Source organism: Punica granatum, chromosome 1 (genome assembly GCF_007655135.1).
Source record: "Punica granatum isolate Tunisia-2019 chromosome 1, ASM765513v2, whole genome shotgun sequence".
Classification (NCBI taxonomy): domain Eukaryota; kingdom Viridiplantae; phylum Streptophyta; class Magnoliopsida; order Myrtales; family Lythraceae; genus Punica; species Punica granatum.
In genome coordinates, this window is record NC_045127.1 from 27936905 (window position 1) to 28081083 (window position 144179).

Here is a 144179-nt window from a genome sequence, read left to right on the forward strand (position 1 = left end):
ATTTTGCTAGTATTTCTTGAATTCTATGCTGGTTGATTGAGTTGTTATTGTTTCGGATTTATTAGTAAATAAGTATGGGTTTAAGTCTGCTTGTTGAAATTTACATTTGCGCTGCACAATATGAAAATTGATATTAAGCAGTTGACGATTGGGAATATCACTAAAAAAAAAAATAGGTTTTGCATATCAGGTTTTACAGAAGTTCTTGCAACTCTTTGAGCATGTATATTTGATTTAGTTTGTCAGAATATTGCTTGGATCTCCAATTGAATTAAATAATTGCTATCATGTTTGTAATCTTCTTCTTTCTCTGGTGAACAATGAAAATATAGACTTTTGGCCGTGTATACTAATATTCTTGTATAATTATAAGTTGACTTGACTTATGTTTGAGAGGGTTGTTATTCTTGAAAGAAGCAAAGTGATAGATAGCCTGATTAGGAGCTCAGAATAGGAAGAAAGTCGGATAAGGATAATTTGGGGGTTAAGAATAGCAGAAAAAGTATGATTGATTGAATTCTTGACGATAAGTATATATATATATATATATATATAAAGAAGACTCGATTTTGCCTTTGGCTAAATTATTGTTATATGATGTATGTGCTGAGTTCCTATTAATCAGGTTCTCCATTTTCTTAAATCACGTTTCTTCTCTATAAATTGGTTAACGATTCGATCTGAAGCGGAGTAAGGATAGATGAGACCCATAAATAGAAAGCGTAGGCTATGTGTTTTATTTTGATTGTTTAGAAGACTTATTGGAGTTGAAAATTTAAAGAATGACCCTAAGTAGTAATTTGGGCTTGACATCAGTTGCTATGGAAGTGTTGTGTATGTGATAACGATTTGATTTCTTCTTGTGTCTGAATGTGTATTCCTGCGAATTCGATGGAATGAGCAAATCGAAGAATAAAATCGGAAAGTAGATGATTAATTTATTGGAATTTTACTTTTTCTCTGAACTAAGTAAGAGAGGGACTTGTTCATAGATTGATTTAGTGGATTATTAAATTGAAGAAGTGAAAGGCAAGACCTAAATTGGGGCTTCAGAACAAAGGTGAATTGAATTGGAAGCAGATGTGCTTGAGTTTTGATTGTGACTTCCTCGTTTAGTTGTTATGTTAGTTATCCGATTAGTTTCAATCTTAATTGCCCTATTTACTTATGAGAAACTTTTAATACTTCACTAACATATTAGTAAGATTTTTTAGAGGTTGATGTTCATTAATTTCTTTGTGCTTGGTTAAAGAATAAGCTTGGGACTTAAGTATACTTTTCGAAATCTATACATAATTATTATAATACATTAAGATTTGAGTAGAGGGAAGCACCTCAAGTTCCCCATTGATCAAGTTCCACATTAAATTAGCGTCATGATCAATTATTCCTCAAGCTCCAAATGAGTATTGGATTCGGTTAAGTATCAGAGTCAAGATATATCTCAGCTATACAGACATGAGTTCACAAGGATTCTTTACAGATCAAGTTTAGAGGTATTCTTTCGAGAAGTTCCCTCGACTTTTGAGCATATTTGTTAGATTTATTTCATTGGGATATTTCCTGGAGTATCAATTATTCAATGTTCTCTGTCATCCTGCGTTCTTCGGTTCTACCAAATGGTGATCCTAGTTTATTTTCTCCTTTATATCTGCAATCAGTCAAGGTTGATGTTGTCGTGATAATGATCTGATGGGATTGAGAGAATTGTTGCTCTGCTTATTCAACGGGATCTTACTTGGTTTTCATCATGGATCTTGGGATTCTATTATTGTTGAGATTAATAATTTTACTTTGGCATCATCGTATAATTCAGCAGGGTTTCTGGTATTCTAAATTATATCTATCAGCTACCTACCCTAGCATGGATAATTATTCCACTGGAAAAGCTATCAGATTTAGAGAAGCCAATTCTACCATCAGCCGGGACATATACAAATCTTTGATCACTCAAGACAGATTTGGCGTTTATTTCAGTTTATTTATCCCAGTGACATGGAATGAATTCTATTGATTAGGTTTTGGATAGAGTTTTCGGTATTCGAACTCGACAATCTTAGAGTTGCTTTCGAGATGGAGATTTGGATATTCTACAAGATTTGGGCTCATATCATCAAATGTATTATAGTGGCTCAGCGGAAGCTTGGTGATCTATGAAGGTGTTTGGAAAAGTCAGTTCAAAGGTGATATGGGGACCTGAAGATGCTATAACCCTTAATCCTCTAAATTTTCTGGTATCGCATAAACAAATATCGGGGACGAAATTTTTATTAGTGGGGGAGATTGTGAGATCTGATATTTTTAATTGCAAATAGTTTATATATATATATATATGCATTCATTTACTTACATGTTATATAAGTGCGCGTGTATATATATATATATGTATGTTACGTACATATCTGAAGCATCAAAAAAGAAAAAAGAAAAAGAGGTGGTGGTGCCATGGACCCCACGTGGCTCAACCTTTCCCTCCTGTCTCCCCAACATGCCTCATTTCCACCGCCTCAGCATTCACATCATTCATGTATTTATTTATTTATTCCTTTCCCTTGTCTGTTTGGTTTGGTTTCACGGGGGAAAGGGGAAGAAGAAGAAAACGATGCAGAACAAGATGATGCAAATCGTAGCGCGACTTCAAGGGATCCAGTTCAAGTTCCAATTGGACCGATTACGCGAGCACGAGCAAAGAAGTTTAAAGATGAACTCAACGGCCTAATTCAAGAGGTTCGGGCTCAAGCAAATTCGTGGAGGCCCATTGGACATGAATCACGTGATCAACAAAAATCCATCAATTTGATTCAAGTTATAGAAGATTCCGGACAAGGCTAAATTCAGCAAGTGTTTGAGGAACATTCAGAAAATTGTGAGAGTATTCTGTTTGGTTCTTGAAGAACTAATTGAACTTATCGGAAGTTTCCGTGGCGTTCATCATCGACTTATCAAACGGCTTTCCACCACCGTTTGTGGCGTCTTCATCGACTTATCAAACGGCTTTCCATCACCGTTTGTGGCGTCTTCCTATATACCGAGGTTCTTGTTTCGCATTAAACAACGGGTTGAGGTCAGTTACCAAGGTTCTTGTTTTTGTAGTAAACAACGGGTCGAGGGTTCGTCAATCAAATCTGATCGTGGAACGATCTTGGGTTCCTTTAGTTGTCGGGTCTCTTCATTCTTGGTGGGAATCCCATCATTTGGTATCAAAGCATCAGGCTCCAAATCGGGTTTATCCTATCCATTTTTTTTTGTTTCAATTTGCTGAGTTTCGCTTCATCGAGTTCTAATCTTTGCGGATTGTTAGCAGAAAAAAAAAGAGCTGAAAAAAAAATTTCGGCCAAAAAAAAATACACAGCTGAAAAAAAAAATTGAGCTGAAAAGAAAGAAAAAAAAATCGTCCAAAAAAAATACAGAGCTGAAAAAAAAGGATCAAAAGAAAAGAATTAAGACATCATTGTCAATTTGATCCAAATTTTTTACATCAGACCATTCTAAAGTTGTTATTTCTCGTTCTTTGTAATCTGCATTGATTCTGATCCCATAATTTCATATAACATTCTGGTTTATTTAATCCTTCATAGTAGTTGCCTTTTCTCTTGCTTCTTTTCTTCCTGAAATTTCCTTTGATCATTAATTTTCCTTGATGAGTTCTTGGTGAATTATTGCTGGAAAATTTGGAGTTGTTTGTTTAGTTCCAAAGGAACTGAAAGAGAATTGTCGAGTGGAAAAAGGCAAGAGCGGTGAGAATATTAGAGGGTTAAAAGCCACATATTTTGTTGAGTGAAAACACGAGTGTAGAGTGATTCACATTCTTGAGTGTAAACACGTAAGGGAGAGAATTGTGAGCTCCATTCTTTCTAACTTTATTTTGCAGCAATCATGTCTCACAACAGTGCTAAGAGTATTCCCGAAGGTGCAACGGAATTGGCTGATTCGAAAATACTTATAGAGGCCATGATGAGTGAGATGAGGCGTGTGATGCGGTTGGAGTTTGAGCAGGTTCATGAACGGATAGATCTGATAGAGAATAAACGTGTGGAGCAGCCACGAAACGCTCCTAATGCACGTAGGAGGGAAAGAGTTCAACCAAGGGAAGTGAGGGTTGAAAATGAAGAGATTTATGGGGCTGGTTTTGATGAAGATGATCGAGATTCGGTTGTTAGTAATAGAAGACATGGAGGGCGGTTTAGAGAAGATAGGAATCGGGAAGATAATAACTTGGGTAGTATTAAGATGAAAATCCCATCGTTCCAAGGAAAGAGTGATCCCGAAGCATACCTTGTGATGCGATTCCCGCCAAGAATGACGAGACCCGACAACTAAAGGAACCCAAGATCGTTCCACGATCAGATTTGATGGACGAACCCTCGACCCGTTGTTTACTACAAAAACAAGAACCTTGGTATAACTGACCTCAACCCGTTGTTTAATGCGAAACAAGAACCTCGGTATATAAGAAGACGCCACAAACGGTGATGGAAAGCCGCTTGATAAGTCGATGAAGACGCCACAAACGGTGGTGGAAAGCCGTTTGATAAGTCGATGATGAACGCCACGGAAACTTCCGATAAGTTCGATTAGTTCTTCAAGAACCAAAGAGAATACTCTCACAATTTTCTGAATGTTCCTTTTTATTAAAAATTGACTAAGATGAATTTATATAGACATATACTCATCCTAATCTGGCCATATCTCCTCTAAAGATAAGGAAAATAAAATCTAAAATATCGATAGAGATATGGCATAATCTATAAAGATATGAAATCTAAATATCCATAGAATATCTCCATGAGATTTAAACTTTAAATAAATCTGATGATATCTTCTCTTGATCATCAAATATTCTAGAAGTTTCCTTAAACACTTGCTGAATTTAGCCTTGTCCGGAATCTTCTATAACTTGAATCAAATTGAAGGATTTTTGTTGATCACGTGATTCATGTCCAATGGGCCTCCACGAATTTGCTTGAGCCCGAACCTCTTGAATCAGGCCGTTGAGTTCATCTTTAAACTTCTTTGCTCGTGCTCGCGTAATCGGTCCAATTGGAACTTGAACTGGATCCCTTGAAGTCGTGCTACGATTTGCATCATTCCCCTCCTCTTGAAAAGGATTTGTCCTCAAATCATCACCTACATCAAAAGGAAGTAAATCAGAAACATTAAAAGTAGCACTTACATTGTACTCACCAGGTAAGTCTAGTTTATAAGCATTGTCATTGATGCGCTCCTGGACTTGAAAAGGTCCATCTCCTCTTGGAAGCAGTTTGGAACGTCTTTGCACCGGAAATCTCTCTTTCCTCATATGCAACCAAACCCAATCTCCGGGTTCAAAAATCAGCTTATGACGGCCCTTGTTGGCGTGTTTTGTATACTGCTCCGTTTTTCGCTCAATGTTGAGTCTTGTTTTCTCATGAATCTGCTTGACAAATTCAGCTTTCTTTTTGCCATCTAAATTAACATGCTAAGTCAAAGGTAAAGGAGATAAATCCAATGGAGTTAAAGGATTAAATCCATACACAATTTCAAATGGTGAAAATTTAGTAGCGGAATGAACAGATCTGTTATAAGCAAACTCAACATGTGATAAACACTCTTCCCATGTTTTAATGTTCTTTTTTATGATTGCCCTCAACAAAGTAGACAAAGCTCTATTTACTACTTCCGTTTGACCATCAGTTTGTGGGTGACAAGTAGTAGAAAACAACTGCTTAGTACCTAACTTACACCACAAAGTCTTCCAAAAATAGCTCAAGAACTTAGCATCTCTATCCGAAACAATTGTTCTAGGCATGCCATGTAACCTCACAATCTCCCTAAAGAACAAATCAGCAACATGCGAAGCATCATCCGTTTTGTGACATGGAATAAAGTGTGACATCTTAGAAAATCTATCCACAACCACAAAAATTGAATCTCTCCCACGTTTAGTCCTAGGTAATCCTAACAAAAAGTCCATTGAAATATCAATCCATGGCTCACTAGGAATTGGTAAAGGAGTATACAAACCGTTAGGCTGCACTCTAGATTTAGCTTGCCTACACGTAATGCATCTACCACAAATTCTCTCAACATCTCTTTTCATATGTGGCCAATAGAAGTGTTCTTGCAAAATAGCTAAAGTCTTTGCTACTCCAAAATGTCCCATTAATCCTCCACCAAGAGATTCATGCACCAATAACTTTTCCTTCCTAAACACATCTAAAACAGATTTCAAATGTACCTTATGATCATCTAAGTTTTTGCTGTAAACGAGTATATCATCAAAGTAGACAACCACAAATCTACCTATAAATGCACGCAAAACACGATTCATAAGTCTCGTAAAAGTGCTTGGAGCATTAGTCAAACCAAAAGGCATAACTAACCATTCATACAAACCGTATTTTGTTTTAAAGGCAATTTTCCATTCATCTCCTTCTTTCATTCTAATCTGATGATAACCACTCTTTAAATCAATTTTAGAAAATACACTAGAACCATGTAGCTCATCTAACATATCATCTAAACGAGGAATAGGATGACGATACTTTACCGTTATGTTGTTGATTGCTCGGCAATCAACGCACATTCTCCACGTCCCATCCTTCTTAGGTACAAGTATTACTGGAACAGCACATGGACTCATGCTTTCCCTCACGTACCCTTTCTCCAACAACTCACTTACCTGCCGTTGAAGCTCCTTTGTCTCCTCAGGATTGCTCCTATAAGCTGGTCGGTTTGGAATTGTGGCACCGGGAACAAAATCAATTTGATGTTCAATCCCTCGGATTGGAGGTAAGCCATGTGGTGTTTCCTCGGGAAAGACATCCTCATACTCCTGCAAAAGAGAAACAACAGAACTAGGAAGAGAGATATCAAGTTCGTTAGTATTGAAAAATGCCTCTTTGTACAAAAGTACAATCATCGGCTGATTTAAAAACATTGCTTGCCTAATTTCTCCCATTTTTGCATAAAAATTCTTTTGTTTTCTCTTTGATTTTCTCTCAATGGCCGAATTTTGATTTTCTTTTTCTCTCTCATTTTTCTCGGCCTCTCTCTGATTTTCACTCTTTTTCTTCTGTTCACTCTCTTTCTTTTGATCACTCTCTTTTTGCAATCTCACTTTATCCTCATATACTTGCTGCGGAGTCAATGGTACAAGAGTGATTGATCGTTGATTAAGTACAAAGGAGTATTTGTTCGTAAAGCCATCATGCTTCACTCGTCTATCAAATTGCCATGGACGCCCTAGCAACAAGTGTCCTGCTTGCATCGGTACTACATCACACAACACTTCATCTTCGTATTTACCGATTCGAAATGCAACTAACACCTGCTTGTTCACCCTTATCTCACCACTATCATTTAACCATTGCAATTTGTATGGCTTGGGGTGCTTCAGCATGGGTAGTCCCAGTTTTTCCACCATTGTTATGCTTGCGACATTAGTACAACTACCATTATCAATAATCACACTACATACCTTGTCTTTGATGTAGCACCTAGTGTGAAAGATGTTCTCCCGCTGTATTTCTTCAACTCCTTTTATTTGCAAGCTCAATGCTCTCCTTGCCACCAATGTTAATGCATCTGGAGCTAAATATTCCTCCTCGGGAACGTCCTCCAATGGGGGCATGTCATTGGGATCACTCTTTCTTTGGAACGATGGGAATTTCATCTTAATACTACCCAAGTTATTGTCTTCCCGATTCCTATCTTCTCTAAACCGCCCTCCATGTTTCCTATTACTAACAACTGAATCTTGATCATCTTCATCAAAACCAGCCCCATGATTCTCTTCATCCTCAACCCTCACTTCCCTCGGTTGAACTATTTCCTTCCTACATGCATTAAGAGCGTTTTGTGGCTGCTCCACACGTTTATTCTCCATCAGATCTATCCGTTCATGAGACTGCTCAAATTCCAACCTCATCACACGCCTCATCTCACTCATCATGGCCTCTATAAGTATTTTCGAATCAGCCAATTTCGTAGCACCTTCGGGAATACTCTTAGCACTGTTGTGAGACATGATTGCTGCAAAATAAAGTTAGAAAAAAAATGGACCTCACAATTCTCTCCCTTACGTGTTTACACTCAAGAATGCGAATCACTCTACACTCGTGTTTTCACTCAAATAAACGTGGCTTTTAACCCTCTAATGTTCTTACCACTCCTGCCTTTTTCCACTCAATAATTCTCTTTCAGATCTCTTCAAACTAAATGAACAATTCTCCAAAATTTCCAGCAGCAATTCCCCAAGAACTTACCAAGGAAAATTAATATTCAAAGGAAATTTCAAGAAGAAAAGAAGTAAGAGAAAAGGCAACCAGAATGAAGTATATCAGAATGTTATATGAAATTCTGGAATCAAAATCAATGTAGATCACAAAGAAAAGGAAATAACAACTTTAGAATGGTCTGATGTAAAGAATTTGGATCAAATTGACAACGATGTCTTATTTCTTTTCTTTCGATCCTTCTTTTTTATTTCAGCTCTGTATTTTTTTTTGGCCGATTTTTTTTTCTTTCTTTTTTTTTTCAGCTCTATTTTTTTTTCAGCTGTGTTTTTTTTTGGCCGAATTTTTTTTTTCAGCTCTTTTTTTTTGCTAACAATCCACAAAGAACAAACTCGACGAAGCGGAACTCAGCAAATTGAAACAAAAAAAGGGATAGGATAAACCCGATTTGGAGCCTGATGCTCTGATACCAAATGATGCGATTCCCGCCAAGAATGACGAGACCCGACAACTAAAGGAACCCAAGATCGTTCCACGATCAGATTTGATGGACGAACCCTCGACCCGTTGTTTACTACAAAAACAAGAACCTTGGTATAACTGACCTCAACCCGTTGTTTAATGCGAAACAAGAACCTCGGTATATAAGAAGACGCCACAAACGGTGATGGAAAGCCGCTTGATAAGTCGATGAAGACGCCACAAACGGTGGTGGAAAGCTGTTTGATAAGTCGATGATGAACGCCACGGAAACTTCCGATAAGTTCGATTAGTTCTTCAAGAACCAAAGAGAATACTCTCACAATTTTCTGAATGTTCCTTTTTATTAAAAATTGACTAAGATGAATTTATATAGACATATACTCATCCTAATCTGGCCATATCTCCTCTAAAGATAAGGAAAATAAAACCTAAAATATCAATAGAGATATGGCATAATCTATAAAGATATGAAATCTAAATATCCCTAGAATATCTCCATGAGATTTAAACTTTAAATAAATCTGATGATATCTTCTCTTGATCATCAAATATTCTAGAAGCTTCCTTAAACACTTGCTGAATTTAGCCTTGTCCGGAATCTTCTATAACTTGAATCAAATTGAAGGATTTTTGTTGATCACGTGATTCATGTCCAATGGGCCTCCACGAATTTGCTTGAGCTCGAACCTCTTGAATCAGGCCGTTGAGTTCATCTTTAAACTTCTTTGCTCGTGCTCGCGTAATCGGTCCAATTGGAACTTGAACTGGATCCCTTGAAGTCGTGCTACGATTTGCATCACCTTGAGTGGGAGAAAAAGGTGGAGTTTGTATTTGATTGTTATAGTTATTCCGAGCTGAAGAAAGTCAAATTGGCAGCAATTGAATTCTCGGATTATGCAATTGTTTGGTGGGATCAATTGATGATAAATAGGCGAAGAAATAGAGAGCCACCTATAGATACGTGGGAGGAAATGAAAAGGGTGATGAGGAAGCGATTTGTTCCTAGTTATTACTACCGGGAGCTGTATAATAAGTTACAAAGTCTTAGGCAAGGTAACCGGAGTGTAGAGGAATATTTTAAGGAGATGGAAGTGGCCATGATTATAGCTAACGTAGAGGAGGATCGGGAGGCTACTATGGCAAGATTTTTGGCTGGACTGAACCGAGAAATTCAAAATGCCGTGGAATTACAACATTATGTGGAGTTGGAGGATATGGTGCACATGGCCATCAAGATTGAGAACCAGTTCAAGAGGAGAGGCAATACACGTGCAAGCCAAAGTCCAAGCACATCCACTTGGAAACCGAATCAGTGGAAGAAAGATGAGAAGCAATCCACGTCGATGTTGAAAACCGAGCAAAAGCAAGAAGCAACCAGCCATGTTCCTCAAGGTAAAACCGACATTTCTACCTCCAGGAATCGTGACATTAAGTGTTTTAAATGCCAAGGCAGGGGACACATAGCAAGTCAATGCCCAAACAATCGGGTCATGGTGATGCGAGACAATGGTGACATTGTGACCGACACTGAAGATTCCGACACCGATGACATGCCCCCATTGGAGGACGTTCCCGAGGAGGAATATTTAGCTCCAGATGCATTGACATTGGTGGCAAGGAGAGCATTAAACTTGCAAACAAAAGGAGTTGAAGAAGTGCAGCGGGAGAACATCTTTCACACTAGGTGCTACATCAAAGACAAGGTATGTAGTGTGATTATTGATGGTGGTAGTTGTACTAATGTCGCAAGCGCAACAATGGTGGAAAAATTAAGACTGCCCATGGTGAAGCACCCTAGGCCGTACAAGCTGCAATGGTTGAATGATAGTGGTGAGATAAGGGTGAACAAGCAAGTGTTAGTTGCATTTCGAATCGGTAAATACGAAGATGAAGTGTTGTGTGATGTAGTACCGATGCAAGTAGGACACTTGTTGCTAGGGCGTCCATGGCAATTTGATAGACGAGTGAAGCATGATGGCTTTACGAACAAATACTCCTTTGTACTTAATCAACCATCAATCACTCTTGTACCATTGACTCCGCAGCAAGTATATGAGGATCAAGTGAGATTGCAAAAAGAGAGTAATGATGGGATTCCCACCAAGAATGACGAGACCCGACAACTAAAGGAACCCAAGATCGTTCCACGATCAGATTTGATTGACGAACCCTCGACCCGTTGTTTACTACAAAAACAAGAACCTTGGTATAACTGACCTCAACCCGTTGTTTAATGCGAAACAAGAACCTCGGTATATAGGAAGACGCCACAAACGGTAATGGAAAGCCGCTTGATAAGTCGATGAAGACGCCACAAACGGTAGTGGAAAGCCGTTTGATAAGTCGATGATGAACGCCACGGAAACTTCCGATAAGTTCGATTAGTTCTTCAAGAACCAAAGAGAATACTCTCACAATTTTCTGAATGTTCCTTTCATTAAAAATTGACTAAGATGAATATATATAAACATAAAGTAATTCTAATCTGGTCATATCTCCTCCTATAGATAAGGAAATTAAAACCAAGAATATCGATAGAGATATGACATAATCTATAAAGATATAAAATCTAAATACCCCTAGAATATCTCTATGAGATTTAAACTTCAAACAAATCTGATGTTATCTTCTGTTGATCATCAACTATTCTAGAAGCTTCCTCAAACACTTGCTGAATTTAGCATTGTCCGGAATCTTCTATAACTTCAATCAAATTGATGGATTTTTGTTGATCACGTGATTCATGTCCAATGGGCCTCCACGAATTTGCTTGAGCCCGAACCTCTTGAATTAGGCCGTTGAGTTCATCTTTAAACTTCTTTGCTCGTGCTCGCGTAATCGGTCCAATTGGAACTTGAACTGGATCCCTTGAAGTCGTGCTACGATTTGCATCATTCCCCTCCTTTTGAAAAGGATTTGTCCTCAAATCATCACCTACATCAAAAGGAAGCAAATCAGAAACATTAAAAGTAGCACTTACATTGTACTCACCAGGTAAGTCTAGTTTATAAGCATTGTCATTGATGCGCTCCTGGACTTGAAAAGGTCCATCTCCTCTTGGAAGCAGTTTGGAACGTCTTTGCGCCGGAAATCTCTCTTTCCTCATATGCAACCAAACCCAATCTCCGGGTTCAAAAATCAGCTTATGACGGCCCTTGTTGGCGTGTTTTGTATACTGCTCCGTTTTTCGCTCAATGTTGAGTCTTCTTTTCTCATGAATCTGCTTGACAAATTCAGCTTTCTTTTTGCCATCTAAATTAACATGCTCAGTCAAAGGTAAAGGAGATAAATCCAATGGAGTTAAAGGATTAAATCCATAAACAACTTCAAATGGTGAAAATTTAGTAGCGGAATGAACAGACTGTTATAAGCAAACTCAACATGTGGTAAACACTCTTCCCATGTTTTAATGTTTTTTTTTTGATTGCCCTCAACAAAGTAGACAAAGTTCTATTTACTACTTCCGTTTGACCATCAGTTTGTGGGTGACAAGTAGTAGAAAATAACAGCTTAGTACCTAACTTACACCACAAAGTCTTCCAAAAATAGCTCAAGAACTTAGCATCTCTATCCGAAACAATTGTTCTAGGCATGCCATGTAACCTCACAATCTCCCTAAAGAACAAATCAGCAACATGCGAGGCATCATCCGTTTTGTGACATGGAATAAGGTGTGCCATCTTAGAAAATCTATCCACAACCACAAAAATTGAATCTCTCCCACGTTTAGTCCTAGGTAATCCTAACACAAAGTCCATTGAAATATCAATCCAAGGCTCACTAGGAATTGGTAAAGGAGTATACAAACCGTTAGGCTATACTCTGGATTTAGCTTGCCTACACGTAATGCATCTACCACAAATTCTCTCAACATCTCTTTTCATATGTGGCCAATAGAAGTGTTCTTGCAAAATAGCTAAAGTCTTTGCTACTCCAAAATGTCCCATTAATCCCACACCATGAGATTCCTGCACTAATAACTCTCTCAAGGAACAATTTGGCACGCATAACTTATTCTCTCGAAACAGAAAGTCATCATGCCTAAAGAACTTACCACAAGGAATTTTCTCACAAGCTCGATATTCCTCACAAAATTCATGGTCATCAGCATATAAATTTTTAATGTGCTCAAAACCAAGCAATTTTGCATCAAGTGTAGAGAGTAATGCATACCTGCGAGAAAGTGCATCGACGACCACATTCTCCTTACCTTGCTTATACCGAATGACGTATGGAAACGTCTCAATGAACTCCACCCATCGGGCATGTCTTTTGTTTAGTTTGTGTTGGCCCTTCAAGTGTTTCAAGGACTCATGATCGGTGTGTATCACGAACTCCTTAGGCCATAGGTAGTGCTGCCACGTCTCTAAAGCTCGAACCAATGCATACAACTCTTTATCATAAGTTGGATAGTTTAAGGCCGCCCCGCTTAGTTTTTCGCTGAAGTAAGCAATTGGTCGTCCTTCCTGCATGAGAACTGCACCTATACCAACACCTGAAGCATCACATTCAATCTCAAAAGTTTTAGAAAAGTTAGGTAAAGATAATAAAGGAGATTTGGTCAGCTTCTCTTTGATTAGCTGAAACGCCTTCTCTTGTTCTTCTCCCCATCTAAATCCAACGTTTTTCTTGATCACTTCAGTAAGTGGTGCTGCTATGATACTAAAGTCCTTCACGAACCGCCGGTAGAAACTAGCAAGTCCATGAAAACTACGAACATTACTTACACTTGTGGGACTAGGCCACTCTTGGATTGCACGTACCTTCTCCTCATCAACCTGTATACCTTGTGCACTAACAACAAATCCCAAAAAAACAAGCTTATCAATGCAAAAAGTACACTTCTTCATATTAGCAAATAACTTTTCCTTCCTAAGCACATCTAAGACAGATTTCAAATGTACCTTATGATCATCTAAGTTTTTGCTGTAAACGAGTATATCATCAAAGTAGACAACCACAAATCTACCTATAAATGCACGCAAAACATGATTCATAAGTCTCATAAAAGTGCTTGGAGCATTAGTCAAACCAAAAGGCATAACTAACCATTCGTACAAACCGTATTTTGTTTTAAAGGCAGTTTTCCATTCATCTCCTTCTTTCATTCTAATATGATGATAACCACTCTTTAAATCAATTTTAGAAAATACACAAGAACCATGTAGCTCATCTAACATATCATCTAAATGAGGAATAGGATGACGATACTTTACCGTTATGTTGTTGATTGCTCGGCAATCAACGCACATTCTCCACGTCCCATCCTTCTTAGGTACAAGTATTACTGGAACAGCGCATGGGCTCAAGCTCTCCCTCACGTACCCTTTCTCTAACAACTCCTTTACCTGCCGTTGAAGCTCCTTTGTCTCCTCAGGATTGCTCCTATAGGCTGGTCGGTTTGGAATTGTCGCACCGGGAACAAAATCAATTAGATGTTCAATCCCTCGGATTGGAGGTAAGCCATGTGGTGTTTCCTCGGGAAAGACATCCTCATACTCCTGCAAAAGAGAAACAACAGAACTAGGAAGAGAGATATCAAGTTCGTTAGTATTGAAAAATGCCTCTTTGTACAAAAGTACAATCATCGGCTGATTTAAAAACATTGCTTGCCTAATTTCTCCCATGTTTGCATAAAAATTCTTTTGTTTTCTCTCTGATTTTCTCTCAATGGCCGAATTTTGATTTTCTTTTTCTCTCTCATTTTTCTCGGCCTCTCTCTGATTTTCACTTTTTTTCTTCTGTTCACTCTCTTTCTTTTGATCACTCTCTTTTTGCAATCTCACTTGATCCTCATATACTTGCTGCGAAATCAATGGTACAAGAGTGATTGATCGTTGATTAAGTACAAATGAGTATTTGTTCGTAAAGCCATCATGCTTCACACGCCTATCAAATTGCCATGGACGTCCAAGCAACAAATGTCCCGCTTGCATCGGTACTACATCACACAACACTTCATCTTCGTATTTACCGATTCGAAATGCAACTAACACCTGCTTGTTCACCCTTATCTCACCACTATCATTTAACCATTGCAATTTGTATGGCTTGGGGTGCTTCAGCATGGGTAGTCCCAATTTTTCCACCATTGTTATGCTTGCGACATTAGTACAACTACCATTATCAATAATCACACTACATACCTTGTCTTTGATGTAGCACCTAGTGTGAAAGATGTTCTCCCGCTGTATTTCTTCAACTCCTTTTATTTGCAAGCTCAATGCTCTCCTTGCCACCAATGTTAATGCATCTGGAGCTAAATATTCCTCCTCGGGAACGTCCTCCAATGGGGGCATGTCATTGGGATCACTCTTTCTTTGGAACGATGGGAATTTCATCTTAATACTACCCAAGTTATTGTCTTCCCGATTCCTATCTTCTCTAAACCGCCCTCCATGTTTCCTATTACTAACAACTGAATCTTGATCATCTTCATCAAAACCAGCCCCATGATTCTCTTCATCCTCAACCCTCACTTCCCTCGGTTGAACTATTTCCTTCCTACATGCATTAAGAGCGTTTTGTGGCTGCTCCACACGTTTATTCTCCATCAGATCTATCCGTTCATGAGACTGCTCAAATTCCAACCTCATCACACGCCTCATCTCACTCATCATGGCCTCTATAAGTATTTTCGAATCAGCCAATTCCGTAGCACCTTCGGGAATACTCTTAGCACTGTTGTGAGACATGATTGCTGCAAAATAAAGTTAGAAAAAAAAAATGGACCTCACAATTCTCTCCCTTACGTGTTTACACTCAAGAATGTGAATCACTCTACACTCGTGTTTTCACTCAAACAAACGTGGCTTTTAACCCTCTAATGTTCTTACCACTCCTGCCTTTTTCCACTCAATAATTCTCTTTCAGATCTCTTCAAACTAAACGAACAATTCTCCAAAATTTCCAGCAGCAATTCCCCAAGAACTTACCAAGGAAAATTAATATTCAAAGGAAATTTCAAGAAGAAAAGAAGCAAGAGAAAAGGCAACCAGAATGAAGTATATCAGAATGTTATATGAAATTCTGGAATCAGAATCAATGAAGATCACAAAGAAAGGGAAATAACAACTTTAGAATGGTCTGATGTAAATAATTTGGATCAAATTGACAACGATGTCTTATTTCTTTTCTTTCGATCCTTCTTTTTTTTTCAGCTCTGTATTTTTTTTTTGGCCGATTTTTTTTTTCTTTCTTTTTTTTCAGCTCTATTTTTTTTTTCAGTTGTGTGTTTTTTTTTGGCCGAATTTTTTTTTCAGCTCTTTTTTTTCTGCTAACAATCCACAAAGAACAAACTCGACGAAGCGGAACTCAGCAAATTGAAACAAAAAAAGGGATAGGATAAACCCGATTTGGAGCCTAATGCTCTGATACCAAATGATGGGATTCCCACCAAGAATGACGAGACCCGACAACTAAAGGAACCCAAGATCGTTCCACGATTAGATTTGATTGACGAACCCTCGACCCGTTGTTTACTACAAAAACAAGAACCTTGGTATAACTGACCTCAACCCGTTGTTTAATGCGAAACAAGAACCTCGGTATATAGGAAGACGCCACAAACGGTAATGGAAAGCCGCTTGATAAGTCGATGAAGACGTCACAAACGGTGGTGGAAAGCCGTTTGATAAGTCGATGATGAACGCCACGGAAACTTCCGATAAGTTCGATTAGTTCTTCAAGAACCAAAGAGAATACTCTCACAATTTTCTGAATGTTCCTTTCATTAAAAATTGACTAAGATGAATATATATAGACATAAAGTAATCCTAATCTGGTCATATCTCCTCCTATAGATAAGGAAATTAAAACCAAGAATATCGATAGAGATATGATATAATCTATAAAGATATAAAATCTAAATACCCCTAGAATATCTCTATGAGATTTAAACTTCAAACAAATCTGATGTTATCTTCTGTTGATCATCAACTATTCTAGAAGCTTCCTCAAACACTTGAATCAAATTGATGGATTTTTGTTGATCACGTGATTCACGTCCAATGGGCCTCCACGAATTTGCTTGAGCCCGAACCTCTTGAATTAGGCCGTTGAGTTCATCTTTAAACTTCTTTGCTCGTGCTCGCGTAATCGGTCCAATTGGAACTTGAACTGGATCCTTGAAGTCGTGCTACGATTTGCATCAGAGAGTGATCAAACGAAAGATAGTGAACAGAAGAAAAAGAGTGAAAATCAGAGAGAGGCCGAGAAAAATGAGAGAGAAAAAGAAAATCAAAATTCGGCCATTGAGAGAATCAGAGAGAAAACAAAAGAATTTTTATGCAAACATGGAAGAAATTAGGCAAGCAATGTTTTTAAATCAGCCGATGATTGTACATTTGTACAAAGAGGCATTTTTCAATACTAACGAACTTGATATCTCTCTTCCTAGTTCTGTTGTTTCTCTTTTGCAGGAGTATGATGATGTCTTTCCCGAGGAAACACCACATGGCTTACCTCCAATCCGAGGGATTGAACATCTAATTGATTTTGTTCCCGGTGCGACAATTCCAAACCGACCAGCCTATAGGAGCAATCCTGAGGAGACAAAGGAGCTTCAACGGCAGGTAAAGGAGTTGTTAGAGAAAGGGTACGTGAGGGAGAGCTTGAGCCCATGCGCTGTTCCAGTAATACTTGTAACTAAGAAGGATGGGACGTGGAGAATGTGCGTTGATTGCCGAGCAATCAACAACATAACGGTAAAGTATCGTCATCTTATTCCTCGCTTAGATGATATGTTAGATGAGTTACATGGTTCTTGTGTATTTTCTAAAATTGATTTAAAGAGTGGTTATCATCAGATTAGAATGCAAGAAGGAGATGAATGGAAAACTGTCTTTAAAACAAAATACGGTTTGTACGAATTGTTAGTTATGCCTTTTGGTTTGACTAATGCTCCAAGCACTTTTATGAGACTTATGAATCATGTTTTGCGTGCATTTATAGGTAGATTTGTGGTTGTCTACTTTGATGATATACTCGTTTACAGCAAAAACTTAGATGATCATAAGGTACATTTGAAATCTGTCTTAGATGTGCTTAGGAAGGAAAAGTTATTTGCTAATATGAAGAAGTGTACTTTTTGCACCGATAAGCTTGTTTTTTGGGATTTGTTGTTAGTGCACAAGGTATACAGGTTGATGAGGAGAAGGTACGTGCAATCCAAGAGTGGCCTAGTCCCACAAGTGTAAGTAATGTTCGTAGTTTTCATGGACTTGCTAGTTTCTACTGGCGGTTCGTGAAGGACTTTAGTAGCATAGCAGCACCACTTACTGAAGTGATCAAGAAAAACGTTGGATTTAGATGGGGAGAAGAACAAGAGAAGGCGTTTCAGCTAATCAAAGAGAAGCTGACCAACGCTCCTTTATTATCTTTACCTAACTTTTCTAAAACTTTTGAGATTGAATGTGATGCTTCAGGTGTTGGTATAGGTGTAGTTCTCATGCAGGAAGGACGACCAATTGCTTACTTCAGCGAAAAACTAAGCGGGGCGGCCTTAAACTATCCAACTTATGATAAAGAGTTGTATGCATTGGTTCGAGCTTTAGAGACGTGGCAGCACTACCTATGGCCTAAGGAGTTCGTGATACACACCGATCATGAGTCCTTGAAACACTTGAAGGGCCAACACAAACTAAACAAAAGACATGCCCGATGGGTGGAGTTCATTGAGACGTTTCCATACGTCATTCGGTATAAGCAAGGTAAGGAGAATGTGGTCGTCGATGCACTTTCTCGCAGGTATGCATTACTCTCTACACTTGATGCAAAATTGCTTGGTTTTGAGCACATTAAAAATTTATATGCTGATGACCATGAATTTTGTGAGGAATATCGAGCTTGTGAGAAAATTCCTTGTGGTAAGTTCTTTAAGCATGATGACTTTCTGTTTCGAGAGAATAAGTTATTCGTGCCACATTGTTCCTTGAGAGAGTTATTAGTGCAGGAATCACATGGTGGGGGATTAATGGGACATTTTGGAGTAGCAAAGACTTTAGCTATTTTGCAAGAACACTTCTATTGGCCACATATGAAAAGAGATGTTGAGAGAATTTGTGGTAGATGCATTACGTGTAGGCAAGCTAAATCCAGAGTGCAGCCTAACGGTTTGTATACTCCTTTACCAATTCCTAGTGAGCCTTGGATTGATATTTCAATGGACTTTGTGTTAGGATTACCTAGGACTAAACGTGGGAGAGATTCAATTTTTGTGGTTGTGGATAGATTTTCTCAGATGGCACACTTTATTCCATGTCACAAAACGGATGATGCCTCGCATGTTGCTGATTTGTTCTTTAGGGAGATTGTGAGGTTACATGGCATGCCTAGAACAATTGTTTCGGATAGAGAAACTAAGTTCTTGAGCTATTTTTGGAAGACTTTGCGGTGTAAGTTAGGTACTAAGCTGTTATTTTCTATTACTTGTCACCCACAAACTGATGGTCAAACGGAAGTAGTAAATAGAACTTTGTCTACTTTGTTGAGGGCAATCATAAAAAAAAAAATTAAAACATGGGAAGAGTGTTTACCACATGTTGATTTTGCTTATAACAGATCTGTTCATTCCGCTACTAAATTTTCACCATTTGAAGTTGTTTATGGATTTAATCCTTTAACTCCATTGGATTTATCTCCTTTACCTTTGACTGAGCATGTTAATTTAAATGGCAAAAAGAAAGCTGAATTTGTCAAGCAGATTCATGAGAAAACAAGACTCAACATTGAGCGAAAAACGGAGCAGTATACAAAACACGCCAACAAGGGCCGTCATAAGCTGATTTTTGAACCCGGAGATTGGGTTTGGTTGCATATGAGGAAAGAGAGATTTCCGGCGCAAAGACACTCGAAATTGCTTCCAAGAGGAGATGGTCCTTTTCAAGTCCTGGAGCGCTGATCCCTTTGCAAATATATATAAAAATAAGCTCAAATTCTACCAGCAAGTGTACTGGGTCAGATCAAGTAATATAGTGATGAATAGAGTGTCGATCCCACAAGGATTAATTAAGTACTAAACCTATATTAGATTCTATTATTATCTAAGCAATCAAATTAAGAGAATTAACTAATTAACTACTAATCAACCTAAATCGTCACAAAGAGCAGAAAGAGAATTGTACGAAAATATATCAATTGAAAGTGGGAAAAACAGAATCCACCCTAGTTTCACTAATCAGATTGCCATCATGTTATATAGACTGATAGCTATGTGATTATTCAAGTGAGTTTATCAAGCCTTTAAAATTAAAGTCTTAAACCTCTAATTAATCAATCAGCTCCCGCATCTCTAATTAATAGTGGACTCTAAATTATAATCATACACCTTCCAGTGCTATGATTGTCTAATGCCCTAAATTAATTATCCCTAATGTCTTAGCGAATAACTAACTAGAAACATTGCATTAATCCCTGGATAATCTCTAATTAAACTAATTAACGCAGCTATCGCATTTAACTAATTAGTCTAATCAAGAATTCCTAACAAACACTATATCAACTCCCGTATCAATAGTGTGTCTAACAATTATAACCAATTAAGAATTAAAATTGAAATTATAGGAATTGCAATCATGAATCATCATATTAGCTACCTAGGGTTTCATCATATTCCCACAAAAGAAGCTTAGAATATCATGGAATTGAAAACACAATTATAATTCCAATGAGTCATTGCAATAGAATTCATATTCAGCAGTAAACTCAAGATATTGAATCCTAAAACAAAAACCCAACAATTCCTTTAAGGAATTATCTCTTCCACAATTCTTCGCTTCAAATCAATTGATCCAGGTGACGGCTCCAGACAAGACCCTCTCCAAAAACTCTCTAGGTTAAAAGAATGGTGAAAGATGGCTCCCCCCCTAGGGTTTCCTAATCTTGTTATGAGGAGTATTTATATCCACAACAAAAAAAAGATTTCCGAAAGATATATGCTGGCTCCAAATTGCGCAAAACTCCTCAATATTGCTCGTAATTCCATCTAAGTCCTCAAAGACCTACAATATCAAATTACACATAATTAAGCACCGACTTCTTATAATTTCTATAAAATTAATAATAATTTAACATGAATTGCACAATAAAATATGAGTATAATATGCCCTTATCAACTTCCCCACACTTGAACTTTTGCTTGTCCTCAAGCAAAATAAATAAGACCAAGGAAAGAAATCTATCAGAGAGAGTACAAATTTTCATATTCACTGATTTAAGCATTTGATATCTCATAATTTATTACTCGTTATTTTGTGGTGCCCACTGCTCAAACCAAACTGGAAACATGTGATCAGAGTACTACAGTTGAAATTAACCAGCTAATCTAGAGAAAGCAAATTTTAATCCAAGCGTTTAGCCTAAGATTTCTATTTCAAAAGTAAATACTCAGTCCTATAAGGAAAAATACACATTTAAACTTCATAGCTGTTAGCAGGCATATAATCCCTCTAATTTTCCCTCTAAGCAAGTCAACAAGGTAGTGAAAGCATATGGTATCTGCTTCGTCCCTAGGTTTTCTTCCTTTTTATTACAAGTCTTAATTTATTTTTTTGTTTTTGCATTCAATTTTTCCTTTCTGTTTAAGAAGCAAATTTTTTTTTTTTTCAAGTCCAATTTTTGTTTGAACTTGTGCCTTTCCGCTCTTCTCGTTATAGTGAGTTCATTGAGTCGGCACATCCCGGGCTCATCACCCAAGTGACCGGGTTTTAAAGGGACCCCTACGAACTCTTCCTCACTCTAACATTCAAGTTAGGATACTCATAACTCAATTCTTGAGTCATTGGAGTAAAGGCTATGCTTGCTTTTTTTTTTTTTGAATGCTCACTAACACTTTTCAGACTTCTTTTATAGGAATCACTAAGTACAAAGCTTCTTCTACCTCTTTCACTAAATGTTAAAGTGCTATTAGAATAATTAAAAAGAGGATATACTAACTAACTTTGCTTAGAAGTAGACCTGTTTATTTTTCACTTAAGGACTTGACCGACTCTTAAACTTCAAACTCTAGGGCTAAAAACTAGGTAAATTTGATTTCTAAAGATTTGACTAATTAATTTTAACTAAGTACAAAAATCACAACAGTGGTGAGTAGGGCGCCTAAGTGAGTCAATTTTTTTCAAACAATTCCTGAACAAATGCTATCAACAGTATTCTTCGTACAATCTCTAGATTTCAATAATTAAAAAAAATTAAAAAAAAAAAAAGAATTTGGCCTAACAATTGCCAGATAACTTAAGGACAATTATAATTCAAGGTGACAGGGAAGTATAACTATTTATCAACAAAGACAGGCATCAGATGTCATGAGTAACAAATTAAATCACAGAATTCAGACATCAACACTATACTCAATTTTATACTCCATCTGTTTAGTATCTCCCTTCCCCACACTTAGATTAAACAGTGTCCTCACTGTTCCTAATGTAGCTCTAGTAAAACGAAAATAAAAATAAAGAACATAAGAGAAAAAGAGATACTAGTACTTCCCCGGTTTCGAAAAATTAAGTTGAAGCAATTGGAGTTCCAACTGGTATAGCAATAGAGAGAGTCAGCAGTTGTTATCCACCCTGGCTTCAAAAACAAAAAGAAAACAACAAAAAGAACAAAAATAGCAGATAATCCATCTTAACTAAAACAATCAAATAGCAAATATCCCAAGTCTACCCAATGAGTGGGTGCTTGATAAAGTACAAACCAACAGCAAATCAAAATAAAACAAATGAAGTAAAAGAATTGAGAGCCAACAGGGACTTTAGCTCTCAGACATGGGCTGCCTCCCATGAAGCACTTAGTTTATAGTCGCTAGTTCGACTTTTCCAATTCTTCAACCGAATTTGCTAGATCCACCGTAGTGGCATCACCATCAATATTTTCCCCTTCAAAGTAATGCTTGAGAAGATGACCGTTTACTTTAAAAGTGCGGTCATCTTCTGACTTCAGCTCAACTGCACCATAGGGAAAAACATTAGAAATAACAAATGGTCCAGACCATCGAGATTTTAACTTACCTGGGAACAACTTCAAGCGAGAGTTGTATAATAGGACTTTCTGACCAGGCAAAAACTCTCGCTTTAGGATGTTCCTATCATGCCATCACTTGGCTCGCTCCTTGTATATCCTAGCATTTTCATATGCTTCCTCTCTCATCTCAGCCATCTGATTCAATTGGAGCAATCTCTTTTCACCTGCAGCTTGTAAATCAAAGTTAAGGTATTTTATGGCCCAATATGCTTTGTGCTCAAGCTCTACTGGTAGGTGACATGATTTACCATAAACAATCTTGTATGGGGACATTCCTATGGGGGTTTTGAAAGCTGTCCTGTAAGCCCACAATGCATCATCAAGTTTTAAAGACCAATCTTTCCTAGATGCATTGACTGTTTTCTCTAAGATACGCTTTATTTCCCTATTGGACACCTCAACCTGTCCACAAGTCTGTGGATGATAAGGGGTGGCAATTTTATGAGTAACTCCATATTTTGATAATAATTTTTCAAATTGCCGATTGCAAAAATGTGATCCCCCATCACTTATAATGGCTCTAGGTACCCCAAATCTTGAAAAGATGTTCTTTTTCAAAAATCTGATTACAACTCTGGCATCATTACTTTGTAGAGCAACTGCTTCTACCCATTTTGAAACATAATCAACAGCCACAAGAATATATTTATTTGAAAAAGAAGAGGGAAAAGGACCCATAAAGTCTATTCCCCACACATCAAAAAGCTCAATTACAAGAATGCTATTTTGTGGTACTTCATGTCTCCTAGAAATATTGCCAGTTCTTTGGCATGGAGCACAAGACATAATGTAATTCCTGCAATCATGAAATACTCTAGGCCAATAAAATCCACAAGATAAGATCTTAGTTGCAGTTCTTTCCACACCAAAGTGGCCTCCTGCTTCCTTAGAATGACAGTGTTGTATTATGCTAAGTTGTTCAGTTTCAGGCACACAGCGTCTAATTACTTGGTCAGCACAATATTTAAACAGATATGGTTCATCCCAAAAATAGTATTTCACATCATGCAAAAATTTCTTTTTCTGTTGAGATGACAAACCATATGGTGTGATGTTGCTAACCATGTAATTGACTATATCAGCATACCAAGGTAATCCTTGGATTTCTGCTACATGCAATTGTTCATCAGGGAACTTTTCATTAATGGGTGAATCTAAACAATCAGATTCCAAACGGGATAAGTGATCAGCCACTACATTTTCAGTTCCCTTTGTGTCTCTAATTTCCAGGTCAAATTCTTGTAGCAGTAGAATCCAACGAATTAGCCTAGGTTTAGCATCAGCTTTGGCAAACAAATATTTCAGGGCAGCATGGTCTGTGTATACTATGATCTTAGAACCTATCAGATAAGGCCGAAACTTGTCACATGCAAATATGACTGCTAAAAGCTCCTTTTCAGTTGTGGCATAGTTCTTTTGGGCCTCATTTAAAGTTCTACTAGCATAGTATATTGCATGAAATACCTTACCTCTCCTTTGCCCAAGTACTGCTCCTACAGCATAGTCGCTGGCATCACACATCAGCTCAAACGGAAGCTCCCAATTAGGTGCAACGATCACTGGTGCAGAAGTGAGTTTCTCCTTCAATAAATTGAATGCCTGCAAACAATTGTCATTAAAAACAAAAGCAGAATCTTTTTCAAGTAAATTACAAAGAGGTCTAGAGATTTTAGAAAAGTCCTTGATAAATCTCCTGTAGAAGCCAGCATGTCCTAAGAAGCTCCTTACTCCTTTTGTTGAAGTGGGTGGTGGCAACTTCTCTATTATCTCCACTTTTGCTCGATCAACTTCAATCCCTTTCTTTGACACCTTGTGACCTAAGACTATACCCTCTCTTACCATAAAATGACATTTCTCCCAGTTCAGAAGCAGATTAGTCTCCTTACATCTTTTAAGCACACAGCCTAAATTTGTCAGACAAGATTCAAATGACTTCCCAAAAACAGAGAAATCATCCATAAATATTTCAATAAAATTCTCTAACATGTCAGAAAATATAGACATCATGCACCTCTGGAAAGTGGCAGGTGCATTACAGAGACCGAAAGGCATTCTCCTAAAGGCAAAAGTGCCATAAGGACAAGTAAATGTGGTTTTCTCCTGGTCCTCGGGTGCTATATGAATCTGATTGTAACCAGAATAACCATCTAGAAAACAATAATAATCATGCCCTGCAAGTTTTTCTAGCATCTGATCAATGAAGGGGAGGGGGAAATGGTCTTTACGGGTAGCATCATTTAGTTTCCTGTAATCTATACAAACTCTCCACCCAGTCACAGTACGAGTCGGGATTAATTTATTGACCTCATTTTTAACCACAGTCATACCACCCTTTTTGGGCACTACTTGAACAGGACTAACCCATTTACTATCTGAGATAGGATAGATAATACCTGCATCCAACAGTTTAAGCACTTCTTTCTTCACTACCTCTTTGAGAGTTGGGTTAAGTCGCCTCTGTGGTTGCACTATGGGTTTGCACTCAGCTTCCAACATTATCCTGTGAGTGCAAATCAAAGGGCTGATCCCTTTGATATCTGCAATAGTCCATCCTATTGCCTCCTTGTGCTCTCTCAGCACGCTTAGGAGCTGTTGCTCCTGATCACCTGTCAAGGAAGAAGAGATAATTATTGGCAAAGTATCATCTATTCCAAGATAGGCATATTTTAAATGGCTAGGCAATGGTTTAAGTTCTAGCACCGGGGACTGTGTCAAAGATGATACTGGTTTTGTCGCACTAGTGCCCAGCTCCTCATAGTAGCGAGCCTTGATTTCTGATACCTTCTCCACAGATTCTTCCTCATGCTCATCATCATCACTCCAATCGTCCAGATCCCTAAGGACTGATTCCATTGTATCCACACCTGCTTTCTCCTCCACAGACTCAGAGATAAGCTCATCAATAATATCAATGGTGTAACATGATTTGCCATCATCAAATTTCTTTATGGCGTCATAAACATTAAAAGTTATTTGTTCATTCATAACTCTTAAAGTGAGCTTACCTTGTTCCACATCTATTAATGCTTTACCTGTCGCAAGGAACGGTCTGCCAAGGATCATGGGCACCTCTCTGTCCTCCTCCATCTCCAAGACTATGAAGTCGACTGGAAATATGAATTTGTCTACCTTCACCAGGACATTCTCAACAATACCCTTTGGATATTTGATACTCCTGTCAGCAAGTTGCAAGGTAATATGAGTTTTCTTGCATTCTCCAAGTCCAAGTTTCCTGAAAATAGACAGAGGCATTAAATTTATACTTGCACCTGAATCAATAAGAACGTTCTCAAAATGAAAATTCCCTATAGTACAAGGAACAGTGAAACTCCCCTGATCTCTTTGTTTGCGTGGTAAGTTAGGCAAGTCCTTTTGGAGAATCATAGAACACTCTCCTGTAAGCATCACAGGCTCACTCCCATCAAACTTCCTCTTTTTAGTGAGCAGATCCTTCATGAATCTAGCATATGAAGGCATCTGCTGGAGTGCTTCTGCAAATGGAATGTTGATTTGCAGCTTTTTAAAAACATCTAGGAATTTAGCAAATTGGGCGTCCAACTGTTGTTGCTTCAATCTTCCTGGAAAAGGGACAGGAGGAACATACGGTTTCACCCCTAGTGACTTCTGCCTTGGTTCCTCCACCTTTTGCTTACCTTTGTCTTTCTCCGGACTCTCCTCCTGAGTTTGAGCTTTTCTATTGACTATTTCCAATTCCTTGCCACTCCTCAGCATTATAGCATTGACACCCTTGGGGTTCTCTTCAGTGTTGCTGGGTAAAGACCCTGATGGTCTATTACTCAATTGCTGAGAAATCTGACTAATCTGACCCTCTAGGTTTCGAATAGTGGCTTGTTGATTCTGTAGCATGGTGTCAGTCTTTTGCATATAGCTCAACATGAGCTCTTCCATTCTCGACTGACTTTGCTGAGGTGGAGCATTCTGAGCAGGGCCTTGCTTTTGGAATCCAGGTGGCGGTTTAAGTGCATTATTCTCATTCCTCCATGAGAAATTAGGATGATTACGCCACCCGGGATTGTAAGTGTTCGAATAAGGCCCTTGATTACTCCGTTGGAAGTTGTTGACAAAGTTCACTTGCTCTCCATTGGGTGAAGCCGAGGGATTTCCAGACATGCATTCAAGAGTCGAATGTGGTCCTGAACACAACTCACAAAAAGCAACCTGATTAGTATTAAAAGAATGTGCTGAGGTGAGTTTACTTACCTGGGTAGTGAGAGCTGAAATCTGGGTTGTCAAATTAGCAATAGTGTCCATGTCATTGACTGATGCCACTCTTGATTTACTTCTTTCATTCTGCCAATTATGTGCACTGGAGGCCATCTCTTCTATCAAAGCACTTGCTTCATCATAATTCTTACCCATCAGTGCGCCTCCTGCTGCAGCATCTACTAGAGACCTCAATGTATCATCCAGGCTAAGATAGAAGACCTCAATTAGGAGATTATCTGGCAATCCGTGATGTGGGCACTTTCTGATTGCCTCCTTGAATCTCTCCCATGCCTCATAAAGTGATTCACCATTGAACTTGGTGAAGTTAGTGATTTCGTTCCTCAATCTTGCAGTCCTAGCTGGTGGGAAAAATCTCCTGAGAAACTTAGATGAAAGGTCGGCCCGGTGGTGATGGACTCTTGTGGCAGTGAATTGAACCAGGCTCTCGCTTTATCCCTAAGCGAGAAAGGAAAAAGCTGTAATCTAATAACATCATCAGTGACATTATTCATCTTTACCGTGTTACAGTATTGGAGGAATCCTGCAATATGCTCATCAGGACTCTCGTTGGGATATCCTCCAAACTGATTTGATTGAACCATCTGGATGAGTGCTGGCTTCAGTTCAAAGTTATTAGCTGGAATAGTGGGCCTTCTGATCGCAGAACCCATAATAGTAGGTACTGCATAGTCTCGAAGTGCTCTGGCAACACCCTGTATTTGGCGGTTGATGTCATCATCTGCCATCTCAACTACCTGCAATTCTTCCCTTCTTCTGTTCTCTCTTCTCAACCGATGCAAGGTGCGCTCTATCTCAGGATCTAATGGTAGAAGTTCAGCACTTCTACTCCTGCGCATAGAATACCTGCAAAGAGAACAAAAAATAAACACACAGTAAAGTGCGCCTAAATTAACAATAGAACTAAAGGTGGTCTAATATTAAGTTAATCCCCGGCAACGGCGCCAAAAACTTGATCCCTTTGCAAATATATATAAAAATAAGCTCAAATTCTACCAGCAAGTGTACTGGGTCAGATCAAGTAATATAGTGATGAATAGAGTGTCGATCCCACAAGGATTAATTAAGTACTAAACCTATATTAGATTCTATTATTATCTAAGCAATCAAATTAAGAGAATTAACTAATTAACTACTAATCAACCTAAATCGTCACAAAGAGCAGAAAGAGAATTGTACGAAAATATATCAATTGAAAGTGGGAAAAACAGAATCCACCCTAGTTTCACTAATCAGATTGCCATCATGTTATATAGACTGATAGCTATGTGATTATTCAAGTGAGTTTATCAAGCCTTTAAAATTAAAGTCTTAAACCTCTAATTAATCAATCAGCTCCCGCATCTCTAATTAATAGTGGACTCTAAATTATAATCATACACCTTCCAGTGCTATGATTGTCTAATGCCCTAAATTAATTATCCCTAATGTCTTAGCGAATAACTAACTAGAAACATTGCATTAATCCCTGGATAATCTCTAATTAAACTAATTAACGCAGCTATCGCATTTAACTAATTAGTCTAATCAAGAATTCCTAACAAACACTATATCAACTCCCGTATCAATAGTGTGTCTAACAATTATAACCAATTAAGAATTAAAATTGAAATTATAGGAATTGCAATCATGAATCATCAACACATCTATTAATCCTATAACATGGCGACAATCATCATATTAGCTACCTAGGGTTTCATCATATTCCCACAAAAGAAGCTTAGAATATCATGGAATTGAAAACACAATTATAATTCCAAGGAGTCATTGCAATAGAATTCATATTCAGCAGTAAACTCAAGATATTGAATCCTAAAACAAAAACCCAACAATTCCTTTAAGAATTATCTCTTCCACAATTCTTCGCTTCAAATCAATTGATCCAGGTGACGGCTCCAGACAAGACCCTCTCCAAAAACTCTCTAGGTTAAAAGAATGGTGAAAGATGGCTCCCCCCCTAGGGTTTCCTAATCTTGTTATGAGGAGTATTTATATCCACAACAAAAAAAAGATTTCCGAAAGATATATGCTGGCTCCAAATTGCGCAAAACTCCTCAATATTGCTCGTAATTCCATCTAAGTCCTCAAAGACCTACAATATCAAATTACACATAATTAAGCACCGACTTCTTATAATTTCTATAAAATTAATAATAATTTAACATGAATTGCACAATAAAATATGAGTATAATATGCCCTTATCAAGCGCACCAATGATAACGCTTACAAACTAGACTTACCTGGTGAGTACAATGTAAGTGCTACTTTTAATGTTACTGATTTGCTTCCTTTTGAGGTAGGTGATAATTTGAGGACAAATCCTTTTCAAGAGGAAGGGAATGATGCAAATCGTAGCACGACTTCAAGGGATCCAGTTCAAGTTCCAATTGGACCGATTACGCGAGCACAAGCAAAGAAGTTTAAAGATGAACTCAACGGCCTAATTCAAGAGGTTCGGGCTCAAGCAAATTCGTGGAGGCCCATTGGACATGAATCACGTGATCAACAAAAATCCATCAATTTGATTCAAGTTATAGAAGATTCCGGACAAGGCTAAATTCAGCAAGTGTTTGAGGAACATTCAGAAAATTGTGAGAGTATTCTCTTTGGTTCTTAAAGAACTAATCGAACTTATCGGAAGTTTCCGAGGCGTTCATCATCGACTTATCAAACGGCTTTCCACCACCATTTGTGGTGTCTTCATCGACTTATCAAGCGGCTTTCCATTACCGTTTGTGGCGTCTTCCTATATACCGAGGTTCTTGTTTCGCATTAAACAACGGGTTGAGGTTAGTTATACCAAGGTTCTTGTTTTTGTAATAAACAACGGGTCGAGGGTTCGTCAATCAAATCTGATCGTGGAACGATCTTGGGTTCCTTTAGTTGTCGGGTCTCGTCATTCTTGGTGGGAATCCCATCACAAGATATCAAATAGAGGAAACAGAGAGAGAGGGCCAGAGAACGAGAGAGAGAGAGAGAGAGAGAGAGAGAGAGAGAGAGAGAGAGAGAGAGATGACCGCTCTGTGTAAATTCGAGGGAGAAGAGGCAGAATTAAAGGATAGGTTCGAGGAGTCTTCAAGCCAAGCTGGGGCTCTGTTCATGGGACAATGAACAGAACGGACCAGACTAGAGAAACAACACGGGGGAGATGATCGAGCTGAGCAAATTTTGAAAGGGAAAATGACTAAGCTTGGAGTTCTTGATTAGTAAGTTGATTCTCCTAACCCTAGACACTCTTATTCACTGAGTTAGGTGCGGATTGAGCTATTTCCCTCTTCGTTTCAGTTTGGTTTCCAGTTTGAGGTACCCACGACTTAAGAAGTTTCGACTGTAAGTTAGCTCTCCGGGGCCTTGGCGTTCTTAATCACTCATTTCATGTTCTTTTTGGCTGGTTTGAATTCGTTTCAGCTATGGCCAAGGCATTTATAGCTTTCATGTAAAGTCGGTTTCATAATATTCGATTATCTACATCCTTAAGAGTGTGCTTATAGGTTGTGAATTGGTGAGCTTATACTGGTATGATAGTGCTGATCGGGGAATCTCTACTCAATATATATATACACACATATATATGTGGATGGTTGTGGGTAATTGGCTTTAATTACCTTCCACTTACTGTGGTGATGGAACTGGGCATGAATGCAATGGATTCTAATGACTGTGAAGAAAGATTATATTTTGATTAGAGAAGTGAAGGGTGCACTTACTAGTACGTGTGAGGCTAGTGTCCACCAAACATGCATATATATGCTCATATACATATCCATATGCACATGCATGGTTGCATAACATACATGTATATAATATACCATTATTTTTTGGCTGGATTTTTAAATGTATTTAATATACCACAACTTGTGGCTGGATCATTATCTATATGAAAGAAAAAATAATAATAATAATAATAATAAAACGAAAAAGGTGAGAAATCAGATAGAGATGAGTGTGGAATGGGCCAAGTGGCCTCCTTTTCAGCAGCCAATTTATTTCCACCGCCTTTGACCATCTTTGACCACTTTCTTTTTCTGCTTTTCTTCCTTATTTAAACCACACTTCTCCTTGCTCTATCCCTAGCTCAAGAAAAACGAAAATGAACCAGAAGAGAGAGAGAGAGAGAGGAGTTAGCTGAGTTGAGAAAAATCCTTGGAGAAGAAGACTAAGTTTGGAGCATTGATTAGTAAGTTGATTATCTATGATTTAAACATCCATATTCACTATGTTGTATATAGTTGTGGCTCTTCTTGCATCCATTTCAGTTAGGTTAGATTGAGAATTTTAGTTGTTGAGATTGGTAGCTTCTCCTAAATGATATAAGTTGAGTTGGATCTATGTTTGGAGTTAGTCTTATGTTGTTTTGGGATGAGTTTGGTCACTTATATGGGTTGAAAAATTCGGTTGTGGGGCAGGGGGCAAAACCCTTGGTTAAATTGGTGGGTTTCTAAGGCACATAGCTATGCCCTTCTGAAAGTATATATACACATATATAGATGTAGACAAGTGTGTGTGCATAGGTATATAGATGCATACATTTTACTCTGTGAGCTGACCATGGACTAGAGAAGGGAACTGAATTGAAAATTTATCATACATTATAATGATATCATGTGATGGATTGATTGAATAAGCTCTTATTTATTTGTATTTCGGAACCAAAGAAGTACTTAGAATTCCTTGCACTCTTCCTGAATTTGGCTGATCAAATTGGTCATCCATTTGATATATATTGTGATGAATCCTAAGTTGATATAATTTGACAGATATATGTGTATAGCATTTTGCATTGTTCTCTATTTAAAGAGTTAGGTAGAAATCAAAAGAGATAGGGAAGAAGCATTTGTAAATTATAAACATCTTATATTATAGCTACATTCAGGAAATAGCACAAGAGGTGAATTGATGCATATTTTCACCCTTATCTAGTATATTATCTAACCTTTGTGCTTGAACTGGATAGGGGCTGGGGAGACTGAGACTATACCTCCGGAAGGCTCGATTCATTAAGTGGTCATTTCAGGGGTGTTTGTGAGTACTTTCTTCCATCGTAAAATGATAATAAATATATATATATATATATATGTATGGTTATAGAAGTGATGGTGGCTGAATGATTGCGGAACATAGTTGATGCAAATCGTAGCACGACTTCAAGGGATCCAGCTCAAGTTCCAATTGGACCGATTACGCGAGCACGAGCAAAGAAGTTTAAAGATGAACTCAACGGCCTAATTCAAAAGGTTCGGGCTCAAGCAAATTCGTGGAGGCCCATTGGACATGAATCACGTGATCAACAAAAATCCATCAATTTGATTCAAGTTATGGAAGATTCCGGACAATGCTAAATTCAGCAAGTGTTTGAGGAAGCTTCTAGAATAGTTGATGATCAACAGAAGATAACATCACCAGGTAGGTCTAGTTTATAAGCATTGTCATTGATGCGCTCCAGGACTTGAAAAGGTCCATCTCCTCTTGGAAGCAGTTTGGAACGTCTTTGCACCGGAAATCTCTCTTTCCTCATATGCAACCAAACCCAATCTCCGGGTTCAAAAATCAGCTTATGACGGCCCTTGTTGGCGTGTTTTGTATACTGCTCCGTTTTTCGCTCAATGTTGAGTCTTGTTTTCTCATGAATCTGCTTGACAAATTCAGCTTTCTTTTTGCCATCTAAATTAACATGCTCGGTCAAATGTAAAGGAGATAAATTCAATGGAGTTAAAGGATTAAATCCATAAACAACTTCAAATGGTGAAAATTTAGTAGCGGAATGAACAGATCTGTTATAAGCAAACTCAACATGTGGTAAACACTCTTCCCATGTTTTAATGTTTGTTTTTATGATTGCCCTCAACAAAGTAGACAAAGTTCTATTTACTACTTCCGTTTGACCATCAGTTTGTGGGTGACAAGTAGTAGAAAATAACAGCTTAGTACCTAACTTACACCACAAAGTCTTCCAAAAATAGCTCAAGAACTTAGCATCTCTATCCGAAACAATTGTTTTAGGCATGCCATGTAACCTCACAATCTCCCTAAAGAACAAATCAGCAACATGCGAGGCATCATCCGTTTTGTGACATGGAATAAAGGGTGCCATCTTAGAAAATCTATCCACAACCACAAAAATTGAATCTCTCCCACGTTTAGTCCTAGGTAATCCTAACACAAAGTCCATTGAAATATCAATCCAAGGCTCACTAGGAATTGGTAAAGGAGTATACAAACCGTTGGGCTGCACTCTAGATTTAGCTTGCCTACACGTAATGCATCTACCACAAATTCTCTCAACATCTCTTTTCATATGTGGCCAATAGAAGTGTTCTTGCAAAATAGCTAAAGTCTTTGCTACTCCAAAATGTCCCATTAATCCCCCACCATGTGATTCCTGCACTAATAACTCTCTCAAGGAACAATTTGGCACGCATAACTTATTCTCTCGAAACAGAAAGTCATCATGCCTAAAGAACTTACCACAATGAATTTTCTCACAAGCTCGATATTCCTCACAAAATTCATGGTCATCAGCATATAAATTTTTAATGTGCTCAAAACCAAACAATTTTGCATCAAGTGTAGAGAGTAATGCATACCTGCGAGAGAGTGCATCGGCGACCACATTCTCCTTACCTTGCTTATACCGAATGACGTATGGAAACGTCTCAATGAACTCCACCCATCGGGCATGTCTTTTGTTTAGTTTGTGTTGGCCCTTCAAGTGTTTCAAGGACTCTTGATCGGTGTGTATCACGAACTCCTTAGGCCATAGGTAGTGCTGCCACGTCTCTAAAGCTCGAACCAATGCATACAACTCTTTATCATAAGTTGGATAGTTTAAGGCTGCCCCGCTTAGTTTTTCGCTGAAGTAAGCAATTGGTCGTCCTTCCTGCATGAGAACTGCACCTATACCAACACCTGAAGCATCACATTCAATCTCAAAAGTTTTAGAAAAGTTAGGTAAAGATAATAAAGGAGCATTGGTCAGCTTCTCTTTGATTAGCTGAAACGCCTTCTCTTGTTCTTCTCCCCATCTAAATCCAACGTTTTTCTTGATCACTTCAGTAAGTGGTGCTGCTATGCTACTAAAGTCCTTCACGAACCGCTGGTAGAAACTAGCAAGTCCATGGAAACTACGAACATTAACCTGTATACCTTGTGGGACTAGGCCACTCTTGGATTGCACGTACCTTCTCCTCATCAACCTATATACCTTGTGCACTAACAACAAATCCCAAAAAAACAAGCTTATCGGTGCAAAAAGTACACTTCTTCATATTAGCAAATAACTTTTCCTTCCTAAGCACATCTAAGACAAATTTCAAATGTACCTTATGATCATCTAAGTTTTTGCTGTAAACGAGTATATCATCAAAGTAGACAACCACAAATCTACCTATAAATGCACGCAAAACATGATTCATAAGTCTCATAAAAGTGCTTGGAGCATTAGTCAAACCAAAAGGCATAACTAACCATTCGTACAAACCGTATTTTTTTAAAGGCAGTTTTCCATTCATCTCCTTCTTTCATTCTAATCTGACGATAACCACTCTTTAAATCAATTTTAGAAAATAATCAAGAACCATGTAACTCATCTGACATATCATCTAAGCGAGGAATAGGATGACGATACTTTACCGTTATGTTGTTGATTGCTCGGCAATCAACGCACATTCTCCACGTCCCATCCTTCTTAGGTACAAGTATTACTGGAACAGCGCATGGGCTCAAGCTCTCCCTCACGTACCCTTTCTCTAACAACTCCTTTACCTGCCGTTGAAGCTCCTTTGTCTCCTCAGGATTGCTCCTATAGGCTGGTCGGTTTGGAATTGTCGCACCGGGAACAAAATCAATTTGATGTTCAATCCCTCGGATTGGAGGTAAGCCATGTGGTGTTTCCTCGGGAAAGACATCCTCATACTCCTGCAAAAGAGAAACAACAGAACTAGGAAGAGAGATATCAAGTTCGTTAGTATTGAAAAATGCCTCTTTGTACAAAAGTACAATCATCGGCTGATTTAAAAACATTGCTTGCCTAATTTCTCCCATGTTTGCATAAAAATTCTTTTGTTTTCTCTCTGATTTTCTCTCAATGGCCGAATTTTGATTTTCTTTTTCTCTCTCATTTTTCTCGGCCTCTTTCTGATTTTCACTCTTTTTCTTCTGTTCACTCTCTTTCTTTTGATCACTCTCTTTTTGCAATCTCACTTGATCCTCATATACTTGCTGCGGAGCCAATGGTACAAGAGTGATTGATCGTTGATTAAGTACAAAGGAGTATTTGTTCGTAAAGTCATCATGCTTCACTCGTCTATCAAATTGCCATGGACGCCCTAGCAACAAGTGTCCTACTTGCATCGGTACTACATCACACAACACTTCATCTTCGTATTTACCGATTCGAAATGCAACTAACACTTGCTTGTTCACCCTTATCTCACCACTATCATTCAACCATTGCAGCTTGTACGGCCTAGGGTGCTTCACCATGGGCAGTCTTAATTTTTCCACCATTGTTGTGCTTGCGACATTAGTACAACTACCACCATCAATAATCACACTACATACCTTGTCTTTGATGTAGCACCTAGTGTGAAAGATGTTCTCCCGCTGCACTTCTTCAACTCCTTTTGTTTGCAAGCTTAATGCTCTCCTTGCCACCAATGTCAATGCATCTGGAGCTAAATATTCCTCCTCGGGAACGTCCTCCAATGGGGGCATGTCATCGGTGTCGGAATCTTCAGTGTCGGTCACAATGTCACCATTGTCTCGCATCACCATGACCCGCTTGTTTGGGCATTGACTTGCTATGTGTCCCCTGCCTTGGCATTTAAAACACTTAATGTCACGATTCCTGGAGGTAGAAATGTCGGTTTTACCTTGAGGAACATGGCTGGTTGCTTCTTGCTTTTGCTCGGTTTTCAACATCGACGTGGATTGCTTCTCATCTTTCTTCCACTGATTCGGTTTCCAAGTGGATGTGCTTGGACTTTGGCTTGCACGTGTATTGCCTCTCCTCTTGAACTGGTTCTCAATCTTGATGGCCATGTGCACCATATCCTCCAACTCCACATAATGTTGTAATTCCACGGCATTTTGAATTTATCGGTTCAATCCGGCCAAAAATCTTGCCATAGTAGCCTCCCGATCCTCCTCTACATTAGCTCTAATCATGGCCACTTCCATCTCCTTAAAATATTCCTCTACACTCCGGTTACCTTGCCTAAGTCTTTGTAACTTATTATACAGCTCCCGGTAGTAATAACTAGGAACAAATCGCTTCCTCATCACCCTTTTCATTTCCTCCCACGTATCTATAGGTGGCTCTCTATTTCTTCGCCTATTTATCATCAATTGATCCCACCAAACAATTGCATAATCCGAGAATTCAATTGCTGCCAATTTGACTTTCTTCAGCTCGGAATAACTATAACAATCAAATACAAACTCCACCTTTTTCTCCCACTCAAGGTATGCTTCGGGATCACTCTTTCCTTGGAACGATGGGATTTTCATCTTAATACTACCCAAGTTATTATCTTCCCGATTCCTATCTTCTCTAAACCGCCCTCCATGTCTCCTATTACTAACAACCGAATCTCGATCATCTTCATCAAAACCAGCCCCATAAATCTCTTCATCTTCAACCCTCACTTCCCTCGGTTGAACTCTTTCCCTCCTACGTGCATTAGGAGCGTTTCGTGGCTGCTCCACACATTTATTCTCTATCAGATCTATCCGTTCATGAACCTGCTCAAACTCCAACCGCATCACACGCCTTATCTCACTCATCATGGTCTCTATAAGTATTTTCGAATCAGCCAATTTCGTTGCACCTTCGGGAATACTCTTAGCACTGTTGTGAGACATGATTGCTGCAAAATAAAGTTAGAAAGAATGGACCTCACAATTCTCTCCCTTACGTGTTTACACTCAAGAATGTGAATCACTCTATACTCGTGTTTTCACTCAACAAAATATGTGGCTTTTAACCCTCTAATATTCTCACCGCTCTTGCCTTTTTCCACTCGACAATTCTCTTTCAGTTCCTTTGGAACTAAACAAACAACTCCAAATTTTCCAGCAACAATTCACCAAGAACTCATCAAGGAAAATTAATGGTCAAAGGAAATTTCAGGAAGAAAAGAAGCAAGAGAAAAGGCAACTACTATGAAGGATTAAATAAACCAGAATGTTATATGAAATTATGGGATCAGAATCAATGCAGATTACAAAGAACGAGAAATAACAACTTTAGAATGGTCTGATGTAAAAAATTTGGATCAAATTGACAATGATGTCTTAATTCTTTTCTTTTGATCCTTTTTTTTTCAGCTCTGTATTTTTTTTTGGCCGATTTTTTTTCTTCTTTTTTTTTAAGATCTATTTTTTTTTTCAGCTGTGTTTTTTTTTTTGGCCGAATTTTTTTTTCAGCTCTTTTTTTTTTTGCTAACAATCCGCAAAGAACAAAACTCGATGAAGCGAAACTCAGCAAATTGAAACAAAAAAAAAATGGATAGGATAAACCCGATTTGGAGCCTGATGCTCTGATACCAAATGATGCGATTCCTGCCAAGAATGACGAGACCCGACAGATTTGATTGACGAACCCTCGACCCGTTGTTTACGACAAAAACAAGAACCTTGGTATAACTGACCTCAACCCGTTGTTTAATGCGAAACAAGAACCTCGGTATATAGGAAGACGCCACAAACGGTGATGGAAAGCCGCTTGATAAGTCGATGAAGACGCTACAAACGGTGGTGGAAAGCCGTTTGATAAGTCGATGATGAACGCCACGGAAACTTCCGATAAGTTCGATTAGTTCTTCAAGAACCAAAGAGAATACTCTCACAAATTTCTGAATGTTCCTTTCATTAAAAATTGACTCAGATGAATATATATAGACATAAAGTAATCCTAATCTGGTCATATCTTCTCCTATAGATAAGCTTCCGATTGCGCGGAGGAACCACTTTTTGATATCGGGGATCAGCTTGGAGGACTAGGTAGGAACCATAGTTATTTAATAGATATCCTTTCTGTATAGAATGGACTTGAGAATGTCACGACCTGAAATTTTTGTCTAGTTGGTTTAGCAATGTAGTTTTGCTAGAATCGTACTTATATAAATATATATGCTAGAGCATTTGTAGTAGGTTGTATGTTTTTGAGAGTTATGGAAAGCAGATTTTATATGAATAGTTACGTGATAATGGATGTCGAAGAAATATAGGGAAAATTCAGCTGAAATTTCGGGTCGTGACAATTTTGGTATCAGAGCCTAGGTTAGGAGATTCTATAGACTTAAGTTGAAGCTTGATCCCCGAGTAATTTTTGGATAATTGTGGTGATTTTGCTAGTATTTCTTGAATTCTATGCTGGTTGATTAAGTTGTTCTTGCTTCGGATTTGTTAGTAAATAAGTATGGGTTTATGTCTGCTTGTTGAAATTTACATTTGCGCTGCATAATATGAAAATTGATATTAAGCAGTTGACGATTGGGAATATCATTAAAAAAAAATAGGTTTTGCATATCAGGTTTTACAGAAGTTCTTGCAACTCTTTGAGCATGTATATTTGATTTAGTTTGTCAGAATATTGTTTGGATCTCCAATTGAATTAAATAATTGCTATCATGTTTGTAATCTTCTTCTTTCTCTGGTGAACAATGAAAATATAGACTTTTGGCCGTGTATACTAATATTCTTGTATAATTATAAGTTGACTTGACTTATGTTTGAGAGGGTTGTTATTCTTGAAAGAAGCAAAGTGATAGATAGCCTGATTAGGAGCTCTGAATAGGAAGAAAGTCGGATAAGGATAATTTGGGGGTTAAGAATAGCAGAAAAAGTATGATTGATTGAATTCTTGACGATAAGGTATACATATATATATATAAAGAAGACTCGATTTTGCCTTTGGCTAAATTATTGTTATATGATGTATGTGCTGAGTTCCTATTAATCAGGTTCTCCTTTTTCTTAAATAACGTTCCTTCTCTATAAATTGGTTAACGATTCGATCTGAAGCGGAGTAAGGATAGATGAGACCCATAAATAGAAAGCGTAGGCTATGTGTTTTATTTTGATTGTTTCGAAGACTTATTGGAGTTGAAAATTTAAAGAATGACCCTAAGTAGTAATTTGGGCTTGAAATCAGTTGCTATGGAAGTGTTGTGTATGTGATAACGATTTGATTTCTTCTTGTGTCTGAATGTGTATTCCTGCGAATTCGATGGAATGAGCAAATCGAAGAATAAAATCGGAAAGTAGATGATTAATTTATTGGAATTTTACTTTTTCTCTGAACTAAGTAAGAGAGGGACTTGTTCATAGATTGATTTAGTGGATTATTAAATTGAAGAAGTGAAAGGCAAGACCTAAATTGGGGCTTCAGAACAAAGGTGAATTGAATTGGAAGCAGATGTGCTTGAGTTTTGATTGTGACTTCCTCGTTTAGTTGTTATGTTAGTTATTCGATTAGTTTCAATCTTAATTGCCCTATTTACTTATGAGAAACTTTTAATACTTCACTAACATATTAGTAAGATTTTTTAGAGGTTGATGTTCATTAATTTCTTTGTGCTTGGTTAAAGAATAAGCTTGGGACTTAAGTATACTTTTCGAAATCTATACATAATTATTATAATACATTAATATTTGAGTAGAGGGAAGCACCTCAAGTTCCCCATTGGTCAAGTTCCACATTAAATCAGCGTCATGATCAATTATTCCTCAAGCTCCAAATGAGTATTGGATTCGGTTAAGTATCAGAGTCAAGATATATCTCAGCTATACAGACATGAGTTCACAAGGATTCTTTACAGATGAAGTTCAGAGGTATTCTTTCGAGAAGTTCCCGCGACTTTTGAGCATATTTGTTAGATTTATTTCATTGGGATATTTCCTGGAGTATCAATTATTCAATGTTCTCTGTCATCCTGCGTTCTTCGGTTCTACCAAATGGTGATCCTAGTTTATTTTCTCCTTTATATCTGCAATCAGTCAAGGTTGATGTTGTCGTGATAATGATCTGATGGGATTGAGAGAATTGTTGCTCTGCTTATTCAACGGGATCTTACTTGGTTTTCATCATGGATCTTGGGATTCTATTATTGTTTAGATTAATAATTTTACTTTGGCATCATCGTATAATTCAGCAGGGTTTCTGGTATTCTAAATTATATCTATCAGCTACCTACCTTGGCATGGATAATTATTCCACTGGAAAAGCTATCAGATTTAGAGAAGCCAATTCTACCATCAGCCGGGACATATACAAATCTTTGATCACTCAAGACAGATTTGGCGTTTATTTCAGTTTATTTATCTCAGCGACATGGAATGAATTCTATGGATTAGGTTTTGGATAGAGTTTTCGGTATTCGAACTCGACAATCTTAGAGTTGCTTTCGAGATGGAGATTTGGATATTCTACAAGATTTGGGCTCATATCATCAAATGTATTATAGTGGCTCAGCGGAAGCTTGGTGATCTATGAAGGTGTTTGGAAAAGTCAGTTCAGAGGTGATATGGGGACCTGAAGATGCTATAACCCTTAATCCTCTAAATTTTGTGGTATCGCATAAACAAATTTCGGGGACGAAATTTTTATTAGTGGGGGAGATTGTGAGATCTGATATTTTTAATTGCAAATAGTTTATATATATATATATATGCATTCATTTACTTACATGTTATATAAGTGCGCGTGTATATATATAAATATGTATGTATGTTACGTACATATCTGAAGCATCAAAAAAAGAAAAAGAAAAAGAGGTGGTGGTGCCATGGACCCCACGTGGCTCAACCTTTCCCTCCTGTCTCCCCAGCATGCCTCATTTCCACCGCCTCAGCATTCACATCATTCATGTATTTATTTATTTATTCCTTTCCCTTGTCTGTTTGGTTTGGTTTCACGGGGGAAAGGGGAAGAAGAAGAAAACGATGCAGAACAAGAGAACAAATAGAGGAAACAGAGAGAGAGGGCCAGAGAACGATAGAGAGAGAGAGAGAGAGAGAGAGGACCGCTCTGTGTAAATTCGAGGGAGAAGAGACAGAATTAAAGGATAGGTTCGAGGAGTCTTCAAGCCAAGCTGGGGCTCTGTTCATGGGACAATGAACTGAATGGACCAGACTAGAGAAACAACACGGGGGAGATGATCGAGCTGAGCAAATTTTGAAAGGGAAAATGACTAAGCTTGGAGTTCTTGATTAGTAAGTTGATTCTCCTAACCCTAGACACTCTTATTCACTGAGTTAGGTGCGGATTGAGCTATTTCCCTCTTCGTTTCAGTTTGGTTTCCAGTTTGAGGTACCCACGAATTAAGAAGTTTCGACTGTAAGTTAGCTCTCCGGGGCCTTGGCGTTCTTAATCACTCATTTCATGTTCTTTTTGGCTGGTTTGAATTCGTTTCAGCTATGGCCAAGGCATTTATAGCTTTCATGTAAAGTCGGTTTCATAATATTCGATTGTCTGCATCCTTAAGAGTGTGCTTATAGGTTGTGAATTGGTGAGCTTATACTGGTATGATAGTGCTGATCGGGGAATCTCTGCTCAATATATATATACACACATATATATGTGGATGGTTGGGGGTAATTGGCTTTAATTACCTTCCACTTACTGTGGTGATGGAACTTGGCATGAATGCAATGGATTCTAATGACTGTGAAGAAAGATTATGTTTTGATTAGAGAAGTGAAGGGTGCGCTTACTAGTACGTGTGTGTTTGCCTAAGGTCTTAACATGTTAAGAGTTATGAGCAACATGGCTAAACTCCCATTATTGTTTTTATATAAGATTGTGAATGAATATTGGGCTGAGTTCTTCCTCATGTGCTTACATAAGATTGGGATATGTTAAATTGATTGATAAGTTTAAGATAAAGTCAAGGTAAGCAAGGTGGTTGATATGTGTAAGCCATTGTAAATGCTTAGGAAAATAGGAGATGTATTGATTGATAAGTGCACGTCCATATTCCGAAATGGATGAAATGAAATGTTCTGTACTGTTAATTATGAAAGGGATAGGTAAAAAAAGTACTTGTTAATTATGAAAGCTTTATATTATAGCTATCATAATGAAAGAACTAGGGAGTTGAACTGATGTATGTTTATGCGCTTAGCTAGTATATAATCTAACATTTATGCTTGTAATTTAATTCTAAAAGGAAATAGATAATCAGTAAACGGGTGTGCGAAGTGGTTTGATATTGTATTGTATCATGTATGCATAATTTAGTCTTGATTAGGGACCGAGGTGACTGAATCCCGGCATTTGAAAGGCTTGATTCGATGGACTATATTTTGGAGTTAGGTGAGTACTTTATTCCATTGTGAAATGATATATATATATATATATATATATATATATATATGATATGTGAATACTCTATTCCCTTGTGAAATCATGTGTTATGATTATAGAAATTATTTAAGACGAATGTAGTGGTAGTTAGATTAAGGAATCGGTATTGCTATGTTGTTTGAACGGATATGAACAATATGGCCTTTGTGATACACCTTGACTTGGGATATGCAGTGTGATTGAGTATGTGGATCGTGTAAGAAATATATGATGATAACGTGATTCAATTGGGAATATGATGGGAATTTTATTTGTGTATACGGAGGTTGTGATAATTTGAGAATAAGAATTTGGTGTCGGTTTATGATGTGTGATGGCCGGTTACAGTTGATTGTTTTTGTGATTGTTGTTTGACTATAGCCATGGGATCGCTGGACCCGGCGGATTACAAAATGGGCCAGATCGGCCGCTGGAACCAGCGAAATACAAATAGGGCCTGATCGGCCGCTGGACTCGGTGGAATAAAAATAGGGGCATGATCGGCCGCTGGACCCGGCGGAATATAAACAGGGGCCTAATCGGCCGCTGGACCCGGCGGAATAGAAAAAGGGGCTTGATCGGCCGCTAAGACCCGGCGTGATGCAAATCGTAGCACGACTTCAAGGGATCCAGTTCAAGTTCCAATTGGACCGATTACGCGAGCACGAGCAAAGAAGTTTAAAGATGAACTCAACGGCCTAATTCAAAAGGTTCGGGCTCAAGCGAATTCGTGGAGGTCCATTGGACATGAATCACGTGATCAACAAAAATCCATCAATTTGATTCAAGTTATAGAAGATTCCGGACAAGGCTAAATTCAGCAAGTGTTTGAGGAAGCTTCTAGAATAGTTGATAATCAACAGAAGATAACATCAGATTTGTTTGAAGTTTAAGTCTCATAGAGATATTCTAAGGGTATTTAGATTTTATATCTTTATAGATTATGTCATATCTCTATCGATATTCTTGGTTTTAATTTCCTCATCTATAGGAGGAGATATGACCAGATTAGGATTACTTTATGTCTATATATATTCATCTTAGTCAATTTTTAATAAGGGGACATTCAGAAAATTGTGAGAGTATTCTCTTTGGTTCTTGAAGAACTAATCGAACTTATCGGAAGTTTCTGTGGCGTTCATCATCGACTTATCAAACGGCTTTCCACCACCGTTTGTGGCGTCTTCATCGACTTATCAAGCGGCTTTCCATTACCGTTTGTGGCGTCTTCCTATATACCGAGGTTCTTGTTTCGCATTAAACAACGGGTTGTGGTCAGTTATACCAAGGTTCTTGTTTTTGTAGTAAACAACGGGTCGAGGGTTCGTCAATCAAATCTGATTGTGGAACGATCTTGGGTTCCTTTAGTTGTCGGGTCTCGTCATTCTTGGTGGGAATCGCATCATTTGGTATCAGAGCATCAGGCTCCAAATCGGGTTTTTCCTATCCTTTTTTGTTTCAATTTGCTGAGTTTCGCTTCATTGAGTTTGTTCTTTGTGGATTAGTAGTAGAAAAAAAAAGGGCTGAAAAAAAAATTCGGCTGAAAAAAAAAAGATCAAAAGAAAAGAAAGAAGACATCGTTGTCAATTTGATCCAAATTCTTTACATCAGACCATTCTAAAGTTTTTATTTCTCGTTCTTTGTAATCTGCATTGATTATGATCCCATAATTTCATATAACATTCTGGTTTATTTTAATCCTTCATAGTAGTTGCCTTCTCTCTAGTTTCCTTTCTTCCTTAAATTTCCTTCGACCATTAATTTTCCTTGGTAAGTTCTTGGTGAATTGCTGCCGAAAATTTTGGAGAATTGTTCGTTTAGTTGAAGGAGATCTGAAAGAGAATTATTGAGTGGAAAAAGGCAGGAGTGGTGAGAACATTAGAGGATTAAAAGCCACGTTTCTTTGAGTGAAAACACGAGTGTAGAGTGATTCACATTCTTGAGTGTAAACACGTAAGGGAGAGAATTGTGAGGTCTATTCTTTCTAACTTTATTTTGCAGCAATCATGTCCCACAACAGTGCTAAGAGTATTCCCGAAGGTGCAACGGAATTGGCTGATTCGAAAATACTTATAGAGGCCATGATGAGTGAGATGAGGCGTGTGATGCGGTTGGAGTTTGAGCAGGTTCATGAACGGATAGATCTGATAGAGAATAAACGTGTGGAGCAGCCACGAAACGCTCCTAATGCACGTAGGAGGGAAAGAGTTCAACCGAGGGAAGTGAGGGTTGAAGATGAAGAGATTTATGGGGCTGGTTTTGATGAAGATGATCGAGATTCGGTTGTTAGTAATAGGAGACATGGAGGGCGGTTTAGAGAAGATAGGAATCGGGAAGATAATAACTTGGGTAGTATTAAGATGAAAATCCCATCGTTCCAAGGAAAGAGTGATCCCGAAGTATACCTTGAGTGGGAGAAAAAGGTGGAGTTTGTATTTGATTGTTATATTTATTCCGAGCTGAAGAAAGTCAAATTGGCAGCAATTGAATTCTCGGATTATGCAATTGTTTGGTGGGATCAATTGATGATAAATAGGCGAAGAAATAGAGAGCCACCTATAGATACGTGGGAGGAAATGAAAAGGGTGATGAGGAAGCGATTTGTTCCTAGTTATTACTACCGAGAGCTGTATAATAAGTTACAAAGACTTAGGCAAGGTAACCGGAGTGTAGAGAAATATTTTAAGGAGATGGAAGTGGCCATGATTAGAGCTAACGTAGAGGAGGATCGGGAGGCTACTATGGCAAGATTTTTGGCTGGATTGAACCGAGAAATTCAAAATGCCGTGGAATTACAACATTATGTGGAGTTGGAGGATATGGTGCACATGGCCCTCAAGATTGAGAACCAGTTCAAGAGGAGAGGCAATACACGTGCAAGCCAAAGTCCAAGCACATCCACTTGGAAACCGAATCAATGGAAGAAAGATGAGAAGCAATCCACGTCGATGTTGAAAACCGAGCAAAAGCAAGAAGCAACCAGCCATGTTCCTCAAGGTAAAACCGACATTTCTACCTCCAGGAATCGTGACATTAAGTGTTTTAAATGCCAAGGCAGGGGACACATAGCAAGTCAATGCCCAAACAAGCGGGTCATGGTGATGCGAGACAATGGTGACATTGTGACCGACACTGAAGATTCCGACACCGATGACATGCCCCCATTGGAGGACGTTCCCGAGGAGGAATATTTAGCTCCAGATACATTGACATTGGTGGCAAGGAGAGCATTAAGCTTGCAAACAAAAGGAGTTGAAGAAGTGCAGCGGGAGAACATCTTTCACACTAGGTGCTACATCAAAGACAAGGTATGTAGTGTGATTATTGATGGTGGTAGTTGTACTAATGTCGCAAGCGCAACAATGGTGGAAAAATTAAGACTGCCCATGGTGAAGCACCCTAGGCCGTACAAGCTGCAATGGTTGAATGATAGTGGTGAGATAAGGGTGAACAAGCAGGTGTTAGTTGCATTTCGAATCGGTAAATACGAAGATGAAGTGTTGTGTGATGTAGTACCGATGCAAGCAGGACACTTGTTGCTAGGGCGTCCATGGCAATTTGATAGACGAGTGAAGCATGATGGCTTTACGAACAAATACTCCTTTGTACTTAATCAACGATCAATCACTCTTGTACCATTGACTCCGCAGCAAGTATATGAGGATCAAGTGAGATTGCAAAAAGAGAGTGATCAAAAGAAAGAGAGTGAACAGAAGAAAAAGAGTGAAAATCAGAGAGAGGCCGAGAAAAATGAGAGAGAAAAAGAAAATCAAAATTCGGCCATTGAGAGAAAATCAGAGAGAAAACAAAAGAATTTTTATGCAAACATGGGAGAAATTAGGCAAGCAATGTTTTTAAATCAGCCGATGATTGTACTTTTGTACAAAGAGGCATTTTTCAATACTAACGAACTTGATATCTCTCTTCCTAGATGATATGTTAGATGAGTTACATGGTTCTTGTGTATTTTCTAAAATTGATTTAAAGAGTGGTTATCATCAGATTAGAATGCAAGAAGGAGATGAATGGAAAACTGTCTTTAAATCAAAATACGGTTTGTACGAATGGTTAGTTATGCCTTTTGGTTTGACTAATGCTCCAAGCACTTTTATGAGACTTATGAATCATGTTTTGTGTGCATTTATAGGTAGATTTGTGGTTGTCTACTTTGATGATATATTCGTTTACAGCAAAAACTTAGATGATCATAAGGTACATTTGAAATCTGTCTTAGATGTGCTTAGGAAGGAAAAGTTATTTGCTAATATGAAGAAGTGTACTTTTTGCACCGATAAGCTTGTTTTTTTGGGATTTGTTGTTAGTGCACAAGGTATACAGGTTGATGAGGAGAAGGTACGTGCAATCCAAGAGTGGCCTAGTCCCACAAGTGTAAGTAATGTTCGTAGTTTTCATGGACTTGCTAGTTTCTACCGACGGTTCGTGAAGGACTTTAGTAGCATAGCAGCACCACTTACTGAAGTGATCAAGAAAAACGTTGGATTTAGATGGGGAGAAGAACAAGAGAAGGCGTTTCAGCTAATCAAAGAGAAGCTGACCAACGCTCCTTTATTATATTTACCTAACTTTTCTAAAACTTTTGAGATTGAATGTGATGCTTCAGGTGTTGGTATAGGTGCAGTTCTCATGCAGGAAGGACGACCAATTGCTTACTTCAGCGAAAAACTAAGCGGGGCAGCCTTAAACTATCCAACTTATGATAAAGAGTTGTATGCATTGGTTCAAGCTTTAGAGACGTGGCAGCACTACCTATGGCCTAAGGAGTTCGTGATACACACCGATCATGAGTCCTTGAAACACTTGAAGGGCCAACACAAACTAAACAAAAGACATGCCCCGATGGGTGGAGTTTATTGAGACATTTCCATAGGTCACTCGGTATAAGCAAGGTAAGGAGAATGTGGTCGCCGATGCACTTTCTCGCAGGTATGCATTACTCTCTACACTTGATGCAAAATTGCTTGGTTTTGAGCACATTAAAAATTTATATGCTGATGACCATGAATTTTGTGAGGAATATCGAGCTTGTGAGAAAATTCCTTGTGGTAAGTTCTTTAGGCATGATGACTTTCTGTTTCGAGAGAATAAGTTATGCGTGCCAAATTGTTCCTTGAGAGTGTTATTAGTGCAGGAATCACATGGTGGGGGATTAATGGGACATTTTGGAGTAGCAAAGACTTTAGCTATTTTGCAATAACACTTCTATTGGCCACATATGAAAAGAGATGTTGAGAGAATTTGTGGTAGATGCATTACGTGTAGGCAAGCTAAATCCAGAGTGCAGTCTAACGGTTTGTATACTCCTTTACCAATTCCTAGTGAGCCTTGGATTGATATTTCAATGGACTTTGTGTTAGGATTACCTAGGACTAAACGTGGGAGAGATTCAATTTTTGTGGTTGTGGATAGATTTTCTAAGATGGCACACTTTATTCCATGTCACAAAACGGATGATGCCTCGCATGTTGCTGATTTGTTCTTAAGGGAGATTGTGAGGTTACATGGCATGCCTAGAACAATTGTTTCGGATAGAGATGCTAAGTTCTTGAGCTATTTTTGGAAGACTTTGTGGTGTAAGTTAGGTACTAAGCTGTTATTTTCTACTACTTGTCACCCACAAACTGATGGTCAAACGGAAGTAGTAAATAGAACTTTGTCTACTTTGTTGAGGGCAATCATAAAAAAAAACATTAAAACATGGGAAGAGTGTTTACCACATGTTGAGTTTGCTTATAACAGATCTGTTCATTCCGCTACTAAATTTTCACCATTTGAAGTTGTTTATGGATTTAATCCTTTAACTCCATTGGATTTATCTCCTTTACCTTTGACTGAGCATGTTAATTTAGATGGCAAAAAGAAAGCTGAATTTGTCAAGCAGATTCATGAGAAAACAAGACTCAACATTGAGCGAAAAACGGAGCAGTATACAAAACACGCCAACAAGGGCCGTCGTAAGCTGATTTTTGAACCCGGAAATTGGGTTTGGTTGCATATGAGGAAAGAGAGATTTCCGGCGCAAAGACGTTCCAAACTGCTTCCAAGAGGAGATGGACCTTTTCAAGTCCTGGAGCGCATCAATGACAATGCTTATAAACTAGACTTACCTGGTGAGTACAATGTAAGTGCTACTTTTAATGTTTCTGATTTGCTTCCTTTTGATGTAGGTGATGATTTGAGGACAAATCCTTTTCAAGAGGAGGGGAATGATGCAAATCGTAGCACGACTTCAAGGGATCCAGTTCAAGTTCCAATTGGACTGATTACGCGAGCACGAGCAAAGAAGTTTAAAGATGAACTCAACGGCCTAATTCAAGAGGTTCGGGCTCAAGCAAATTCGTGGAGACCCATTGGACATGAATCACGTGATCAACAAAAATCCATCAATTTGATTCAAGTGATAGAAGATTCCAGACAAGGCTAAATTCAGCAAGTGTTTGAGGAAACTTCTAGAATAGTTGATAATCAACAGAAGATAACATCAGATTTGTTTGAAGTTTAAATCTCATAGAGATATTCTAGGGGTATTTAGATTTTATATCTTTATAGATTATGTCATATCTATATCGATATTCTTGGTTTTAATTTCCTTATCTATAGGAGGAGATATGACCATATTAGGATTACTTTATGTCTATATATATTCATCTTCGTCAATTTTTAATAAGGGGAACATTCAGAAAATTGTGAGAGTATTCTCTTTGGTTCTTGAAGAACTAATCGAACTTATCGGAAGTTTCCGTGGCGTTCATCATCGACTTATCAAACGGCTTTCCACCACCGTTTGTGGCGTCTTCATCGACTTATCAAGCGGCTTTCCATTACCGTTTGTGGCGTCTTCCTATATACCGAGGTTCTTGTTTCGCATTAAACAACGGGTTGAGGTCAGTTATACCAAGGTTCTTGTTTTTGTAGTAAACAACGGGTCGAGGGTTCGTCAATCAAATCTGATCGTGGAACGATCTTGGGTTCCTTTAGTTGTCGGGTCTCGTCATTCTTGGTGGGAATCGCATCACGGCGGAATACAATTGAGGTCAACTCTTACCGCCAGAGGTTAAAAAGGCGGCCTCCGCTTATGAGATTTGGATATTGGGAGTTGAGAATGATATGTGCGAGAAGTGCGGGGTCACGGTACCGTTGCAACTCTGTTGCGAGGGAATGCAACCCTATGGCTATATTGATTTGGTTGTGTTGTATATTGTTTGTTTTGGTTGGATTGCTGTAAATGTGATGATTAATATGATTGTCTGAATTATTGTATGGAAGTCGTGTTGTTTGCTAATTTGATTTAGTTAGGTTATGAGTGCAAAATGATGTTGGTTAATGGTTAATTCTAATAATAGTTGATATGGTTATAAGGGCAATTGATTGTTGATGAATGAACTTAGTAATCATTTGTACGTATTGTCTAATATGTCGTGTTGGTGAATTAATTGATAGACTTGCTTATGCTACTACTATCTGTAGGAATATTTGGTTGTCTAAAATATATTTATCTCTTATTATTATTTATTTTGCTTTGGAATTTAGTGCTCACTGAGATGCAGCTCACACCCTGCATACATTTTTCCAGATAAGCTTCCGATTGCGCGGAGGAACCACTTTTTGATATCGGGGATCAGCTTGGAGGACTAGGTAGGAACCTTAGTTATTTAATAGATATCCTTTCTGTATAGAATGGACTTGAGAATGTCACGACCTGAAATTTTTATCTAGTTGGTTTAGCAATGTAGTTTTGCTAGAATCGTACTTATATAAATATATATGCTAGAGCATTTGTAGTAGTTGTATGTTTTTGAGAGTTATGGAAAGCAGATTTTATATGAATAGTTACGTGATAATGGATGTCGAAGAAATATAGGGAAAATTCAGCTGAAATTTCGGGTCGTGACAATTTTGGTATCAGAGCCTAGGTTAGGAGATCCTGTAGACTTAAGTTGAAGCTTGATCCCCGAGTAATTTTTGGATAATTGTGGTGATTTTGCTAGTATTTCTTGAATTCTATGCTGGTTGATTGAGTTGTTATTGCTTCGGATTTGTTAGTAAATAAGTATGGGTTTATGTCTGCTTGTTGAAATTTACATTTGCGCTGCACAATATGAAAATTGATATTAAGCAGTTGACGATTGGGAATATCATTAAAAAAAAAATAGGTTTTGCATATCAGGTTTTACAGAAGTTCTTGCATCTCTTTGAGCATGTATATTTGATTTAGTTTGTCAGAATATTGTTTGGATCTCCAATTGAATTAAATAATTGCTATCATGTTTGTAATCTTCTTCTTTCTCTGGTGAACAATGAAAATATAGACTTTTGGCCGTGTATACTAATATTCTTGTATAATTATAAGTTGACTTGACTTATGTTTGAGAGGGTTGTTATTATTGAAAGAAGCAAAGTGATACATAGCCTGATTAGGAGCTCCGAATAGGAAGAAAGTCGGATAAGGATAATTTGGGGGTTAAGAATAGCAGAAAAAGTATGATTGATTGAATTCTTGACGATAAGGTATATATATATATATATAAAGAAGACTCGATTTTGCCTTTGGCTAAATTATTGTTATATGATGTATGTGCTGAGTTCCTATTAATCAGGTTCTCCTTTTTCTTAAATCACGTTCCTTCTCTATAAATTGGTTAACGATTCGATCTGAAGCGGAGTAAGGATAGATGAGACCCATAAATAGAAAGCGTAGGCTATGTGTTTTATTTTGACTGTTTAGAAGACTTATTGGAGTTGAAAATTTAAAGAATGACCCTAAATAGTAATTTGAGCTTGAAATGAGTTGCTATGGAAGTGTTGTGTATGTGATAACGATTTGATTTCTTCTTGTGTCTGAATGTGTATTCCTGCGAAATCGATGGAATGAGCAAATCGAAGAATAAAATCGGAAAGTAGATGATTAATTTATTGGAATTTTACTTTTTCTCTGAACTAAGTAAGAGAGGGACTTGTTCATAGATTGATTTAGTGGATTATTAAATTGAAGAAGTGAAAGGCAAGACCTAAATTGGGGCTTCAGAACAAAGGTGAATTGAATTGGAAGCAGATGTGCTTGAGTTTTGATTGTGACTTCCTCGTTTAGTTGTTATGTTAGTTATTCGATTAGTTTCAATCTTAATTGCCCTATTTACTTATGAGAAACTTTTAATACTTCACTAACATATTAGTAAGATTTTTTAGAGGTTGATGTTCATTAATTTCTTTGTGCTTGGTTAAAGAATATGCTTGGGACTTAAGTATACTTTTCGAAATCTATACATAATTATTATAATACATTAAGATTTGAGTAGAGGGAAGCACCTCAAGTTCCCCATTGGTCAAGTTCCACATTAAATCAGCGTCATGATCAATTATTCCTCAAGCTCCAAATGAGTATTGGATTCGGTTAAGTATCAGAGTCAAGATATATCTCAGCTATACAGACATGAGTTCACAAGGATTCTTTACAGATCAAGTTCAGAGGTATTATTTCGAGAAGTTCCCGCGACTTTTGAGCATATTTGTTAGATTTATTTCATTGGGATATTTCCTGGAGTATCAATTATTCAATGTTCTCTGTCATCCTGCGTTCTTCGGTTCTACCAAATGGTGATCCTAGTTTATTTTCTCCTTTATATCTGCAATCAGTCAAGGTTGATGTTGTCGTGATAATGATCTGATGGGATTGAGAGAATTGTTGCTCTGCTTATTCAACGGGATCTTACTTAGTTTTTATCATGGATCTTGGGATTCTATTATTGTTTAGATTAATAATTTTACTTTGGCATCATCGTATAATTCAGCAAGGTTTCTGGTATTCTAAATTATATCTATCAGCTACCTACCTTGGCATGCATAATTATTCCACTGGAAAAGCTATCAGATTTAGAGAAGCCAATTCTACCATCAGCCGGGACATATACAAATCTTTGATCACTCAAGACAGATTTGGCGTTTATTTCAGTTTATTTATCCCAACGACATGAAATGAATTCTATTGATTAGGTTTTGGATAGAGTTTTCGGTATTCGAACTCGACAATCTTAGAGTTGCTTTCGAGATGGAGATTTGGATATTCTACAAGATTTGGGCTCATATCATCAAATGTATTATAGTGGCTCAGCGGAAGCTTGGTGATCTATGAAGGTGTTTGGAAAAGTCAGTTCAGAGGTGATATGGGGACCTGAAGATGCTATAACCCTTAATCCTCTAAATTTTCTAGTATCTCATAAACAAATTTCGGGGACGAAATTTTTATTAGTGGGGGAGATTGTGATATCTGATATTTTTAATTGCAAATAGTTTATTTATATATATATATATATGCATTCATTTACTTACATGTTATATAAGTGCGCGTGTATATATATATATATGTATGTTACGTACATATCTGAAGCATCAAAAAAGAAAAAAGAAAAAGAGGTGGTGGTGCCATGGACCCCACGTGGCTCAACCTTACCCTCCTGTCTCCCCAGCATGCCTCATTTCCACCGCCTCAGCATTCACATCATTCATGTATTTATTTATTTATTCCTTTCCCTTGTCTGTTTGGTTTGGTTTCACGGGGGAAAGGGGAAGAAGAAGAAAACGATGCAGAACAAGAGAACAAATAGAGGAAACTGAGAGAGAGGGCCAGAGAACAATAGAGAGAGAGAGAGAGAGAGAGAGAGGACCGCTCTGTGTAAATTCGAGGGAGAAGAGGCAGAATTAAAGGATAGGTTCGAGGAGTCTTCAAGCCAAGCTGGGGCTCTGTTCATGGGACAATGAACAGAACGGACCAGACTAGAGAAACAACACGGGGGAGATGATCGAGCTGAGCAAATTTTGAAAGGGAAAATGACTAAGCTTGGAGTTCTTGATTAGTAAGTTGATTCTCCTAACCCTAGACACTCTTATTCACTGAGTTAGGTGCGGATTGAGCTATTTCCCTCTTCGTTTCAGTTTGGTTTCCAGTTTGAGGTACCCACGAATTAAGAAGTTTCGACTGTAAGTTAGCTCTCCGGGGCCTTGGCGTTCTTAATCACTCATTTCATATTCTTTTTGTCTGGTTTGAATTCGTTTCAGCTATGGCCAAGGCATTTATAGCTTTCGTGTAAAGTCGGTTTCATAATATTCGATTATCTGCATCCTTAAGAGTGTGCTTATAGGTTGTGAATTGGTGAGCTTATATTGGTATGATAGTGCTGATCGGGGAATCTCTGCTCAATATATATATACACACATATATATGTGGATGGTTGGGGGTAATTGGCTTTAATTACCTTCCACTTACTGTGGGGATGGAACTTGGTGTCACGACCCGAAACTTATAGCAGAGTTTTCCCTCTATTCCTTAATATTCATTATCATATACGCAACTCATATATGTATAATCCGTTTTCCTAACTCCCAACACATTGAACCAACCCAGCAAGCTCTATATAAACACATAACCACCTAACTAATTCAGATATATGCATAAAACTCTCAAAGATTACTCAGTTGCAACCATCTTGTAACACAGACTGAACGAAAAGCTTTCATATATATATAGCATACTTCTACAATACATCCAACCTTTAAACTAACTCGGCATGCTCTACATGAATATATAATGAGTCTAACGGATTCTAATGTACATATATGCTCTCCATAGTGTGTTCCGCTACAACCATACCACTAAACCAACTAACAAAAGTTTCAGGTCATAACAGGATTGTAACATTTACGAACACTTACTACCTATACTATGGGTGGGCCTACTTGCCAAAATCCTTTGCGCTGATCCCCGTTATCCAAAGCCCTAATGTGCGGCTAGTCTAGCTCCTAGCTCATCTGGAAAAATGTATGCAGGGGGTGAGCTGCAACTCAGTGAGTACTATATTCCAAGGTAAAATGAGCTAATATGTTACATCACAATTCACGACAATCAATCATACATATATATATATATACATATTTCACCGTGATATAGCATCCAATACCAAGATCATCCTTTCACACAACTCATAGGGCAACCAAATCCAAACAACAGTAATATAGCCATAGGGTTGCATTTCCTCGCAACAGAGTTATGACGGTACCGTGACCCCGCACACCTCATTCATATCATCCTCAACTCCCAATATCCATGTCTCATGAGCGGGGGCTGCCCATTAACCTCTGGCGGTAAGAGTTGACCTTCATTTATATTCCGCCGGTCCAGCGGCCGATCATGCCCCTACTTATATTCCGCCGGGTCCAGCGGCCGATCAGGCCCCTATTTGTATTCCGCCAGGTCCAGTGGCCGATCAAGTCCCTATTTATATTCCGCCGGGTCCAGCGGCCGATCAAGCCCCTATTTATATTCCGCCGGGTTCGGCGGTCGATCAGGCCCCTTTTATAATCCGCCGAGTCCAGCGATCCCATGGCTATAGTCCAACCATCACAAGCATACTAAGCATACACATCAACTATGTTCCGCAATCATTCAGCCACCATCACTTCTATAACCATACATATATATATATATTTATTATCATTTTACGATGGAAGAAAGTACTCACAAACACCCCTGAAATGACCACTTAATGAATCGAGCCTTCCGGAGGTATAGTCTTAGTCTCCCCAGCCCCTATCCAGTTCAAGCACAAAGGTTAGATAATATACTAGATAAGGGTGAAAATATGCATCAATTCACCTCTTGTGCTATTTCCTGAATGTAGCTATAATATAAGATGTTTATAATTTACAAATGCTTCTTCCCTATCTCTTTTGATTTCTACCTAACTCTTTAAATAGAGAACAATGCAAAATGCTATACAAATGTATCTCTCAAATTATATCAACTTAGGATTCATCACAATATATATCAAATGGATGACCAATTTGATCAGCCAAATTCAGGAAGAGTGCAAGGAATTCTAAGTACTTCTTTGGTTCCGAAATACAAATAAATAAGAGCTTATTCAATCAATCCATCACATGATATCATTATAATGCATGATAAATTTTCAATTCAGTTCCCTTCTCTAGTCCATGGTCAGCTCACAGAGTAAAATGTATGCATATATATACCTATGCACACACACTTGTCTACATCTATATATGTGTATATATACTTTCAGAAGGGCATAGCTATGTGCCTTAGAAACCCACCAATTTAACCAAGGGTTTTGCCCCCTGCCCCACAACCGAATTTTTCAACCCATATAAGTGACCAAACTCATCCCAAAACAACATAAGACTAACTCCAAACATATATCCAACTCAACTTATATCATTTAGGAGAAGCTACCAATCTCAACAACTAAAATTCTCAATCTAACCTAACTGAAATGGATGCAAGAAGAGCCACAACTATATACAACATAGTGAATATGGATGCTTAAATCATAGATAATCAACTTACTAATCAATACTCCAAACTTAGTCTTCTTCTCCAAGGATTTTTCTCAACTCAGCTAACTCCTCTCTCTCTCTCTCTCTCTCTCTTCTGGTTCATTATCGTTTTTCTTGGGCTAGGGACAGAGCAAGGAGAAGTGTGGTTTAAATAAGGAAGAAAAGCAGAAAAAGAAAGTGGTCAAAGATGGTCAAAGGCGGTGGAAATAAATTGGCTGCTGAAAAGGAGGCCACTTGGCCCATTCCACACTCATCTCTATCTGATTTCTCACCTTTTTCGTTTTTTTTATTATTATTATTATTTCTTTCATATAGATAATGATCCAGCCACAAGTCATGGTATATTAAATATATTTAAAGATCCAGCCAAAAAAAATAAGGGTATATTATATACATGTATGTTATGTAACCATGCATGTGCATATGGATATGTATATGAGCATATATGCATGTTTGGTGGACACTAGCCTCACACTTGGCATGAATGCAATGGATTCTAATGACTGTGAAGAAAGATTCTGTTTTGATTAGAGAAGTGAAGGGTGCGCTTACTAGTACGTGTGTGTTTGCCTAAGGTCTTAACATGTTAAGAGTTATGAGCAACATGGCTAAACTCCCATTATTGTTTTTATATAAGATTGTGAATGAATACTGGGCTGAGTTCTTCCTCATGTGCTTACATAAGATTGGGATATGTTAAATTGATTGATAAGTTTAAGATAAAGTCAAGGTAAGCAAGGTGGTTGATATGTGTAAGCCATTGTAAATGCTTAGGTAAAATAAGGAGATGTATTGATTGATAAGTGCACGTCCATATTCCGAAATGGATGAAATGAAATGTTCTGTACTGTTAATTATGAAAGCTTTATATTATAGCTATCATAATGAAAGAACTAGGGAGTTGAACTGATGTATGTTTATGCGCTTAGCTAGTATATAATCTAACATTTATGCTTGTAATTTAATTCTAAAAGGAAATAGATAATCAGTAAACGGGTGTGCGAAGTGGTTTGATACTGTATTGTATCATGTATGCATAATTTAGTCTTTGTTATGCTTACACTTGATTAGGGACCGAGGTGACTGAATCCCGGCATTTGAAAGGCTTGATTCGATGGACTATATTTTGGAGTTAGGTGAGTACTTTATTCCATTGTGAAATGACATATATATATATATATGATATGTGAATACTCTATTCCCTTGTGAAATCATGTGTTATGATTATAGAAATTATTTAAGACGAATGTAGTGGTAGTTAGATTAAAGAATCGGTATTGCTATGTTGTTTGAACGGATACGAACAATATGGCCTTTGTGATACACCTTGACTTGGGATATGCAGTGTGATTGAGTATGTGGATCGTGTAAGAAATATATGATGATAATGTGATTCAATTGGGAATATGAAGGGAATTTTATTTGTGTATACATAGGTTGTGATAATTTGAGAATAAGAATTTGGTGTGGGTTTATGATGTGTGATGGCCGGTTACAGTTGATTGTTTTTGTGATTGTTGTTTGACTATAGCCATGGGACCGCTGAACCCGGCGGATTACAAAATGGGCCAGATCGGCCGCTGGACCCAGCGGAATACAAATAGGGCCTGATCAGCCGCTGGACCCGGCGGAATATAAACAGGGGCCTAATCGGCCGCTGGACCCGGTGGAATAGAAAAAGGGGCTTGATCGGCCGCTAAGACCCGGCGGAATACAAACTGAGGTCAACTCTTACCGCCAGAGGTTAATAGGCGGCCCCCACTTATGAGATATGGATATTGGGAGTTGAGAATGATATGTGCGAGAAGTGCGGGGTCACGGTACCGTTGCAACTCTGTTGCGAGGGAATGCAACCCTATGGCTATATTGATTTGGTTGTGTTGTATATTGTATGTTTGGTTGGATTGCTGTAAATGTGATGATTAATATGATTGTCTGAATTATTGTATGGAAGTCGTGTTGTTTGCTAATTTGATTTAGTTAGGTTATGAGTGCAAAATGATGTTGGTTAATGGTTAATTCTAATAATAGTTGATATGATTATAAGGGCAATTGATTGTTGATGAATGAACTTAGTAATCATTTGTACGTATTGTCTAATATGTCGTGTTGGTGAATTAATTGATAGACTTGCTTATGCTACTACTATCTGTAGGAATATTTGGTTGTCTAAAATATATTTATCTCTTATTATTATTCATTTTGGTTTGGAATTTAGTGCTCACTGAGATGCAGTTCACACCCTGCATACATTTTTCCAGATAAGCTTCCGATTGCGCGGAGGAACCACTTTTTGATATCGGGGATCAGCTTGGAGGACTAGGTAGGAACCTTAGTTATTTAATAGATATCCTTTCTGTATAGAATGGACTTGAGAATGTCACGATCTGAAATTTTTGTCTAGTTGGTTTAGCAATGTAGTTTTGCTAGAATCGTACTTATATAAATATATATATGCTAGAGCATTTGTAGTAGTTGTATGTTTTTGAGAGTTATGGAAAGCAGATTTTATATGAATAGTTACGTGATAATGGATGTCGAAGAAATATAGGGAAAATTCAGCTGAAATTTCGGGTCGTGACAATTTTGGTATCAGAGCCTAGGTTAGGAGATCCTGTAGACTTAAGTTGAAGCTTGATCCCCGAGTAATTTTTGGATAATTGTGGTGATTTTGCTAGTATTTCTTGAATTCTATGCTGGTTGATTGAGTTGTTTTTGCTTCGGATTTGTTAGTAAATAAGTATGGGTTTATGTCTGCTTGTTGAAATTTACATTTGCGCTGCACAATATGAAAATTAATATTAAGCAGTTGACGATTGGGAATATCACTAAAAAAAAAAAGGTTTTGCATATTAGGTTTTACAGAAGTTCTTGCAACTCTTTGAGCATGTATATTTGATTTAGTTTGTCAGAATATTGTTTGGATCTCCAATTGAATTAAATAATTGCTATCATGTTTGTAATCTTCTTCTTTCTCTGGTGAACAATGAAAATATAGACTTTTGGCCGTGTATACTAATATTCTTGTATAATTATAAGTTGACTTGACTTATGTTTGAGAGGGTTGTTATTCTTGAAAGAAGCAAAGTGATACATAGCCTGATTAGGAGCTCAGAATAGGAAGAAAGTCGGATAATGATAATTTGGGGGTTAAGAATAGCAGAAAAAGTATGATTGATTGAATTCTTGACGATAAGGTATATATATATATATATATATATAAAGAAGACTCGATTTTGCCTTTGGCTAAATTATTGTTATATGATGTATGTGCTGAGTTCCTATTAATCAGGTTCTCCTTTTTCTTAAATCACGTTCCTTCTCTATAAATTGGTTAACGATTCGATCGGAAGCGGAGTAAGGATAGATGAGACCCATAAATAGAAAGCGTAGGCTATGTGTTTTATTTTGATTGTTTAGAAGACTTATTGGAGTTGAAAATTTAAAGAATGACCCTAAGTAGTAATTTGGGCTTGAAATCAGTTGCTATGGAAGTGTTGTGTATGTGATAACGATTTGATTTCTTCTTGTGTCTGAATGTGTATTCCTGCGAATTCGATGGAATGAGCAAATCGAAGAATAAAATCGGAAAGTAGATGATTAATTTATTGGAATTTTACTTTTTCTCTGAACTAAGTAAGAGAGGGACTTGTTCATAGATTGATTTAGTGGATTATTAAATTGAAGAAGTGAAAGGCAAGACCTAAATTGGGGCTTCAGAACAAAGGTGAATTGAATTGGAAGCAGATGTGCTTGAGTTTTGATTGTGACTTCCTCGTTTAGTTGTTATGTTAGTTATTCGATTAGTTTCAATCTTAATTGCCCTATTTACTTATGAGAAACTTTTAATACTTCACTAACATATTAGTAAGATTTTTTAGAGGTTGATGTTCATTAATTTCTTTGTGCTTGGTTAAAGAATATGCTTGGGACTTAAGTATACTTTTCGAAATCTATACATAATTATTATAATACATTAAGATTTGAGTAGAGGGAAGCACCTCAAGTTCCCCATTGGTCAAGTTCCACATTAAATCAGCGTCATGATCAATTATTCCTCAAGCTCCAAATGAGTATTGGATTCGGTTAAGTATCAGAGTCAAGATATATCTCAGCTATACAGACATGAGTTCACAAGGATTTTTTACAGATCAAGTTCAGAGGTATTCTTTCGAGAAGTTCCCGCGACTTTTGAGCATATTTGTTAGATTTATTTCATTGGGATATTTCCTGGAGTATCAATTATTCAATGTTCTCTGTCATCCAGCGTTCTTCGGTTCTACCAAATGGTGATCCTAGTTTATTTTCTCCTTTATATCTGCAATCAGTCAAGGTTGATGTTGTCGTGATAATGATCTGATGGGATTGAGAGAATTGTTGCTCTGCTTATTCAACGGGATCTTACTTGGTTTTCATCATGGATCTTGGGATTCTATTATTGTTTAGATTAATAATTTTACTTTGGCACCATCGTATAATTCAGCAGGGTTTCTGGTATTCTAAATTATATCTATCAGCTACCTACCTTGGCATGGATAATTATTACACTGGAAAAGCTATCAGATTTAGAGAAGCCAATTCTACCATCAGCCGGGACATATACAAATCTTTGATCACCCAAGACAGATTTGGCGTTTATTTCAATTTATTTATCCCAGCGACATGGAATGAATTCTATTGATTAGGTTTTGGATAGAGTTTTCGGTATTCGAACTCGACAATCTTAGAGTTGCTTTCGAGATGGAGATTTGGATATTCTACAAGATTTGGGCTCATATCATCAAATGTATTATAGTGGCTCAGCGGAAGCTTGGTGATCTATGAATGTGTTTGGAAAAGTCAGTTCAGAGGTGATATGGGGACCTGAAGATGCTATAACCCTTAATCCTCTAAATTTTCTAGTATCTCATAAACAAATTTCGGGGACAAAATTTTTATTAGTGGGGGAGATTGTGATATCTGATATTTTTAATTGCAAATAGTTTATTTATATATATATATATGCATTCATTTACTTACATGTTATATAAGTGCGCGTGTATATATATATATATGTATGTTACGTACATATCTGAAGCATCAAAAAAGAAAAAAGAAAAAGAGGTGGTGGTGCCATGGACCCCACGTGGCTCAACCTTTCCCTCCTGTCTCCCCTGCATGCCTCATTTCCACCGCCTCAGCATTCACATCATTCATGTATTTATTTATTTATTCCTTTCCCTTGTCTGTTTGGTTTGGTTTCACGGGGGAAAGGGGAAGAAGAAGAAAATGATGCAGAACAAGAGAACAAATAGAGGAAACAGAGAGAGAGGGCCAGAGAACGATAGAGAGAGAGAGAGAGAGAGAGAGAGAGAGAGAGAGACCGCTCTGTGTAAATTCGAGGGAGAAGAGGCAGAATTAAAGGATAGGTTCGAGGAGTCTTCAAGCCAAGCTGGGGCTCTGTTCATGGGACAATGAACAGAACGGACCTGACTAGAGAAACAACACGGGGGAGATGAACGAGCTGAGCAAATTTTGAAAGGGAAAATGACTAAGCCTGGAGTTCTTGATTAGTAAGTTGATTCTCCTAACCCTAGACACTCTTATTCACTGATTTAGGTGCGGATTGAGCTATTTCCCTCTTCGTTTCAGTTTGGTTTCCAGTTTGAGGTACCCACGAATTAAGAAGTTTCGACTATAAGTTAGCTCTCCTGGGCCTTGGCGTTCTTAATCACTCATTTCATGTTCTTTTTGTCTGGTTTGAATTCGTTTCAGCTATGGCCAAGGCATTTATAGCTTTCATGTAAAGTCGGTTTCATAATATTCGATTATCTGCATCCTTAAGAGTGTGCTTATAGGTTGTGAATTGGTGAGCTTATACTGGTATGATAGTGCTGATCGGGGAATCTCTGCTCAATATATATATACACACATATATATGTGGATGGTTGGGGGTAGTTGGCTTTAATTACCTTCCACTTACTGTGGTGATGGAACTTCGCATGAATGCAATGGATTCTAATGACTGTGAAGAAAGATTATGTTTTGATTAGAGAAGTGAAGGGTGCGCTTACTAGTACGTGTGTGTTTGCCTAAGGTCTTAACATGTTAAGAGTTATGAGCAACATGGCGAAACTCCCATTATTGTTTTTATATAAGATTGTGAATGAATATTGGGCTGAGTTCTTCCTCATGTGCTTACATAAGATTGGGATATGTTAAATTGATTGATAAGTTTAAGATAAAGTTAAGGTAAGCAAGGTGGTTGATATGTGTAAGCCATTGTAAATGCTTAGGTAAATAAGGAGATGTATTGATTGATAAGTGCACGTCCATATTCCGAAATGGATGAAATGAAATGTTCTGGACTGTTAATTATGAAAGCGATAGGTAAAAAAGTACTTGTTAATTATGAAAGCTTTATATTATAGCTATCATAATGAAAGAACTAGGGAGTTGAACTGATGTATGTTTATGCGCTTAGCTAGTATATAATCTAACATTTATGCTTGTAATTTAATTCTAAAAGGAAATAGAAAATCAGTAAACGGGTGGGCGAAGTGGTTTGATAGTGTATTAATTTAGTCTTTGTTATGCTTACACTTGATTAGGGACCGAGGTGACTGAATCCCGGCATTTGAAAGGCTTGATTCGATGGACTATATTTTGGAGTTAGGTGAGTACTTTATTCCATTGTGAAATGATATATATATATATATATATATATTATATGTGAATACTCTATTCCCTTGTGAAATCATGTGTTATGATTATAGAAATTATTTAAGACGAATGTAGTGGTAGTTAGATTAAGGAATCGGTATTGCTATGTTGTTTGAACGGATATGAACAATATGGCCTTTGTGATACACCTTGACTTGGGATATGCAGTGTGATTGAGTATGTGGATCGTGTAAGAAATATATGATAATGTGATTCAATTGGGAATATGATGGGAATTTTATTTGTGTATACGGAGGTTGTGCTATCATGTTTGTAATCTTCTTCTTTCTCTGGTGAACAATGAAAATATAGACTTTTGGCCGTGTATACTAATATTCTTGTATAATTATAAGTTGACTTGACTTATGTTTAAGAGGGTTGTTATTCTTGAAAGAAGCAAAGTGATAGATAGCCTAATTAGGAGCTCAGAATAGGAAGAAAGTCGGATAAGGATAATTTGGGGGTTAAGAATAGCAGAAAAAGTATGATTGATTGAATTCTTGACGATAAGGTATATATATATATATATATATATATATATATATATATAAAGACTAGATTTTGCCTTTGGCTAAATTATAGTTATATGATGTATGTGCTGAGTTCCTATTAATCGGGTTCTCCTTTTTCTTAAATCACGTTCCTTCTCTATAAATTGGTTAATGATTCGATCTGAAGCGGAGTAAGGATAGGTGAGACCCATAAATAGAAAGCGTAGGCTATGTGTTTTATTTTGATTGTTTAGAAGACTTATTGGAGTTGAAAATTTAAAGAATGACCCTAAGTAGTAATTTGGGCTTGAAATCAGTTGCTATGGAAGTGTTGTGTATGTGATAACGATTTGATTTCTTCTTGTGTCTGAATGTGTATTCCTGCGAATTCGATGGAATGAGCAAATCGAAGAATAAAATCGGAAAGTAGATGATTAATTTATTGGAATTTTACCTTTTGTCTGAACTAAGTAAGAGAGGGACTTGTTCATAGATTGATTTAGTGGATTATTAAATTGAAGAAGTGAAAGGCAAGACCTAAATTGGGGCTTCAGAACAAAGGTGAATTGAATTGGAAGCAGATGTGCTTGAGTTTTGATTGTGACTTCCTCGTTTAGTTGTTATGTTAGTTATTCGATTAGTTTCAATCTTAATTGCCCTATTTACTTATGAGAAACTTTTAATACTTCACTAACATATTAGTAAGATTTTTTAGAGGTTGATGTTCATTAATTTCTTTGTGCTTGGTTAAAGAATAGGCTTGGGACTTAAGTATTCTTTTCGAAATCTATACATAATTATTATAATACATTAAGATTTGAGTAGAGGGAAGCACCTCAAGTTCCCCATTGGTCAAGTTCCACATTAAATCAGCGTCATGATCAATTATTCCTTAAGCTCCAAATGAGTATTGGATTCGGTTAAGTATCAGAGTCAAGATATATCTCAGCTATACAGACATGAGTTCACAAGGATTCTTTACAGATCAAGTTCAGAGGTATTCTTTCGAGAAGTTCCCGCGACTTTTGAGCATATTTGTTAGATTTATTTCATTGGGATATTTCCTGGAGTATCAATTATTCAATGTTCTCTGTCATCCTGTGTTCTTCGGTTCTACCAAATGGTGATCCTAGTTTATTTTCTCATTTATATCTGCAATCAGTCAAGGTTGATGTTGTCGTGATAATGATCTGATGGGATTGAGAGAATTGTTGCTCTGCTTATTCAACGGGATCTTACTTGGTTTTCATCATGGATGTTGGGATTCTATTATTGTTTAGATTAATAATTTTACTTTGGCATCATCGTATAATTCAGCAGGGTTTCTGGTATTCTAAATTATATCTATCAGCTACCTACCTTGGCATGGACAATTATTCCACTGGAAAAGCTATCAGATTTAGAGAAGCCAATTCTACCATCAGCCGGGACATATACAAATCTTTGATAACTCAAGACGGATTTGGCGTTTATTTCAGTTTATTTATCCCAGCGACATGGAATGAATTCTATTGATTAGGTTTTGGATAGAGTTTTCGATATTCGAACTCGACAATCTTAGAGTTGCTTTCGAGATGGAGATTTGGATATTCTACAAGATTTGGGCTCACATATCATCAAATGTATTATAGTGGCTCAGCGGAAGCTTGGTGATCTATGAAGATGTTTGGAAAAGTCAGTTCAGAGGTGATATGGGTACCTGAAGATGCTATAACCCTTAATCCTCTAAATTTTGTGGTATCGCATAAACAAATTTCGGGGACGAAATTTTTATTAGTGGGGGAGATTGTGAGATCTGATATTTTTAATTGCAAATAGTTTATTTATATATATATATATATATGCATTCATTTACTTACATGTTATATAAGTGCGCGTGTATATATATATATATGTATGTTACGTACATATCTGAAGCATAAAAAAAAAGAAAAGAAAAAGAGGTGGTGGTGCTATGGACCCCACGTGGCTCAACCTTTCCCTCCTGTCTCCTCAGCATGCCTCATTTCCACCGCCTTAGCATTCACATCATTCATGTATTTATTTTTTTATTCCTTTCCCTTGTCTGTTTGGTTTGGTTTCACGGGGGAAAGGGGAAGAAGAAGAAAACGATGCAGAACAAGAGAACAAATAGAGGAAACAGAGAGAGAGGGCCAGAGAACGATAGAGAGAGAGAGAGAGAGGACCGCTCTATGTAAATTCGAGGGAGAAGAGGCAGAATTAAAGGATAGGTTCGAGGAGTCTTCAAGCCAAGCTGGGGCTCTGTTCATGGGACAATGAACAGAACGGACCAGACTAGAGAAACAACACGGGGGAGATGATCGAGCTGAGCAAATTTTGAAAGGGAAAATGACTAAGCTTGGAGTTCTTGATTAGTAAGTGATAGGCTCACGAACCAGAATTGGGTAAGAAAGAAGGGTGGAGGGTAGAACCAACGAAACTCACTCGATAAGATGATTCGCCACGAGTAAGAAAAGTCGGGTTGATTCGCCACGCTCAAGGAAGAACGATAAGAATCGGGGTTTTCGCTACTAAACAAGGAACTTGTTTAGATAAGAAAAGATAAGAAACGCTCTAAGCAATTTCATTCAAAAATTCATCAAATTCGTCTCTTTTTTTCTCTTACAATAAGGTGCATATTTATATAGAGGGAATACACCTCCATTGACTCTAGAATAGGAAACTGACACCTAATAATATAGGAAGCTGATATCTGATATCCTCTAGATTACTTTCCTAAAATAGAGTAATGCAATAATCTGAAATAGGAAACTTAAGATTACTGACTCAAGCTAATATAGGAAATAATATCTAATTAAGGGAAACTATATCATAGCAATATAGGAAACTTAATATCTAATTAAGCCAAATTCATGTTCTTGAGTCTTCTAGAATACGCTTTTGGACTCGAAAATTCGAATACATGTTGGGCTGCAATCTGAAGCACATTATTCCCTCTCGGTTGGAAAAAGACGCGTCCTCGAGTCTTCGTCAATCTTATGCTGGTCTTCATGTATGCGTTTCGGTTCTTTTTAGCTTGCCACTTAATGATCAACTTTTCTGTACGAACCCTCTCTTGTAATTCCTCATAAATCAGATTCTTTGTTCTTCCTCGCCAATCAACTCTTTGGCTGGATTGCCCCTTCCCCAGTGGAGTCATGTGCGCTTCAGGTATCTCAGGTTTCACTTGATGAAAAACCATTGATAGATCTTCAATAGCAAATTCTTCCTGAAGTTCCTCTTGGGCTGAGCTTAAAATGGGATCATCCAAGACTTGCTTTGGAGAGTTTGAAATTAGAACCTTCGGAATGTTCTCCAAGCACTCACGCTGTTCTTCCAACTTTGATTCCGAACTCACAACTGGCTGAACCTTGAGCTTCTCACCCTCATCAGCATATTTCACTTTCTCCTTACTCGTAACTCCACAAACATCTAAAATGGCCTCTTCAACTTCACTTTCGACAAGGTGCGGGTTCTGGATGGTCACCTCTCGCCAATTGGAGAATTCAGAGGTAAAGTGTCCGAATCCATGAAATTCAAGGCACTTAATGTCTTGGCACCAAACAGGGGGTTGTGGATCGGCCTCCTGCTCCTCCACCTTGGCCAACTCAGCTTGAGACTTGAGCGAGCCCTCAACTTCCTTTCGTGGCTCGTTCCACCTTGAGGCTGACCCTTGGGGTGTGGATCCAACAATCACCGGCTTCAGGTTGAACACTCTTGGCGTAGTTAGTTGGCCATGTTTCCGCTGCCTTCGTACCTTAATGACCAGCTTTATGACATCCTCTAGGGACACAAAAGGTTGTCGTTCGATCATATCCGCAATCCCCTTATTCAGGCCTCCTAAGAAACGCGCAATGGTGGTCTCTTGAGACTCACGCAGCTCACATCCCACTGTCAGCAGCTTGAATTCCTTAACATAATCTTCTACGGACATATCACGCTGCCTAATACTTTGCAATTGAAGATAAAGTTGTTGCCTGTAGTACTCAGGCACAAATCTTCTATGCATAAGTCTCTTCATCTCCCGCCAACTACGAATCCCATCTTCCCTATCTCTTCTTCGCTGCGCCTTTAAGTTTTCCCACCACAGATTCGCATAATCGGTGAACTCGAGGGCGGCAAGTTGGCACTTCTGGGCTTCGGAGTACTCATAACATTCGAACACCTTATCGACGCACAGGACCCACTCGAGGTACTCTTCAGGGGAACTCGTACCTTTGAATTGCGGAATCTTTAACTTGAGATTATTACCGACTCCCCTTTGCTGCCTTCGTGGAACCGGCTGCTCTTCTTCTTCAGGAAGTTCATCCTCCAAGTCACCTTCATCTTCCACTCGAACATTCCGTCTAGGAACTCGATGTGCACGTTGCGGAGGAGCAGGCGCCACAGCCATTTGATCAAGAGCCTGGATCACCACATCGAGCCGTGCAGAGAGCTCCTCTTGCCCCCGCTGAAGCCCAAGGAACTGGGCTTGCTCGAGTGTGAGTCCCCTCGGAACCTGATGGACGTTTTCCTCATCCATGGTGTTTCCCAGAATAATTCCTCACCAAACACTCGTGTATACACTCCTTCACGTGTTTCTCGGCCAACAAGAACAGAACCTTAAGCTCTGATACCAAATGATAGGCTCACGAACCAGAACTGGGTAAGAAAGAAGGGTGGAGGGTAGAACCAACAAAACTCACTCGATAAGATGACTCGCCACGAGTAAGAAAAGTCGGGTTGATTCGCCACGCTCAAGGAAGAACGATAAGAATCGGGGTTTTCGCCACTAAACAAGGAACTTGTTTAGATAAGAAAAGATAAGAAACGCTCTAAGCAATTTCATTCAAAAATTCATCAAATTCGTCTCTTTTTTTCTCTTACAATAAGGTGCATATTTATATAGAGGGAATACACCTCCATTGACTCTAGAATAGGAAACTGACACCTAATAATATAGGAAACTGATATCTGATATCCTCTAGATTACTTTCCTAAAATAGAGTAATGCAATAATCTGAAATAGGAAACTTAAGATTGCTGACTCAAGCTAATATAGGAAATAATATCCAATTAAGGGAAACTATATCATAGCAATATAGGAAACTTAATATCTAATTAAGCCAAATTCATGTTCTTGAGTCTTCTAGAATACGCTTTTGGACTCGAAAATTCGAATACATGTTGGGCTGCAATCTGAAGCACATCAGTAAGTTGATTCTCCTAACCCTAGACACTCTTATTCATTGAGTTAGGCGCGGATTGAGCTATTTCCCTCTTCGTTTCAGTTTGGTTTCCAGTTTGAGGTACCCACGAATTAAGAAGTTTCGACTGTAAGTTAGCTCTCCGGGGCCTTGGCGTTCTTAATCACTCATTTCATGTTCTTTTTGGCTGGTTTGAATTCGTTTCAGCTATGGCCAAGGCATTTATAGCTTTCATGTAAAGTTGGTTTCATAATATTCGATTATCTGCATCCTTAAGAGTGTGCTTATAGGTTGTGAATTGGTGAGCTTATACTGGTATGATAGTGCTGATCGGGGAATCTCTGCTCAATATATATATACACACATATATATGTGGATGATTGGGGGTAATTGGCTTTAATTACCTTCCACTTACTGTGGTGATGGAACTTGGCATGAAAGCAATGGATTCTAATGACTGTGAAGAAAGATTTTGTTTTGATTAGAGAAGTGAAGGGTGCGCTTACTAGTACGTGTGTGTTTGCCTAAGGTCTTAACATGTTCAGAGTTATAAGCAACATGCAAAACTCCCATTATTGTTTTTATATAAGATTGTGAATGAATACTGGGCTGAGTTCTTCCTCATGTGCTTACATAAGATTGGGATATGTTAAATTGATTGGTAAGTTTAAGATAAAGTCAAGGTAAGCAAGGTGGTTGATATGTGTAAGCCATTGTAAATGCTTAGGGTTTTAGGATTCTTTACAGATCAAGTTCAGAGGTATTCTTTCGAGAAGTTCCCGCGACTTTTGAGCATATTTGTTAGATTTATTTCATTGGGATATTTCCTGGAGTATCAATTATTCAATGTTCTCTGTCATCCTGCGTTCTTCGGTTCTACCAAATGGTGATCCTAGTTTATTTTCTCCTTTATATCTGCAATCGGTCAAGGTTGATGTTGTCGTGATAATGATCTGATGGGATTGAGAGAATTGTTGCTCTGCTTATTCAACGGGATCTTACTTGGTTTTCATCATGGATCTTGGGATTCTATTATTGTTTACATAAATAATTTTACTTTGGCATCATTGTATAATTCAGCAGGGTTTCTGGTATTCTAAATTATATCTATCAGCTACCTACCCTGGCATGGATAATTATTCCACTTGAAAAGCTATCAGATTTAGAGAAGCCAATTCTACCATCCGCCGGAACATATACAAATCTTTGATCACTCAAGACAGATTTGGCGTTTATTTCAGTTTATTTATCCCAGCGACATGGAATGAATTCTATTGATTAGGTTTTGGATAGAGTTTTCGGTATTCGAACTCGACAATCTTAGAGTTGCTTTCGAGATGGAGATTTGGATATTCTACAAGATTTGGGCTCATATCATCAAATGTATTATAGTGGCTCAGCGGAAGCATGGTGATATATGAAGGTGTTTGGAAAAGTCAGTTCAGAGGTGATATGGGGACCTGAAGATGCTATAACCCTTAATCCTCTAAATTTTCTGGTATCGCATACACAAATTTCGGGGACGAAATTTTTATTAGTGGGGGAGATTGTGAGATCTGATATTTTTAATTGCAAATAGTTTATTTATATATATATATATATATGCATTCATTTACTTACATGTTATATAAGTGCGCGTGTATATATATATGTATGTATGTTAGTACATATCTGAAGCATCAAAAAAAGAAAAAGAAAAAGAGGTGGTGGTGCTATGGACCCCACGTGGCTCAACCTTTCCCTCCTATCTCCCCAGCATGCCTCATTTCCACCGCCTCAGCATTCACATCATTCATGTATTTATTTATTTATTCCTTTCCCTTGTCTGTTTGGTTTGGTTTCACGGGGGAAAGGGGAAGAAGAAGAAAACGATGCAGAACAAGAGAACAAATAGAGGAGACATAGAGAGAGGGCCAGAGAACGATAGAGAGAGAGAGAGAGTGGACCGCTCTGTGTAAATTCGAGGGAGAAGAGGCAGAATTAAAGGATAGGTTCGAGGAGTCTTCAGGCCAAGCTGGGGCTCTGTTCATGGGACAATGAACAGAACGGACCAGACTAGAGAAACAACACGGGGGAGATGATCGAGCTGAGCAAATTTTGAAAGGGAAAATGACTAAGCTTGGAGTTCTTGATTAGTAAGTTGATTCTCCTAACCCTTGACACTCTTATTCACTGAGTTAGGTGCGAATTGAGCTATTTCCCTCTTCGTTTCAGTTTGGTTTCCAGTTTGAGGTACCCATGAATTAAGAAGTTTCGACTGTAAGTTAGTTCTTAATCACTCATTTCATGTTCTTTTTGGCTGGTTTGAATTCGTTTCAGCTATGGCCAAGGCATTTATAGGTTTCATGTAAAGTCGGTTTCATAATATTCGATTATCTGCATCCTTAAGAGTGTGCTTATAGGTTGTGAATTGGTGAGCTTATACTGGTATGATAGTGCTGATCGGGGAATCTCTGCTCAATATATATATACACACATATATATGTGGCTTTAATTACCTTCCACTTACTGTGGTGATGGAACTTGGCATGAATGCAATGGATTCTAATGACTGTGAAGAAAGATTCTGTTTTGATTAGAGAAGTGAAGGGTGCGCTTACTAGTACGTGTGTGTTTGCCTAAGGTCTTAACATGTTAAGCGTTATGAGCAACATGGCTAAACTCCCATTATTGTTTTTATATAACATTGTGAATGAATATTGGGCTGAGTTCTTCCTCATGTGCTTACATAAGATTGGGATATGTTAAATTGATTGATAAGTTTAAGATAAAGTCAAGGTAAGCAAGGTGGTTGATATGTGTAAGCCATTGTAAATGCTTAGGTAAATAAGGAGATGTATTGATTGATAAGTGCACGTCCATATTCCGAAATGGATGAAATGAAATGTTCTGTACTGTTAATTATGAAAGGGATAGTTAAAAAAGTACTTGTTAATTATGAAAGCTTTATATTATAGCTATCATAATGAAAGAACTAGGGAGTTGAACTGATGTATGTTTATGCGCTTAGCTAGTATATAATCTAACATTTATGCTTGTAATTTAATTCTAAAAGGAAATAGATAATCAGTAAACGGGTTTGCGAAGTGGTTTGATATTGTATTGTATCATGTATGCATAATTTAGTCTTTGTTATGCTTACACTTGATTAGGGACCGAGGTGACTGAATCCCGGCATTTGAAAGGCTTGATTCGATGGACTATATTTTGGAGTTAGGTGAGTACTTTATTCCATTGTGAAATGATATATATATATATATATATATGTGAATACTCTATTCCCTTGTGAAATCATGTGTTATGATTATAGAAATTATTTAAGACGAATGTAGTGGTAGTTAGATTAAGGAATCGGTATTGCTATGTTGTTTGAACGGATATGAACAATATGGCTTTTGTGATACACCTTGACTTGGGATATGCAGTGTGATTGAGTATGTGGATCGTGTAAGAAATATTTGATGATAATGTGATTCAATTGGGAATATGATGGGAATTTTATTTGTGTATACGGAGGTTGTGATGATTTGAGAATAAGAATTTGGTGTGGGTTTATGATGTGTGATGGCCGGTTACAGTTGATTGTTTTTGTGATTGTTGTTTGACTATAGCTATGGGACCGCTGGACCCGGCGGATTACAAAATGGGCCAGATCGGCCGCTGGACCCAGCGGAATACAAATAGGGCCTAATCGGCCGCTGGACCCGGTGGAATAAAAATAGGGGCATGATCGGCCGCTGGACCCGGCGGAATATAAACAGGGGCCTAATCGGCCGCTGGACCCGGCGGAATAGAAAAAGGGGCTTGATCGGCCGCTAAGACCCAGCGGAATACAAACTGAGGTCAACTCTTACCGCCAGAGGTTAATAGGCGGCCCCCGCTTATGAGATATGGATATTGGGAGTTGAGAATGATATGTGCGAGAAGTGCGGGGTCACGGTACCGTTGCAACTCTGTTGCGAGGGAATGCAACCCTATGGCTATATTGATTTGGTTGTGTTGTATATTGTTTGTTTGGTTGGATTGCTGTAAATGTGATGATTAATATGATTGTTTGAATTATTGTATGGAAGTCGTGTTGTTTGCTAATTTGATTTAGTTAGGTTATGAGTGCAAAATGATGTTGGTTAATGGTTAATTCTAATAATAGTTGATATGGTTATAAGGGCAATTGATTGTTGATGAATGAACTTAGTAATCATTTGTACGTATTGTCTAATATGTCGTGTTGGTGAATTAATTGATAGACTTGCTTATGCTACTACTATCTATAGGAATATTTGGTTGTCTAAAATATATTTATCTCTTATTATTATTCATTTTGCTTTGGAATTTAGTGCTCACTGAGATACAGCTCACACCCTGCATACATTTTTCCAGATAAGCTTCCGATTGCGCGGAGGAACCACTTTTTGATATCGGGGATCAGCTTGGAGGACTAGGTAGGAACCTTAGTTATTTAATAGATATCCTTTCTGTATAGAATGGACTTGAGAATGTCACGACCTGAAATTTTTGTCTAGTTGGTTTAGCAATGTAGTTTTGCTAGAATCGTACTTGTATAAATATATATGCTAGAGCATTTGTAGTAGTTGTATGTTTTTGAGAGTTATGGAAAGCAGATTTTATATGAATAGTTACGTGATAATGGATGTCGAAGAAATATAGGGAAAATTCAACTGAAATTTCGGGTCGTGACAATTTTGGTATCAGAGCCTAGGTTAGGAGATCCTGTAGACTTAAGTTGAAGCTTGATCCCCGAGTAATTTTTGGATAATTTTGGTGATTTTGCTAGTATTTCTTGAATTCTATGCTGGTTGATTTAGTTGTTATTGCTTCGGATTTGTTAGTAAATAAGTATGGGTTTATGTCTGCTTGTTGAAATTTACATTTGCGCTGCACAATATGAAAATTGATATTAAGCAGTTGACGATTGGGAATATCACTAAAAAAAAATTAGGTTTTGCATATCAGGTTTTACAGAAGTTCTTGCAACTCTTTGAGCATGTATATTTGATTTAGTTTGTCAGAATATTGTTTGGATCTCCAATTGAATTAAATAATTGCTATCATGTTTGTAATCTTCTTCTTTCTCTGGTGAACAATGAAAATATAGACTTTTGGCCGTGTATACTAATATTCTTGTATAATTATAAGTTGACTTGACTTATGTTTGAGAGGGTTGTTATTCTTGAAAGAAGCAAAGTGATAGATAGCCTGATTAGGAGCTCAAAATAGGAAGAAAGTCGGATAAGGATAATTTGGGGGTTAAGAATAGCAGAAAAAGTATGATTGATTGAATTCTTGACGATAAGGTATATATATATATATATAAAGAAGACTCGATTTTGCCTTTGGCTAAATTATTGTTATATGATGTATGTGCTGAGTTCCTATTAATCAGGTTCTCCTTTTTCTTAAATCACGTTCCTTCTCTATAAATTGGTTAACGATTCGATCTGAAGCGGAGTAAGGATAGCTGAGACCCATAAATAGAAAGCGTAGGCTATGTGTTTTATTTTGATTGTTTAGAAGACTTATTGGAGTTGAAAATTTAAAGAATGACCCTAAGTAGTAATTTGGGCTTGAAATCAGTTGCTATGGAAGTGTTGTGTATGTGATAACGATTTGATTTCTTCTTGTGTCTGAATGTGTATTCCTGCGAATTCGATGGAATGAGCAAATCGAAGAATAAAATCGAAAAGTAGATGATTAATTTATTGGAATTTTACTTTTTCTCTGAACTAAGTAAGAGTGGGACTTGTTCATAGATTGATTTAGTGGATTATTAAATTGAAGAAGTGAAAGGCAAGACCTAAATTGGGGCTTCAGAACAAAGGTGAATTGAATTGGAAGCAGATGTGCTTGAGTTTTGATTGTGACTTCCTCGTTTAGTTGTTATGTTAGTTATTCGATTAGTTTCAATCTTAATTGCCCTATCTACTTATGAGAAACTTTTAATACTTCACTAACATATTAGTAAGATTTTTTAGAGGTTGATGTTCATTAATTTCTTTGTGCTTGGTTAAAGAATAAGCTTGGGACTTAAGTATACTTTTCGAAATCTATACATAATTATTATAATACATTAAGATTTGAGTAGAGGGAAGCACCTCAAGTTCCCCATTGGTCAAGTTCCACATTAAATCAGCGTCATGATCAATTATTCCTCAAGCTCCAAATGAGTATTGGATTCGGTTAAGTATCAGAGTCAAGATATATCTTAGCTATACAGACATGAGTTCACAAGGATTCTTTACAGATCAAGTTCAGAGGTATTCTTTCGAGAAGTTCCCGCGACTTTTGAGCATATTTGTTAGATTTATTTCATTGGGATATTTCCTGGAGTATCAATTATTCAATGTTCTCTGTCATCCTGCGTTCTTCGGTTCTACCAAATGGTGATCCTAGTTTATTTTCTCCTTCATATCATCAAATGTATTATAGTGGCTCAGCGGAAGCTTGGTGATCTATGAAGGTGTTTGGAAAAGTCAGTTCAGAGGTGATATGGGGACCTGAAGATGCTATAACCCTTAATCCTCTAAATTTTCTGGTATCGCATAAACAAATTTCGGGGACGAAATTTTTATTAGTGGGGTAGATTGTGAGATCTGATATTTTTAATTGCAAATAGTTTATATATATATATATATGCATTCATTTACTGACATGTTACATAAGTGCGCGTGTATATATATATATATATGTGTATGTTACGTACATATCTGAAGCATCAAAAAAGAAAAAAGAAAAAGAGGTGGTGGTGCCATGGACCCCACGTGGCTTAACCTTTCCTTCCTGTCTCCCCAGCATGCCTCATTTCCACCGCCTCAGCATTCACATCATTCATGTATTTATTTATTTATTCCTTTCCCTTGTCTGTTTGGTTTGGTTTCACGGGGGAAAGGGGAAGAAGAAGAAAACGATGCAGAACAAGAGAACAAATAGAGGAAACAGAGAGAGAGGGCCAGAGAACGATAGAGAGAGAGAGAGAGAGAGAGAGGACCGCTCTGTGTAAATTCGAGGGAGAAGAGGCAGAATTAAAGGGTAGGTTCGAGGAGTCTTCAAGCCAAGTTGGGGCTCTGTTCATGGGACAATGAATAGAACGGACCAGACTAGAGAAACAACACGGAGGAGATGATCGAGCTGAGTAAATTTTGAAAGGGAAAATGACTAAGCTTGGAGTTCTTGATTAGTAAGTTGATTCTCCTAACCCTAGACACTCTTATTCACTGAGTTAGGTGCGGATTGAGCTATTTCCCTCTTCGTTTCAGTTTGGTTTCCAGTTTGAGGTACCCACGAATTAAGAAGTTTCGACTGTAAGTTAGCTCTCCGGGGCCTTGGCGTTCTTAATCACTCATTTCATGTTCTTTTTGGCTGGTTTGAATTCGTTTCAGCTATGGCCAAGGCATTTATAGCTTTCATGTAAAGTCGGTTTCATAATATTCGATTGTCTGCATCCTTAAGAGTGTGCTTATAGGTTGTGAATTGGTGAGCTTATACTGGTATGATAGTGCTGATCGGGGAATCTCTGCTCAATATATATATACACACATATATATGTGGATGGTTGGGGGTAATTGGCTTTAATTACCTTCCACTTACTGTGGTGATGGAACTTGGCATGAATGCAATGGATTCTAATGACTGTGAAGAAAGATTATGTTTTGATTAGAGAAGTGAAGGGTGCGCTTACTAGTACGTGTGTGTTTGCCTAAGGTCTTAACATGTTAAGAGTTATGAGCAACATGGCTAAACTCCCATTATTGTTTTTATATAAGATTGTGAATGAATATTGGGCTGAGTTCTTCCTCATGTGCTTACATAAGATTGGGATATGTTAAATTGATTGATAAGTTTAAGATAAAGTCAAGGTAAGCAAGGTGGTTGATATGTGTAAGCCATTGTAAATGCTTAGGTAAATAAGGAGATGTATTGATTGATAAGTGCACGTCCATATTCCGAAATGGATGAAATGAAATGTTCTGTACTGTTAATTATGAAAGGGATAGGTAAAAAAGTACTTGTTAATTATGAAAGCTTTATATTATAGCTATCATAATGAAAGAACTAGGGAGTTGAACTGATGTATGTTTATGCGCTTAGCTAGTATATAATCTAACATTTATGTTTGTAATTTAATTCTAAAAGGAAATAGATAATCAGTAAACGGGTGTGCGAAGTGGTTTGATATTGTATTGTATCATGTATGCATAATTTAGTCTTTGTTGTGCTTACAAATACTAGTAAAATCACCACAATTATCCAAAAATTACTCGGGGATCAAGCTTCAACTTAAGTCTACAGGATCTCCTAACCTAGGCTCTGATACCAAAATTGTCACGACCCGAAATTTCAGCTGAATTTTCCCTATATTTCTTCGACATCCATTATCACGTAACTATTCATATAAAATCTGCTTTCCATAACTCTCAAAAACATACAACTACTACAAATGCTCTAGCATATATATTTATATAAGTACGATTCTAGCAAAACTACTTTGCTAAACCAACTAGACAAAAATTTCAGGTCGTGACATTCTCAAGTCCATTCTATACAGAAAGGATATCTATTAAATAACTAAGGTTCCTACCTAGTCCTCCAAGCTGATCCCCGATATCAAAAAGTGGTTCCTCCGCGCAATCGGAAGCTTATCTGGAAAAATGTATGCAGGGTGTGAGCTGCATCTCAGTGAGCACTAAATTCCAAAGCAAAATGAATAATAATAAGAGATAAATGTATTTTAGACAACCAAATATTCCTACAGATAGTAGTAGCATAAGCAAGTCTATCAATTAATTCACCAACACGACATATTAGACAATACGTACAAATGATTACTAAGTTCATTCATCAACAATCAATTGCCCTTATAACCATATCAACTATTATTAGAATTAACCATTAACCAACATCATTTTGCACTCATAACCTAACTAAATCAAATTAGCAAACAACACAACTTCCATACAATAATTCAGACAATCATATTAATCATCACATTTATAGCCATAGGGTTGCATTCCCTCGCAACAGAGTTGCAACGGTACCGTGACCCCGCACTTCTCCCTCGAATTTACACAGAGCGGTCCTCTCTCTCTCTCTCTCTATCGTTCTCTGGCCCTCTCTCTCTGTTTCCTCTATTTGTTCTCTTGTTCTGCATCATTTTCTTCTTCTTCCCCTTTTCCCCGATGAAACCAAACCAAACAGACAAGGGAAAGGAATAAATAAATAAATACATGAATGATGTAAATGCTGAGGCGGTGGAAATGAGGCATGCTGAGGAGACAGGAGGGAAAGGTTGAGCCACGTGGAGTACATAGCACCACCACCTCTTTTTCTTCTTTTTTTTTTTATGCTTCAGATATGTACGTAACATACATATATATATATACACGCGCACTTATATAACATGTAAGTAAATGAATGCATATATATATATATATATATATAAATAAACTATTTTAAAATAAGATCTCATAATCTCCCCCACTAATAAAAATTTCGTCCCCGAAATTTGTTTATGCGATACCAGAAAATTTAGAGGATTAAGGGTTATAGCATCTTCAGGTCCCCATATCACCTCTGAACTGACATTTCCAAACACCTTCATAGATCACCAAGCTTCCGCTGAGCCACTATAATACATTTGATGATATGTGAGCCCAAATCTTGTAGAATATCCAAATCTCCATCTCGAAAGCAACTCTAAGATTGTCGAGTTCGAATACCGAAAACTCTATCCAAAACCTAATCAATAGAATTCATTCCATGTCGCTGGGATAAATAAACTGAAATAAGCGCCAAATCTGTCTTGAGTGATCAAAGATTTGTATATGTCCCGGCTGATGGTAGAATTGGCTTCTCTAAATCTGATAGCTTTTCCAGTGGAATAATTATCCATGCCAAGGTAGGTAGCTGATAGATATAATTTAGAATACCAGAAACCCTGCTGAATTATACGATGATGCCAAAGTAAAATTATTAATCTAAACAATAATAGAATCCCAAGATCCATGATGAAAACCAAGTAAGATCCCGTTGAATAAGCAGAGCAACAATTCTCTCAATCCCATCAGATCATTATCACGACAACATCAACCTTGACTGATTGCAGATATAAAGGAGAAAATAAACTAGGATCACCATTTGGTAGAACCGAAGAACGCAGGATGACAGAGAGCATTGAATAATTGATACTCCAGGAAATATCCCAATGAAATAAATCTAACAAATATGCTCAAAGTCGCGGGAACTTCTCGAAAGAATACCTCTGAACTTGATCTGTAAAGAATCCTTGTGAACTCATGTCTGTATAGCTGAGATATATCTTGACTCTGATACTTAACCGAATCCAATACTCATTTGGAGCTTGAGGAATAATTGATCATGACGCTGATTTAATGTGGAACTTGACCAATGGGGAACTTGATGTGCTTCCCTCTACTCAAATCTTAATGTATTATAATAATTATGTATAGATTTCGAAAAGTATACTTAAGTCCCAAGCTTATTCTTTAACCAAGCACAAAGAAATTAATGAACATCAACCTCTAAAAAATCTTACTAATATGTTAGTGAAGTATTAAAAGTTTCTCATAAGTAAATAGGGCAATTAAGATTGAAACTAATCGAATAACTAACATAACAACTAAACGAGGAAGTCACAATCAAAACTCAAGCACATCTACTTCCAATTCAATTCACCTTTGTTCTGAAGCCCCAATTTAGGTCTTGCCTTTCACTTCTTCAATTTAATAATCCACTAAATCAATCTATGAACAAGTCCCTCTCTTACTTAGTTCAGAGAAAAAGTAAAATTCCAATAAATTAATCATCTACTTTCCGATTTTATTCTTCGATTTGCTCATTCCATCGAATTCGCAGGAATACACATTCAGACACAAGAAGAAATCAAATCGTTATCACATACACAACACTTTCATAGCAACTGATTTCAAGCCCAAATTACTACTTAGGGTCATTCTTTAAATTTTCAACTCCAATAAGTCTTCTAAACAATCAAAATAAAACACATAGCCTACGCTTTCTATTTATGGGTCTCATCTATCCTTACTCCGCTTCAGATCGAATCGTTAACCAATTTATAGAGAAGGAACGTGATTTAAGAAAAAGGAGAACCTGATTAATAGGAACTCAGCACATACATCATATAACAATAATTTAGCCAAAGGCAAAATCGAGTCTTCTTTATATATATATATATATTATACCTTATCGTCAAGAATTCAATCAATCATACTTTTTCTGCTATTCTTAACGCCCAAATTATCCTTATCCCACTTTCTTCCTATTCTGAGCTCTTAATCAGGCTATCTATCACTTTGCTTCTTTCAAGAATAACAACCCTCTCAAACATAAGTCAAGTCAACTTATAATTATACAAGAATATCAGTATACACGGCCAAAAGTCTATATTTTCATTGTTCACCAGAGAAAAAAGAAGATTACAAACATGATAGCAATTATTTAATTCAATTAGAGATCCAAACAATATTCCGACAAACTATATCAAATATACATGCTCAAAGAGTTGCAAGAACTTATGTAAAACCTGATATGCAAAACCTAATTTTTTTTTTTAGTGATATTCCCATTCGTCAACTAATTAATATCAATTTTCATATTGTGCAGCGCAAATGTAAATTTCAACAAGTAGACATAAACCCATACTTATTTACTAACAAATCCGAAGCAATAACAACTCAATCAACCAGCATAGAATTCAAGAAATACTTGCAAAATCACCACAATTATCCAAAAATTACTCGGGGATCAAGCTTCAACTTAAGTCTACAGGATCTCCTAACCTAGGCTCTGATACCAAAATTGTCACGACCCGAAATTTCAGCTGAATTTTCCCTATATTTCTTCGACATCCATTATCACGTAACTATTAATATAAAATATGCTTTCCATAACTCTCAAAAACATACAACTACTACAAATGCTCTAGCATATATATTTATATAAGTACGATTCTAGCAAAACTACTTTGCTAAACCAACTAGACAAAAATTTCAGGTCGTGACATTCTCAAGTCCATTCTATAAAGAAAGGATATCTATTAAATAACTAAGGTTCCTACCTAGTCCTCCAAGCTGATCCCCGATATCAAAAAGTGGTTCCTCCGCGCAATCGGAAGCTTATCTGGAAAAATGTATGCAGGGTGTGAGCTGCATCTCAGTGAGCACTAAATTCCAAAGCAAAATGAATAATAATAAGAGATAAATATATTTTAGACAACCAAATATTCCTACAGATAGTAGTAGCATAAGCAAGTCTATCAATTAATTCACCAACACGACATATTAGACAATACGTACAAATGATTACTAAGTTCATTCATCAACAATCAATTGCCCTTATAACCATATCAACTATTATTAGAATTAACCATTAACCAACATCATTTTGCACTCATAACCTAACTAAATCAAATTAGCAAACAACACGACTTCCATACAATAATTCAGACAATCATATTAATCATCACATTTACAGCAATCCAACCAAACAAACAATATACAACACAACCAAATCAATATAGCCATAGGGTTGCATTCCCTCGCAACAGAGTTGCAACGGTACCGTGACCCCGCACTTCTCGCACATATCATTCTCAACTCCCAATATCCATATCTCATAAGCGGAGGCCGCCTATTAACCTCTGGCGGTAAGAGTTGACCTCAGTTTGTATTCCGCCGGGTCTTAGCGGCCGATCAAGCCCCTTTTTCTATTCCGCCGGGTCCAGCGGCCGATTAGGCCCCAGTTTATATTCCGCCAGGTCCAGCGGCCGATCATGCCCCTATTTTTATTCCACCGGATCCAGCGGCCGATCAGGCCCTATTTGTATTCCGCTGGGTCCAGCGGCCGATCTGGCCCATTTTGTAATCCGCCGGGTCCAGCGGTCCCATGGCTATAGTCAAACAACAATCACAAAAACAATCAACTGTAAACGGCCATCACACATCATAAACCCACACCAAATTCTTATTCTCAAATTATCACAACCTCCGTATACACAAATAAAATTCCCATCATATTCCCAATTGAATCACATTATCATCATATATTTCTTACACGATCCACATACTCAATCACACTGCATATCCCAAGTCAAGGTGTATCACAAAGGCCATATTGTTCGTATCCGTTCAAACAACATAGCAATACCGATTCCTTAATCTAACTACCACTACATTCGTGTTAAATAATTTCTATAATCATAACACATGATTTCACAAGAGAATAGAGTATTCACATATTATATATATATATATATATCATTTCACAATGGAATAAAGTACTCCCCTAACTCCAAAATATAGTCCATCGAATCAAGCCTTTCAAATGCCGGGATTCAGTCACCTCGGTCCCTAATCAAGTGTAAGCATAACAAAGACTGAATTAATACAATATCAAACCACTTCGCACACCCGTTTACTGATTTTCTATTTCCTTTTAGAATTAAATTACAAGCATAAATGTTAGATTATATACTAGCTAAGCGCATAAACATACATCAGTTCAACTCCCTAGTTCTTTCATTATGATAGCTATAATATAAAGCTTTCATAATTAACAAGTACTTTTTTACCTATCCCTTTCATAATTAACAGTACAGAACATTTCATTTCATCCATTTCGGAATATGGACGTGCACTTATCAATCAATACATCTCCTTATTTACCTAAGCATTTACCATGGCTTACACATATCAACCACCTTGCTTACCTTGACTTTATCTTAAACTTATCAATCAATTTAACATATCCCAATCTTATGTAAGCACATGATGAAGAACTCAGCCCAATATTCATTCACAATCATATATAAAAACAATAATGGGAGTTTAGCCATGTTGCTCATAACTCTTAACATGTTAAGACTTTAGGCAAACACACACGTACTAGTAAGCGCACCCTTCACTTCTCTAATCAAAACAGAATCTTTCTTCACAGTCATTAGAATCCATTGCATTTATGCCAAGTTCCATCACCACAGTAAGTGGAAGGTAATTAAAGCCAATTACCCCCAACCATCCACATATATATGTGTGTATATATATATTGAGCAGAGATTCCCCGATCAGCACTATCATACCAGTATAAGCTCACCAATTCACAACCTATAATGTCACGACCCAAAACTTATAGCAGAGTTTCCCCTCTATTCCTTAATATCCATTGTCATATATGCAACTCATATATGTGTAATCTGTTTTCCTAACTCCCAACACATTGAACCAACCCAGCAAGCTCTATATAACATATAACCTCCTAACTAATTATGATATATGCATAAAACCCTCAAAGCTTACTCAGTTGCAACCATCTTGTAACACAGACTGAACGAAAAGTTTTCATATATATATATATATAGTATACTTCTATAACACATCCAACCTTTAACTAACTCGGCATGCTCTACAAGAATATATAATCAATCTAACAGATTCTAATGTACATATATGCTCTCAATAGTGTGTTCAGCTACAACCATACCACTAAACCAACTAACAAAAATTTCAGGTCGTAACAGGATTGTAACATTTACGAACACTTACTACCTATACTATGGGTGGGCCTACTTCCCAAAATCCTTCGCGCTGATCCCCGTTATCCAAAGTCCTCCTGTGTGGCTAGTCTAGCTCCTAGCTCATCTGAAAAAAATGTATGCAGGGGGTGAGCTGCATCTCAGTGAGTACTATATTCCAACGTAAAATGAACTAATATGTTAACATCACAATTCACCACAATCAATCATATATCTATTTATATACATATTCCACCAGATATGGAATCCAATACCAAGATCATACTTTCACACAACTCATATGGCAACCAAATCCAAACAACAATAATATAGCCAAAAGGTTGCATTTCCTCGCAACAGAGTTATGATGGTACCGTGACCCCGCACACCTCATTCATATCATCCTCAACTCCCAATATCCATGTCTCATGAGCGGGGGCCGCCCATTAACCTCTGGCGGTAAGAGTTGACCTTCATTTATATTCCGCCGGTCCAGCGGCCGATCATGCCCCTACTTATATTCCACCGGGTCCAGCGGCCGATCAGGCCCCTATTTGTATTCCGCCGGGTCCAGCGGCCAATCAAGTCCCTATTTATATTCCGCCGGGTTCAGCGGCCGATCAAGACCCTATTTATATTCTGCCGGGTTCGGCGGCCGATCAGGCCCCTTTTATAATCCGCCAGGTCCAGCGATCCCATGGCTATAGTCCAACCATCACAAGCATACTAAGCATACACATCAACTATGTTCCGCAATCATTCAGCCACCATCACCTCTATAACCATACATATATATATATATATATATTTATTATCATTTTACGATGGAAGAAAGTACTCACTAACACCCTTGAAATGACCACTTAATGAGTCGAGCCTTCCGGAGGTATAGTCTCCGTCTCCCCAGCCCCTATTCAGTTCAAGCACAAAGGTTAGATAACATGCTGAATAAGGGTACACATATGTATCAGTTTAACTCCCATATTATTTGATTGATATAACTAAAATATAAGCAATGACATAACGATTTCAATGATATGCTATGCATAACTCAAATCATATCATCTTAAAATAGCAATTATATTATATGGAGGGCCAATTCGATCAGCCAAATTCAAGAAGAGTGCAAGGAATTCCAAGTACTTCCTTCATTCTAAAACACTAATATGCAAAAGCTTGATCACTCCATCTACCATATAATATCATCCTAATGCATGAAATTTTCCCCAAATTAACACCATACCTACCCTGTTCTCAATCATCACAATTCAATTTAGTCAAAAGCACACAAATTTCCATCAATACGATCCACTTCCGCTGAGACATAGATATATGCATTAGAAACCTACTAAATTGACCAAGGGTTTTGCTCCCTGCCCCCACAACCGAATTATTCAACTCATATTGGTGGCCAAACTCATCCCAACACAACATAAGACTAACTCCAAATATATATCCAACTCAACTCATATCAGCTAGGAGAAGCTACCAATCTCAGCAACTAAACTTCTCAATCTAAACAACTGGAATAAATGCAAGGAAAGCCATAACCTATGCCAAACCTAGTGAGTATGAATGTATAAATCATAAACAATCAACTTACAATCAATATTTCAGGCTTAGCCTTCTTCCTCTCCATCTTCTCCTGGAATCTCTCAACTCAGCTCACTTATCTCTCTCTCTCTCTCTCTTTCTTCTGGTTCATTTTCGTTTTTCCTTAGCCAAGGGATAGAGCAAGGGAGGGTATGGCTTAAATAAGGAAGAAAAGGAGAAAAAGAAGGTGGTCAAAGATGGTCAAAGGCGGTGGGAAGGAAAGGGCTGCTGAAGAGGAGGCCACTTAGCCCATTCTACACTCATCTCTATCTGATTTCTCACTTTTTCGTTTTTTTTTTCATATAGATAAAGATCCAGCCACAAGTTGTGGTATATTATATAAGTTTAAAGATTCAGCCACAATTTATGGTATATTATATACATGTATGTTATGTAACCATGCATGTGCATATGGATATGTATATGAGCATATATGCATGTTTGGTGAGCACTAGCCTCACAATCTCCCCCACTAATGAAAATTTCGTCCCCGAAATTATTTACCTGATATCGGGAAAAGGTATGGATAGTTGACTGTCATATAATCCTTGCGTTCCCAAGTGGCTTCTTCTATCGAATGACTCTTCCACAACACCTTTACTAACGTAATTCTCTTGGTTCGAAGGACCTGCTCTTTCCTATCTAAGATCTCCACTGGCTCTTCCTCATATGTCAAGTCCTCATTTAACTCCACCGGTTGATAACTCAGAACATGAGATGGGTCCGGTATATACTTACGCAACATTGACACATGAAACACGTTATGGATACGGGATAGTTCAGGGGGTAGAGCCAACCGGTATGCCACCTTCCCAATGCGCTCCAGAATCTCGTATGGCCCAATATATCTGGGACTAAGCTTTCCTTTCTTACCAAATCTCATAATACCCTTCCAAGGTGATACTTTTAAGAAAACTCGATCCCCTTGCTGGAACTCGAGGTCCTTCCTTCGTTTATCGGCATAATTCTTTTGTCGCCCTTGAGCGGTCTTTAATCTTTCCCTGATAACCTTGACCTTTTCGGCCGTTAAGTCGACTATTTCCGGTCCAGTTAATTGCCTCTCTCCAACTTCATTCCAACACAAAGGTGTTCGACAAACCCGACCATAAAGCGACTCATAAGGAGCCATTCCAATACTAGATTGGTAACTGTTATTATAAGCAAATTCCATCAAAGGAAGGTAGTCATCCCAGCTGCCTTGAAATTCTATAATACACGCTCATAACATATCCTCCAATGTTTGAATGGTCCTTTTGCTTTGCCCGTCTGATTCAGGATGAAAAGCAGTGGTCAAATTCAGCTTCGTGCCCAGAGCCGTAACAAAACTATTCAAGTACTTAGAAGTAAAATAAGAACCTCTATCTGATACTATGGATGCCGGCACACCGTGCAACCTGACAATCTCCTTAATGAACAATTATGCTAACTGATCTGCACCAAATGTCGTTTTAGCTGGTAGGAAGTGAGCGGATTTAGTCAGCCTATCAACTATCACCCATATAGAATCATGCCCTCTTCGTGTTCGTGGAAGTCCCGAGACAAAATCCATGGTGATCTTTTCCCATTTCCATTCAGGTACCGAAAGAGGTTGTAATAACCCGGATGGGTGTTGATGCTCTGCTTTAACCTGTTGACATACTAGACACTTGGCAACAAATTCAGCTATCTCCTTTTTCATGTTATACCACCAATAGCTTCTCTTCAAATTATAATACATCTTAGTACTTCCGGGGTGCATCGCATACGGTGAGCTATGAGCCTGTGCAAGAATCTCTCTCTTCAACTCAGCATCGTCAGGTACACAAATTCGACTCCCAAACATAAGTGTGTCATCCTCTTTCAAAAGAAATTCAAACTTCTTGCCTTCCTTTACTCTGCCTTCCTTAATCTTGTTTTTCATCTCTACTAAAAATGGATCTATTTGTTGCGCTTCGCGAGTTCGATCAATTAGCACTGGCTTCACATCATAAATAGCCATCAATGTTCCAGAACTGGTCGCCTCTAGTTTAACTTCCAATGACCTAAATTCATTAATAAGTGTGTCGTGAACACTCAACATACCTGCTAATCTTGCTGCTGATTTCCTACTCAATGCATCTGCCACGACATTTGCTTTCCCTAGATGATAGTTGATCGTGCAATCATAATCTTTAATTAATTCCATCCATCTCCTCTGTCTTAAGTTGAGTTCTTTCTGAGTGAACAAATATTTCAAACTCTTGTGGTCTGTATAAATCTCACATCTTGCTCCATACAGGTAATGTCTCCTAAGTTTGAGAGCGAATACCACCGCTGCCAATTCAATATCATGCGTCGGGTAATTCTTCTCATGATTCCTTAGTTGCCGAGATGCATAAGCCACCACTCTGCCATTTTGCATTAATACGCAGCCTAAGCCTTGATGGGATGCATCACTATATATCACAAACCCCTCATCAGTGGACGGAATAACAAGCACTGGGGCAGTGGTCAATCTCTTCTTCAACTCCTGGAAACTTTGCTCGCACTCATCTGTCCATTCAAACTTCACACTCTTCCGCGTTAGCCGAGTCAGGGGAGCAGCAATAAGGGAGAATCCTTCCACAAATCTTCGATAATAACCAGCTAATCCTAGGAAACTCCTCACCTCTGTTACACTTGTAGGGCGATTCCAATTCAAGATAGCTTCAATCTTCGTGGGATCCACTGATACGCCATCACCTGAAATCACATGCCCGAGGAATCCCACTCGGTCTAACCAAAACTCACATTTGCTAAATTTAGCATAAAGTTTTCTTTCTCTCAAAATCTGCAACACTACACGAAGATGTTCTTCATGCTCATTCCGGTTCCTCGAGTATACCAATATATCATCGATGAAAACCATCACAAACTGATCAAGATATGGCTGGAAGACTCTATTCATTAAATCCATAAAAGCTGCTGGAGCATTTGTTAACCCGAAAGGCATCACAAGGAATTCATAATGTCCATACCTAGTGCGAAAAGCAGTCTTGGGCACATCGGAGTCCTTGATCTTCAGCTGGTGATATCCCGATCTAAGATCGATCTTTGAGAAGACGGTAGCACCTCGGAGCTGATCAAACAAGTCATCTATCCTAGGTAAAGGATATTTATTGTGCACGGTTACCCGATTCAGCTGTCGGTAATCTATACACAACCTGAGTGAGCCATCCTTTTTCTTCACAAACAAAACGGGAGCACCCCAAGGAGATACACTAGGCCTGATAAATCCCTTTTCTAATAATTCTTGCAGTTGAATTTTCAATTCCTTGAGTTCTGACGGGGCCATACGATACGGTGCACGGGAAATCGGCGCAGTACCGGGCTCTAGCTCGATAGTAAACTCAATCTCTCTATCAGGGGGAAGACCAGGTAAATCATCAGGAAAAACCTCTGGAAACTCGCAAACTACTGAAATTTCACTAAGTTTTGGTGAGTTGACCTCGGTAGCAACCACATGTTCCAAATATCATTCACACCCCCTTTTCAAAAGTTTCGTCGCCTCGAAAAATGATATAACATTGAATGGAGCACCCAACTAATCTCCATGAAGCTTAAATTCAAGCTCATTTGGTATTCTAAAGATAACCTCCTTCTTGTAACACTCCACCGAAGCATGATGGGAAGCAAGCCAATCCATCCCGAGGATAACATCAAAATCCCAAATGCTTAAGGGTATTAAATCTACTAGCATCTCCTTATCCCCTAAGTGTAGCCTACAACCGCGATACACTTCCCCAACCACTACGCTCTCCCCCGTCGGTGTAGTTATGGACATACGACTATCTAATAACTCTCGTGGTCTATCAGAATGCATGGCAAATGACAATGAGATATATGAATGAGTGGACCCTGGGTCTATAAGTACATGAGCATGTTTATTAAAGAGATTTAACGTACCCATCACAACAGTAGGAGTAGCGTCTGCATCCCGCTTCGTTAAGGTGAATACTCTACCCTGCGTCATTGGTCTATTTGCCTGGCCTGCTGAGCTCACCATCGATCCGCCCCCTCGGCTTTGAACACTCTTATTGCTACTCATCTACCCACGGCCTCTCATCGCCGATGGCCTATTGCCCACACTAGCGCTGCTAGACGCTGCTACTATAGGCTGCCTACAATTCCTCTGTACATGTCCCTTCATGCCACATCTTTAATATGTAACCCCCTCACTCCTTAATTGTGGACAATTGTTTCTTAAGTGATCACGATGTCCGCAATGAAAGCAACTCCCGGACTGCACTTGATAAACACCGGAATGAAATCGACCACAATTCTGACAATTTTGATGCCTCGGGAGGTTAGTTCCACCGTAACTTCCACCACTTTGACTCCTCATGCCCTTATCTTGAGACCATTGCGGAAACTGCTGATAAGTCGATTTCCCTCTATTGAAGCCTTGAATGAACCCGCCTCTTTTTGGGGGTCGGGAGGAACCCTCTACCATTAAACTACTAGGCCGGGTCCTACTTTGTTCTCTCTGAAGAACTTCCTCTCGTAAGTCCCCCTCAGCGATAATAGCTTTATTATACAGGTCTGCAAATAATGGGATCTCCAGAACGGAAACGCGCGACCTAACATTGAGGTTCAATCCATCCAAGAACCTACAGCATTTAGAAGCTTCATCACTTACCAATGTCGGGGCAAAACGTGACAGCTTGGTGAATTTTACTTCATATTCAGCTACGCTGAGGTCCCCTTGCTTCAAATTCAAAAATTCCGGCTCCTTGGCGCGCCGAAACGAGGCTGGAAAGTACTTGTTATAAAATGCTTGCGTAAACTCAGCCCAAGTGATAATGTGCGAGGAGTTCGGGTCCAATCGTCTCTGAGTAGCCTCCCACCAGTACTGAGCATCCCCTTCTAGCATAAATGTTGGGTGTCTGAAACCTCCATGATTGTGAGGCTAGTGTTCACCAAACATGCATATATGCTCATATACCTATCCATATGCACATGCATGGTTATATAACATACATGTATATAATATGCCATTATTTTTTTGGCTGAATCTTTAAATGTATATAATATACCACAACTTGTGGCTGAATCTTTATCAATATAAAAAAAACAAAAAAGTGAGAAATCAGATAGAGATGAATGTAAAATGGGCCAAGTGGCCTCCTCTTCAGCAGCCTTTTACTTCCCACCGCCTTTAACCATCTTTGACCACCTTCTTTTTCTTCTTTTCTTCCTTATTTAAGCCATACCCTCCCTTGCTCTATCCCTACCTGAGGGAAAACGAAAATGAACCAGAAGAGAGAGAGAGAGAGAGAGAGAGAGAGAGAGAGATAAGTGAGCTGAGTTGAGAAGTTCTGGAAGAAGAAGGAGAGGGAGGAGGCTAAGTCCGAAAATATTAATTGTAAGTTGATTGTTTATGATTTAAACACTCATACTCACTAGATTTGGCATAGGTTATGGCTTTCCTTACATTTATCCCAGTTGTTTAGATTGAGAAGTTTAGTTGCTGAGATTGGTAGCTTCTCCTAGCTGATAGAAGTTGAGTTGGATATATATTTGGAGTTAGTCTTATGTTGTGTTAGGATGAGTTTGGTCACCCATACGAGCTGAATATTTCGGTGGTGAGGCAGGGAGCAAATTCTTGATTGAATTAGTAGGTTTCTAATATGAGCGGAAATGGATCGGATTGGTAGAAATTTGTGTGCTCTTTAGCTAAGTTGACTTGCTGTAAATGAGAATAGAGTATGAATGAATCTGATTTGAAATTTATCATGCATTATAATGATATCATGTGATGGATTGATTGACTAAGGTCTTGTTTATTTTTGTACTTTGGAACCAAAGAAGTACTTAGAATTCCTTGCACTCTTCTTAAATTGGGCTGATCAAATTAGTCATCCATGTGATATAAATTGCAACATATCCTAAGTTGATGTAAATTGAGGAATACATGTGCATATCATTTTGCATCGTTCCCTATTAAGAGAGTTAAGTAGAAATCGAAAGAGACAGGGAATGAACATCGTTAGTTATGAATGTCTTACATTATAGCTATATCGATGAAGTAACACGATGGCTAAACTGATGCAAATTTTTATTCTTATTCAGCATATTATCTAACCTTTGTGCTTGAACTGAATAGGGGCTGGGGAGACTGAGACTATACCTCCGGAAGGCTCGACTCATTAAGTGGTCATTTCAGGGGTGTTAGTGAGTACTTTCTTCCATCGTAAAATGACAATAAATAAATAAATATATATATATATATATATGTGTATGGTTATAGAGGTGATGGTGGCTGAATTGATTGCGGAACATAGTTGATGTGTATGCTTAGTATGCTTGTGATGGTTGGACTATAGCCACGGGATTGTTGGACCCGGCGGATTATAAAAGGGGCCTGATCGGCCGTCGAACCCGGCGGAATATAAATAGGGACTTGATCGGCCGCTGGACCCGGCGGAATACAAATAGGGACATGATCGGTCGCTGGACCCGGCGGAATACAAATAGGGGCCTGATCGGCCGCTGGACCGGCGGAATATAAATGAAGGTCAACTCTTACCGCCAGAGGTTAATGGGCGGCCCCCGCTGATGAGAAGTGGGTGTTGGAAGTTGAGAATGGTATGAGTGAGATGTGCGGGGTCACGGTACCGTCATAACTCTGTTGCGAGAAAATGCAACCCTATGGCTATATTACTGTTGCTTGGATTTGGTTGCCCTATGAGTTGTGTGAAAGGATGATCTTGGTATTGGATGCTTTATCACGGTGAAATATGTATATATATATGTATGATTGATTGTCGTGAATTGTGATGTAACATATTAGCTCATTTTACCTTGGAATATAGTACTCACTGAGTTGCAGCTCACCCCCTGCATACATTTTTCCAGATGAGCTAGGAGCTAGACTAGCCGCCCAGGAGGACTTTGGATAACGGGGATCAGCGCAAAGGTTTTTGGCAAGTAGGCCCACCCATAGTATAGGTAGTAAGTGTTCGTAAATGTTACAATCCTGTTACGACCTGAAACTTTTGTTAGTTGGTTTAGTGGTATGGTTGTAGCTGAACACACTATGGAGAGCATATATGTACATTAGAATCCGTTAGACTCATTATATATTCATGTAGAGCATGCCGAGTTAGTTTGAAGGTTGGATGTGTTGTAGAAGTATGCTATATATATATATGAAAGCTTTTCGTTCAGTCTGTGTTACAAGATGGTTGCAACTGAGTAATCATTGAGAGTTTTATGCATATATCTGAATTAGTTAGGTGGTTATGTGTTTATATAGAGCTTGCTGTGTTGGTTCAATGTGTTGGGAGTTAGGAAAACGGATTATACATATATGAGTTGCGTATATGATAATGGATGTTAAGGAATAGAGGGGAAACTCTGCTATAAGTTTCGGGTCGTGACAATGATTGAAAAAATTCTTTCCATTCCAGCTATCCAATTCTCCGCTTCTATAGGATCAGCACTTCCCGAAAAACTAGGTGGACCATATTTCCTGAACGTTTCATACGGCGTCAATTGTGACTCCATGTGAGATGTGGATGCACTCGGCTGTGCTGCTTGCCTCTGGAAGAAAGCCGTTTGTTGCTCGATTAGCTGTGCTTGCTGCTTAACTAGACGAGTCATCGCTGCTAATGTTTGGTGGATTGGTGGATCTTGATCCCTAGGTGATACGACTCGGGGTCAAACCGACGAGCTTAGATTGGAAGGACTTCGTGATGAGGTTCGTGGGCACGATGATGGGGCTGAAGCACACGAGCTCGGAAATGGGATTTGTGAAGAGGGAGCTGATGCACAAGATCTCGGAGGCTTACATGTTCCGAGTGGACCAATCACGCGAGCGAAGGCAAGACAACTCCAGCAAGCTGTGGAGAGCTCATTTGCGGGTTTTTTGGGCCAAGAGGAAACTAATTCGAATTGGTCTCTAAAGGGCCTTACCCAATTAACTTGTCTTGAGATGGTCAATAGCCCATCTAAGATAAGAGTTGACGCATAAGGAAAGCCAAAAGATGCTGAATAAGGAATAAAAAGACTGCCAAATATTCTAGGGGGGCCTTTATTTAGTTTCCTCTAATAATTCCGGTTTTAGGAAACTAAAGATATTACAGTTGCCAAGTTTATTAGTTTCCAGATTCTCCTAGGCTTATATAAAGGAGGCTAAATAGCTGATTAGAGGGACTTCAGACTACACTGGTGAGAATTTTCCTCTAAGTTGTTCTTCGGCAACCTTCCGTGATTGTAAGCTTGGATGTTTGTAATTCTCGGCTATTTATAATATTGGTTCTTGGTTTTCTATAACCATCGGGTCAATATTTCATTCCTTTATAATATTGGTTCTTGGTTTTCTATAACCATCGGGTCAGTATTCCATCCCTCTTAATCTCTATTGGCGATTCGGGTTCGATTTCCAGTCTTTGTTGTCGGTCTTGCGGCAGGTCTCGTGGGGTTCGCATCATTTGGTATCAGAGCCTAAGTTCCAAATCGAGGTTTCATCTATCCTTGTTCTTTTCTTTTTCTTCATTCTAGAATCTTTAGATATAGCTTTCATTTCTATCCTTTCCATTAATCTTGTTTGATCTGATCTTAGCTATCTAAATCGTCAAAAAAAAAAGAAGAAGAAAGAAAAAGTGCAAAAAAAAAGGGAAAAAAAAAAGAAAGAAAGAAGAAGTGAAAAAAAAGGAGGTATCATTGGGTGTTGTTCGTAGCACCATTTGTTGTCTTCATGGGCGAAGAATTTATTGCACAATTTGTTGTCTTTGTGTTCTAATGGTCTTGGCGTGAAGTTGACCTGTCATAGTAGCTCTTCCGTACTCAGTGTCTTCTATGAATCCATAAACTACGTCGTTGGGTCAGATTGTGTCATATCATTTTCTTTGGATCTAATATTATAAGTTGTTCGGGTTGAACTCGTTTTCTGCCTTGCGATCGGATTGATTAGTTGCCCTAGAACTTTGAAGAGGAAATTAAGAGAGGAAAAAGGCAAGAGTGTGTGAGAACATCAGAAGATAAAAGCCTATTTTGAGTGAAAACGCGAGTGTTTTGAGTGGCATATTGCTAAGTGTAAACACGTGAGGGAGCGCGTGAGAATCCTATAATTGCATATTTTATCATGTCACAGGAAAATAGTAGAGACAACAGAGGACCTGATCTGAACATGACGTTACGAGCCATGCAACAACAGTTTGAGCGCATGAACATGGTTTTCGGTGAATTCCGAGAAAGGTTGGATAGGCAAGACGAACGGTTGGAACGGCTTCAACCTGCACCCGTGCCACGGATTAGGAGACCCCACCGACAACCATCCGTTGATACTTTTTATGAAGAAGCATATGATGAAGAAGAGGAAGTGGCCTCCGATGCCACTTGGAGGAGAGGTAGAGGAAGAGGAGGCAGACCAAGGCATTTCGTTTGTAGGGAGCACCGGAGAAGAGACGCCGTGGACCATAACACAAGTTCAATTAAGCTGATCATACCTCCATTCCAAGGTAAAAACGACCCCGATGTTTACATTGAAGGGGACAGGAAGGTTGAGCTTGTGTTTGATTGTCATAATTATTCAGAGGAAAAGAAAGTTAAATTGGCTGCAGTTGCTTTCACCGATTATGCCATTGTTTGGTGGGACCAATTAACTGTGAGTAGACGCAGGAATCGTGAGCCTCGTATTGATACTTCGGAGGAAATGAAAGCAGTAATGAGAAGAAGGTTTGTTCCTGCCCATTATTATCGGGACTTGCACTTGAAGTTGCAAAGTCTGAAGCAAGGTACCAAGTCGGTGGAGGATTATTACAAGGAGATGGAAATAGCCATGATACGTGCTAATGTTGAGGAGGACCGAGAAGCAACCATGGCTCGATTCATCTGTGGCCTTAATCGGGAGATTGCCAATGTAGTTGAGCTGCAACATTACGTGGAGATTGACGACGTGGTACACATGGCCATGAAAGTTGAGAGGCAGCTCAAGAGAGGGGGTCGAACATCTTCAAAGGTAGAAGCTTCTAGTTCAGCGTCTTGGAGATCGAAGTGGGGTTCTTCGATGAAACCGGACGAGAAGACTGATTATAAGCCAAAGGGAGACACCTACAAGACCCAAACCAACAACAAGGATAAGGGTAAAACTTTTTCTGAACCTCAAAGAAATCGTGATATCAAATGTTTTCGTTGTTTGGGCTCAGGTCACATTGCTTCCCAATGTCCAAACAAGCGGACCATGATTATGATGGAGAGTGGGGATATCGAGACTGAAGAAGAAGAAGATAGTGATTCCATGCATCCACTCGAAGATGCTAGTGACATTGAGCATGCGGCTGAAGGTCAAGCCTTAGTTATCATGCGAGCCCTACATGTTCAAGTTAGAGAGGATGGTGATGAGGTGCAAAGGGAGAATATCTTCTACACTCGTTGCCATGTGAGGGATCGTGTGTGTGGGTTGATTATTGACGGAGGAAGTTGCATGAATGTGGCCAGCAAGTTGATGGTAGACAGTGAAAAAGTGGCTGAAAAACAAAAAGAGAAAGAGAGTGATCTTGAGAGAAAAGAAAGTGGAGAGAATGTGAAAAACAAGAGTGAATAGATGGAGAGTTCAGAAAAAAAGGAGAGGAAATTGAGTTTTTATGCAAAAGAAAGAGAGCTTAAGGGCGCTTATAAGGCTAATAGACCGATGATCTTGTTCTTGTACAAGGAGGTCTATCTTTCTATTTCTGACCTTGACTCTACTTTACCTAGTGTTGCTATTTCTCTCTTGCAGGAATTCGAAGATGTCTTTCCCGAAGAAATGCCGCAGGGACTACCACCAATAAGAGGGATTGAGCATCAGATTGATCTTATTCCAGGAGCTCCTATTCCAAACCGACCGGCCTATCGAAGTAGTCCGGAAGAGGCTAAAGAACTTCAGAGGCAAGTTGAGGAGCTATTGGCCAAAGGACATGTTCGAGAAAGTATGAGCCCATGCGCTGTCCCTGTTCTGCTTGTTCCAAAGAAAGACGGGACTTGGAGAATGTGTGTCGATTGTAGAGCTGTGAACAAGATCACGGTAAAATATCGACATCCCATTCTTCGATTAGATGACATGTTGGATGAATTGCACGATTTCGTTATATTTTCTAAGATTGATTTGAAGAGTGGGTACCACCAGATTCGAATGAAAGAAGGTGATGAATGGAAAACAGCTTTTAAAACCAAGCATGGATTGTATGAGTGGACAGTAATGCCATTTGGTTTAACTAATGCACCCAGCACTTTTATGCGTCTTATGAATCATGTTTTGCGTGCTTACATTGGGAAATTTGTGATTGTCTATTTTGATGACATTCTGATATATAGCAGGAGTTTGGATGACCATGTTGAACATTTGAGAAGTGTCCTTGAGTCATTAAGACGTGAGAAGCTGTATGCTAATCTCAAGAAGTGTAGCTTTTGCTTGGATAGAGTTGTTTTTCTTGGTTTCGTTGTTAGTTCCAGAGGTGTGGAGGTCGATGAAGACAAGGTAAGGGCAATCAAGGATTGGCCTACACCTACCACTATCGCTGAAGTGAGGAGTTTCCTCGGCCTAGCGGGATTCTATCGAAGGTTCGTGCCGAACTTCAGTACCATTACTGCTTCTTTGACAGAAATCATCAAGAAGGATGTTGGGTTCAAGTGGGGAGAAGAGCAAGAGAAGGCTTTCAATACATTAAAAGAAAAGCTAAGTTCAGCTCCATTGCTACTTTTACCATATTTCTCTAAACCTTTTGAAATCGAATGTGATGCTTCTGGAATTGGTGTAGGTGCTGTACTTATGCAAGACCGGAGGCCCATTGCCTATTTCAGTGAGAAGCTTAAAGGGGTCGCTTTGAACTACTCCACCTACGACAAGAAGTTATATGCGTTGGTGAGAGCACTGGAAACGTGGCAACACTACTTGTGGTCTAAGGAGTTCATCATTCACACAGACCATGAATCACTGAAGCACTTGAAAGGCCAAGGTAAGTTGAATCGCAGACATGTACGTTGGATTGAGTTCATTGAGATGTTCCCATATGTGATCCAATACAAGCAAGGTAAGGAGAATGTGGTAGCCGATGCCTTATCTCGCAGGTATGCCCTTGTTTCAACTCTTGGAGCTAAGTTTCTTGGGTTCGAGCATTTTAAGGAGTTGTATGAGCATGATCCTGATTTTGCTGCTATGTTTGCTGCCTGTGAAAAGGGAGTGTTTGATAAGTTTCATAGGCATGAGGGGTATTTATTTCGTGAAAATAGGCTATGTATTCCAAAGAGTTCCATGCGTGAATTACTTGTTAGGGAGTCTCATGGGGGAGGGTTGATGGGGCACTTTGGAGTTGCTAAGACCTTGGACATTCTGAAGGAGCACTTCTTTTGGCCTCACATGAAAAGAGATATCGAGAGAATTTATTCTAGGTGCATCACATGTAAGAAGGCTAAATCGAAAATTCATCCACATGGACTTTACATGCCATTACCTGTTCCGAGTCACCCTTGGATTGATGTCTCCATGGATTTTGTTTTGGGTCTGCCTAGATCTAGGAATGGTCGAGATTCTATCTTTGTGGTTGTTGACAGATTTTCAAAAATGGTACACTTTATCCCTTGTCATAAAACTGATGATGCTACTCATGTGGCAAATCTTTTCTTTAGGGAAGTGGTGCGTTTACATGGAGTCCCTAAGACGATTGTGAGTGATAGGGATGTGAAATTTCTGAGTCATTTTTGGAGAGTTCTGTGGGCTAAGTTGGGAACAACTTTGTTGTTTTCTACTCTACCTGTCACCCACAAACAGATGGACAAACCGAGGTTGTCAATCGTACCTTGGGCACTTTGTTGCGCGCTGTGATTGGAAAGAATTTGAAAGCTTGGGAAGATTGCATTTCATTCGTTGAATTTGCATATAATAGGACTGTGCATTCTTCTACAAAGTTTTCACCATTTGAGGTTATTTATGGTTTTAATCCACTAACTCCATTGGAATTGATTCCTTTCCCTGTAAATGAGCTTTCTAATCTTGATGGAAAGAAAAAGGCAGAGTTGGTGAAGCAGATTCATAAAGAGGCTCGGCAAAACATTTTGAAGAAGAATGAACAAGCAGCAACCCGAGCCAACAAAGGAAGGAAGCGGGTCACTTTTCAACCTGGAGATTGGGTTTGGGTTCACTTAAGGAAGGAGAGATTTCCGAGTCTGAGGAATTCCAAGTTGAATCCACGTGGAGATGGACCATTTCAAGTTCTGGATAAGATCAATGATAATGCTTATAAGATTGATCTTCCAGGTGAGTATCAAGTAAGTTCGACTTTTAATGTTTCTGATCTTTCTCCCTTTGATGCAGGTTCAGATTCGAGGACGAATCCTTTTGAAGAGAGGGGGAATGATACGACTCGGGGTCAAACCGATGAGCTTAGGTCGGAAGGACTTCGTGATGAGGATCGTGGGCACGATGATGGGGCTGAAGCACACGAGCTCGGAAGTGGGATTCGTGAAGAGGGAGCTGATGCACAAGATCTCGGAGGCTTACATGTTCCGAGTGGACCAATCACACGAGCGAAGGCAAGACAAATCCAGCATGCTGTGGAGAGCTCATTTGCGGGTTTTTTGGGCCAAGAGGAGACTAATTTGAATTGGTCTCTAAAGGGCCTTACCCAATTAACTTGTCTTGAGATGGTCAATAGCCCATCTAAGATGAGAGTAGACGCATAAGGAAAGCCAAGAGATGCTGAATAAGGAATAAAAAGACTGCCAAATATTCTAGGGGGGCCTTTATTTAGTTTCCTCTATTAATTCCAGTTTTAGGAAACTAAAGATATTCCAGTTGCCAAGTTTATTAGTTTCCAGATTCTCCTAGGCTTATATAAAGGAGGCTGAATAGCTGATTAGAGGGACTTCAGACTACACCGGTGAGAATTTTCCTCTAAGTTGTTCTTCGGCAACCTTCCGTGATTGTAAGCTTGGATGCTTGTAATTCTCGGCTATTTATAATATTGGTTCTTGGTTTTCTATAACCATCGGGTCAATATTCCATTCATTTATAATATTGGTTCTTGATTTTCTATAACCATCGGGTCAGTATTCCATCCCTCTTAATCTCTATTGGCGATTCGGGTTCGATTTCCAGTCTTTGTTGTCGGGTCTTGCGGCAGGTCTCGTGGGGTTCGCATCACTGGGAGCCTCAGCAGCCTCTTGAGGAGCTTGAGACACTTGATCTTCTGTCATAGGCTCAGGTATATTCTGATCAGCTAGGTTCTCGACTGTGCGGTACCTACGTCGACCCCGCCTCGCACGTTTGGGTCCCATTGCTGATTTCCTAAGCAATACAAGAGTTAATCAAGCATTTGACAAACACAATTATGAGATACATCTCGTCTTGGGGCCGCAACTAATCAAAAAGAACGGGGATCAGGCGCATTATGTCTACAGAATCCTATAACCTAGGCTCTGATACCAAAAATGTCACGACCCAAAACTTATAGCAGAGTTTCCCCTCTATTCCTTAATATCCATTGTCATATACGCAACTCATATATGTGTAATCTGTTTTCCTAACTCCCAACACATTGAACCAACCCAGCAAGCTCTATATAACATATAACCTCCTAACTAATTCTGATATATGCATAAAACCCTCAAAGCTTACTCAGTTGCAACCATCTTGTAACACAGACTGAACGAAAAGTTTTCATATATATATATAGTATACTTCTATAACACATCCAACCTTTAACTAACTCGGCATGCTCTACAAGAATATATAATCAATCTAACGGATTCTAATGTACATTTATGCTCTCAATAGTGTGTTCAGCTACAACCATACTACTAAACCAACTAACCAAAATTTCAGGTCGTAACAGGATTGTAACATTTACGAACACTTACTACCTATACTATGGGTGGGCCTACTTCCCAAAATCCTTCGCGCTAATCCCTGTTATCCAAAGTCCTCCTATGCCGCTAGTCTAGCTCCTAGCTCATCTGGAAAAAATGTATGCTGGGGGTGAGTTGCATCTCAATGAGTACTATATTCCAACATAAAATGAACTAATATGTTAACATCACAATTCACCACAATCAATCATATATCTATTTTGTAACATCCCGAAAAATTTTCTTCAATATACATATTTATAGATTTCATCTATTATTTATAAAATTAAAAATTTTACTTACATGTATACACGTATACGTGTGTGAGTAGTTTAATTTGATTTTCTCACAATCTCATACTCCTTATCATTATCCATTTTAATAAAATTAAAAAAATTTCTTAATGTGTACTTATTTGGAAGATAAGCTTTAATTAGCTTTCCATGTGTTGGTTCCTCCTTCACCCTTGCATTTCCACATGTCCAACCCAGTTTCATCTTGATCCATTTCCTTTTTCCACCGCCATTGTCCTTCAATTCCACACGGCCAAATCATTGCATCCTCCCCACCGCCTAAATCAATTTAATCCTCCCCACCGCCTTGCTTTCCTCTTTAAATGGTCTCATGTACTCCTTTTGCCGTTTCCATTTCACGGCCAAAACCATACAGGGTGAGAGAGATCGTGAGTGACATAGAGAATATATTGAGGGGGAAAGTATGAGAAAAATTCTAGAAAATAGAAAACATTATGTTTTCGATGTTTAAAGTTCGGGGGACTTGTCAAGGTGAGTAACCTATTCTTAAACTAGTACTTTTATTATCATTATGTCGATATTTTTAGAACTGCACTGTCATGGCCATGTCAATGTCACGGATCATGCATGTATTTTTATTTAATCGATTATGATATTTGGAAATGAGAAGTGAGGTATTGAGTTGGGTAAATGAGATTGATGGGAGTCGGTGAGTCCTGTGGTGCCCTGAGCTAGTCATAAGCCGAGCAGTAGGAAAGGGCTACCTGGAGCAGAGAGGCTGCCAGTGCGGAGCCGCCACTGTGGTCGGGAGCTGGAAACATTTATATTCCGCCGGTCCAGCGGCCGATCATGTCCCTGCTTATATTCCGCCGGGTCCAGCGGCCGATCAGGCCCCTATTTGTATTCCGCCGGGTCCAGCGGCCCATCAAGTCCCTATTTATATTCCGCCGGGTTCGACGGCCGATCACGACCCTATTTATATTCCGCCGGGTTCGGCGGCCGATCAGGCCCCTTTTATATTCCGCCGGGTTCGGCGGCCGATCAGGCCCCTTTTATAATCCGCCGGGTCCAGCGATCCCATGGCTATAGTCCAACCATCACAAGCATACTAAGCATACACATCAACTATGTTCCGCAATCATTCAGCCACCATCACCTCTATAACCATACATATATATATATATTTATTATCATTTTATGATGGAAGAAAGTACTTACTAACACCCCTGAAATGACCACTTAATGAGTCGAGCCTTCCGGAGGTATAGTCTCCGTCTCCCCAGCCCCTATTTAGTTCAAGCACAAAGGTTAGATAACATGCTGAATAAGGGTACACATATGTATCAGTTTAACTCCCATATTATTTGATTGATATAACTAAAATATAAGCAATGACATAACGATTTCAATGATATGCTATGCATAACTCAAATCATATCAGCTTAAAATAGCAATTATATTATATGGAGGGCCAATTCGATCAGCCAAATTCAAGAAGAGTGCAAGGAATTCCAAGTACTTCCTTCATTCTAAAACACTAATATGCAAAAGCTTGATTCCTCCATCTACCACATAATATCATCCTCATGCATGAAATTTTCCCCAAATTAACACCATACCTACCCTGTTCTCAATCATCACAATTCAATTTAGTCAAAAGCACACAAATTTCCATCAATACGATTCACTTCCGCTGAGACATAGATATATGCATTAGAAACCTACTAAATTGACCAAGGGTTTTGCTCCCTGCCCCACAACCGAATTATTCAACTCATATTGGTGGCCAAACTCATCCCAACACAACATAAGACTAACTCCAAATATATATCCAACTCAACTCATATCAGCTAAGAGAAGCTACCAATCTCAGCAACTAAACTTCTCAATCTAAACAACTGGAATAAATGCAAGGAAAGCCATAACCTATGCCAAACCTAGTGAGTATGAATGTATAAATCATAAACAATCAACTTACAATCAATATTTTCGGGCTTAGCCTTCTTCCTCTCCATCTTCTCCTGAAATCTCTCAACTCAGCTCACTTATCTCTCTCTCTCTCTCTCTTCTGGTTCATTTTCGTTTTTCCTTAGCCAAGGGATAGAACAAGGGAGGGTATGGCTTAAATAAGGAAGAAAAGGAGAAAAAGAAGGTGGTCAAAGATGGTCAAAGGCGGTGGGAAGGAAAGGGCTGCTGAAGAGGAGGCCACTTAGCCCATTCTACACTCATCTCTATCTGATTTCTCACTTTTTCGTTTTTTTTTTCATATAGGTAAAGATCCAGCCACAAGTTGTGGTATATTATATACATTTAAAGATTCAGCCACAATTTATGGTATATTATATACATGTATGTTATGTAACCATGCATGTGCATATGGATATGTATATGAGCATATATGCATGTTTGGTGAGCACTAGCCTCACATATAAGCACACTCTTAAGGATGCAGATAATCGAATATTATGAAACTGACTTTACATGAAAGCTATAAATGCCTTGGCCATAGCTGAAACGAATTCAAACCAGCCAAAAAGAACATGAAACGAGTGATTAAGAACGCCAAGGCCCCGAAGAGCTAACTTACAGTCGAAACTTCTTAATTCGTGGGTACCTCAAACTGGAAACCAAACTGAAACGAAGAGGGAAATAGCTCAATCCGCACCTAACTCAGTGAATAAGAGTGTCTAGGGTTAGGAGAATCAACTTACTAATCAAGAACTCCAAGTTTAGTCATTTTCCCTTTCAAAATTTGCTCAGCTCGATCATCTCCCCCGTGTTGTTTCTCTAGTCTGGTCTGTTCGGTTCATTGTCCCATGAACAGAGCCCCAGCTTGGCTTGAAGACTCCTCGAACCTATCCTTTAATTCTGCCTCTTCTCCCTCGAATTTACACAGAGCGGTCCTCTCTCTCTCTCTCTCTCTATCGTTCTCTGGCCCTCTCTCTCTGTTTCCTCTATTTGTTATCTTGTTCTGCATCGTTTTCTTCTTCTTTCCCTTTCCCCCGTGAAACCAAACCAAACAGACAAGGGAAAGGAATAAATAAATAAATACATGAATGATGTGAATGCTGAGGCGGTGGAAATGAGGCATGCTGGGGAGACAGGAGGGAAAGGATGACCCACGTGGGGTCCATAGCACCACCACCTCTTTTTCTTTTTCTTTTTTTGATGCTTCAGATATGTACGTAACATACATATATATATATATACACGCGCACTTATATAAAATGTAATTAAATGAATGCATATATATATATATATATATAAAAACTATTTGCAATTGAAAATATCAGATCTCACAATCTCCCCCACTAATAAAAATTTCGTCCCCGAAATTTGTTTATGTGATACTAGAAAATTTAGAGGATTAAGGGTTATAGCATCTTCAGGTCCCCATATCACCTCTGAACTGACTTTTCCAAACACCTTCATAGATCACCAAGCTTCCGCTGAGCCACTATAATACATTTGATGATATGAGCCCAAATCTTGTAGAATATCCAAATCTCCATCTCGAAAGCAACTCTAAGATTGTCGAGTTCGAATACCGAAAACTCTATCCAAAACCTAATCAATAGAATTCATTCCATGTCGCTGGGATAAATAAACTGAAATAAACGCCAAATCTGTCTTGAGTGATCAAAGATTTGTATATGTCCCGGCGGATGGTAGAATTGGCTTCTCTAAATCTGATAGCTTTTCCAGTGGAATAATTATCCATGCCAGGGTAGGTAGCTGATAGATATAATTTAGAATACCAGAAACCCTGCTGAATTATACGATGATGCCAAAGTAAAATTATTAATCTAAACAATAATAGAATCCCAAGATCCATGATGAAAACCAAGTAAGATCCCGTTGAATAAGCAGAGCAACAATTCTCTCAATCCCATCAGATCATTATCACGACAACATCAACCTTGACTGATTGCATATATAAAGGAGAAAATAAACTAGGATCACCATTTGGTAGAACCGAAGAACGCAGGATGACAGAGAACATTGAATAATTGATACTCCAGGAAATATCCGAATGAAATAAATCTAACAAATATGCTCAAAAGTCGTGGGAACTTCTCGAAAGAATACCTCTGAACTTGATCTGTAAAGAATCCTTGTGAACACATGTCTGTATAGCTGAGATATATCTTGACTCTGATACTTAACCGAATCCAATACTCATTTGGAGCTTGAGGAATAATTGATCATGACGCTGATTTAATGTGGAACTTGACCAATGGAGAACCTGAGGTGCTTTCCTCTACTCAAATCTTAATGTATTATAATAATTATGTATAGATTTCGAAAAGTATACTTAAGTCCCAAGCTTATTCTTTAACCAAGCACAAAGAAATTAATGAACATCAACCTCTAAAAAATCTTACTAATATGTTAGTGAAGTATTAAAAGTTTCTCATAAGTAAATAGGGCAATTAAGATTGAAACTAATCGAATAACTAACATAACAACTAAACGAGGAAGTCACAATCAAAACTCAAGCACATCTGCTTCCAATTCAATTCACCTTTGTTCTGAAGCCCCAATTTAGGTCTTGCCTTTCACTTCTTCAATTTAATAATCCACTAAATCAATCTATGAACAAGTCCCTCTCTTACTTAGTTCAGAGAAAAAGTAAAATTCCAATAAATTAATCATCTACTTTCCGATTTTATTCTTCGATTTGCTCATTCCATCGAATTCGCAGGAATACACATTAAGACACAAGAAGAAATCAAATCGTTATCACATACACAACACTTCCATAGCAACTGATTTCAAGCCCAAATTACAACTTAAGGTCATTCTTTAAATTTTCAACTCCAATAAGTCTTCTAAACAATCAAAATAAAACACATAGCCTACGCTTTCTATTTATGGGTCTCATCTATCCTTACTCCGCTTCAGATCGAATCGTTAACCAATTTATAGAGAAGGAACGTGATTTAAGAAAAAGGAGAACCTGATTAATAGGAACTCAGCACATACATCATATAACAATAATTTAGCCAAAGGCAAAATCGAGTCTTCTTTATATATATATATATATATATATATACCTTATCGTCAAGAATTCAATCAATCATACTTTTTCTGCTATTTTTAACCCCCAAATTATCCTTATCCGACTTTCTTCCTATTCTAAGCTCCTAATCAGGCTATCTATCACTTTGCTTCTTTCAAGAATAACAACCCTCTCAAACATAAGTCAAGTCAACTTATAATTATACAAGAATATTAGTATACACGGCCAAAAGTCTATATTTTCATAGTTCACCAGAGAAAGAAGAAGATTACAAACATGATAGCAATTATTTAATTCAATTGGAGATCCAAACAATATTCCGACAAACTAAATCAAATATACATGCTCAAAGAATTGCAAGAACTTCTGTAAAACCTGATATGCAAAACCAAATTTTTTTTTTTAGTGATATTCCCAATCGTCAACTGCTTAATATCAATTTTCATATTGTGCAGCGCAAATGTAAATTTCAACAAGCAGACATAAACCCATACTTATTTACTAACAAATCCGAAGCAATAACAACTCAATCAACCGGCATAGAATTCAAGAAATACTAGCAAAATTACCACAATTATCCAAAAATTACTCGGGGATCAAGCTTCAACTTAAGTCTACAGGATCTCCTAACCTAGGCTCTGAGACATAAATTGTCACGACCGAAATTTCAGCTGAATTTTCCCTATATTTCTTCGACATCCATTATCACGTAACTATTCATATAAAATCTGCTTTCCATAACTCTCAAAAACATACAACTACTACAAATGCTCTAGCATATATATTTATATAAGTACGATTCTAGCAAAACTACATTGCTAAACCAACTAGACAAAAATTTCAGGTCGTGACATTCTCAAGTCCATTCTATACAGAAAGAATATCTATTAAATAACTAAGGTTCCTACCTAGTCCTCCAAGCTGATCCCCGATATCAAAAAGTGGTTCCTCCGCGCAATTGGAAGCTTGTCAGGAAAAATGTATGCAGGGCGTGAGCTGCATCTCAGTGAGCACTAAATTCCAAAGCAAAATGAATAATAATAAGAGAGAAATATATTTTAGACAACCAAATATTCATACAGATAGTAGCAGCATAAGCAAGTCTATCAATTAATTCACCAATACGACATATTAGACAATACGTACAAAAGATTACTAAGTTCATTCATCAACAATCAATTGCCCTTATAACCATATCAACTATTATTAGAATTAACCATTAACCAACATCATTTTGCACTCATAACCTAACTAAATCATATTAGCAAACAAAACGACTTCCATACAATAATTCAGACAATCATATTAATCATCACATTTACAGCAATCCAACCAAACAAACAATATACAACACAACCAAATCAATAAAGCCTTAGGGTTGCATTCCCTCGAAACAGAGGTGAACGGTACCGTGACCCCGCACTTCTCGCACATATCATTCTCAACTCCCAATATCCATATCTCATAAGCGGGGGCCACCTATTAACCTCTGGCGGTAAGAGTTGACCTCAGTTTGTATTCTGCCGGGTTTTAGCGGCCGATCAAGCCCCTTTTTCTATTCCGCCGGGTCCAGCGGCCGATCAGGCTCCTGTTTATATTCTGTCAAGTCCAGCGGCCGATCATGCCCCTATTTTTATTCTGCCGGGTCCAGCGGCCGATCAGGCCCTATTTGTATTCCGCTGGGTCCAGCGGTCGATCTGGCCTATTTTGTTATCCGCCGGGTCCAGCGGTCCCATGGCTATAGTCAAACAACAATCACAAAAATAATCAACTGTACCGGCCATCACACATTATAAACCCACACCAAATTCTTATTCTCAAATTATCACAACCTCCGTATACACAAATAAAATTCCCATCATATTCCCAATTGAATCTCATTATCATCATATATTTCTTACACGATCCACACACTCAATCACACTGCATATCCCAAGTCAAGGTGTATCACAAAGGCCATATTGTTCATATCCGTTCAAACAACATAGCAATACCGATTCCTTAATCTAACTACCACTACATTCATCTTAAATAATTTCTATAATCATAACAAATGACTTCACAAGGGAATAGAGTATTCACATATCATATATATATATATATATATCATTTCACAATGGAATAAAGTACTCACCTAACTCCAAAATATAGTCCATCGAATCAAGCCTTTCAAATGCCGAGATTCAGTCACCTCAGTCCCTAATCAAGTGTAAGCATAACAAAGACTAAATTATGCATACATGATACAATACAATATCAAACCACTTCGCACACCCGTTTACTGATTATCTATTTCCTTTTTGAATTAAATTACAAGCATAAATGTTAGATTATATACTAGCTAAGCGCATAAACATACATCAGTTCAACTCCCTAGTTCTTTCATTATGATAGCTATAATATAAAGCTTTCATAATTAACAAGTACTTTTACCTATCCCTTTCATAATAAACAGTACAGAACATTTCATTTCATCCATTTCGGAATATGGACGTGCACTTATCAATCAATACATCTCCTTATTTACCTAAGCATTTACCATGGCTTACACATATCAACCACCTTGCTTACCTTGACTTTATCTTAAACTTATCAATCAATTTAACATATCCCAATCTTATGTAAGCACATGATGAAGAACTCAGCCCAATATTCATTCACAATCATATATAAAAACAATAATGGGAGTTTAGCCATGTTGCTCATAACTCTTAACATGTTAAGACTTTAGGCAAACACGCACGTACTAGTAAGTGCACCCTTCACTTCTCTAATCAAAACAGAATCTTTCTTCACAGTCATTAGAATCCATTGCATTCAAGCCAAGTTCCATCACCACAGTAAGTGGAAGGTAATTAAAGCCAATTACCCCCGACCATCCACATATATATGTGTGTATATATATATTGAGTAGAGATTCCCCGATCAGCACTATCATACCAGTATAAGCTCACCAATTCACAACCTATAAGCACACTCTTAAGGATGCAGATAATCGAATATTATGAAACCGACTTTACATGAAAGCTATAAATGCCTTGGCCATAGCTGAAACGAATTCAAACCAGCCAAAAAGAACATGAAACGAGTGATTAAGAACGCCAAGGCCCCGGAGAGCTAACTTACAGTCGAAACTTCTTAATTCGTGGGTACCTCAAACTGGAAACCAAACTGAAACGAAGAGGGAAATAGCTCAATCCGCACCTAACTCAGTGAATAAGAGTGTCTAGGGTTAGGAGAATCAACTTACTAATCAAGAACTCCAAGTTTAGTCATTTTCCCTTTAAAAATTTGCTCAGCTCGATCATCTCCCTCGTGTTGTTTCTCTAGTCTGGTCCGTTCTGTTCATTGTCCCATGAACAGAGCCCCAGCTTGGCTTGAAGACTCCTCGAACCTATCCTTTAATTCTGCCTCTTCTCCCTCGAATTTACACAGAGCGGTCCTTTCTCTCTCTCTCTCTCTCTATCGTTCTCTGGCCCTCTCTCTCTGTTTCCTCTATTTGTTCTCCTGATCTGCATCGTTTTCTTCTTCTTTCCCTTTCCCCCGTGAAACCAAACCAAACAGACAAGGGAAAGGAATAAATAAATAAATACATGAATGATGTGAATGCTGAGGCGGTGGAAATGAGGCATGCTGGGGAGACAGGAGGGAAAGGTTGACCCACGTGGGGTCCATAGCACCACCACCTCTTTTTCTTTTTCTTTTTTTGATGCTTCAGATATGTACGTAACATACATATATATAAATATACACGCGCACTTATATAAAATGTAATTAAATGAATGCATATATATATATATATAAATAAACTATTTGCAATTGAAAATATCAGATCTCACAATCTCCCCCACTAATAAAAATTTCGTCCCCGAAATTTGTTTATGCGATACCAGAAAATTTAGAGGATTAAGGGTTATAGCATCTTCAGGTCCCCATATCACCTCTGAACTGACTTTTCCAAACACCTTCATAGATCACCAAGCTTCCGCTGAGCCACTATAATACATTTGATGATATGAGCCCAAATCTTGTAGAATATCCAAATCTCCATCTCGAAAGCAACTCTAAGATTGTCGAGTTCGAATACCGAAAACTCTATCCAAAACCTAATCAATAGAATTCATTCCATGTCGCTGGGATAAATAAACTGAAATAAACGTCAAATCTGTCTTGAGTGATCAAAGATTTGTATATGTCCCGGCTGATGGTAGAATTGGCTTCTCTAAATCTGATAGCTTTTCCAGTGGAATAATTATCCATGCCAAGGTAGGTAGCTGATAAATATAATTTAGAATACCAGAAACCCTGCTGAATTTTACGATGATGCCAAAGTAAAATTATTAATCTAAACAATAATAGAATCCCAAGATCCATGATGAAAACCAAGTAAGATCCCGTTGAATAAGCAGAGCAACAATTCTCTTAATCCCATTAGATCATTATCACGACAATATCAACCTTGACTGATTGCATATATAAAGGAGAAAATAAACTAGGATCACCATTCGGTAGAACCGAAGAACGCAGGATGACAGAGAACATTGAATAATTGATACTCCAGGAAATATCCGAATGAAATAAATCTAACAAATATGCTCAAAAGTCGTGGGAACTTCTCGAAAGAATACCTCTGAACTTGATCTGTAAAGAATCCTTGTGAACACATGTCTGTATAGCTGAGATATATCTTGACTCTGATACTTAACCGAATCCAATACTCATTTGGAGCTTGAGGAATAATTGATCATGACGCTGATTTAATGTGGAACTTGACCAATGGGGAACCTGAGGTGCTTTCCTCTACTCAAATCTTAATGTATTATAATAATTATGTATAGATTTCGATAAGTATACTTAAGTCCCAAGCTTATTCTTTAACCAAGCACAAAGAAATTAATGAACATCAACCTCTAAGAAATCTTACTAATATGTTAGTGAAGTATTAAAAGTTTTCCCATAAGTAAATAGGGCAATTAAGATTGAAACTAATCGAATAACTAACATAACAACTAAACGAGGAAGTCACAATCAAAACTCAAGCACATCTGCTTCCAATTCAATTCACCTTTGTTCTGAAGCCCCAATTTAGGTCTTGCCTTTCACTTCTTCAATTTAATAATCCACTAAATCAATCTATGAACAAGTCCCTCTCTTACTTAGTTCAGAGAAAAACTAAAGTTCCAATAAATTAATCATCTACTTTTCGATTTTATTCTTCGATTTGCTCATTCCATCGAATTCGCAGGAATACACATTAAGACACAAGAAGAAATCAAATCGTTATCACATACACAACACTTCCATAGAACCTGATTTCAAGCCCAAATTACAACTTAAGGTCATTCTTCAAATTTTCAACTCCAATAAGTCTTCTAAACAATCAAAATAAAACACATAGCCTACGCTTTCTATTTATGGGTCTCATCTATCCTTACTCCGCTTCAGATCGAATCGTTAACCAATTTATAGAGAAGGAACGTGATTTAAGAAAAAGGAGAACCTGATTAATAGGAACTCAGCACATACATCATATAACAATAATTTAGCCAAAGGCAAAATCGAGTCTTCTTTATATATATATATATATATATATATACCTTATCGTCAAGAATTCAATCAATCATACTTTTTCTGCTATTCTTAACCCCCAAATTATCCTTATCCGACTTTCTTCCTATTCTAAGCTCCTAATCAGGCTATCTATCACTTTGCTTCTTTCAAGAATAACAACCCTCTCAAACATAAGTCAAGTCAACTTATAATTATACAAGAATATTAGTATACACGGCCAAAAGTCTATATTTTCATAGTTCACCAGAGAAAGAAGAAGATTACAAACATGATAGCAATTATTTAATTCAATTGGAGATCCAAACAATATTCCGACAAACTAAATCAAATATACATGCTCAAAGAATTGCAAGAACTTCTGTAAAACCTGATATGCAAAACCTAATTTTTTTTTTAGTGATATTCCCAATCGTCAACTGCGTAATATCAATTTTCATATTGTGCAGCGCAAATGTAAATTTCAACAAGCAGACATAAACCCATACTTATTTACTAACAAATCCGAAGCAATAACAACTCAATCAACCAGCATAGAATTCAAGAAATACTAGCAAAATCACCACAATTATCCAAAAAATTACTCGGGCATCAAGCTTTAACTTAAGTCTACAGGATCTCCTAACCTAGGCTCTGATACCAAAATTGTCACGACCCGAAATTTCAGCTGAATTTTCCCTATATTTTTTCGACATCCATTATCACGTAACTATTCATATAAAATCTACTTTCCATAACTCTCAAAAACATACAACTACTACAAATGCTCTGGCATATATATTTATATAAGTACGATTCTAGCAAAACTACATTGCTAAACCAACTAGACAAAAATTTCAGGTCGTGACATTCTCAAGTCCATTCTATACAGAAAGGATATCTATTAAATAACTAAGGTTCCTACCTAGTCCTCCAAGCTGATCCCCGATATCAAAAAGTGGTTCCTCCGCGCAATTGGAAGCTTATCAAGAAAAATGTATGCAGGGCGTGAGCTGCATCTCAGTGAGCACTAAATTCCAAAGCAAAATGAATAATAATAAGAGAGAAATATATTTTAGACAACCAAATATTCATACAGATAGTAGTAGCATAAGCAAGTCTATCAATTAATTCACCAACACGACATATTAGACAATACGTACAAATGATTACTAAGTTCATTCATCAACAATCAATTGCCCTTATAACCATATCAACTATTATTAGAATTAACCATTAACCAACATCATTTTGCACTCATAACCTAACTAAATCAAATTAGCAAACAACACGACTTCCATACAATAATTCAGACAATCATATTAATCATCACATTTACAGCAATCCAACCAAACAAACAATATACAACACAACCAAATCAATATAGCCATAGGGTTGCATTCCCTCGCAACAGAGTTGCAATGGTACCGTGACCCCGCACTTCTCGCACATATCATTCTCAACTCCCAATATCCATACCTCATAAGCGGGGGCCGCCTATTAACCTCTGGCGGTAAGAGTTGACCTCAGTTTGTATTCCGCCGGGTTTTAGCGGCTGATAAAGCCCCTTTTTCTATTTCGCCGGGTCCAGCGGCCGATCATTCCCCTATTTTTATTCCGCCGGGTCCAGCGGCCGATCAGGCCCTATTTGTATTCCGCTGGGTCCAGCGGTCGATCTGGCCCATTTTGTTATCCGCCGGGTCCAGCGGTCCCATTGCTATAGTCAAACAACAATCACAAAAACAATCAACTGTAACCTGCCATCACACTGTCACGACCCGAAACTTATAGCAGAGTTTCCCCTCTATTCCTTAATATCCATTATCATATACGGAACTCATATACGTATAATCTATTTCCCTAATTCTCAACACATTAAACCACCCCAACAAGCTCTATATAAACATATAATGACCTAACTAATTTAGATATATGCATAAAATTCTCGAGAGGGTATTCAGTTGCAACCACTTCGCAACACAACTAAACGGAAGTTTTCTTATATATGTATATAGTATACTGCTATAACACATCCAACCTTTAAATCACTCGGCATGCTCTACACGAATATATGATCAATCTAACGGATTCTAATGCACATATATACTCTCAATAGTGTGTTCAGCTACAACCATACCACTAAACCAACTAAACAAAAGTTTCAGGTCGTAACAGGATTGTGACATTTACGAACACTTACTACCTATACTATGGGTGGGCCTACTTGCCAAACTCCTTCGCGCTGATCCCCATTATCCAAAAGTCCTCCTGTGCGGCTAGGCTAGCTTCTAGTTCATCTGGAAAAATGTATGCAAGGGGTGAGCTGCAACTCAGTGAGTACTATATTCCAACGTAAAATGAACTATTATGTTAACATCATGATTCACAACAATCAATCATATATCTATTTATATACATATTCCACCGAGATATAGAATCCAATACCAAGATCATCCTTTCACACAACTCATATGGCAACCAAATCCAATCAACAATAATATAGCCATAGAGTTGCATTTCCTCGCAACAGAGTTATGACGGTACCGTGACCCCGCACATCTCACTCATACCATTCTCAACTTCCAACACCCACTTCTCATCAGCGGGGGCCGCCCATTAACCTCTGGCAGTAAGAGTTGACCTTCATTTATATTCCGCCGGTCCAGCGGCCGATCAGGCCCTTGTTTATATTCCGCCGGGTCCAGCGGCCGATCAGGCCCCTATTTGTATTCCGCCGGGTTCAGCGCCGATCAAGTCCCTATTTATATTCCGCCGGGTTCGGCGGCCGATCAGGCCCCTTTTATATTCCGCCGGGTTCGGCGGCTGATCGGGCCCCTTTTATAATCCGCTGGGCCCAGCGATCCCATGGCTATAGTCAACCATCACAAGCATACTAAGCATACACATCAACTATGTTCCGCAATCAATTCAGCCACCATCACCTCCTCTATAACCATACATATATATATATATATATATATATATTTATTTATTGTCATTTTACGATGGAAGAAAGTACTCACAAACACCCCTGAAATGACCACTTAATGAGTCGAGCCTTCCGGAGGTATAGTCTTCGTCTCCCCAGCCCCTATTCAGTTCAAGCACAAAGGTTAGATAATATGCTGAATAAGAGTAAAAATTTACATCAGTTTAACCACCGTGTTACTTCATCGATATAGCTATAATGTAAGACGTTCATAATAAACGATGTTCACTCCCTATCTTTTTCGATTTCTACCTAACTCTCATAATAGGGAACGATGCAAAATGATATGCATATATATTTCTCAAATTATATCAACTTAGGATTCATCACAATATATATCAAATGGATGACCAATTTGATCAGCCAAATTCAAGAAGAGTGCAAGGAATTCTAAGTACTTCTTTGGTTCCGAAATACAACTAAATAAGAGCTTATTCAATCAATCCATCACATGATATCATTATAATGCATGATAAATTTTCAATTCAGTTCCCTTCTCTAATCCATGGTCAGCTCACAGAATAAAATGTATGCATATATATACCTATGCACACACACTTGTCTACATCTATATATGTGTATATATACTTTCAGAAGGGCATAGCCATGTGCCTTAGAAACCCACCAATTTAACCAAGGGTTTTGCTCCCTGCCCCACAACCGAATTTTTCAACCCATATAAGTGACCAAACTCATCCCAAAACAACATAAGACTAACTCCAAACATATATCCAACTCAACTTATATCATTTAGGAGAAGCTACCAATCTCAACAACTAAAATTCTCAATCTATCCTAACTGAAATGGATGCAAGAAGAGCCACAACTATACACAACATAGTGAATATGGATGTTTAAATCATAGATAATCAACTTACTAATCAATACTCCAAACTTAGTCTTCTTCTCCAAGGATTTTTCTTAACTCAGCTAACTCCTCTCTCTCTCTCTCTTCTGGTTCATTTTCGTTTTTTCTTGAGCTAGGGATAGAGCAAGGAGAAGTGTGGTTTAAATAAGGAAGAAAAGCAGAAAAAGAAAGTGGTCAAAGATGGTCAAAGGCGGTGGAAATAAATTGGCTGCTGAAAAGGAGGCCACTTGGCCCATTCCACACTCATCTCTATCTAAAAATGTCACTTTTCGTTTTTTTTTTCTACATGAAGATCCAGCCACAAGTGGTGGCATATTATAAACATTTAAAAATCCAGCCACAAATCATGATATATATTATATACATGAATGTTATGTAACCATGCATTTGCCTATGTATATGTATATGTGCATATATGCATGTTTGGTAGACACTAGCCTCACACACACATCATAAACCCACACCAAATTCTTATTCTCAAATTATCACAACCTCCGTATACACAAATAAAATTCCCATCATATTCCCAATTGAATCACATTATCATCATATATTTCTTACACGATCCACACACTCAATCACACTGCATATCCCAAGTCAAGGTGTATCACAAATGCCATATTGTTCATATCCGTTCAAACAACATAGCAATACCGATTCCTTAATCTAACTACCACTACATTCATCTTAAATAATTTATATAATCATAACACATGATTTCACAAGGGAATAGAGTATTCACATATCATATATATATATATATCATTTCACAATGGAATAAAGTACTCACCTAACTCCAAAATATAGTCCATCGAATCAAGCCTTTCAAATTCCGGGATTCAGTCAACTCGGTCCCTAATCAAGTGTAAGCATAACAAAGACTAAATTATGCATACATGATACAATACAATATCAAACCACTTCGCACACCCGTTTACTGATTATCTATTTCCTTTTAGAATTAAATTACAAGCATAAATGTTAGATTATATACTAGCTAAGCGCATAAACATACATCAGTTTAACTCCCTAGTTATTTCATTATGATAGCTATAATATAAAGCTTTCATAATTAACAAGTACTTTTACCTATCCCTTTCATAATTAACAGTATATAACATTTCATTTCATCCATTTCGGAATATGGACGTGCACTTATCAATCAATACATCTCCTTATTTACCTAAGCATTTACAATGGCTTACACATATCAACCACCTTGCTTACCTTGACTTTATCTTAAACTTATCAATCAATTTAACATATCCCAATCTTATGTAAGCACATGAGGAAGAACTCAGCCCAATATTCATTCACAATCTTATATAAAAACAATAATGAGAGTTTAGCCATGTTGCTCATAACTCTTAACATGTTAAGACCTTAGGCAAACACCCACGTACTAGTAAGCGCACCCTTTACTTCTCTAATCAAAACAGAATCTTTCTTCACAGTCATTAGAATCCATTGCATTCATGCCAAGTTCCATCACCACAGTAAGTGGAAGGTAATTAAAGCCAATTACCCCCAACCATCCACATATATATGTGTGTATATATATATTGAGCAGGGATTCCCCGATCAGCACTATCATACCAGTATAAGCTCACCAATTCACAACCTATAAGCACACTCTTAAGGATGCAGATAATCGAATATTATGAAACCGACTTTACATGAAAGCTATAAATGCCTTGGCCATAGCTGAAACGAATTCAAACCAGCCAAAACGAACATGAAACGAGTGATTAAGAATGCCAAGGCCCCGGAGAGCTAACTTACAGTCGAAACTTCTTAATTCGTGGGTACCTCAAACTGGAAACCAAACTGAAACGAAGAGGGAAATAGCACAATCCGCACCTAACTCAGTGAATAAGAGTGTCTAGGGTTAGGAGAATCAACTTACTAATCAAGAACTCCAAGTTTAGTCATTTTCCCTTTCAAAATTTGCTCAGCTCGATCATCTCCCCCGTGTTGTTTCTCTAGTCTGGTCCGTTCTATTCATTGTCCCATGAACAGAGCCCCAGCTTGGCTTGAAGACTCCTCGAACCTATCCTTTAATTCTGCCTCTTCTCCCTCGAATTTACACAGAGCGGTCCTCTCTCTCTCTCTCTCTCTATCGTTCTCTGGCCCTCTCTCTCTGTTTCCTCTATTTGTTCTCTTGTTCTGCATCGTTTTCTTCTTCTTCCCCTTTCCCCCGTGAAACCAAACCAAACAGACAAGGGAAAGGAATAAATAAATAAATAAATAAATACATGAATGATGTGAATGCTGAGGCGGTGGAAATGAGGCATGCTGGGGAGACAGGAGGGAAAGGTTGAGCCACGTGGGGTCCATAGCACCACCACCTCTTTTTCTTTTTTTTTTGATGCTTCAGATATGTACGTAACATACATATATATATATATACACGCGCACTTATATAGCATGTAAGTAAATGAATGCATATATATTTATAAATATAAATAAACTATTTGCAATTAAAAATATCAGATCTCACAATCTCCCCAACTAATAAAAATTTCGTCCCCGAAATTTGTTTATGCGATACCACAAAATTTAGAGGATTAAGGGTTATAGCATCTTCAGGTCCCCATATCACCTCTGAACTGACTTTTCCAAACACCTTCATAGATCACCAAGCTTCCGCTGAGCCACTATAATACATTTGATGATATGAGCCCAAATCTTGTAGAATATCCAAATCTCCATCTCGAAAGCAACTCTAAGATTGTCGAGTTCGAATACCGAAAACTCTATCCAAAACCTAATCAATAGAATTCATTCCATGTCGATGGAATAAATAAACTGAAATAAACGCCAAATCTGTCTTGAGTGATCAAAGATTTGTATATGTCTCGGCTGATGGTAGAATTGGCTTCTCTAAATCTGATAGCTTTTCCAATGGAATAATTATCCATGCCAAGGTAGGTAGCTGATAGATATAATTTAGAATACCAGAAACCCTGCTGAATTATACGATGATGCCAAAGTAAAATTATTAATCTAAACAATAATAGAATCCCAAGATCCATGATGAAAACCAAGTAAGATCCCGTTGAATAAGCAGAGCAACAATTCTCTCAATCCCATCAGATCATTATCACGACAACATCAACCTTGACTGATTGCAGATATAAAGGAGAAAATAAATTAGGATCACCATTTGGTAGAACCGAAGAACGCAGGATGACAGAGAACATTGAATAATTGATACTCCAGGAAATATCCCAATGAAATAAATCTAACAAATATGCTCAAAAGTCGCTGGAACTTCTCGAAAGAATACCTTTGAACTTGATCTGTAAAGAATCCTTGTGAACTCATGTCTGTATAGCTGAGATATATCTTGACTCTGATACTTAACCGAATCCAATACTCATTTGGAGCTTGAGGAATAATTTATCATGACGCTGATTTAATGTGGAACTTGACCAATGGGGAACCTGAGGTGCTTCCCTCTACTCAAATCTTAATGTATACAGAAAGGATATCTATTAAATAACTAAGGTTCCTACCTAGTCCTCCAAGCTGATCCCCGATATCAAAAAGTGGTTCCTCCGCGCAATCGGAAGCTTATCTGGAAAAATGTATGCAGGGTGTGAGCTGCATCTCAGTGAGTACTAAATTACAAAGCAAAATGAATAATAATAAGAGATAAATATATTTTAGACAACCAAATATTCCTACAGATAGTAGTAGCATCAGCAAGTCTATCAATTAATTCACTAACACGACATATTAGACAATACGTACAAATGATTACTAAGTTCATTCATCAACAATCAATTGCCCTTATAACCATATCAACTATTATTAGAATTAACTATTAACCAACATCATTTTGCACTCATAACCTAACTAAATCAAATTAGCAAACAACAGGACTTCGATACAATAATTCAGACAATCATATTAATCATCACATTTACAGCAATCCAACCAAACAAACAAGATACAACACAACCAAATCAATATAGCCATTGGGTTGCATTCCCTCGCAATAGAGTTGCAACGGTACCGTGACCCCGCACTTCTCGCACATATCATTCTCAACTCCCAATATCCATATCTCATAAGCGGGGGCCGCCTATTAACCTCCGGCGGTAAGAGTTGACCTCAATTTGTATTCCGCCGGGTCTTAGCGGCCGATCAAGCCCCTTTTTCTATTCCGCCGGGTCCAGCGGCCGATCAGGCCCCTGTTTATATTCCGCCGGGTCCAGCGGCCGATCATGCCCCTATTTTTATTCCGCCGGGTCCAGCGGCCGATCAGGCACTATTTGTATTCCGTTGGGTCCAGCGGTCGATCTGGCCCATTTTGTAATCCGCCGGGTCCAGCGGTCCCATGGCTATAGTCAAACAACAATCACAAAAACAATCAACTGTTACCGGCCATCACACATCATAAACCCACACCAAATTCTTATTCTCAAATTATCACAACCTCCGTATACACAAATAAAATTCCCTTCATATTCCCAATTGAATCACATTATCATCATATATTTCTTACACGATCCACATACTCAATCACACTGCATATCCCAAGTCAAGGTGTATCACAAAGGCCATATTGTTCATATCCGTTCAAACAACATAGCAATACCGATTCCTTAATTTAACTACCACTACATTCATCTTAAATAATTTCTATAATCATAACACATTATTTCACAAGGGAATAGAGTATTCACATATATATATATATATATCATTTCACAATGGAATAAAGTACTCACCTAACTCCAAAATATAGTCCATTGAATCAAGCCTTTCAAATGCCGGGATTCAGTCACCTCGGTCCCTAATCAAGTGTAAGCATAACAAAGACTAAATTATGCATACATGATACAATACAATATCAAACCACTTCGCACACCCGTTTACTGATTATCTATTTCCTTTTAGAATTAAATTACAAGCATAAATGTTAGATTATATACTAGCTAAGCGCATAAACATACATCAGTTCAACTCCCTAGTTCTTTCATTATGATAGCTATAATATAAAGCTTTCATAATTAACAAGTACTTTTTTTACCTATCCCTTTCATAATTAACAGTACAGAACATTTCATTTCATCCATTTCGAAATATGGACGTGCACTTATCAATCAATACATCTCCTTATTTACCTAAGCATTTACAATGGCTTACACATATCAACCACCTTGCTTACCTTGACTTTATCTTAAACTTATCAATCAATTTAACATATCCCAATCTTATGTAAGCACATGAGGAAGAACTCAGCCCAATATTCATTCACAATGTTATATAAAAACAATAATGGGAGTTTAGCCATTGATACGACTCAGGGTCAAACCGAAGAGCTTAGGTCGGAAGGACTTCGTGATGAGGATCGTGGGCACGATGATGGGGCTGAAGCACACGAGCTCGGAAGTGGGATTCGTGAAGAGGGAGCTGATGCACAAGATCTCGGAGGCTTACATGTTCCGAGTGGACCAATCACGCGAGCGAAGGCAAGACAAATCCAGCAAGCTGTGGAGAGCTCATTTGCAGGTTTTTTTGGGCCAAGAGGAGACTAATTCGAATTGGTCTCTAAAGGGCCTTACCCAATTAACCTGTCTTGAGATGGTCAATAGCCCATCTAAGATGAGAGTAGACGCATAAGGAAAGCCAAGAGATGCTGAATAAGGAATAAAAAGACTGCCAAATATTCTAGGGGGGTCTTTATTTAGTTTCCTCTATTAATTCCGGTTTTAGGAAATTAAAGATATTCCAGTTGCCAAGTTTATTAGTTTCCAGATTCTCCTAGGCTTATATAAAGGAGGCTGAATAGCTGATTAGAGGCACTTCAGACTACACTGGTGAGAATTTTCCTCTAAGTTGTTCTTCGGCAACCTTCCGTGATTGTAAGCTTGGATGCTTGTAATTCTCGGCTATTTATAATATTGGTTCTTGGTTTTCTATAACCATCGGGTCAATATTCCATTCCTTTATAATATTGGTTCTTGGTTTTCTATAACCATCTATCCTTGTTCTTTTCTTTTTCTTCATTCTAGAATCTTTAGATATAGCTTTCATTTCTATCATTTCCATTAATCTTGTCTGATCTGATCTTAGCTATCTAAATCATCAAAAAAAAAAAAGAAGAAGAAAGAAAAAGTGCAATAAAAAAGGAAAAAGAGAAGAAGGAAAAAGTGAAAAAAAAAGGAGGTATCATTAGGTGTTGTTCGTAGCACCATTTGCTGTCTTCATGGGCGAAGAATTTATTGCACAATTTGTTGTCTTTGTGTTCTAATCGTCTTGGCATTAAGTTGACCTGTCATAGTAGCTCTTCCGTACTCAGTATCTTCTATCAATCCATAAACTACGTCGTTGGGTCAGATTGTGTCATATCATTTTCTTTGGATCTAATATTATAAGTTGTTCGGGTTGAACTCGTTTTCCGCCTTGCGATCGAATTGATTAGTTGCCCTAGAACTTTGAAGAGGAAATTAAGAGAGGAAAAAGGCAAGAGTGTGTGAGAACATTAGAGGATAAAAGCCTATTTTGAGTGAAAACACGAGTGTTTTGAGTGGCATCTTGCTGAGTGTAAACACGTGAGGGAGCGCGTGAGAATCCTATAATTGCATATTTTATCATGTCACAGGAAAATAGTGGAGACGACAGAGGACCTGATCTGAACATGACGTTACGAGCCATGCAGCAACAGTTTGAGCGCATGAACATGGTTTTCGGTGAATTCCGAGAAAGGTTGGATAGGCAAGACGAACGGTTGGAACGGCTTCAACCTGCGCCCGTGCCACGGATTAGGACACCCCACCGACAACCATCCGTTGATACTTTTGATGAAGAAGCATATGATGAAGAAGAGGATGTGGCCTCCGATGCCACTTGGAGGAGAGGTAAAGGAAGAGGAGGCAGACCAAGGCATTTCGTTCGTAGGGAGCACCGAAGAAGAGACGCCGTGGACCATAACACAGGTTCAATTAAGCTAATCATACCTTCATTCCAAGGTAAAAACGACCCCGATGTTTACATTGAATGGGAGAGGAAGGTTGAGCTTGTGTTTGATTGTCATAATTATTCAGAGGAAAAGAAAGTTAAATTGGCTGCAGTTGCTTTCACCGATTATGCCATTGTTTGGTGGGACCAATTAACTGTGAGTAGACGCAGGAATCGTGAGCCTCGTATTGATACTTGGGAGAAAATGAAAGCAGTAATGAGAAGAAGGTTTGTTCCTGCCCATTATTATCGGGACTTGCACTTGAAGTTGCAAAGTCTGAAGCAAGGTACCAAGTCGGTGGAGGATTATTACAAGGAGATGGAAATAGCCATGATACGTGCTAATGTTGAGGAGGACCGAGAAGCAACCATGGCTCGATTCATCTGTGGCCTTAATCGGGAGATTGCCAATGTAGTTGAGCTGCAACATTACGTGGAGATTGACGACGTGGTACACATGGCCATGAAGGTTGAAAGGCAGCTCAAGAGAGGGGGTCGAACATCTTCAAAGGTAGAAGCTTCTGGTTCGGCGTCTTGGAGATCGTAATGGGGTTCTTCTACGAAATCGGACAAGAAGACTGATTATAAGCCAAAGGGAGACACCTACAAGACCCAAGCCAACAACAAGGATAGGGGTAAAACTTTTTCTGAACCTCAAAGAAATCGTGATATCAAATGTTTTCGTTGTTTGGGCTCAGGTCACATTGCTTCCCAATGTCCAAACAAGCGGACCATGATTATGATGGAGAGTGGGGATATCGAGACTGAAGAAGAAGAAGATAGTGATTCCATGCATCCACTCGAAGATGCTAGTGACATTGAGCATGCGGTTGAAGGTCAAGCCTTAGTTATCATGCGTGCCCTACATGTTCAAGTTAGAGAGGATGGTGATGAGGTGCAAAGGGAGAATATCTTCTACACTCGTTGCCACGTGAGGGATCGTGTGTGTGGGTTGATTATTGATGGAGGAAGTTGCGTGAATGTGGCCAACAAGTTGATGGTAGACAAGCTCGGTTTGCATACCCAAAAACATCCCAAGCCGTACAAACTCCAGTGGCTGAATGAATGCGGTGAAGTGAAGGTAAATAAACAGGTTCTTGTGTCCTTCTGTATTGGAAAGTACCGGGATGAGGTTCTTTGTGATGTTGTATCAATGAGTGCTAGCCATATGTTGCTCGGGAGACCATGGCAGTTTGACAGGAGAGTGATACATGATGGGTATAGGAACCGATATTCATTTGTAAAGGACGGGAAGAAAGTAACACTTGCACCCTTGACACCGACTCAAGTGTTTGAGGATCAGATTCGAATTAAAAGGTCTCTTAGTGAGAAGAGTGAAAAAGTGGCTGAAAAACAAAAAGAGAAAGAGAGTGATCTTGAGAGAAAAGAAAGTGGAGAGAATGTGAAAAACAAGAGTGAAAAGATGGAGAGTTCAGAAAAAAAGTAGAGGAAATTGAGTTTTTATGCAAAAGAAAGAGAGCTTAAGGGTGCTTATAAGGCTAATAGACCGATGATCTTGTTCTTGTACAAGGAGGTCTATCTTTCTATTTCTGACCTTGACTCTACTTTGCCTAGTGTTGCTATTTCTCTCTTGCAGGAATTCGAAGATGTCTTTCCCGAAGAAATGCCGCAGGGACTACCACCAATAAGAGGGATTGAGCATCAGATTGATCTTATTCCAGGAGCTCCTATCCCAAACCGACCGGCCTATCGAAGTAGTCCGGAAGAGGCTAAAGAACTTCAGAGGCAAGTTGAGGAGCTATTGGCCAAAGGACATGTTCGAGAAAGTATGAGCCCATGCGCTGTCCTTGTTCTGCTTGTTCCAAAGAAAGACGGGACTTGGAGAATGTGTGTCGATTGTGGAGCTGTGAACAAGATCACAGTAAAATATCGACATCCCATTCCTCGATTAGATGACATGTTGGATGAATTGCACGGTTCCGTTATATTTTCTAAGATTGATTTGAAGAGTGGGTACCACCAGATTCGAATGAAAGAAGGTGATAAATGGAAAACAGCTTTTAAAACCAAGCATGGATTGTATGAGTGGACGGTAATGCCATTTGGTTTAACTAATGCACCCAGCACTTTTATGCGTCTTATGAATCATATTTTGCGTGCTTACATTGGGAAATTTGTGGTTGTCTATTTTGATGACATTCTGATATATAGCAAGAGTTTGGATGACCATGTTGAACATTTGAGAAGTGTCCTTGAGTCATTAAGACGTGAGAAGCTATATGCTAATCTCAAGAAGTGTAGCTTTTGTTTGGATAGAGTTGTTTTTCTTGGTTTCGTTGTTAGTTCCAGGGGTGTGGAGGTCGATGAAGACAAGGTAAGGGCAATCAAGGATTGGCCTACACCTACCACTATCGCTGAAGTGAGGAGTTTCCACGGCCTAGCGGGATTCTATCGAAGGTTCGTGCCGAACTTCAGTACCATTGCTGCTTCTTTAACAGAAATCATCAAGAAGGATGTTGGGTTCAAGTGGGGAGAAGAGCAAGAGAAGGCTTTCAATACATTAAAAGAAAAGCTAAGTTCAGCTCCATTGCTACTTTTACCAGATTTCTCTAAACCTTTTTAAATCGAATGTGATGCTTCTGGAATTGGTGTAGGTGCTGTACTTATGCAAGACCGGAGGCCCATTGCCTATTTCAGTGAGAAGCTTAAAGGGGCCGCTTTGAACTACTCCACCTACGACAAGGAGTTATATGCGTTGGTGAGAGCACTGGAAACGTGGCAACACTACTTGTGGTCTAAGGAGTTCATCATTCACACAGACCATGAATCACTGAAGCACTTGAAAGGCCAAGGTAAGTTGAATCGCAGACATGCACGTTGGATTGAGTTCATTGAGATGTTCCCATATGTGATCCAATACAAGCAAGGTAAGGAGAATGTGGTAGCCGATGCCTTATCTCGCAGGTATGCCCTTGTTTCAACTCTTAGAGCTAAGTTTCTTGGGTTCGAGCATTTTAAGGAGTTGTATGAGCATGATCCTGATTTTGCTGCTATGTTTGCTGCCTGTGAAAAGAGAGTGTTTGATAAGTTTCATAGGCATGAGGGGTATTTATTTCGTGAAAATAGGCTATGTATTCCAAAGAGTTCCATGCGTGAATTACTTGTTAGGGAGTCTCATGGGGGAGGGTTGATGGGGCACTTTGGAGTTGCTAAGACCTTGGACATTCTGAAGGAGCACTTCTTTTGGCCTCACATGAAAAGAGATGTCGAGAGAATTTGTTCTAGGTGCATCACATGTAAGAAGGCTAAATCGAAAATTCATCCACATGGACTTTACATGCCATTACCTGTTCCGAGTCACCCTTGGATTGATGTCTCTATGGATTTTGTTTTGGGTCTGCCTAGATCTAGGAATGGTCGAGATTCTATCTTTGTGGCTGTTGACAGATTTTCAAAAATGGTACACTTTATCCCTTGTCATAAAACTGATGATGCTACTCATGTGGCAAATCTTTTCTTTAGGGAAGTGGTGCGTTTACATGGAGTCCCTAAGACGATTGTGAGTGATAGGGATGCGAAATTTCTGAGTCATTTTTGGAGAGTTCTGTGGGCTAAGTTGGGAACAACTTTGTTGTTTTCTACTACCTGTCACCCACAAACAGATGGACAAACCGAGGTTATCAATCGAACCTTGGGCACTTTGTTGCGCGCTGTGATTGGAAAGAATTTGAAAGCTTGGGAAGATTGCATTCCATTCGTTGAATTTGCATATAATAGGACTGTGCATTCTTCTACAAAGTTTTCACCATTTGAGGTTGTTTATGGTTTTAATCCACTAACTCCATTGGACTTGATTCCTTTACCTGTAAATGAGCTTTCTAATCTTGATGGAAAGAAAAAGGCAGAGTTGGTGAAGCAGATTCATGAAGAGGCTCGGCAAAACATTTTGAAGAAGAATGAACAAGCAGCAACCCGAGCCAACAATGGAAGGAAGCGGGTCACTTTTCAACCTGGAGACTGGGTTTGGGTTCACTTAAGGAAGGAGAGATTTTCGAGTCTGAGGAATTCCAAGTTGAATCCACGTGGAGATCAACCATTTCAAGTTCTGGATAAGATCAATGACAATGCTTATAAGATTGATCTTCCAGGTGAGTATCAAGTAAGTTCGACTTTTAATGTTTATGATCTTTCTCCCTTTGATGCAGGTTCAGATTCGAGGACGAATCCTTTTGAAGAGAGGGGGAATGATACGACTCGGGGTCAAACCGACGAGCTTAGGTCGGAAGGACTTCGTGATGAGGATCGTGGGCACGATGATGGGGCTGAAGCACACGAGCTCCGAAGTGGGATTCGTGAGGAGGGAGCTGATGCACAAGATCTCGGAGGCTTACATGTTCCGAGTGGACCAATCACGCGAGCGAAGGCAAGACAAATCCAACAAGCTGTGGAGAGCTCATTTGCGGGTTTTTTAGGCCAAGAGGAGACAAATTCGAATTGGTCTCTAAAGGGCCTTACCCAATTAACTTGTCTTGAGATGGTCAATAGCCCATCTAAGATGAGAGTAGATGCATAAGGAAAGCCAAGAGATGTTGAATAAGGAATAAAAAGACTGCCAAATATTCTAGGGGGGCCTTTATTTAGTTTCCTCTATTAATTCCGGTTTTAGGAAACTAAAGATATTCCAGTTGCCAAGTTTATTAGTTTCCAGATTCTCCTAGGCTTATATAAAGGAGGCTGAATAGCTGATTAGAGGCACTTCAGACTACACTGGTGAGAATTTTCCTCTAAGTTGTTCTTCGGCAACCTTCCGTGATTGTAAGCTTGGATGTTTGTAATTCTCGGCTATTTATAATATTGGTTCTCGGTTTTCTATAACCATCGGGTCAATATTCCATTCCTTTATAATATTGGTTTTTGGTTTTCTATAACCATCGGGTCAGTATTCCATCCCTCTGAATCTCTATTGGCGATTCGGGTTCGATTTCCAGTCTTTGTTGTCGGGTCTTGCGGCAGGTCTCGTGGGGTTCGCATCAGCCATGTTGCTCATAACTCTTAACATGTTAAGACCTTAGGCAAACACACACGTACTAGTAAGCGCACCCTTCACTTCTCTAATCAAAACAGAATCTTTCTTTACAGTCATTAGAATCCATTGCATTCATGCCAAGTTCCATCACCACAGTAAGTGGAAGGTAATTAAAGCCAATTACCCCCGACCATCCGCATATATATGTGTGTATATATATATTGAGCAGAGATTCCCCGATCAGCACTATCATACCAGTATAAGCTCACCAATTCACAACCTATAAGCACACTCTTAAGGATGCAGATAATCGAATATTATGAAACCGACTTTACATGAAAGCTATAAATGCCTTGGCCATAGCTGAAACGAATTCAAACCAGCCAAAAAGAACATGAAACGAGTGATTAAGAACGCCAAGGCCCCGGAGAGCTAACTTACAGTCGAAACTTCTTAATTCGTGGGTACCTCAAACTGGAAACCAAACTGAAACGAAGAGGGAAATAGCTCAATCCGCACCTAACTCAGTGAGTAAGAGTGTCTAGGGTTAGGAGAATCAACTTACTAATCAAGAACTCCAAGTTTAGTCATTTTCCCTTTCAAAATTTGCTCAGCTCGATCATCCCCCCCATGTTGTTTCTCTAGTCTGGTCCGTTCTGTTCATTGTCCTATGAACAGAGCCCCAGCTTGGCTTGAAGACTCCTCGAACCTATCCTTTAATTCTGCCTCTTCTCCCTCGAATTTACACAGAGCGGTCCTCTCTCTCTATCGTTCTCTGGCCCTCTCTCTCTGTTTCCTCTATTTGTTCTCTTGTTCTGCATCGTTTTCTTCTTCTTCCCCTTTCCCCCGTGAAACCAAACCAAACAGACAAGGGAAAGGAATAAATAAATAAATACATGAATGATGTGAATGCTGAAGCAGTGGAAATGAGGCATGCTGGGGAGACAGGAGGGAAAGGTTGACCCACGTGGGGTCCATAGCACCACCACCTCGTTTTTTTTTTTTGGATGCTTCAGATATGTACGTAACATACATATATATATATATATACACGCGCACTTATATAACATGTAAGTAAATGAATGCATACATATATATATATATAAATAAACTATTTGCAATTAAAAATATCAGATCTCACAATCTCCCCCACTAATAAAAATTTCGTCCCCGAAATTTGTTTATGCGATACCACAAAATTTAGAGGATTAAGGGTTATAGCATTTTCAGGTCCCCATATCACCTCTGAACTGACTTTTCCAAACACCTTCATAGATCACCAAGCTTCCGCTGAGCCACTATAATACATTTGATGATATGAGCCCAAATCTTGTAGAATATCCAAATCTCCATCTCGAAAGCAACTCTAAGATTGTCGAGTTCGAATACCGAAAACTCTATCCAAAACCTAATCAATAGAATTCATTCCATGTCGCTGGGATAAATAAACTGAAATAAACGCCAAATCTGTCTTGAGTGATCAAAGATTTGTATATGTCCCGGCTGATGGTAGAATTGGCTTCTCTAAATCTGATAGCTTTTCCAGTGGAATAATTATCCATGCCAAGGTAGGTAGCTGATAGATATAATTTAGAATACCAGAAACCCTGCTGAATTATACGATGATGCCAAAGTAAAATTATTAATCTAAACAATAATAGAATCCCAAGATCCATGATGAAAACCAAGTAAGATCCCGTTGAATAAGCAGAGCAACAATTCTCTCAATCCCATCAGATCATTATCACGACAACATCAACCTTGACTGATTGCAGATATAAAGGAGAAAATAAACTAGGATCACCATTTGGTAGAACCGAAGAACGCAGGATGACAGAGAACATTGAATAATTGATACTCCAGGAAATATCCCAATGAAATAAATCTAACAAATATGCTCAAAAGTCGCGGGAACTTCTCGAAAGAATACCTCTAAACTTGATCTGTAAAGAATCCTTGTGAACTCATGTCTGTATAGCTGAGATATATCTTGACTCTGATACTTAAACGAATCCAATACTCATTTGGAGCTTGAGGAATAATTGATCATGACGCTGATTTAATGTGGAACTTGACCAATGGGTAACTTGAGGTGCTTCCCTCTACTCAAATCTTAATGTATTATAATAATTATGTATAGATTTCGAAAAGTATACTTAAGTCCCAAGCTTATTCTTTAACCAAGCACAAAGAAATTAATGAACATCAACCTCTAAAAAATCTTACTAATATGTTAGTGAAGTATTAAAAGTTTCTCATAAGTAAATAGGGCAATTAAGATTGAAACTAATCGAATAACTAACATAACAACTAAACGAGGAAGTCACAATCAAAACTCAAACACATCTGCTTCCAATTCAATTCACCTTTGTTCTGAAGTCCCAATTTAGGTCTTGCCTTTCACTTCTTCAATTTAATAATCCACTAAATCAATCTATGAACAAGTCCCTCTCTTACTTAGTTTAGAGAAAAACTAAAATTCCAATAAATTAATCATCTACTTTCCGATTTTATTCTTCGATTTGCTCATTCCATCGAATTCGCAGGAATACACATTCAGACACAAGAAGAAATCAAATCGTTATCACATACACAACACTTCGAACCCGTCACGGAACCCAGCAACAATAATATGGAATCAAATCCCGAATCGTCCAAGATAGAGATTTTGAAAGGTGGAATATCGACCCCGTAGCTATATAGAGCTAGAAACCAATATTATAAGAAGCTTAAGAACTACAAGTAATCGACTTGCAACCCTTGAAGCATAAGTTCAACAAGAACAAGTTGGAGAATATCTCTCACACAAGATAGAAAATGGCAGAAAAGTTCTCTAAAAAATAACCTAGGGAGGAGCTTATAATGCTCTAGTAATCTGAAGACAACTAATGAAAGCAAGTATATTCTAGAAGGCATATTCCAACCAGATTTGGTGGCCATCTTCTAGAAGGCATATTCCAACCTGATAGAAGGCATATTCCAACCAGATTTTGTAGCCATTTTCTAGAAGGCATATCTAACCAGATTTGAGGTAGTTGTGGTCATCCTTTAATGCCCCGATGTGTACTGATGAGGTCCAGCACTCTTGATGACCAAAATCAGCCCCGAGTCGACTTGGTCGTCTCTCGAACTGCGTGCCTCTTCCCGAATATTCGTCCATCTGCATGGCTTGCTCCAATTTCTTGGCACATGCTCTGGTGACCGGTCCGGTAGAAATATGCAACTTGTCCTCATGCTCGGAGTCCGGCTCAACCCTATCATTCCCCCCTTCTTCAAATGGATTCGTCCTCGAATCTGCGCCCACATCAAAGGGAGAAAGATCATAAACATTAAATGTAGAACTCACTTGATACTCTCCCGGCAAATCGATCTTGTATGCATTGTCATTAATCTTTTCTAAGACTTGGAATGGTCCATCTTCTCGCGGATTTAGCTTTGATTTCCTTTGGCTTGGAAACCTCTCCTTCTTGAAATGAACCCAAACCCAATCTCCCGGTTCGAAAGTGACATGCTTTCTTCCCTTGTTGGCTCGAGTGGCAGCTTGCTCGTTCTTGTGCAAGATGTGGTTCCTTGCTTCTTCATGGATCTTCTTCACAAATTCTGCCTTACGCTTTCCATCAAGGCTAACAATCTCACCAATAGGCAATGGAGTTAAATCCAATGGGGTTAGTGGATTAAAGCCATAAACAACCTCAAAGGGAGAAAACTTAGTAGAAGAATGCATGGCCCGATTATATGCAAACTCAATGAATGGAATGCAATCTTCCTAACTTTTCAAGTTCCTTTTAATAACAGCTCGCAGCAAAGTACCTAAGGTTCGATTTACAACCTCTGTTTGCCCATCAGTTTGTGGGTGGCAAGTGGTAGAAAACAATAGCTTTGTTCCCAATTTTCCCCACAAAACACGCCAAAAGTGACTTAGGAACTCAACATCACGATCACTTACAATGGTTCTGGGAATGCCATGCAAACGCACTACTTCCCTAAAGAAAAGGTCCGCCACATGAGTAGCGTCATCCGTCTTCTTACAAGGAATAAAATGAGCCATCTTTGAAAAACGATCCACTACTACAAAGATAGAATCCTTACCATTCTTAGTCCTAGGCAAACCCAAAACAAAATCCATTGATACATCAGTCCATGGATGACTAGGAACGGGCAAGGGCATGTAAAGTCCATGAGGTTGAATCTTAGACTTAGCTTTCTTACATGTGACACACCTAAGACAGATCCTTTCAACGTCTCGCTTCATATGTGGCCAAAAGAAATGCTCTCTCAAAACATCTAAGGTCTTAGCCACACCAAAATGCCCCATTAAACCTCCCCCATGGGCTTCCCTAACAAGCAACTCTCGCATGGAACTTTGTGGAATACATAGCTTGTTCTCACGAAACAAATACCCCTCATGCTTATAAAACTTGTCAAATGCCCCGTTTTCACATTCAGAAAAGACTTCCTTAAAATCATGATCATGCAAGTATAACTCTTTGATATATTCAAATCCTAAAAGCTTGGCATCAAGAGTTGAGATACGAGTATACCTGCGAGATAAGGCATCAGCCACTACATTTTCCTTACCTTTCTTGTATTGGATCACATAGGGAAACATCTCGATGAACTCGATCCAACGTGTGTGCCTTCGGTTCAGCTTGCTTTGACCCTTTAAATGCTTCAAGGACTCATGGTCGGTGTGAATGATGAACTCCTTGGACCACAAGTAATGCTGCCATGTCTCCAAAGCCCTCACCAAAGCATAGAGCTCCTTGTCGTATGTGGAGTAGTTCAACGCAGCCCCGTTGAGCTTCTCACTGAAGTAAGCAATAGGCCTCTTCTCTTGCATAAGGACGGCACCTATACCAATACCGGAAGCATCACATTCGATTTCAAAAGGTTTAGAAAAGTCCGGTAAAATCAGTAAAGGAGCAGAACTTAGCTTTTCTTTCAAGTATTGAATGTCTTCTCTTGCTCTTTGCCCCATCTAAAGCCAACTTCCTTCTTGATGATCTCGGTCAAAGGAGTAGCTATGGTGCTAAAATTGCGCACAAATCTTCGATAGAACCCAGCAAGGCCATGGAAGCTTCGGACCTCAGCAATGGTAGTGGGTGTAGGCCATTCTCGGATTGCTTTCACCTTCTCTTCATCCACTTCCACACCCTTGGAACTTACGACAAAACCAAGAAAAACAACACTTTTCAAGAAAAATTCACACTTCTTAAGGTTAGCATACAACTTCTCATGCCTCAGTACCTCAAGAACACACCTCAAATGATTCATATGATCATGCTCAGTTTTGCTATAAATCAGAATATCGTCAAAGTAAACAACAACAAATTTTCCAATGTAAGCACGCAAGACATGATTCATAAGGCGCATAAATGTGCTGGGTGCATTAGTTAATCCAAATGGCATCACTAACCACTCATACAATCCACTCTTGGTTTTAAATGCTGTTTTCCACTCATCTCCTTCTTTCATGCGAATTTGATGGTATCCACTCTTCAAATCAATCTTAGAAAATATAGTGGAACCATGCAATTCATCAAGCATATCATCTAATCGAGGAATAGGATAGCGATACTTTACCGTTATCTTATTCACAGCTCGACAATCCACACACATTCTCCATGTGCCATTTTTCTTGGGAACAAGCAACACGGGAACAGAGCATGGACTCATGCTCTCTCGAACATAGCCCTTGGTCAGCAGCTCATCAACTTGCTTTTGGAGTTCTTTTGCTTCTTCGGGACTACACCGATATGCTGGCCAGTTTGGAATGGGTGCTCCCGGGATGAAATCAATTTGATGTTCGATCCCACGGATTGGTGACAATCCCGGTGGCATCTCCTCAGGAAACACATCATCATACTCCTGCAAAAGAGAAATCACAACACTAGGCAAAGATGAGTTAAAATTAGTAGATAAGTAGGCCTCTTTGTACAAGAACAATATCATTGGCCTTTCATCCTTACTAACACTCTCTAACTCTCTTTCTTTTGTGAAGAAACTCATTTTCTTCCCCTCTTTTCTTTTCATGGCTGAACTCTCACATTTTTCTTTCTTTTCACTCTCTTTCTCACTTTTCTCTCGAATTTCTTTCCTCTCACTTTTACTCTCTTTTTCTTTTGGTTCAGCCACTCTCTTACTTTCTTTTGAACTCTCAGCACTGGACTTCTTGATTTGGAGTTGCTCTTCGAACACTTGATGTGGTGGTAGCGGGGCAAGTGTCATGTTTCGACCATCCTTGATGAAGCTATACCGATTCTTGTACCCGTCATGTGTAGTCCTTTGATCAAATTGCCATGGCCTTCCGAGTAACAAATGGCTGGCTATCATAGGAACTACATCACACAAAACTTCATCATGGTACTTCCCAATAGAAAATGAGATCAACACTTGTTTTGTCACCTTCAATTCACCACTCTCATTCAGCCACTGAAGCCTATATGGCCTCGGATGCTTTTGAGTGCTCAAACCAAGCTTCTCCACCATCAGCTTGCTTGCCACATTCACAGTGCTTCCTCCATCAATAATCAGTCCACATACTCGATCCTTCACGTTGCATCGAGTGTAGAAAATGTTCTCTCTTTGTAGCTCATCACCATCTTCTTTGGCTTTCACATGTAGAGCTCTCAAAACAACAAGAGTTTGACCCGATACAGCATGCTCCACATCATCGGTATCTTCAAGTGATGGTATAGAGTCAGTGTCACTCTCATGCTCATCCGCACTTTCAATCTCCCCGTTATCTAACATAATCATGGCTCTCTTGTTCGGGCATTGAGAAGCATAATGACCAGAACCCAAACAACGAAAGCACTTTACATCACGGTTTCTTTGAGGTTGGGAAGAAGAGTTACCCCTCTCCTTAGAATCAGATGATGGCTTGGCTGCGGGCTTGTCTCCCTTGGCCTTCTCCTCTTGCTTCGAACCAACCCATTTAGGTCCAGCCCCTTCAAACTTGGAAGTCCACTTCGAATTCGAATTAGAGGATTCGAACCTGGATGACGATCGTCCCCCCTTCTTGAGTTGCCTCTCAACCTTCATAGCCATGTGTACCAATTCTTCAAGCTCCACATAATGGTGCAGCTCCACAATATTGGCAATCTCCCGATTAAGTCCACTAATGAACCGAGCCATGGTTGCCTCTCGATCCTCCTCAACATTGGCGCGAATCATGGCAATCTCCATCTCCTTGTGGTACTCCTCCACGGTCTTAGACCCTTGCTTAAGATTCTGCAGCTTCAAGTATAAATCCCGGTAGTAATGGGATGGGACAAACCTCCTCCGCATGACAGCTTTCATGCCCTCCCAATTGTCAATAGGTCGCTCCCCATTTCGGCGTCTACTCACCGTCAATTGATCCCACCAAACTATGGCATAGTCGGTGAATGCCACAGCTGCAAGCTTCACCTTCTTCTCCTCGGAGTAGTTGTGACAATCAAAAACTAACTCAACCTTCCTTTCCCATTCGATGTACACATCGGGATCGCTCTTGCCTTGGAACGGAGGAATGGTCAACTTGATGGATCCCATATTACGATCAATGGTGTCTCTTTCTTGGTGCCTCCCACGTCCGCGCCATGGCCTCTCAGCCCTTGCTCCTCGAGCTCGTCTCATTGTGGGAATGGAAGACACATCATCCTCATCATCATAGGATCCCTCCTCGTGGTCATCAAATGGATCAATAGTAGGTGCCGGCTGTCGGTTATTGTTCCTCCTTGGGTGCTGATTGGGAGCTTGTCGCAACTGGTCAATCCGCTCATCATGCCTCTCCAACCGGTCATTGATCGTATCGAGCACCATGTTCATTCGCTCAAATTGTTGTTGCATAGCCCGAATGATTGTGCTCTGATCAGGCCCTCCACTGCTTTGTTCAAGTCCCCCGCTATTTTCTTGTGACATGTTGAAATCTGCAAAGAAATCTTAGAGTGAAAGGACCTCACAATCACTCCCTCACGTATTTACTCTCTAATCGATGTCACACAAACTCTCGTATTTCACTCGATACAATGGCTTTTACCCTCTGATGATCTCACCCGCTCTTGCCTTTTTCCTCTCGTAGATTTCTCCACAAAGTTCTGGAGGAACTAAGCAATCTAATTACAAGTCCTTGAGGAAATTACTTGTTTGCTCAAGCCGCTTATAATATCAGTTCCAAGTAGTAAAGAAGCGAAGAGATATGGATGGACAAGATGTATGTGAAAGGAATGAGCCCGGACGAATCAAAGGTGGAGTTGACACAAATACGATCGGAGAAAAAAAAAGAAGAATGATAGCAACTATGACAAATCAACTTAAGGCCGGTGTAATCAGGGAAACAATCGATCACTCTAATTCACCACAGACCAATTACAACACAAAGACAGCAAATTGTTCAATAAATTATTCGCCCACTTCAGATCCTTTTCTCTGTTTTTTTTTTATCCTTTTTTCTTTTCTTTTTTTTTAGGACGATTTTTTTTTGGATCGCTATGAACAGACTAGACAAGGCTAAATGGAAAAGGATAGAAATGGAAGATAGATAAAAAAAAAATTCTAGAATGATGAACAAGGAAAGAACAAGGATAGATGAAACCTCAATTTGGAGCCTAAGCTTTGATACCAAAAATGATGCGAACCCCGTCGAACCCGTCGCGGAACCCAGCAACAATAATATGGAATCAAATCCCGGATCGTCCAAGATAGAGATTTTGAAAGGTGGAATATCGACCCCGTAGCTATATAGAGCTAGAAACCAATATTATAAGAAGCTTAAGAACTACAAGTAATCGACTTGCAACCCTTGAAGCATAAGTTCAACAAGAACAAGTTGAAGAATATCTCTCACACAAGATAGAAAATGGTAGAAAAGTTCTCTAAAAAATAACCTAGGGAGGAGCTTATAATGCTCTTGTAATCTGAAGACAACTAAGGAAAGCAAGCATATTCTAGAAGGCATATTCCTACCAGATTTGGTGGCCATCTTCTAGAAGGCATATTCCAACCTGATAGAAGGCATATTCCAACCAGATTTTGTGGCCATCTTCTAGAAGGCATATCTAACCAGATTTGAGGTAGTTGTAGTCATCCTTTAATGCCCCGATGTGTACTGATGAGGTCCAGCACTCTTGATGACCAAAATCAGCCCGAGTCTACTTGGTTGTCTCTCGAACTGCGTGCCTCTTCTCGAATATTCGTCCATAAGTTCTGCAAGGCTTGCTCCAATTTCTTGGCACGTGCTCTAGAGACCGGTCCGGTAGAAATATGCAACTTGTCCTCATGCTCGGAGTCCGGCTCAACCCTATCAACATCATATAACAATAATTTAGCCAAAGGCAAAATCAAGTCTTCTTTATATAGATATATATATATATATATACCTTATCGTCAAGAATTCAATCAATCATACTTTTTCTGCTATTCTTAACCCCCAAATTATCCTTATCCGACTTTCTTCCTATTCTAAGCTCCGAATCAGGCTATCTGTCACTTTGCTTCTTTCAAGAATAACAACCCTCTCAAACATAAGTCAAGTCAACTTATAATTATACAAGAATATTAGTATACACGGCCAAAAGTCTATATTTTCATTGTTCACCAACGAAAGAAGAAGATTACAAACATGATAGCAATTATTTAATTCAATTGGAGATCCAAACAATATTCCGACAAACTAAATCAAATATACATGCTCAAAGAATTGCAAGAACTTCTGTAAAACCTGATATGCAAAACCTAATTTTTTTTTTTAGTGATATTCCCAATCGTCAACTGCTTAATATCAATTTTCATATTGTGCAGCGCAAATGTAAATTTCAACAAGCAGACATAAACCCATACTTATTTACTAACAAATCCGAAGCAATGACAACTCAATCAACCAGCATAGAATTCAAGAAATACTAGTAAAATCACCACAATTATCCAAAAATTACTCGGGGATCAAGCTTCAACTTAAGTCTACAGGATCTCCTAACTTAGGCTCTGATACCAAAATTGTCACGACCTGAAATTTCAGCTAAATTTTCCCTATATTTCTTCGACATCCATTATCACGTAACTATTCATATAAAATATGCTTTCCATAACTCTCAAAAACATACAACTACTACAAATGCTCTAGCATATATATTTATATAAGTACGATTCTAGCAAAACTACATTGCTAAACCAACTAGACAAAAATTTCAGGTCGTGACATTCTCAAGTCCATTCTAAACAGAAAGGATATCTATTAAATAACTAAGGTTCCTACCTAGTCCTTCAAGCTGATCCCCGATATCAAAAAGTGGTTCCTCCGCGCAATCGGAAGCTTATCTGGAAAAATGTATGCAGGGTGTGAGCTGCATCTCAGTGAGCATTAAATTCCAAAGCAAAATGAATAATAATAAGAGAGAAATATATTTTAGACAACCATACAATAATTCAGACAATCATATTAATCATCACATTTACAGCAATCCAACCAAACAAACAATATACAACACAACCAAATCAATATAGCCACAGGGTTGCATTCCCTCGCAACAGAGTTGCAACGGTACCGTGACCCTGCACTTCTCGCACATATCATTCTCAACTCCTAATATCCATATCTCCTAAGCAGGGGCCGCCTATTAACCTTTGGCGGTAAGAGTTGACCTCAGTTTCTATTCCACCGGGTCTTAGCGGCCGATCAAGCCCCTTTTTCTATTCCGCCGGGTCCAGCGGCCGATCAGGCCCCTGTTTATATTCCACCGGGTTTAGCGGCCGATCATGCCCCTATTTTTATTCCGCCGGGTCCAACGGCCGATCAGGCCCTATTTGTATTCCGCTGGGTCCAGCAGTCGATCTGGCCCATTTTGTAATCCGCCGGGTCCGGCGGTCCCATGGCTATAGTCAAACAACAATCACAGAAACAATCAACTGTAACCGGCCATCACACATCATAAACCCACACCAAATTCTTATTCTCAAATTATCACAACCTCCGTATACACAAATAAAATTCCCATCATATTCCCAATTGAATCACATTATCATCATATATTTCTTACACGATCCACATACTCAATCACACTGCATATCCCAAGTCAAGGTGTATCACAAAGGCTATATTGTTCATATCCGTTCAAACAACATAGCAATACCGATTCCTTAATCTAACTACCACTACATTCATCTTAAATAATTTCTATAATCATAACACATGATTTCACAAGGGAATAGAGTATTCACATATCATATATATATATATATATATCATTTCACAATGGAATAAAGTACTCACCTAACTCCAAAATATAGTCCATCGAATCAAGCCTTTCAAATGTCGGGATTCAGTCACCTCGGTCCCTAATCAAGTGTAAGCATAACAAAGACTAAATTATGCATACATGATACAATACAATATCAAACCACTTCGCACACCCGTTTACTGATTATCTATTTCCTTTTAGAATTAAATTACAAGCATAAATGTTAGATTATATACTAGCTAAGCGCATAAATATACATCAGTTCAAGATCTGCCCTGAATTTCAAAATTATTTTCAATCAAGTCCCGGTCATTTTATTATTTTTCAATCAGTCCTTGAATTTTCCAGAATCTTTCTAAGAATCCCAAAGAATTTTTCAAATCGTTTCAGTTTAGTCCCGAGACCATTTTTCACCCTTTTCAGATCTGCCCCGAATTTCAAAAATTCTTTTCAATCAAGTCCCAGTCATTTTACTATTTTCCAATCAGTCCTGAAATTCCCAGATTTTTTCAAGCATCCCAAGGAACTTTTTGAGTTGTTTCAGTTTAGTCCTGGGGCCATTTTTTATTTTTCAGATCAGTCCCGATTTTCAAATTCCTTTCAAATAAGCCCTAGGACACTTTCAGTAATTTTTTACACAGTCCCCATTTTTTAGAATTTTCAAATCAGTCCCCAATCTTTTAGAATTTTCAAATTAGTCCCCATTTTTTTAGAATTTTCAAATCAGTCCCTGCTCTTTTAAAATCGTTCAATTCAGTCCCCTGGACATTTTCTAAAATATTCGGCCTTTTTCTACTTAGATCACCCACCGACAATGTATGTGCCCCATTTAAATATTTCATTTTTATAATTATGTGACCATGTCGGAAATTAGAGTTTATCGGATGGTCAACTAATGGCTATCTCGACGACTCGAAATTCGTAGACCAAAGCATTCGGCAAGTTTTTAATTAACCTAAAATTCTACATATGGGATAATCGAGACGTTAAATTTGGCTAAATTAAATCACTTGATTTCTTTAAATGGATTGCACGAATTGATTAATAATTTGTAATCGCGTCGACAGTTCAAGAACTGTTAGTCATGCCCTTCTCAAAATTCACAATTTCAAGAGCACCGAGATACGTACAACGTAATCTTGATTTTCATGCACACACATATTTACCGATTCAAGAGCATGATTACCAGCTCTTGTCCTGCCGTGATCCTAGCGTAGGTTTGTGCATAGAATTGGTCAAAACATGGGAAAACAAATTAATCACAAACTCGGCTTAAATCAAACACGGGCGTTAGTCGAATAGAGGGTTAGGTTTTGGGTTTTTAGGTGAAAATACTTTTAATTTGTAAAAGCCATATTGTCGCGACACAGAATAATCTAAAAATAACCCACTCATTCGAGACTTGACTATGGACATCATGTCTGTCGGGTCCGTTAAATGATGCCGAATGCTACATACCCTATCCATCATCCTATTTGTTTGTTTTAGGGTAGGATTTGTATGCCAAGATACCCCGGATAATAATTGATTAACTCACGTAAATTCGGCGATAACAAAATCTCATTGTTTGTTTATTTGCGCTTACTTGTTACATTTTTACACTTATTTGTTATGCGGGTCGAGCCCGATCCTGTAGGATACGATTCACTGGGTCCAATGCCCATAACCTTCGATCACGGGGTCCAATGCCCCCATACACCGAGTGCGCATTTAATTTAATTTCCGATCTTTTCCAAAATCATACGGTGAGCATGAGTGAAATAACGGCCGAACGCGAACCGACCGGGATTCTGTCATTGTTATTTATCATTTATTTGAGAGAACAATGTAAGGGTTTTATGATGCATATTTATTCATGTAATAATCCCGGTCGGAGAGTGAACGGCTCAAGTGTCTATTCGAATTTACGGTGTCAAAACGCGTAAGATGAGCGGAGCTTAATTAAGCGGTAATTAAATAAAAAATGGTAAGCCTAGACAAGCTAGAGTACCGATAGGGCATGCGAGATATAGGCTCGCATATAACAAAACCCCCGAATTCGGAACCTCGGGTTTCGCGGACCATATGCCTTAGCAATTAGGTGTACCCCGTACCCCTAAGACCCGGGCAACTCACCGGCCCTCGACCTTCAGGTCGTAAAAAGGTAGTGGCGACTCCTTCTCACGTGCGTCCGTTGCGCGTCCCCGGGAAGGTGGACACTCCCAAGCCGCGTTGCATTTAGGCGCGCGCATGCGTTCCCCGATGAGACGAAATTCGGGTGCGCACAGCTTGACGACTCCACTGGGGACACTTAGAGGGTTCGGGCTCGTTCTCGCTTGCTTTGTTTGCTTGTTTATTTACCGCTTTCCGTAATTTCCCGCTTATCTACTTTACGCACTTTCATTTATGCATTCGCATTGCATATCATACTAGATTCAGGTACCTACGGGTCGCGTCCCACGACCGATTTTAGGAAACACAGGTTAGATAGGGGTTCCGAGTAAGGGTACGTCGCACGGTTGGACCGTCGATTAGGCCCCCAAAGATCCCCGCTCGATTTCAAGGAATTAACACCCTTGAGTCGGGAGTCCCCCATCCTTACGTAGCACGGTCCCTGTAGTACTAAAACCATGCATTCTGCAGGAGCTCCACGCTATCCTCCAACCCGACTCCAACAACAGTCCTTGAGTCGGTCTGCGCGCCAATTTGAATTTTTCTGTTCTTGAGAGAGATGTGCGATGTATACTATTCATTAAGCCGTGGGCATTTTTATTTTCTACATGCATGCATCATCCAATTTCAAAATTAGGGTGTCATTTGTATTGACTAGTCTTAAATCGATTTTCCTTCCATCTTAGTAAGGGATGTCGCGCCCGGTCTCCTGCCTGCGCTTCAATAGAGTCACACCGCCGCTCGAAGAGATTACTTGTATATGGGGAGCATTACGCCCAGTCGACCGCCGTTACATCTCTACGTTCATAGGGGGTATCCCTTTGCTGGCTACCCGGCACGTTGATTGGAATTTCCTCAAAGCCGCCATCGCATTCTGGAACCCAAGTCACGCCGTCTTCGACATACAGGGTACAGAGCTCACGCCAACCATCGAGGAGTACCGAACACTCATCGGTCGAACCGCAGTTGTCCACGGCATTGTAGAACCCAATTTTCACACCGCCCGATCAACCCTAGTCTCACGCCTACTCGGGGTTCCCACGAATCGTTTGAATGCTGAACTCGCATACTTCGGCAGCACGGAGATTGCAATCGAGAAACTCCTCTTTTTTTATTGAGTCCCGAGCACATAGGGTCCAGGGGGATTTTCTTCGAAAAGATTTATGTCATGCTATTCTATTGCTAATTTTTGGGACCCTCTTATTCCCTCGCTCACATAGTCTCATCGATGCGGCCTTGGCCAGCGTTGTCCTCCAAGTGGTCAGAGGGCGTGGTTATGAGGTAGCCCTAGTGGCTGAGACCATTCGGTCCATCGACCGCGTCTTGAGAACATGCGACCGAAGGATAAGAGGATCCCCTATGCTTTTACAAATTTGGCTCCAAAGTCACGCAAACCCTCTGCGTCTGGTGCGCTCGATTATGTATTTTAATGGTCCAGAGTCAATTATTTCTCGATTGCTACCCCTCCTGCGTGTGGAAGAACGCAATGTCTCTGAGTGGATCAAAATTTTTCATGAAATAGCACCTAGGGGCTTCAAGTGGCGTGCCGCGTGGATGCCACCCGGACCCATGGCCCTTAGGTGTCCTGATTTTTATAGAGTCCCACTCATGAGTCATGCGGGGTCCACCACTTATTTTCCGGCGCGAGTAGTGAGGCAGCTCGGTGGCTTACAAACGGTCCCCGAAGATACGGCGCAAACTAGATTTGAACATACTTGGCGGGAGGATCAGACACCCCCAGATCGCCAAAGTAACGTCGAACAGATCCTGGATGCGTGGCGAACTGTGATTACCGAGCTTCCATACTTCCCCGAGCATCCGACCCTTGATGAGCGAGATTTCCAGGCTACAGAAGAATACATCCTTCGCTTCTACCGTTGGGGTCCAGCAGCACACGAGGATCTCGTCAACTCTCCACGAGTCGGAGATGACGGGTCACCCGGCGCAACTCCCACTCCGAATATGGCCATCCAAGCCGAGCTCACTCATCTCAGAGCCGAAAGAGATCGTCTTCATCGAGAAGTCGCAGAGAGGGACGAGCAGCTTGTTGATCGGCGTCAACTACAAAGAGAGCTCGCCCAGACCCGTGTCGAGCTACAGAGGCGCGATCAGGAATTGGCACGAGCAAACGCCGCTTTGGAGAGGTCCAGGAAAAGGGCCCGTGGGGGTACATATACACCCTAGGATAGACACCCCTGCCAGACCCTCGAACTAGGACTTTCCATGGCGACGGTCGCTTGCACCTCGGGCACGTTGGAAAATCGACTTAGGACTTCAATTTCAAAACTTGCATTGTACTTTGAACTTATCGAGTCAATGTGAATGACAACATTAGCTTTTGGAAAACTCACGCATCGCATGCATCCTACTCATTTATTGTTTTGCATAACAACTAACATCACACCATACAAGTGAGTGAAGACCTCATTCGCAGGTAGACTAACAGCGACCTTTACTCTCCCTCCACGGCAAGGCGAGCCGTGGCTCGAGGACTGATGCACCTTCCTTGGCAAAGCTAGCTTCTCTCTAACTCCACGCAATCAAGCATCATCGCGTGATCGTACACATCTCTTCGCGCAACTGAGCACATCCATCAGCACAACCGAGTGCATCTTTCCGCATCTTGTGAGCATGCCTCCACCTTACTCATGCACACACCCCCGGCACGCTCGCACAACGCCCACCAGGCCAGTTCGCTTCCCTACACTCTTGCATTGAAATCCTGAACAGTTTATGCTCTTTCATTGTTTTCTTTTCCCATTGCAGGAAATTCCCAACAAGAAGACAGCCTGAATACTGAGTGACCACAATTGAGACAATAAACGTCTCTCATTCAGCTCCTTGGGATTTCAACACTAAGTCCTCATCCTTGCTCCACAAAGCAAGATCGCAAGAAAAATCAGAGTCACTACTTTGCAGTGCCCTGCACTTTTCCTCAGCATTGACCTTTGCTTTTGCATCACTTGCACTTTCTTATCGAGAATGCATTTACTGCATTGGGCTTTGGCCCCGCATCGGGCTCCGGCTCCGCATTTACTGCATCAGGCTTTGGGCCCACTTTTGGGTTTTGGCCCCGCATCGGGCTTCGGCCCCACTTTTGGGCTTCGGCCCCACCTTTGAGCTTCGGCCCCATATTGGGCCTCAGTCCTGCATTTACTGCTTTCGGGCCCCGGCCTAGCATTTACTGCTTTTGGGCTCCAGCCCAGCATTTACTACATTCAGGTTTTGACGCCTCGCATTTACTGCTTTCAAGCTCATCTGAAATCCAAAATCGATTTGGATTCAAATTCATCCAAGCGATACTCCGATGAGCAAGTCTAATCCTTTCGCTGCAAAGACCGGAAGTGACAGCTCCACAAGCAGAGCATGATCCAACTCTCGATCGCAGGAGATACCAGCAAGATCATGCCTCTGATCAAAGAATGGATCTCATCCACCTCTGTTTTGGTCGCCGATTGAATGCGGGGGCAATATGCGCAGTCTTCTTTAAACTCTCTTTTGCTTTAATTTAAATGCATTCCCCCAACTAGGCTCTCGACATGAACAAATCCTTCAATGGAGCATTATGACAGTCTTTGCGACGCCTTATTAGTTTTGTTGGACCTGTTCGACTCGCCTGTCCTCATGGGACCCGACTCCTCGAGCCTTCCCTAGAACGACTGCTCATGCTTACTCGCAACTAGGGAAAATATGCTTATGTGACTTTAGTCACGGTCTAACCACTCCAGAGTAGTCATGACTAGATTCCCAGAAACAAATGCCACCTACACGTGGCACCCCATGGGTCGCGCGCGGGATAAAAAGGGATTTTCTTATGGGACCACCTCATATTTCTTACCACATATTCCCGCATAATCACCTAATGCATTGTCTTCTTTGTCATCCTTCACAGGGGCACATTGACCACAGGCGAAGAGCGATGCACGAGTTCACGCTTCCTTGAGAACTTGTCTCGGACCCTTTCCTTATACTTTGACAAGGGAAGTGTCCGACGATGAGGTACTCCCCTATGAAGTCGAAAACAATGACAATCGAGCGAATCACTCAGCATTGATGCAACCGTCTTCCTCGAGCATCCAGTGGCTTCAACAGCGTGCACCCTCCAAGAGGCATGCGATGGAAAGAACAACAAGAGGTGATCGGAGACATCACACCAGACGCCTACCACGGGCCACTTCAACAAATGAAGACCGGGGCATCTCCGTTCAACATTCGCGCCAAGACAACCTCGGTTCCCTATTCCACATTGGGCAATTTGACATTTTCTTTTCCTAAACAACAGGGGAAATTCACATGTAATGCTTGCAAGGGCAAATGATACGAAGTTCGACTTCCGAGTGCGCGAGAGTCAAACTTGCAAGAAAGCCGGCTCTCACAAAATAGGGCTAGCAACATGCAACATGTCTCCACGAGGCGAAGCACACCAAAGTGGCCTCGGCGATGCAAAGTCGAGGAGTCTCAAAAAAAGACATGGGGCACAAAACAAACCCCAGCTGCAGAAAAAAAAAAAAAAAAAAAAAAAAAAAAAAAAAAACAGAGCGAAAAGAAGCGAAAAAAACCCGCCAATGAAGAGATAGAGAAAAGATGCGGAAAAAACTCGCCAATGAACAAAACAAGGCACCGCCGAGATTTAAAACTCCGGCACCGCCAATTCGAAGAAGAAATCAACAAACCCCGACAAAAGGGGAGCAGCAAATGCAACTCCTCGATGGAGACAGAACGCAACGCACTCAGAGGTCGAATCCTTCGAATCCTTCGAACCCTTCGCCCTTGCAAACTCGAGAGACAAAAGAATCGAGCCCGCTAGGTCGAAAACCCCTCTGGGCGACCTAGGCAAAAGTTAGGGCAAGAAAGAGGCACGACTGAAAATCCTGAGGCGGGCGGTCGTGGCAAAAGGAGAGTTCTTCCACTTTAGGTTGAGAGGTGCGGCCCCGAGGTGGGTGACCGTAGCAAAAGGAGAGCAAAATGAGAGATAGATAAAACTGACCCCCTAGTTTCTCACACATCGTGCGGACTAGGGATCCTCAACGAAAGTGGCCAGATTATCTACTCCAACATGATCCTCGATCAGCTCTCCAACACAGCTCAATCGTCCAGCGTGGATTCCTCCTCAAGCACAGTGGACAAACCGAGCATTCT

The 144179-nt window shown here is 38.9% G+C and overlaps 1 non-coding gene across 1 annotated transcript; it reads left to right on the plus strand.

Annotated features, from left to right (window-relative positions):
* Positions 1-27186: 27186 nt before the first annotated feature.
* On the plus strand, positions 27187-27293 carry LOC116193374. The gene has a single exon (XR_004154283.1). It is a non-coding gene; the product is annotated as a small nucleolar RNA R71 (small nucleolar RNA).
* The last annotated feature ends 116886 nt before the right edge of the window (positions 27294-144179 follow it).